The 106,456-nt window shown below is 36.2% G+C and overlaps 9 protein-coding genes and 1 pseudogene across 12 annotated transcripts; 5 read left to right on the top strand and 5 right to left on the bottom strand.

Annotated features, from left to right (window-relative positions):
• Positions 1–13,522: 13,522 nt before the first annotated feature.
• On the bottom strand, positions 13,523–20,108 carry LOC121330213 (pinin-like). The gene is made up of 9 exons (XM_041276555.1): positions 19,972–20,108; positions 18,287–18,358; positions 17,867–17,935; positions 16,559–16,634; positions 16,339–16,433; positions 16,161–16,236; positions 15,821–15,976; positions 15,554–15,692; positions 13,523–15,136 (listed from the first exon to the last, which is right to left on the bottom strand). The coding sequence occupies exons 1-9, from the start codon at positions 20,082–20,084 to the stop codon at positions 13,917–13,919; spliced, it is 2,016 nt and encodes a 671-aa protein (XP_041132489.1). The 5' UTR covers positions 20,085–20,108; the 3' UTR covers positions 13,523–13,916.
• Positions 20,109–21,189: 1,081 nt separating this feature from the next.
• LOC121330115 lies at positions 21,190–24,520 on the bottom strand (annotated as a pseudogene).
• Positions 24,521–24,906: 386 nt separating this feature from the next.
• Positions 24,907–31,106, top strand: LOC121329679. Its single transcript, XM_041275385.1, has 4 exons — positions 24,907–25,284; positions 25,984–26,117; positions 26,501–26,587; positions 26,982–31,106. The coding sequence occupies exons 1-4, from the start codon at positions 25,176–25,178 to the stop codon at positions 31,104–31,106; spliced, it is 4,455 nt and encodes a 1,484-aa protein (XP_041131319.1). The 5' UTR covers positions 24,907–25,175.
• A 708-nt stretch (positions 31,107–31,814) lies between these two features.
• On the top strand, positions 31,815–46,863 carry LOC121330105 (melanoma inhibitory activity protein 2-like). 4 transcript variants are annotated; one of them, XM_041276375.1, is made up of 25 exons: positions 31,816–32,087; positions 32,238–32,344; positions 35,231–35,362; positions 35,895–35,916; positions 36,067–36,155; positions 36,261–36,332; positions 36,934–37,044; positions 37,314–37,385; positions 37,925–38,029; positions 38,267–38,389; positions 38,650–38,740; positions 39,018–39,061; positions 39,159–39,249; positions 39,867–40,005; positions 40,096–40,197; positions 40,393–40,453; positions 40,586–40,621; positions 40,825–40,892; positions 41,042–41,124; positions 41,371–41,505; positions 42,078–42,236; positions 43,206–43,334; positions 43,723–43,784; positions 44,177–44,363; positions 45,682–46,863. In XM_041276375.1, the coding sequence occupies exons 1-25, from the start codon at positions 31,886–31,888 to the stop codon at positions 45,861–45,863; spliced, it is 2,604 nt and encodes an 867-aa protein (XP_041132309.1). In that variant the 5' UTR covers positions 31,816–31,885; the 3' UTR covers positions 45,864–46,863. The 4 variants fall into 4 exon arrangements, with proteins under 4 accessions (XP_041132310.1, XP_041132309.1, XP_041132312.1 ...); XM_041276376.1 differs by lacking the exon at positions 42,078–42,236 and having other exon boundaries at positions 31,815–32,087; XM_041276378.1 differs by lacking the exons at positions 31,816–32,087; positions 32,238–32,344 and adding an exon at positions 33,153–33,288.
• Positions 46,864–49,386: 2,523 nt separating this feature from the next.
• LOC121330225 (F-box only protein 33-like) lies at positions 49,387–55,418 on the bottom strand. Its single transcript, XM_041276569.1, has 4 exons — positions 54,917–55,418; positions 53,816–53,926; positions 52,791–53,473; positions 49,387–51,727 (listed from the first exon to the last, which is right to left on the bottom strand). Exons 1-4 carry the CDS (start codon positions 55,282–55,284, stop codon positions 51,462–51,464), a joined length of 1,428 nt encoding a protein of 475 aa, XP_041132503.1. The 5' UTR covers positions 55,285–55,418; the 3' UTR covers positions 49,387–51,461.
• A 303-nt stretch (positions 55,419–55,721) lies between these two features.
• On the top strand, positions 55,722–59,075 carry LOC121329485 (protein FAM177A1-like). Its single transcript, XM_041275054.1, has 5 exons — positions 55,722–56,146; positions 56,875–57,045; positions 57,543–57,609; positions 57,731–57,828; positions 58,363–59,075. The coding sequence occupies exons 1-5, from the start codon at positions 56,078–56,080 to the stop codon at positions 58,561–58,563; spliced, it is 606 nt and encodes a 201-aa protein (XP_041130988.1). The 5' UTR covers positions 55,722–56,077; the 3' UTR covers positions 58,564–59,075.
• Positions 59,076–59,136: 61 nt separating this feature from the next.
• LOC121329680 (serine/threonine-protein phosphatase 2A regulatory subunit B'' subunit gamma-like) lies at positions 59,137–67,323 on the bottom strand. Its single transcript, XM_041275386.1, has 13 exons — positions 67,165–67,323; positions 66,727–66,851; positions 66,232–66,336; positions 65,884–65,996; positions 65,698–65,795; positions 64,884–64,969; positions 64,020–64,071; positions 63,647–63,702; positions 62,547–62,622; positions 62,270–62,406; positions 61,679–61,816; positions 60,333–60,392; positions 59,137–60,220 (listed from the first exon to the last, which is right to left on the bottom strand). The coding sequence occupies exons 1-13, from the start codon at positions 67,229–67,231 to the stop codon at positions 60,032–60,034; spliced, it is 1,302 nt and encodes a 433-aa protein (XP_041131320.1). The 5' UTR covers positions 67,232–67,323; the 3' UTR covers positions 59,137–60,031.
• Positions 67,324–67,410: 87 nt separating this feature from the next.
• LOC121330159 (mitochondrial ribonuclease P catalytic subunit-like) lies at positions 67,411–84,214 on the top strand. The gene is made up of 7 exons (XM_041276467.1): positions 67,411–68,949; positions 69,894–69,941; positions 70,206–70,338; positions 74,827–74,934; positions 81,881–82,029; positions 82,258–82,453; positions 82,861–84,214. The coding sequence occupies exons 1-7, from the start codon at positions 67,976–67,978 to the stop codon at positions 82,990–82,992; spliced, it is 1,740 nt and encodes a 579-aa protein (XP_041132401.1). The 5' UTR covers positions 67,411–67,975; the 3' UTR covers positions 82,993–84,214.
• A 1,134-nt stretch (positions 84,215–85,348) lies between these two features.
• LOC121330401 (proteasome subunit alpha type-6) lies at positions 85,349–90,586 on the top strand. Its single transcript, XM_041276900.1, has 7 exons — positions 85,349–85,539; positions 86,110–86,204; positions 86,714–86,795; positions 87,277–87,432; positions 88,203–88,381; positions 89,879–89,973; positions 90,406–90,586. The coding sequence occupies exons 1-7, from the start codon at positions 85,464–85,466 to the stop codon at positions 90,461–90,463; spliced, it is 741 nt and encodes a 246-aa protein (XP_041132834.1). The 5' UTR covers positions 85,349–85,463; the 3' UTR covers positions 90,464–90,586.
• A 7,618-nt stretch (positions 90,587–98,204) lies between these two features.
• On the bottom strand, positions 98,205–101,255 carry LOC121330231 (NF-kappa-B inhibitor alpha-like). Its single transcript, XM_041276580.1, has 5 exons — positions 100,941–101,255; positions 100,144–100,249; positions 99,759–99,969; positions 99,193–99,548; positions 98,205–98,817 (listed from the first exon to the last, which is right to left on the bottom strand). Exons 1-5 carry the CDS (start codon positions 101,177–101,179, stop codon positions 98,785–98,787), a joined length of 945 nt encoding a protein of 314 aa, XP_041132514.1. The 5' UTR covers positions 101,180–101,255; the 3' UTR covers positions 98,205–98,784.
• Between the last annotated feature and the right edge of the window lie 5,201 nt (positions 101,256–106,456).

Genomic DNA, 106,456 nt, shown 5'->3' on the forward strand with positions numbered 1-106,456 from the left:
TGGCTTTGCTATGGTAAGTACTGCTTGTCTGCATGGGGGGTGGGGCCAGGAGGAGAACCTATGTGGAAAATACTAACCAAAAACATTTGAATAGTACTCTGTATTGGTGTGTGTTGTTTCTCCAGTTACCAAGTTGTCACCCTTATGTTTATGTTCATTTTAGTTCACACACAGGAGACGAGAAAAGAAAGCCAAGTTCTTTCCATTTCTTTTTCCACATTTAGATCTGTAGCATTCATTTCCGTGCGTTCAGCTCGAAGGGTCAGAAGAAGGTCCAAAAATACAGTAAGCTTTCAGGAAAAAACATTTGAAAAAAAGAGTTCTTGCAAAGCATTACCTAGCTGTCCTTTACTTTTTTTTCAAATGTGCATTTTTTTAAGATCATTGTTTTAAGTGCTTTCTCTGTAAAAATAAAAATGATATGTCGATTAATATTACTATTATGACAGCTTGTATAGATAGAGCAATACAATACAAACATGTATACAGTGCCATTCATGTCTAGTTTCTGAAAATACTTTGTATAGCAGCAATGCGCTTACAGTAGGATTATTTCCTTAAGCATGATTTTTACCAAAAAACAAAAACTCGCCCCTAAAAGTTACCAAACCAGAAAAACTTTAATGAGTCATAAATATTCTTAAATTGTTTCTTATTATTTTTGAGTCATAATTGCAGTTTCTTTGTTCCTTTGCAAAATTACACAATTTAATGTGATAAACACATTTTGTTTTTCATAGATCAGCCATCACTCTTGGTCAAACAGGGGAATGTATCAGTTATTCAATTATATTACAAGTTGCATTATAAATGCAATTATTGCACATAGACAAATAGCAAGGTATGCAGGCAAACATTAACTATGGTATGTTTGCATTATTTGGCTTGCAAATTAGTTTAACCCTTTTAGTTTCTTTAATACAGTTTCCTTTAATTTCCTTTTAACTTTCAATACTTATCACAGTTCTGTTTCAGGTTGCCAGTTGTTTCTATTTCAAGCAGATGAGGGGGCTTTAAAAAAGCTGAACATCCAATTCAAAAGTGCTTGTGTGACGCAAACTGCACACATGGGATTGTAAAGCATGTGTATGATTACATATATATTACAATGTTCTTGTGTATAGTGACGATGCTATATGAATGTTGTCACTATTTTACTCTGCAATAAAAAAATTCTGCATGCAATTCTAGTCTTCATGTGTGGTTACATTGTATTTACATAATACATGTACAAGCATACGTGAACACGTAGTTAATTACAAAAGACACAAGGAACTGCCAACAGGTTCAATTATGCAATTAAACATGTTGTGATATTGTAACTACACAACCAGTGTAATTACTGTGTTATTATAGTGTAATTACAGTGCAGTTAATGTGTTAATGCACCCTTTATCAAGGATTTGACTTTCATGAGCCAACACTGTTCATGCCAGTCCAGAATTTTTCCACAGCACGACTTTTAAAAAGGTATAAAGAAAAGAATGAAGTTGATGGTTTCTTTGCTATTGGTACTTTACAAGTGTTACAGGGAGAGAAAGAGAAATATAGTTATGGCTAGGACTTTTTGGGAGGCTGCCAACTAACCTGCAGCTGAGGGACCTGTCTTGAAGTTCTACAAAGTGGCTTAGCATTATCTCACTACTGCATTCTTGATATACTCTTACGTCCATATGGAAAACTATTATGAACAAAACTGAATGTCAAGAGGTCTCATTGTGGATTCTGCAACTTACATTCTTTGGTGTTTAGCATGTGTTACAATGCCAGTGCTTTGTGTGCCAGTTCTTCAGCTAATCCAGCCATATATGTGAATGAAGACAATTTTAAACATTCAACATTCTAATCTCATTGCATATTATTACTGCAACTGCTATGGAACGGCAATGTCTCAGAGCAAATGTTTTAACTGTTGTAGAGGGCGTACTGGGATTGGAAATGAGTTGAATATGAGCCAGCTGAGGGATGAGCATGGTAAAGGAGAGAACGATATCGCCTTGCCCTATTGATGCCTTGAGTTCTCCATGGCTATAAATGGAATATGGCTAGTTATCAGATAACTACAACACAAATGCATTTTTGTACTCCAAGCCATTACCTGAATTTTGTGTACAAACTAAATGGATGGAATCCATAATGCAACATACATAATCATTCTCACCTTTGTCTCACCTTCTTGCTGCTTGAACACACTAAGAATTCAGCAAAAACTGCCATGTACTATATAAAGTACCTCCAGGTCTTAACGTATTTTGATTACAAGTTTTTCTCAAAGTCTTCTACAGGTGTTGACACCAACAGCAGAGTAAAGAAAAACAGACAAGAACCACAACATCTGTCACTAACACCACTCAACACACAAGTCATTTAGAGCCTGAAATCTTTGTCTAAAGGCTTATATTAATTAACATTATATTCCAGGGTGCACTTATGCAAGAATGTAGACGCCAATGTCGTTACAGATATATTGCCTATATAGATTGTGATCCTACTGGTAAGATGCTGACTTTGGGTGTGCATGGTTGTTGGTTTGTTCGCATCTTATTCCTTGTTATACAAAGGGACAATAACACACGTACAGAAACAAGCACAAAGAATCTGACAAAAAAGTGTCAGCACAGAAGCGTGTGTGCTTATATTAATAATACAGGTGTTGACGTATAAGTGATCTCAAAGAATAAAAACATCTCTGATATGAACCAGCAATTGAAACCCCCTTTTGTGCTCTGGGTGAGAGTGAGAGTGATCCAGAGGCCAATCTTCCACATCCGTAGCCTTGAGTTTCATACCTGACTTGAATAGAAAAGTGACATTATCCATGTAGCAAAATCTCAGAAATTGACTCAATGTTCACAGTATTAAGGTTAAAGGTGATTTCTTTTTTTGCCTGTTTTTTTGTTGATTTGGTTCTCAAAAAAGCTCCAGATGTTGATGTTGCATTATATATATATATATATATATATATATATATATATATATATATATATATATATATATAAGTGTCAATAAAGATCCAAATGCTTTCATAGTTGTTAGCAAAGGCTTGGAGCTTGATAGTAGGCCTTGTATTGACATCTTGGTAGCACGCTCATCATATAACTTCTGTTTTATAAGAACATGACGACTACACATTACTTATTAAAACTTATTTCAATGTATTGTTAAAAACAAAAGCAGCACACAAACAGATAGCTGTACACCACAACGCGTTTCAACACACTCGTGTCTTCGTCAGGTGGATAGTGTTTCCTATTTAGAAACAACCCCCATTTATATGTATCATCTTTCTTAATTCAATGATAATTCAATTAGTAGATTCAATTACACAAACTTAATAGCAATGCATCTATTACAAAAAACAATAAACTTCCAATACAAAAAAGTCACTCATGCAAATTGAATAATTTAAAAAAATTATTATAAAGCAAATATGCTTATCTAATCAGATAAATGAAAAAGTTCAATCAAAATAAGACCACATTCACCTGTAATTTTATGTTTGTATGTTTAGCCTAAATAAAAACGTATATAACAGGTAGTGTGAAATGATGCAATATCTTGTATTAATACAATATCTAATATAAAACCATTTACTATCATATCATAACAGCTTAATAAACATGTTGTTCTCTTTGTTGAGCCCATAAACTACCTTGCATAAGTCTTGTAATAGAAACAAATATATTTTGTGACAGTAGTTTGTGTCTTCCTGCAAAATATATTAGCTTTTTTCCCACAATCTTTACAGTTCCACACAATTTCTCACGCCTCATCAAACTTAAAATAGCATGTATATCATTTAGTTTAATTGAAGAAATGAAATAAAATGTACTTTAAAACAAAAAATACAGTCTGTACTGTTTCAACAGTTGATTATATATAAAAATGTTAACAAGATACTATAACAAATACACCATTACAATGTTGAGATGCTGTTTAAAGATTCTTAGGCCCACTTGGTCATGCTTTATGTTTTTATTGGCCATAACCTTTATTGATTATTGTACAACTGTAAATTAATTTCTAACTTTGTTTAAATAGTATAACGCCTCGGAACAACCACGCTTCATTAGTGCATGCAAACTCCAGGAATCTGAGCACACTGCCAGATTATCTGACCTTTAGCATCACAGTTCAATCAAAGTGGTCCTTTGAGATTATACTAAAATTGTCTATAGATGTTGCAATTATGAATGTATTGTTTATAGTGCTTGTATTGTAGCTGCTACAGTTACAGTTTGTATGTATAGTGATTAACTCAACCTTGCAATATACTGTGTATGATCATAGCAAACTAAGGTTATAGATGCAATTACATAACATGTACAGCCTGGACACCAAGATGTTCCACCTAATTGAATAAATTAATGCCAAGGCTCATATTGTTTGTTTTTTAAATATATTTCAATTATGGAAATTAAATTAAATTGCACAGTCAGTGTATAAACATGTATTTCTTATGCAATCCTTCCCCTTTACTTGATGCATTGCAGGGTTAAGTTTGGTGGTATCAGTTTTATAAACAGAATAGTTTTGTTTTTCACTACTTTTATTGGTAAGAAATACTATTTTCATTATGTCTTTTTACTGAGCAATACATTTAACTACAAGCTGGTGCTATATTATTTGTGTGTGCCTTAAAAAATCCCTGCCACATAGCAAGAGCTAGCCTACAGACAGCATGGCTTATCTGGACTGTGAGGACACTATGGTTAACATATATCAAATAGACGGGTGAAATTACTTTCGTCTTTCTTCCACACAATAACAAAAAAAAAATTCAACTCAGAGCCAGTAGGTTTACAGGAACAACTTAAATAAAACTGCCAGTCAGTCATTGTAGCTTCGGGAACAATTGCACCAGCGGTGGTTTAAGAGAACCTGCTGGAACACTTAAATAAAGCTTGTTCATTATTTCTTGTCAAAAACTGCCTTTGCTTCAAGATAATAATAAAAAAAAAAGTTGTTTCATGTGGCAAAATTACATTAAAACTTCCACTCCCCACATTTTTTTCCTTCCTGTGTAATAGTTTCCATGTTATGGTGGCTTTTCTTAAACCCCAGATAGCTACTCTGTAATAACATATTGGCAGTGTTATTCCTGTGAAGAAGACTCTTTATGTTGCAGTATTTTCAGAGTGGAAAGCGCTAATAATGAAAGCAGTCTGTCCACAGCAGGAATGGCAGCTGCAAGATCAGAGATGACAAGTAAGTGTGAGTCCTGAGTACAGCTTGGAACATCTGATGGAGTTCTCTAAATTGGATGTATTTCTGTTCTCATTATAGTGCAGAATGTCATTGATGGAAAACTGGCAAACCTTAAAAAAAGATGTAACATGAAAATCATTACTTAATACTGTCCGTCCAATATACCGTTGCCCCCAAGAACTGTAACTTTAAAACCATTATCCCCTTTGCCATATATGACAATATATGTATCACTCTGTCTGATCCAGGCTAGGTTGGGTAATGCTGTAATAATGTTGGTCCCTCACAATAAGTACCTGACGCTACTTAGTTTTACAGTCAGAACTTGAGTTTTCAAGTACAAAAAAATCACCATAATCATAAACATAGGGCGATTTTTTTAACCCACAAATGACATCAGTTTGATGTAATGTTAGCCACCTGGATCCATTACATTGGTGTATTGCATAATATTATAATAATACTCTAAGGAAAAAGCAAACGGGTCATTCATTTAGTAACTTAAAACTTCGCTTTGCAATTCTGTCTTCTGAAAACATAACATACTTAAATTTGGCTAATGAGGAATATTGACCTTAAAAATCACTAGCAGCCTATGCATCTATGCCCTTGTGTGGTAAGGACCAAATTATACTCAATACTAGTTTTCAGTGAAAGAACAACAATTGAATTGGTGCTTTTGCTGATACATGCATATAACAAGTAGTGTTTCATCTCAATACAGAAAAGAGTCTCTACAGATTAAGCATGTTAGAGATTGGTGTACAGCAGTGGGTGCTTACAGTGGTTAGAGGTTAGAGGTGCACTCGTCAGACTCCCATCCTGTTGCTTTATTATTTTTTTATAATAAATCAGGCAATTCTACTTCGATAGACTATTCGAATTACAAGGTTTATTGATTAATGAAAGACGATTCGCCCATGCATTTTGTCCGGTTCCAGATTTTATTGTATATTGAGGATTGGAATGAGATGAGATGGAATTTTACACCCTGGTTTCATTGTGCAGCAAGAAATGTGGCATATGGCACCCATAATTGAAGCATTGGTAAGGTTGCTTTACAATACACAGTAGTACTGTACATTTTTATAGCACCTTCAATGCAGGCATCTCAAGACTGTAAAACACTGATGGGGTGCATTACTCATGTCTGTGAGCTAAGCACGTGTTCTGAGATGCTGTTTAACCAGCATGTATGTCTTGTGGAATCAAGTCCTATAATCTTATTCATAGTAGCTAAAAGCAGCCTCAGCAGACCACACACAGGGAGCAACCAGGGGTGTAGACTGGCATCAGCTCTTACAGATTAGAAGGCCCAAGGCCATGAACAGCTTTGTAGTTGAATAAGAATTTTTAATCACCTGTCTGATATCCAGTAAAGCCTGTCTTAATCAGGGGACTCCAGCACGCCAAATTCAGAACAACATGATCCCCAATAGAGCTCTCCAGTTGTGAAGCCTGGTTGATGGGGTGTGGGTGTATCAGAAAACAGATATCTGGTCAGATGTCCGCTGAACTACATATTTTCCTTGAACAGCGATCACATGGAAATGTACTGAAAGACCGACAAGCCAGAGAGGAAACGTTATATTGTATCAGCAATCCACTGCTGCCCACTCACATTTTATTTATCTATCATGAAAAAAAAAAACGCCTGGCAGGCACATAGTTTGCATTATCACTGTGTTTTGAACCCTGGCAAAATGTCAGTCTGTGACTATGAAATAATTATGCAATTCACTGTTAGGAAAGGTATACTCATACTGCATTTAAATAGGATAGTTAATAAGCTTCTTAGTCTTCCTCAGCAACAGTGCCCTAGGCTTCTTTTAGGTATTGCTGAAAGCAGCATCACAGGGCAGTGGTGCAGTCACACTGCCCAAAGCACTGGTTATATAGGACACCAGTGCCCTCTATAGGTGGCTGTAGTTTAGCGCACTGTGTTTGAGATTTTGAGTGCTATGTTGCTCATTTAGCTCTTGTTTGATTGAAGAAGAATGATGTCAGCAAGTGCCCAACATTGCCTCAGTGCGTAAGTTTTAAATAATATCCAGTAGCTCAACCACTGGTACATATAAAACATATGTAAGTGCTATCTCTTTTGAACGTATACTGTAAATCTGTAATAAAATCAAACAAGAGATTTAGTTCTGGTTGAGGAGCTGGTTAAGCTTGTCCAGTAAATAAAACACAAAAGCAGATCCATTAAAAATCAGTTTACTGTACATGTTCACTGTTTGTTGTCAATAATCCTTTATTTATTAATTTGATGTGAACCATGTCTGGGGTTTTATATACCTGCTGGGTGCCCAGTAAGAGTCCAATGAATATTTGCTCACCAGCAGTTGCTGAGATTCTCAGTAAAGAAAGCATTTACAAGTCAATGGACACAGTTCTTAAATTCTGATAACATTCTTGCTTAAAATTGAATCACTTTAATGTCTTTTTTGAATGGTTATATTTCCATTCACTCTCGGTCAAACCAAAAAACAATGAAATATAAACAACAATCACCATGTAGTATCGGATATGATCATGAATCCCATTTGTTGCATGCCAAGAAAGAACAAAATGAGGTGGTCTGTGTAGAAAAGTAAATACAGACAAAAATAAAGGTACCTCTATGGATGTTCTGCTGACAGAATGTAACTACCATTAGTAGAAAAAAAACTGCTGGCAGTGAACTGATACTAGCAAGACTATACAGGGAACGTACGGGTAATACAGCATTGTTCAGGTTACGTCTCATTAATCTTTTGACAATACAAAATTTAGTAGGAGGGGATCCTGTAGTCATTGATATGCAATAATGATACGTGTAACCATGTACTCTCATTAAACTGTGTTGAAAACACCCCTTCATTTAAGGTAAATACCCCAATTTTAGGGTCATGCTATTTTGAATTATATTGTACTGTGAACATGATTGTAGAACAATGCAGCTTTAACTAATAATAATAACAACAACAACAACAACAACAATAATAATAACGCATTTAATAGTCAGGATGAATGGTCAGAGAAAACTGAAAATCGTTCAAATATCCGTGCCACATGCCTACTCCCTCAACTCAGCTATTCAGTGTACCTTTGAATAGAAATGCAAAAGACTACAGCACAGCTACCTGGCACTCTCTCCTGTAACTGCAATAACCATATCTTCTCCTTATGCAGGATGAGAAATGGCTGCCAACTGCAAAGCTTGTAAAGCAAAGAGCCGTAATGTCATACACCTGGATGTTTTATCTGATTATATCTAAACCACACGAGGCAGAGTTGTTAGACTGCTCAATTTGCTTGCAGCAACTTTTAAATTAAAAAAAAAAAAAAAAAAGCTGTCTTGGCAATATTTATTTGTAACCTGTCGTACGCAGCATAAAAAACCCCTCATGTTATCTGTTAACTAAGATCTATGTGACAGGGGTTTCATCTCATTAGGCTTAGCCTGCCGGCTTGAGAGTTAACACCCCTGTAACAGGAAGAGGTTTGTGACTTCCACAGCACAAGCATACATTTATACAGGGAAACAGCATTTGGTTCAATGTAAACAAGAAAAACACTTTCTGCATCATTTTTTAAATCATCTCCCTGGCAGATCACCTCACTTCTACTTCTCAGATTTTACATGACTTCCTGCCTCAGAGAATACCTGACCTGGGAAAAAACCTAAACATTTAACAAATCAAATTCCCAGTGGAAACATGCTCGGTGTTGAACTACCCAATGCTACAGGTGTCATGTGCCAGGCTTCAACACATCTTTTTTCTGACGTTACTTGCTTCTCCCTAAGACTATCAATTGCCCTTGTCTTTTGAAACTCATTCAAAACTTGAACAGGATACCCCACAACTAAATCAAAAGATTCATATTTGGGAGCCATTTGTTGGACAGCCCTGGGTAGTGCATTTTCTCTTACCACCTTAGGGTCCTATTGAATCAATTAGATTTTTTTTACAGTATACTCTAACAGTGGGTGAAAAAGGATACAAACCTCTTTTTCATACACTATTGAATATCCAAGCTAAACAAGTGACAGTACAAGCAACTGCATCTGCAGTAGCAATCATTTTTCACTCAGCAATAGTCCTAAACACAGCCACAGCCTATATTTTACTTCTAGCTGTGGACCAGTAGCTTGTTAGAAACTACCAGAATCTGATCCACTTGTTGGTGCTCTGGCTGGATTTGAACCCCGATCCCAGAGATGAAGGGCGACCCACTGTGCTTCCTAGGCATTAGCTCCTGCTGGTTTTGTTAAAGGCTAGTAGGCAGCCAGAGTCGTAATATTTTTTTTGCTGTCTCAGAAAGCCCTGAGTCACTGTATTATCTAGCATGTGTGTCTGCGTGTCTTTTCAACAGCTCTCCCTGGTATCATTAAGCAGGTTTGTTTCTCCTGCACATTTCTTGGGATCAATAGAACTGTTTTATCATGCAGTCACCAAAGAAACAAGCTACTAATGAGCCCAGAACAGCTGACTGATCAGTTTTCTGAATGTGTTAACGGAATGATCTTCATCTCTTCTCAGAAAGTTCAGTTCTAGCAGATCTGACACTGAGTTCATGCTGCTCCTTACATGGCCAAAAGTATGAGTATTTATGTATTGCCTTCTATAGTTTCACACAGTAATAGACAGGCTACACAGCAATGTGGAAGGTATAAAGGAAATTAATTTATCTATTTTGCTGATTGCTTTTATTACAAATATTGGCAGGATATATGGGTGCTGAAATAAAAAAAATGAGAAAAACAATTTTTTTTGGATGTACACAAGTATATATATATATATATATATATATATATATATATATATATATATATATATATATATGGATTTAATTCAGGATGTTTCGGACAAAAAACCTTGTTCAGCTGTGTAGAAAGAAAAGTAAACACAGTGCAGTAAACTTGTTATTTTTCCAATAATTCTGTGGATGAAAAGGCTGTCTAACAACTTGTTTGCAGTAGCTTTATCTCACTCGGTTGCTACTGACATCTAGTGGAAGAAATGGTACATTACTTACTAAACAAGCCTTTGAAAGCATTTCACTTTGATTGGGAGTGTAGTGTAACCAACCTGCTTTAAATTCACTGCTCATTGATATAGGCTATACATTGGACAAAGTATCCTGGATCAAGGACATGAAATAAAGCAATATTTTATTATATAGTAAAACAGTTATGGAACTGTCTTTTTGCTCTATTATTTTATTTTCTTACTTCACTAACAACAACCAAATAATAGCAGACCCTACAGATGCTAATATCCTAGATTAAAATAGTAATGCAGAAAAAATAAAAGAACCAATACACCGTGGGAATAAGTCAGCTTGACTGCTTTTAGAGAATTTAACAGCACTGGGGAATCACGTCATTGGTTTCAGTAACCTGGTTACCCTGGATTTACCAACTGTATTCAATAGTTGAGGTAAATCTGTTTTGAGTTGAAAAGCTGTGGTTTATCTCTGTGGGGTATCAAATCGACCTCTTAGTTTCTCTAGAAAATAAATAAATGAATAATCTCTGATACTGTAGCACAGGTTTTACCACTTAATTAAGAATGATGTATGTACTTTTCAAATAATTTTTATGCGCACATTAAAGACTCTAAATGAATCATTAACTGCTATATGTAAAAATGATTTATTGAACGGTAATGAGTATTATTTCATTTGTCTGTAGTTAATTAGTTGTTAATCACGTATTACTGTATTTTGTTATCGCTTGCCGCCCCAATGAGTGCTTACTTCCCAAAACAATTCATATACTGTCTGTCACAAGGTATTACCCGGGCATTAAAATGATGACTTGCTAATGAATTATTAGGTTAGTAAGTAAATAAGTGACTTGCATATTTAATCAATCACGTTGACGCCTCCTTAATGAAAATATTATGATAATGATTATGACAGAAATGAGCAGGGATTCATATATCCAAATAAATCAGCATAGTTGTAGTGCATTTTTCAGTTTTGGCTTTAATGTCAAGTGCTGTGTTTTTGTTTTTCCCAAACAAAATACCTTTCCAAAAACAGTTTTTATTAAATGTTTTTCATCAGAAAAAGTATCACACACACACACACATTTCTAACATCTAATCTTTAGAATAGCAAAATTTCACTGTAAATGATGAGTCATCTCTTCTGTAGCAAATACTAGATTAAATCTATGCATCTTTTTTTTTTTAAGGCAATCAGATAAAGAAGACACAATTAAAAAGATTTGATGATAGAGTGAATGAACCTTTATTCAATGGTTTCATAGAAGGTTACTTGTCCATTCTCTAAAAGAATGAGTTTTGTGAACAGAGCCAATTGTTCTGGCTGCATTTAGTCATGACTGGTCTGTGTTGTATTTTTTTTAATGCAGTGGGGCTAGAAATAAAATGATCATACCTTGAAAAAACAGTTCAACTAAACACAACTTCGACAGGTATTTTCCACTGATCACTACATTATTGGTATATTAAACTGTTGCACTATTTATACAATATTCAGTTTAGTTATTTATAAAATAAATAGAACATGTGTTGCTATGTTTTTCAAATATGCAATTCTCAGATCTACAGGGTGTCATAATTAACATACAGCACAAAAATAGGAACAGAAATCTGTTTGGTCGTGTGCTTCACTTTTAATCTATTCAGGTGAAATTGAAATGCAGATCTTTGGAAAAAAAATGCAGTAGTTAATGATGCAGCAACCTGCTGTGTTTTTATAAAGCACATATCAAATCTGTAAATCAATTTCTGCTAAACACATGTATTGGTAATTTCTATTGATCCAGTGATAACAGACACTGAATTTGGACACTGCTATTGTGTCTTGGGTTTTAGCGATTCCAACACTGAGCTCCGAGGATGATTTTTTTTCCCCCACAGGTGCAGAAAGATATAACAAATCAATATGCAAATGTTTCTAATTGTTATTCATGTATGCAGTACTTTGTTCACCAGCTCCATGAGTTAGACTGATCCCCCTAGGTAGAATATAATTCTATCCAAGACGTTTACACCTAAGGCATTTTCCATCACTCGAGTTAATTCCCCTCAAAAGAATAACAGGCGTAATGTTTTTTATGACTACCACCCCTTAAACCTAAAGCAGTTCTACTCGACTCTGGCCCTCAAGATCTATTCCAGTCCTGGTCTGTACTCCAACCAATTAACTACATTAGAACCTGCTTTGAGCAAAAGCCTGGACTGGACTGGACCTCGACGGCCAGAGTTCAGTACCACTGCCCTAAAGCAACGCATAACTGACACACCATTGTGATAATGATTATATATACCCACAGCCACCTATAATAGCACTGGTCTAGATTTAAGCAAGACCTAAAAGCTATTTGATTTAGGTATAGACCAGCTTTGAGATGATTCAAAGTTGAATCCTATCAAGAAGCAGTACCCCTGTATGCACTTGTGACACACTAACTTAGGTGAATGCATCTTATGATCACACTATGACATGTTCTAACCTAAAGTGAACAAAAATATGAATATGATTTTTGTAATATAGAACACAATGCACTTAGCTCAAGAATGACTGATTACAGTGGTTTTTTTTATTTATATCAGGACTGTAGCAGATGTCACTAGACAGAAATGGAAAAACCCTGGTGACACACATAAATGAAAAGGAGTCTGTAATATGTATTTCAGCCACGGCCAAGTTAGTGCAAACAGCAGAACTTCCATTCCTTTTACGTTACCCATCCATTGACTAATTTATTTATATAGATATAAAAACGTGTGTATGACAGTCATAGCAGGATTATAAATAGGATCGCAGGTATAGTACCAACACAAATGCTCTTTATTTTTGAAGATGTGTAATTTTGTACAAACTGAACAAGGCATTAACATTTTGAACATTGATCTCCAAAGCCGGTCAACAATAAAAACACAAAACGATCAAATGTTCGTAGAGGTCACTTTGTCCCTCATGGGTGTAAAGCAAAATTGAAAAAAATTAGGAATTAACCCACTGCGGGGAGAGAGGAGAAAGAAGCAACAAAAAAAGCAGGAAGGCAAAAAAAGTTATACCAGGACATGTGGGTTCAGGACTCTTCAGTAGCATACAAATTGAGTAATAAAATAAAAATAAAAAATGTATACCATCAGACTTGCAAAGGTGCAAGGAAACATCCACAACTACCACAAGTCTTTGATGATCATTTAACAACTAATAATAATAAAAAATAAAAAAACAAGGTGTAAAATCACCAAAAAAAAAAAAAAAAAAAAAAAAAAAAAAAAAAAAAAAAAAAAAAAAAACACGACCAAATATTAATATTCAAAACCCAGAGGGACAGCACTTATCAGAATTACATTTAATCAACTTTATTAAAATGCACAAGAGGTATTCATTTCAAATTTATACATCTTACCAAATTGCTGAGAGTGTATGGATCAATCTCTTTTGTATATAATTAAAATTGCATTGTGTCGGTCTGAGAACCTATATGAAAAACTACTAAAAAGTACTGGAGTACCTTCTGGAGTTTTTTCAATTTAAATTTTTATTTTAATCTTTTAAACTTTAAAAAAAGTCCCACAGCATTTGTTACAAAGTCAATACACAATTAGGACTTAAATGATCTGTTCCTTACAAAGGAACTGTTGCTCCTCAGCGTCCAACTACAACAATCCTCTTCGGCTGTGGAGGATGACTTTTTTTTTTAATATACATGAAAAGCCAGATCAGCCCTTTTAGCGTCTCTTGTCCTTTTTGTCTGGTTTGCGATCTCTCTCGCTGCGGGGTGGCTTTTTATCCGATCGACTGCCCTCTGTCACTGACCTCTTCCCGTCTGACCTGGAGCTCTTCTCTTTGGACCCCTTCACATCCCGGCTACTGTTTTTGGAGGACTTGTGGTTCCTGTCCACCCCTGAACTGCCTCTCTTCCTCTCCCTTTCCCTGTCTTTCTCTGGACTTCTTTGCCTGCGCTTTCTATCCCGGTTGTGTCCCCTTGCCCGGCTGCGGCTACTGCTGCTACTGCTGGTGCTGCTGCTACTACTGCTGGAGCTGCTCTGGCTGCTGCCGCTACTGCTAGAGCTGCTGCCACTGCTGCTGGAGCTCGAGGTGCTGCTGGAGGAGGAGCTACTGCTGTTCCTGCTTTTCTTCTTCTCTCCCACCCTACCCCTGCTCTGGCTCCTAGTCCTGCTTTTGCTGTGAACTGCTGACACTGTGTTAGGCTGCTTTTCTGTCGCCTGCTGCAACTGTTGCTGCAGCTGCTGCCTGTTCTCTGGTCCAGGGGCCACGACACCAATTTCCTCTGTGGGAGATTGGCTTTCGGGCTCCTTCGTTACTACCATTTCTAGAACTGGCTCAGGATCAGACACTGGCTCCTGTTCAACAGGGGATTCAGCTTCAAGGCCGTTTTCCCTTTCAGGTTCCGTTGTGGATTCCTGTTTCTGCTCTACCTCTTCCTTAACTACTTCCTCCTCTTCCTTTTTATCCTGGCTAACCTCCATTTCTGCTACCCCTGGGCTCTCTTTAAACTCCATCTCCTGATCACTCTCTCCCTGCTGAACCCTTTCATCCTCCTTGGCCTCTGAAATGCTCTCTGGCTGACACACTGGCTGCCTTTCTTCCCTAGCATCAGCAACTTCCTCCTCCTCTTCTCCTCCTCTAAGCTCCACTGGCTGCCCCTGCTCCTCCTCCAGTTTTGTAACCTCTTCCTGTTCTGGTTCCAAATCACTATGAACTATGCTCACCTCCCCCTCTCCTGCTTCCTCCATCTCTACATCACGTTTCCGGTTACCTGTCTCCTCCATCTCTGCCTCCTGCCGAGGCGGCTTACCCTCCTCTTCGTTCTGCAGATCTTCATTGTGTAATTCCTCCTGTTTCTCCTTCACTGACTGGCGTCTGGGACGGGCCACCATTTTGTTGAGATGGTCTGCAAACTCTTCACGCCTTTCCTCAAATATGGCTGTAACAAGGTCAAAAAACAATCTGCAGAATAGCTACCATTCTTCCTATGGCATCACAGAAGGCGGCACAAAATATTTTGTTCCAATGAAGCTACACATGTCATCTTCATGCATGAACATAGATTCACCTTACCACAATGATCTTTACGGAAACATACAGGTATACATACTTCAAAGAAAGCTTAGATTTTTCTGCACAGCATGTTATTTTAAATTAAATAAATTACATTTAAAAACACCATTACTTTATTCAGTTATCCAGTCCAAGTGTTATTTTTGCTCTTTGATAATTGGTCTACAATGCACAAGAATAGTTATATATTGCATGTTCCAAACCACCACAATTCGCTTATGATGCATACATTATCTGATATGACACAAGTCTTAGTTTAAAAAAAAGTCACTTAGTTACTTACCATTCATTTTTTTCTGAGACTCCTCAAAGAGCTTACGAGTGGCTGAACACATTTTGCCAGGCATATAGAAGATTGGAGGTTTTGTCTTTGTTCTTATATATTTTATTATTTTAGAGTTGTGATCATTCCATTCTTCTTGCTGTGAAAATAACGTTTAAAAACAGTTCCACTTTAACAAGGTGTGCTGTAATTTAGCATTCCATTAATGCTTAAAACCAAGCCCCTACCTCTCCTGTCCCCTCCCCAATACACTGAACCATATCTTACCAACTGAGCCAGTTCCACTTTTTGTTCCAAAAGTCTCAGCTCTGATTGTTTGGCACGACGTTCTTCAAAGAGTTCTCGTCGTTCATTTTCAACCTTTTTGCGTTCCGCTTCTGCTTGGATTTCTAGCTTGTGTTCTATCTCGTGACGTCTTTTTTGCTAAATGGAAATAGGTCAACATTTGTAAAAAGCTAAAATTACAGATAAAAAATTAATCAGTATCCTTAACACAGCTTACTCTATTCTACTGAATTGTGGTTGCTGAAACTTGTTAAGTTAATTAATTGTGAATAGATGGTTTGGTTAATATGGACGTCTTAGACGCCTTGAATTGGAGCATTACCCTTTCTGTCGCCACTGTAGATTCTTGTTTGAACTTCTGAAGTGTACCCATCAACAGGCCAAACATACGTCGATTCCTTGAGAGAGGAAAGAAAAAGACAGCCCCTTAGGATGCTAATGAACTACATTGTAATGCATTAATCTACCATCACTTATAACCAGGCACAAATAACTCATACCTTTGTTTGCCTTTCTCATCCGTATTTTGGTCTTGAATAAGGTCTCGACGTGTTCGTTCTTTGGAGGTAGCAACAACTGAAGACTGCAACGCCGGCTGAATTTTAAAATAAAGAAATTTAAACAGAAATTAGATAAATCACTATTTCACCCCATCAACACTGCTAATTCTTGTCAATATCAGCAGAGATTAAAAAGAAATGGTTCCTTTATGAAGTTTACCTTTTTATCATCATCTTCGTCCTCTGCGTCGCTTTCATGGCGTGAATCTCTCCGTGCCCGTCGATCTCCAGCCAGCCTGGAAAACAGGAACATAAAAGGACCTTAACATGCTCAACTCTAGGTAAGAAACTGATACTTAAGTTTTATAAAAAAAAAATAAAAAAAGTGTACAAATAGTATTCCGTCCCCACCACAAATTACACCAGACAGCACCCTAAATAAATGCAAAAAATTAACGCTACTTTGAGTGCGCAATTATTTTACCCCAATTTCAGGGAACCACAATTCACACCAGGATTCGAACCAATCTCGTGGGTTAGCGTCCTTACATTCAACGTAGTAAATTAATGCAAAGTTTGTTTGAAAAAACTCTGCAGCTAAATCAAGATCATGGCTCCATTAAAGATGCAACTCCGTTCTGTTCCACTTTTCAACTTTGGTGTTTTTAACTTGATAAAAAAAATAAATAAATAAATTCCCCAGGTCTCTAAACATCTGCCGTATATTTGAAATGTAATACCAAAAAAAAAAACATTGTGACAAACCTCTTCAAAGCATATCTTTACCATAATCCACATATTTCTTATTGCACAGTTGCTGTTTTAAACATAAGATATGCAGGAAAACATCCTCTCCAAGCAATCAATTAAGTACGTACACGTATTAAGCACTAAGGTATGCACATTTCTCAGCAAGACATACAACAAATGTAACATGTACACAAGCGTAACTTCTCTATGTTTAGATATAACAATGAAAATGAAATCATTAAAATAACAGAATACAATTAAATAAATTCATTATATAATAAACATTGCTGTTTTCTTAAGTAGGACGGTAAAATGTCAACTCTTAATATCTAGGAATATAACTAGCAAACATGAAACTACTAACAAAGCGCTTCACTTGCCACACATACTTTTACAGCTTGTTTTCTGTGTACAGAACTTAACAGTAATTGTTTATTTTGAGCGAATACAAGACTGATCATTTAACGTGGATCCAGCATGTAGCCAACCGCAAGGTGGAAGCCTGAATTGAAGGCAAATAGTGCTATTTGATTTGCTGGCTTCTCCGAAAAAGCAAGCTAAATAATGCTGAATTCCATTAGCTGGCTGTGGCCACCGAGGTGTACCATGGGACGAAAGCTTTTTTCAAATTACTGTATGTTTGAAAACAATGGAAAGAGACCGAGAGAACGGGCTGAAAAGGGAAAGAAAATAAAGTGTGTTTGACTCCAATACTCTGAGCTGTACTTTAGCACAGTCTGACCTGTAGACTTCCACACGTGAACCATGATGAACATACCTCAAGAGTGCCCCATCAATATCTCTATATTTAGCTGGGGGTCCACCTCCGCTGTCTGAGAGTCCACGCCTATAAAAAAAAAAAAATTATAAAAAACATGCATTTCTGAAGCTGACCAAAGTTTGTCAAGTCTGTCATTAAGTGCTATGCATTGATGTATTCATTTTCCTAATGTTATCTAGGTTTTCAACTTAAATATCTTAAACCCCAATACATTTTATTTGTTAAGGTGCCATTACCACACATCTTAAACAAGGCAAAGTCATAAAGGGCAATGGAACAGAGAAGAAAAGGGGAAAAATAGTAAATAAAGGATCAGTCTGCCTTAGCCTTTTAACACAAGGTGAACTTCCTTGTATCACCTGAAACCAAGCATAATGTCAAAGGATAAGAATAGTTATCAATCCCCACTTTTCATACCTCAGTAAATTAATTCCTCGCCCCCTACCTCCTCCTGGGCCTGGGATGGTTAGCCTTCTTGCTTGGCCAGGCCTGAAAAACATTACAATCTTGGCTTGAGAAGATGATATTGAAGATAGAAATGAAGCCAATGTAGTAAAAAATAAAAATAAAAAAATAAAGTTAACTTGCTGCAACATTAGATTAATGAAACACAAATATAAACGTTGCAACCAAAACAGGGGTTTCCTTAGATTGTCCAAGTCAAAAAAAGTTCACTATTCACTCCAGGGGTGGCAATAACATTGTATTCCTAGCAGTTTTACCCATTCCAGGTTTCACTAAATGCTTGATTAGCCACAGTGTATAGGTAACAACTCAGATGGCTTATTAAACTCACACTAAAACCTGCAATGGATCAAACGGCAATGCAATCTTATTTCTACCCCTGAGGTCTATTATAATGCTTTGGTTTACCCTATTATCAGAATTAAAGTTTGTAATAACTGACTGATAGGATGTCTGCTCAAACAATTAAAGGCCATAACGGCACATCTATAATAAACTCGCACATGCATCTCAGCGTGAATCTGCTGCGAACAGTTAAGAGTTGGAATGGTTAATGCGGTATTTAAAAATGGAAGTGTTTTGTTATAATGTTCAAGAAAACCACTTCACTGCGTGCTCCTTGTGGCGGCAATGAATACTGGGTTTCTTTTATTTCCAGACGGGTAGACAGACTCCCACTCATAAATGAAGGCGAAAACCTACGTTCTCATTAACTATCTTTCCTGAGCATTTATGTTATGGCAACAGACACATTAATCTTCACATTTACAAAAAATTGTGCGTCTAGGACGTTACTGTGATAATGAAAATACTGGCAAAATACAAAAATGTTGTCACAAAAGATGCTTACCGTCAGCAAAAAATAATTACAATACACTACCAGTTTCATTCAGGGAGGTGTGAGTACTGAGTAGCAAACGACATGGTTCCCTGTTTGTTTTATATACAATATCTATCTATCTCTCTCTCTCTCTCTCATATATATATATATATATATATATATATATATATATATATATATATATATATATATATATATATACACACACACACACAGAGGACATTTCTGGTACAAGCACTTGTAAATAGTAACTGATGGTGGAAAATTGACTGAGATTCAGTCAAAATTGCCAAAAATGTGGTCATCTGTACTAGATCTGGTCAGAAAACAGGAAAGGCCGACGTATTGTTAGAAACGACCAAAATTAAAAATTAACTAACATTAATGTTAACTTTTAGTATAGTATCACAGTTCATAATATACTGACCTACTATAATATTTGTATTCGGATTACACAAGTTAGAAAAATAATAAACTAGCATGCGTAGTAATCGATATTTGGGGCCATTCAGAAATGGTTTTGTTTGCTTTCGTCTGCATCTTCAGATTATAAAAATGTAGAGCAAGAGACTGATATTGCTTTACACCACTTCCAAGAGAATCGTAATCCTTATTATTATTGACATTTGCATCATCCAATTAATACAGGACACTGGCATTTAAAATATCCTGCATGTTATACAATAAAATCACATCAGAACAGGCACGAACACGCCTAGCTCCAGAAGAGCATGGGTTCGGATTTTTCTCGCCGTTGTCTTTTTTCGTTTGTTTTTATTTTCAAACGTTCACATACCTAAATTCGTTGGGGTCCCTGCCAATCAATTTGCGAATATTTTCGTCTACATTTTTTAATCCTTCTTTTGCTTTTTCAAGCTGCTCCTGAAAAGACTTCACAGCTACCGCCATCTTATCTCTCGTCTCAATACTGCCTCCTTTGCCGCAAAGCACCTCCGGGTCATTTCTTTCTCAGCAGCCATTACTTGATTGGCAACAACTGAAATCCAATAGAAAAACAAGTTGCTTCCTGCAGAACCAATCGAAGAGGAATTATTAAGTGGCGCCTAGAAGGCGGGTCGTCGTCATTGTAGTTTGGTTGAGAAGTAGTAACTGCAACGAAGTAATTTAACCCCAGGGGCGGGGTTTAACCCTTTAAAGTACTTAGCCAAACTACAAAATATAAACCACGGTGGTATTTACACCATAGACATGGGAACTCTATCATATTGCGTAATCTGGAGATTGTGTAAAGACTATATTAAGCTGCAACAAAATGTTGGTAACATAATTATGTTTTTAGTAACTGACTTTTACCAAAATATATGCTTTAGGAAGCTTATTAATTTGAAGACCACCTTAGGATGTATCCATTAACATGTCCCCATGCAACAATCTGCCTGTACTGATAAACACTACATTGAACAAATGTGGTACTGAGGCCTGTGTCAGATAGAAATGATCACTGTGCGTATTATAAAAATAATCAGTGAATTCAGGTGCATTGATTAATTTGATGTGTTATGATTCCAATGTAATCTTTACAAGTGATCTGAATACTTATCATCCAAGTTAAATCTTTTGTATATGATAATGAACGTTATTCTTTCCAAACCATAGATGGATTTGGACTTTGTCCTAAGGTTAAACAAATATTCTGTTAAAGTTGCATTTTTTAAAGTGATTTTGTAAGTACACAGTGTACAATTTCAATAGCGCCACAAAACTATTGCATGTCCTTTATAAATGTTATATAAAATAATTATGCAGTGTATCTCACTGAAAGAGAATAATGTAATCTAGGTGTATTTGCAATGGACTCGATTAACAAAAAGGTGTACAAGAAAACTGAAGATGACTACTACAAAATAATTTAATTTTGAAAAATACAAGTAGTAAATATATATTTAAAAAAAAAATCTGAATACATTGGCTCCAAATTTATACTGGTTCCACGATTGGCTGCTCTCTCATTCTTATAATGTAATAGAAGAAAAAAAAACAGCTGAAGCACACAACACTTTATATGTCTGGTTTAATAACATGATCTCTACTATGTAGCAACCATCCCAAAATATATAAGACCCAAACAATTTTCAGAGAAAGCATTTACTTCAATAAAAAAATAAAATACTTCACAGTGTCCTTGCTGTGCAAGCTGCAATAAAACTGCAGTTTTGTTAACACTAGGGGTTTTGCAGCCCAGCTTCATATTGCATTATGGTTACTGTACTGATAAATCTCAACCAAAATTCAGCAGAAGCATCACTCATTGTCAGCCAAGTCATTCTGTTCAAAATACCTGAAAAAATAAAGGACATTGTTAATAAATAAACTGGTAATTGTTATAAAAAACAAAACCAAATATAGGATTTCTAAATGGGATATTAAGGGGTTGATTTGATCAACCTATACCGTCCTAGGATAAATCATTTTATTTATAAAGATTTTATAGGAGCATCACCTTGGAGGAATCACCCTGGATTTCATGAACCATCTACTTTTAGGGGCAACCCCAGGATGACCACAGAAAGGTGGTTGGCTTAATCAAGGGTGCTGTAAAATGCTTCTGTAAACTCCAGCTTTGGCTACAGGTTGATGAAACCCTAGATGTTTTTTTATTTATTTCGTTAATAATAATATATATATAATATATATATATATATATATATATATTATTACTGCTTTAAAAGGCATAGCTGTGTTTTAGTACATTTTTATCTGTAAACATTTCATTTTCACATTGAAACAGGGGTTCTTTAATTTTTAATTTTAAAAATACAGATTAAATAAAGTCTGCTGTATCTACCTGGCCACCAGGCAAATCAGTAAATTCAGTGCAGATAGTCTCTTATCCTCTTTACTCTAGTAAAATAATTTTTTTTAAAAAGTTAGTCATACTAAAACTATAATCCAGTCTGTCATAATTCTGTCATTGGTCTAGAATTGTGTTTGTCTTCAAAAGGGCATACCAGCACACACATATTCATTTCTTAACATGCTGTAATATTTTGAAATGCTATTTTTAAAAAGTACAAGAACACTCACATAGCATATTTAGATGGGTATCAGACCTCCTTCAGTGTAAGTTCACTTGAGAGTTTTTATCCCTCAGACAGACAGAAAACACATTTAATTTTAAACAGCACTGTATGGTTTTTACCTTTACATAATCAATGCCTGGGTTCTCATTCTCATCCTGTGAAAGCATCATATCAAAGTACACCTTTTCACCCAGGCAAAATTTCAGCCAGCCTTCCTCATCTTCCGGATTGGGCTAAAAGAAAGACAACAAAACAAATTTCATGATATACATAAATGTGGGTTACGTATTTGGTAGGTTATTAATGATTTATGATAACTCTGTACTCACCATCACTACATTATTGTCCAAAGACTGTAACTTCCAATGTTCTCTGTGCTTGTTAACAATCTATAAAGTGTAACAGCACACATTAGGGGATACTGACACAGATATCCATAAAAACATTTACAGTTAAAGTTGCAGCTATACAAAAAGAAAATATTTACTTTACCACTTTTCACAAGACTTTTTTTTTTTAAACTTTATTATGCTATTATAATCTAAGCCTATATCCAATCCAGCTATTCAGTAGGAATCCTTCATAATCCTTTTTGTTACATTTACCTGTCTAACATCTGAAAAATTGGCAACTTGCAGTTGCTGCCACTTGAGACTGGATGAAAACCCTTCAGGGGCTGGCTGGCATCCCAAAAGCTTAAAACAAACAACAACAAAAAAAATCAGACATAAAGATGCAGAATGTTTTTTTTGTTCTTTTTTTCTCTTAATTTTGAAATGGCCATACAAACCTGCATTCAACCTACCTAACAATAGGGTCTATGTCATGAAAGTCAATCCTCTTTTCACCCCATAAACCTAAGCAATGGATGTAACCAACCTATTAAACCCAAAGGCATGTCTTGTTCTACATACGAAGGTTGCCCTTCAAGATATGTGTGTTTGATGGAGTCAGACACAGTTTGAAACTAAGCTCTCATTGGTATTGTCTGTAAACGACCAGTAGCTCTTTTATACTTGTCTTTGATAATCTCAAACTGGAGTTTCATGGTAGTAAATTAATCTCCTCTAATCAAAGTTAATTTAAATATGATTAAAAAAAAAAAAAACATCATTGGATCGTGTCGCTAGTTTAAAAAATTCAAGTTCCCATATTCCATACTCAATGGTTAATTTGTAAAAAAAAAAAAAAAAAAAAAAAAAAAAAAAAAAAAAAATGGTACTGGTACTGGAATCCCGACCTTTGCCTCGCAGTGTTTTAACAGGATCTTCAGTTTTGAACAATACCAGTGGTGGGCCTACTAATCTGATAAACTGGAGGGACTACATTGTTGTTGTTAAAAGCACTTGTTTTTTGGCATTTGGTTGTTTACTGTTACAATCAATTTGTCAATCAATTCCTGGAACAGGAAAGCTTTTATTATTATTATTATGTCCATAGTTTATTTTTATTTATTTTTTTTTTGTATACTGTCATCATTTTGAAACTGCATAATTCTCGCCTGTCAGACAAAACAGTACAGGATGTGGAATCCGGCACAAATGAACCCCTGGCATACTTACTCTAATGTTTACAGTCTGGTTCTTCTTAAGCTTCTTTGGGTCAATGTGTGCAACCATAACTTCAGGGCACATTGATGCCTCAAGCCTATTAAAGAAAAGGGACAGTATTTTACAAGATGAAAATCATACATTTTTGTGACACAAAGAATCAAGCTCCATATTTTTAATAAAATTATCAGTGCCGTTTTCGGTTTGTTTTATTTCCTGATGTAGTTTCATAAATATCACTCTAAAAAATAAACATGGCTTCTTCTAATGCATGGAAGACAAGATCAAAATACTTTAATTGGTGATCGCTCTTGATCAATTTATAACTTAGAACACTGCCTAAATCTCAACGCTTTCACTAACAAAAACCATCACAGGCGCAAACCTGTTTATACATTATATTAAGTAGAACCACAATATGCTAAAAATTGACTTACTGAACCTGTCTTAAATATTATTGAGGGTTCCTCGGGGGTACTGTAGGATCAAAATCTTCAACGTCAAATTCTTCTACAGGCAGGAGCCTGGGCATCAACTCCTCCTCATCTGATTTCATCATAGTTCCGTTGCTAGTACAAAAACGAATATGCTTTTGTACTTTGTATGGGTAGCTGGAGTAAACAAGAAATGTACGGTTTCAAAGTTCACTTAATAAATACAGACTGTTGAATTTATTTCTGGTTCCAGAGACTTTTTGCTTACTACGTTTTTATGTTCTGTTAACTGCCATTTTTACTCTGACGTTTTCATCAAGCGCCCGCTGCTATGGTTACTGTGTTATTGCCAGAAATTGCCCCGTCGTGCAGAGCACAGGACTGAGATCACAGAAATTTCTACATTAATATGCATTGCCATGTAATATTGATTTTAGAATTTAAAATAAACATACATGATTAGATGATGACCGAGTAGAATTTACTAGCGTCCTGACAGACTAAATTAGATGCCAAGGGCAGAGCATCAAACATATTAAGATTTGAAATCAAACATATTAAGATATATATATTATATATATATATATATATATATATATATATATATATATATATATATATATATATATATATATATATATATGTGTGTGTGTGTGTGTGTGTGTGTGTGTGTGTGTGTGTGTGTGAGTGTGAGTGACCAAAAAATTCTACACAATTAGTAAGCCTAGGAATTTACATGATCACCGATACATTCCTTTTTGCTGATATGGCAAGACCAGAAATAAGTTAATCATTAAACTTTTGCACTCAGCAAGAGACTGATTTATATCTAGAGCACTCTGCAGCCTGCTGCAGTATACACGCGAGCGTTTGGCAAACTTGCATGGAAACTTCCTCAAGTACCGATTGTTAACCCCTTGTTCATGTGCTGTTTAGTTTGTATTGCCACATCGTAATTCCTATGCCTGTGAAAACATGGCAGTTCGGGGGATTTTGCTTTCAGCTCTTTTGGTTTTGCTAATGTCGACAAGAAGTCAGGGGCTGCTGTCGGACTTCAAAACATGCGGAGATGCCGAGTGTGAAAGTAAGTGACAACATACAGTACAGTACCTTACAGAGTTCCAGCAGAGGGTTAAACTATTCTTACTGTGCTAATTTGTATTCCAAAAACAATATGATGTGTTGGCTGTGTAGTATTAATTATATTAGTAATTAAATGTATGAATTAATATAGTAGGCCTACATGTTTTGTTGGAAATTCATTTGACAAAACCATATAATATAGGCATATTCGTACGTGTCAAATCATTAACATTCTTTATCAGGTCCAATGGTGCATATTACAAGTCATGTCTCTCGATTGTGTACCACTGATTTAGCAAATAGCAGGGCAAAGTTCACAAAACCAACTAAGCCAATAGTCGAAACGAGTAAACAGGGATGTATAAATACTAAATAGCTATTGAATTCAGTTTGAAAAATAAAACGAAAAATGTGTAGTATTATCTTGCCTGCCTCATACTTAAGTTAACATATTGATAAAGACTTGTGGTCCATATCTTTGTCAAGTTTACTACTTTCTTTTTAGCACAACTTTTTAATGCATGTCATAGTATCAGTATTTATACATTTGTGTGCTTTGGAGTTCACTTTGCACCAAGGAACATTGTTGTATATGACAGTACAGTAGGGCAATATTTTTCAGTCTTCATAGTATAATTTAAAATTGTTTGCTCAGGTCTTTAAATAACTTAAAACTTGTTCATATGTTTTTTGCTTTCAGGTTTAATAAGCCGTGTGCAAGCCATAAGAGACCACAAAGGTCCAGACTGTAGATTCCTAAACTTTAAATCTGGTGCTGTGATATTTGTATATTATAAACTGTCAGGACAAAGAGATGACCTGTGGGCTGGCAGTGTAAGTATTTGGTTGAACTAATAAACAGTATCTATTGGGCTATTAAAAGTCAAGGACATATACTACAGTATCTGACCAAAATAGTTTGTATAAACAAATGTCGCCAAAAAGTTGCAACAGTAGAGCTTCAGCAGTCTGACATTGAACCGAATGACTGATTCGATTGAACTCAAACTAAGAGCGGAACTGCCTCTCATCTGACTTTTGGATATTGAAATCCATAACCTTAAAAAAAAAAAGGAAAGACCAAGCACTTGTCATATATTTTATCGAGTCGTTCGTCTGGTTCAATGTAGCCTGTAGTTACCACTTAACTATATACATGTAATCACTTGTAAACATTAGTGCTCTCCAAATTATTATTATTTTTTCTAATGTTGTAGATTGACAAACAGTTTGGCTATTTCCCAAGGGATGCAGTGCAAATTGAAGAGGTTTATGTATCAAATGAAGTTCAGATTCCTGCAAAGGTAATACAAACACACACACACACACACACACACACACATATATATATATATATATATATATATATATATATATATATATATATATATATATATATATATATATATATATATATATATATAATCCATTTAAATGCTATTCCCCAAATAACGATTTAATATTGTTATCCCTGATTTGTTATTAAAAGTTCACTTTTATAAAATAAATTAATCAAGGTCATTTCTTTCTCATAGCTGTAGTTTTGGATTTTCTGTTCTCAATTTCTATTGAACTGGAATGCATTATCTTATAAAGCAGTTGGTACCCAACTTGAACGTTATTAACTCTCACTATGCTTTGTAGTTAACCTAATAAAACTTTAGGTTGGTAAATTAACAACTACTTAATTCATTTTAGGAAACTGACTTCTTCTGTCTTGATGGAGGTGGGTATTTCACTGAAAGTGAATCAAGCCAATTGGAGAGCCAGGAACCCCATAAGCCAGAAATGCCTGCAAGTGAAACAGGAAGTTCAGTAACAATTGGTTCTGAACCAGAACAGGATGAAAATGTAGACTCAGGAAAGGGGGAACCTAGTGACTCAGCTGAACAACTGGATCAGGTTAATAAGGACCTGAAGGTTGCAGAACAAGAAGGGTCTCATTGGCTTGGATCTGGACTTACTGGATGGCTGGGTTTAGGAAGCCAAGAGGATGATGGTGAGAAGAAGAAGAAAGTGGAACAAAACTCATTTAAAAGCAGGAGGATTGCCATGGATTTCAGTGATAATACATTTCAAAGTGACATAGAACAAGAGACAGAACCTAAAAAAACTGGCTGGTTAAGTGGACGTTTATCAAACATAATGAATTTTAGAGGACAGGCACCAGAGATTTTATCCAATAATAAACCTGAAAATGCTGATGACAAAATTACAGTGCAGCACAGAACAAAGGCAACTATTACTAATACAGGAGAAGTGGGTGAGATGGAAATGGAGCAGAATTCACAGGAAGAAAAAGCTGCAGGTGATGGGTCAAAATCTAACTGGCTTAATATTGGAATCGGTGATGTTTTAAGCTTTAGTCGGAACAGCTGGAATGGAAATTCAAAACAAAAGGATGGCACACTTAAAGAAAAATATGATGGTCAGGTTGAAGATGATAAAATAAGTAGTGAGGGAGAACAGGAGCTCAATCTCGATGAGACGTCAACACAGATTGGAGAACAGAGGTCCATTGTTCCAAATACGGAGAAAAAAGATACAACTTCACACCCTGACAAAGAAACTGTTGAGGGAGAGACGAATATAAAAGGCGAAAAAACAGGTTGGTATGGTAATGTCTCTAATATTACCCTTGGGTTTGTCAGGGAACAGATGTCAAGACAGGAAGTACATGTTTTAAAAGATGGTGAATCATCAGAAATAGCTTTAGAGATACAAGAGCCTGATTTAGGGGAAGAGGTTAAAGTAAGCGCTGAATTTACAGATAACGGAGAAGAAGCGGAATCTCAGTCTATGCTTTCTGTAGGGGGTATTCAAAACATGTTTGGAAGCCTAACGTCAAGGTTTCAGCAAGAGAATTCAGATACCAAAAAAGATCTCCCAAAAGAGGACGCCTCAGTAGAAAGCACAGAGCACAAGAAGTTAACAGAATCGGATCAGGATGTTTTAGACAACATGCATCCCATGGAGAACTTACAAGAACAATCAATGTCAGACTCTATACAGGTACCTGGTTTAAATGAAATGGAAGAAATGCTAGAAGGAGATCAAGGTGGTGAAAATGAAATGGGCATTCCAACAGCCAACAAACCAGGACCTGAACATTGGGCAGAGCTGGATTTTCCTTTTGATAGTAATGTAGGAAACAGTGTACAGTTCATTGAGGAATTAGACGTAGTTAAAGAAGGCACTGGCAACCACCACGATTTTCAAGATGTTTTTATTTCAGACTCAGAAGATCCAGTAACATTAACAGGAAACAGAAACCATTTTAGCAAGGAAGCTGATCTTCCAAAAGACAATGACAATGATATTAAAAAAGAAGCAGAGCATGAACAGATTGAAAGAACAACTCCAGAACATACTACTAAAAAGACTATACTAAACCTTTCTGAAGGATCTGTTGTGTGGAAACCAAGTACCAAGTCACATCATGATCATTTAAATGATGCTGGACTCAATAAGGACGTTTTCAAAAGTGACACTGAAAAACATAGTGCTCTGCAGGATAAAGAACATGCAGAAACCATGGTGAACCATAATTCAAAAGAAACTATACTTTCTCCTTCTGAAAGCGCATTATTCAATAAAGAGTCAGATCCATTATCAGCTACAGACTTTACTAAACAACTGCGACATGAAGACGATAATCAAGATCAACTGCACTTAGTTTCTAAACAGGAACACAACAGTCACGCAAATCTGCCGGGTGACACAGAAGTTGATGGAGGGATTCTTGAAGCGACTGATACAACATCCTCACTATCACTGAAGGAGCTTGTTAGTTATAGTGATGCTTCCATATTAGTGCAGGAAGAAGGATTAGTAAAAATGAATTTTTCTATAAAGGCAGGCTTTCAAAGTCAGGATCAGCCTTCAACTGAAGCAAAACCAAAGGAAGACGATAAAAAGATTAGAAAGCCAGAAGATGCTGAAGAAATAATGAAGAGTCAGCACGAAATGTTAAATGAAGAACAGCTAAGTTGTTGTGACTCATTAGCTCATGCAGATAAGTCGTTGAACCACTTAAGCATTAAAGATATGTCAAACATGTATATACCACAAACACATGACAGTAAAGTAGTAGTCCCACCTGAAGAGAAAAAACACAATGTAAAAGATAAAGACCAAGGTATTTTTGAAAGCACAACAAAACATCTACCAGAACTTCAGTCTTTAGAAAAGTCATCTTTAGATACCAAAGATCATTACGAATCTGTGAACAGTGACAAAGCACAGATGACACCAGTTACTCAAGATACGCTGTTAGAGTCTAGTTTGAAACCTGAAAAAACAATTGTCATAGATACATATCAAGTTTTTTTGCATGAAACCAGTAATGATCATCATGATGGTGACAACGATAAACATTCTTTAGACAGTAAAAGATTAAAACTAGATGCAGATTCTGAAGACAGCAGTCGTTCAAGCCAAGAGCCAGTATTGTTGGCACAAAAACAAACCACTGAACATGGGATCAGCCCAGTGATAGAAAGTGCAGCTTTGTCTCCCGAACAAACTGATACAAAAACACTTGAATCTGAGCCATTCGCGCAGCATCAAACTAAGATTACAATATCAGAGTCTGTTTCTGTCCCAAATCAGGAAACATCTGTATTGCATGTTTCTGAGGAAAGCCCTTATGCTTCACAAGAGTTAAATATAGTTGAAGAACGATTACTCTTAGAAATGAAAAATGAACAAGCTTGTACCTTAAATTTTGAGCAGAAACTCGGGACTGAAATCAAGCGGGCTTATGAGAAGCTTGCTCCAGATAGTCCTCTAGTAGACCATAGTTCCAGTACTGAGTGCCCCCTTGGTGCAGTTCTAGATAAATCTTTTGAAACTCACAATGAATACTGTGGCAAAACTCTTGATGAACAGCATCAAACAGGTAAAACAAACATTGAATCAGGGATTGCAGGTCTTCATCCTGACTTAATCAAAAAAGAAAATGTGGTCCTTGATCTACACAAGCTACCTAAAACTAACGATGTTCATAGTGAAACGAGTATTGGTAAAATAGAAAATAAACAACCTGCTGAAAGAGAAGGTAAAAACAAATTAGATTCATTTAAAGATGGGGTAGATAAGACACAACATTATTTGGAAGCCAAACGTGAGGACGATAACCCAGTTGTTGACAAGAAAGATTCAGGTCAAATTGAAAAAGAACCAAGTATTAACCATGTGGAATTAAATAGTGATGAGATAGAGTATAGCGATAGCTTGAAAGACGAAGGGAGTTTAGGTCTACAACCACATGATCATAGTATAAAATCAACATTTTCATTAGAGAGTGAAGAAGAAACAATCTTATCCTCAACCTGGACAGCAGATTCACTCCAAGAAACTGAACGCCAGGATCAGATACATACACCAGTTCCCAAGGCTACAAACGCTTTTAAGGATCTTAGAACGATGAGAAAATATATGACTGTGGAAGATATCAAGTATCTGATACATGCATTTGGATATCGGAAGCTTCTATGGCTCGACTATTGTCTTGACAATACGGAGGCAGAACTTTCTAGCCAAAATGACGAAGACGTTCTTACTTTAATTTCTGACTTTGAACACAGTCTCAAACATTATCAAGGAATCATTTCTGCTTCAAAAAAATCAAGTGTTCAAGAAAACATAAAAGGAGACGGTCTTCATGACAATAACATGGCACTTCAAAAACTAGAAGGTCTTCTGTCTACCCTGAAAAGTAAATACATGGCAAAGACATCTGTTAGAATTGAAGACCAAGGTACTGGTTACTTGATGTATTTGCTAATGAGGAATGTGCATGTTGTGGAATTTCACAGTTGACTTAAGTATTAATGAATATATATTTGTGTAGTTGTAGGAAGTACAAGACAGTAAGACATTTTTAGTGCTCCACACAGGTCAATGTGTGTTTATACAAAGATATTTCCTATTTCTTAATGAAGTAAATGCAAGTTTTGTTTATTTATTATTTTTAATCATTTTACCCCTGATTTTCTCCCCAATTTGGAATATCCAATATTTTATTCATATTTTGATGTATATGCTGAATTTCCACCTCACCTCATTACTGTTCTGAATCAATTAATTTTGTAGCAAATGTAGTATAACTGAGCTATAGCAGTGCTGTTATTTTAAACACAATTGATTGCTATTACTGTTTAGATATGTAAATTGCAGGAAAATTTACAACATTACATTTAATATGTAACATTTTATAATTTAAAAAATACACAGGCACAGTACTGCTATAGCAGATCTAATACGCGCCAATGTAAATTATATTGGACACAATGTAAAAAAAAAAAAGATTATAAAATTTGTAAAACAAATGTTACACATACACACACACACACACACACACACACACACACATATATATATATATATATATATATATATATATATATATATATATATATATATATATATATAAAATTTTCTGTCACCGATAAAGAAAATGTCTATTATGTAGAATCTTAGGATGGTACCACAAAACGACTTGCGTCTTCTATTTTGACCTTAATGGAGAACAGAAGAGTAGTGATCAAGGAGCTAAAATAACTGAAGGGACTAAAGAAGACAGTACATTGAGTTCTGTAATGGTAAGAAGCAACAAGGGAGATGAAAAATCTGTTAGTACAATTGGACTTCCCAAAGGTATTAAAGATACTACAATAATCTTGCAAACAGAAACAGAACGACCTTCAGAGAGTGTTCAAGAAGGAAAATATAAGACTTTAAGCAGGAACACAACATCCCAAATTATTTTACAGTTAAAGGAGGACGCGTCTTCAAAAAACGGTATGTAAAAAAAACCTAAATATTGTTGTGCTTATATTATCTAAGAAATATATTGTTCCAGCAATGTTGGGTACATTTATTTATTTGCTATGCTTTATCCTTGCAAACAAAGGAAAATTCAGTAAACCATTTTTTTAAAATATATTGCAGACCAAACAGAAGGCGTGTCCGTTGTGGGGAAAGCATGGCATGCCATGTATGAAGCATCTAGCCTTCTTAGACCTCTCTGGCCATGTGTTCAACATTTTGCCAAAACGGTAAATAATGTTTTATTAAACTGACATTCAATCTACAGTCCCCATTATTGGCAATCTGACATACACTTGAAACATATGCCATATTACTGTAAATAAAGTGTAGGGCTATCATAGGCAGTCAAGATGACATTGAATTACTGTGACAAGTGTGCAAGGTGTTTCGAGTGCTTAATCATTGGGTCATGTTCTTCTCTTTCTGTAAACAAAATTACTAGAGATATCCACTATAATAGAAAAGGCATCTGGAAAAAAAAGGTTACAGATTTTGGGTTGTATAACATTCTGTTTATGCGGTAGCAGTACAAAGCATCCTGCTGTTATGACTACCTGGACTGAAACTGACATTACAGAATATATGTCAAGGGTTGCATAACAATCAATCGGTAAGAAGTGGTGCATTTACACAAAACTGATCCCAATATTTACATAATCTCTTTATCATTTGTATCTGTAGAGTTGTACAAAAGGCCCAACCGGCCTTGCAATAAGATAGATCAGTAGTGAACTTGCTCTTCGGAATGCCACTCCTGCTTGGCAGTAGTTCCAGTCGTAGTTGAGGGAATTCCCGTGTATTTCGTCTGGGTGTATCAGTTAGTATTTAAATTCTTTGAAAGTGTTTTCAGTCTCTTGCTTGTTGTTTCACGTCACTACTTTCACTTTGCGAATTTAGTTTGATCAGTTGTTGAAAAAAAAAACAAACAAACCTTGATTTCTATTTTTTTTGGAAAATCCTGTTGGCTGTCGTTTATCTACCAGCGCCACCCCTTTCAAATCAGATGTCGGTGATCAGTTTCATCTGAATATTTGACCTCACTGTCGGTCGTTTATTTTTAACTGGATAGCACAGGGGTTGTGAGTCTTTTCTTTAATTTTCCTCTCGTTTGAAAGCATGTAAATGGTTAATGTGAATAATCAAAATGACACTTGACGAGGTCACCGCGGAGGTAAGTATTTATAAACTTGACATGTAATTATGTGTGACGCCAAAGGCAGGTAGTTGATACGTGGACAAATTTGATATAGCTATTTGAATTGTGTTGGATGTCGGCTCTGTGAAAAACATGTATAATCAGGTTGTTGATCCCACACCTTGCGCTACTAACTTCACTCATATATATATATATATATATATATATATATATATATATATATATATATATATATATATATATATATATACAAAATTAACATGTTGTGAGAACTTGCAAGGTCAGCCCAATGATGGCATTCTCGAAAGTCTAACTACTAATTTGAGAAAATTAGCATTATGTCAGATAACTACCGGTAATAAAAAATAAAATAAAATGAAACATTAGAAAATTCATCATTATTTATTTTTGCAGTTGATAGTATTTTAAATATGGAGTAGAATTACTCCATATAATACAAATACAGTGTATTTTCTTGTTTAAGGCATACTGCATATCCTGACTGAGTATGATAGACTGGCCTTAAGAATTACGTTAAACAGAAAGACAGTCTTTGTAAATATTACCCCTTTGCGGATTATAACTAGGCAAGTTTGTAATAATTAGCAAGTTGTTTTTCAAGCTGTCCACATTATCATCACCGCCCGAGTCAGGCAGTCAGTGGAAATGCATTGGTGACGCTCGGAACAAACCACTTTAAACTTAGTGTACAAAAAAGGGGGGTCATTCTTAAATAACTCTTTGTAATTGGGCCAAAGTGAATGTAAGACATATATACGCATTTATCGTAATTATCTTATTATTCTATATATTTTAATAAAGATTATAGCGGAACGGTTGAAGACTGAAAAATATGGTTTTTTTTTTTTGTTTGTTTGTTTTTAATACTTCTTGCATCCCTGTAGTATTTACATTAAGACATTCCTATTTCCGCTGCTGTAGTCGAAGCTCGTCCGGTGACTGACAGCGTGATAGATTGCAGAAGTGGATGATGATTTTATATCTAAAATATATTTATTTAATAACGGATACTAACAATGACAGATAAAGGAAACAACGATTTAGTCGGAGCACCCACAGAGGAACCCGGTTTTGCCGTGGTAGCCAAATTGTACTACTCTCTAGCTTTAGAGAAAGTGAAAGATGTAAGTGCGGTACCCTCAGAATTGTTTTTAATATTAACGTTTCCTTAATTTTGAAAGCAGGTGTAAGTCATTTTATCCTGGCTTTGAGCTGTGTGTTCCATAAGTAATACTTGTTACGTTTTATTAATAACAGTTGTATAAAATAATCGTTTGCTTCTAGATCTGTAATAACTTATTTTAATTTGGTCTCTGTAAACATCTTTGTTGAAAGCACCAGAAAAAATATTTGTCTGCTTGTCTTGAATGCGAAAGCCTAAAAATCACGTGGGAGACTCATTGTTAAGAGCTGTGCTGGTCAGTAATTGGGAGACTCATTGTTAAGAGCTGTGCTGGTCAGTTATTGGGAGACTCATTGTTAAGAGCTGTGCTGGTCAGTTATTGGGAGACTCATTGTTAAGAGCTGTGCTGGTCAGTTATTGGGAGACTCATTGTTAAGAGCTGTGCTGGTCAGTTATTGGGAGACTCATTGTTAAGAGCTGTGCTGGTCAGTTATTGGGAGACTCATTGTTAAGAGCTGTGCTGGTCAGTTATTGGGAGACTCATTGTTAAGAGCTTTGCTGGTCGGTTATTTTTATGGAATTGACCGGGGTCTTCCATGATTGTATGAATAATACACAGGAAGTGTACATCCAGTACATTTTTATGGCAACTAATTTGACTATTAATAAATAATTCATGTACGGTTCACATGGTAACCTATTAGGACTAGTGAAGAAAGCAGGACTGTTAGCTTTTTTGTTTGAAAATCTAGGGTAATCATTGTGACAACTGTCAGTTTTCCTTATGTTTGATTTTTTTTTTTCTCCCCCAAGGCTGTGTCATTGCTTCCAGAGGACATGAGACCTGGCCCAGACCTGCATGGATTACCATGGGAAGTGGTGATAGTAACAGCATTTGTGGGAATATTGTCTGCACTTATCATTTTTTGTAGAGTCTGTCAATCTGTAAGTTAATCATTTTGCTTGTATGTTTTTTTTATTTTTTATTTGAATAACATTGTTTAGAAAAAAAAATCATATTATCAGTTTAGTAAGTGTACTGCAATATAGTCTCTGTTTAAATGTGAAAATAAATATTTATCCAACTCAATTACATTTTCAGAGAGGTGATGAGGAAGTGTTTTTTTATCTAGTAAGATGATGATTCTTAAATATGTCCCGCAAATGTGTTAATCATACCAAATTGGCACTGGCCTGCCCCCTCCAGATGTTCCGTGCTTGGAATGTGTGTATCCAAAAATCTTAAAGTATAGTACGATGATGGTATGATGACATCTCAATTCTAGAAAAATGACTCTCTGTTCTGGTTGCCAAAAATAGTTTAAACATATTGAACATCATTATTGATTGACTTTTGGTCTGAGAAATTGGGTAATAATTATATTCAAAGTTGTTCCAAATACATGAAGTAACTGAGATATTTAAAATTAAGAAATATCATAGATCTTAATTTTTCTTTTACTTTTTTGTCTTGCAGATTAAAAGCAGATTACGTGTTGGTGAGTTGTTTGTATTTTAAAACAAAACTTTCACTTATTTTAAACCGGAAACTCTTTTAAAATAAATTAAAAATATAATTTCAGTCTATTCTTTGTCTACTGTAAAATACTGCTTTATTTTATTTATTTATTTATTTATTTTGTTTTCAGGAAGGGAGAAAAAACTTGCCACCAAAGTGGCTGAATTACTTGAAGAAAAATGCAAAGTTCTTGAAACATTCAGTGAGTGCAAACAGCAAGTAAGTTGGTCAACATCCTTTTTGTACTACCTTTTTTTAAAAAGATTATTGTACTTGCTGCCTTATATTGAGTTTTATTTATACTTAACATTTTATATTTCACAGTATGAAAAACTTGATGCAACCTTGAAAAATGGCAGCCATTCAGAACAAGCTTCAGAAAGAGAAAATCTTCAGGTAACCCTCAGTGTAAAAGTGCACTGCACAATTTCTACATGATAAAATTGCCCTGCCCTGAATCCAACTTCACTTCCAAATGTGTCCTTTGCTCCTGGTTTGTACTGGGGTTAAATTAAATTAAAAAGAAATCAAGAAGTCTCCCGAACACTTTTTAGTTTCAGCTTCATGGTTTCCATTTCCTCAACCAGAACTTGGTGTTGGTAAGATGGCCAAGTTAATTCTAAATGTTAGTGTATTGAAGCTCAGCATAGCCCCATTTACAGAGGACATATGTCATGGTTAGTATTGCTCAAAGTGTAGTGTAACTTTTGTTGTGGGGCAGGAGAGTGATCATTGGTTTTAGGGAGTTTTCACTCTATTTATAGGAGTTAGTTGTATCCTTGTTTTGAAATTACATCCACCTAAATAACAAACATACGGTCATTGTTGTCTGTCTAATTGTTGATTCTGTACAAAAGTGCTAAAAGTTCCCAAGAATACAAGACAGAAAGACAGATTTTATATTTATGAATTCAAACATAACGTACTGTATCTGTAGAAAAAAATCTTATGTTGCAGATGAAACAAAATTCATTCTTTTAATTTTATGGCATTGCAGGTTATGTCAATGAAATTGGAACACTCTAACGCTGAGTTAAAAGAGCAAATTGAGCAACTAAAGCAGGATCTGGATTCTCAGAGAACTACAAGATCACAACAAGATGAACTGGTACGGTTTGTTTTATTTTAATGATTTTATTATTTTTTAAAAAGATTTATAAACCCAGTAAGTATATTGGGATACATATTGGCCTTTCTTTCATCTCTAATGGGCAAGTCACAAGTAAATTGCCCCCTCTGTAGAAAATGTGTTGCAGCCTTTTGTTTTTTAAATATAGCCAAGATAGACAATGTGGGTGCAAATTAAGTTTTATTTGTTCAGATTGGAATTTATTTTAATATAAAGAGAAACGTGATGTGTTAATTTGATTTCCACAGCTTGCAGAAATGCAGAGATCCTTGAAAAGTTTAGAAGAAGATGCAATAGGCCTGAAGTCACAAATGGAGCAGGTATTTGATCCGCTTTGCATAACTTAATGTACTATGTGTGTAAAATTTAAGAAATATATTTAAATACCCCTATGGGAATACATACTATTTATGTGCCGGATTAATAAACAATACAGGCAAAAGTGTTTTTGGCATTGATCCCTGATCTAATGTGGCTGCTGAGCATTGTTATTACCTTTTACAAACTAGATAAACACACACTTATCTCCAGATATTGTATAAATGAACATGTAGTATTTTTTACTGCTTTGTAAGGGTTTATAAAATATTATGTCATTGTTTTAATAATTAAAGTGATCTGAAACTTTATCAGAAACTCCACTTTTATAATTTATAAAAGAAAAAAAAAAAATCAACAGATTTTTTCACATTCTGTTCTGCTTTCGTGAGGAGTTGGTTATTTTTGGGTTACATTTCATAAACACAAAAATAGCACCGAAGAGCTAGTGAATGTTGTTTTGCCTGCCCGCCTTGTTATTTTCATCATATGAAACCTGTTTCTAAAGATAATACAGATATTTTCAAAAAATATTTTTCAGGCCCAAACTACATTAAAAATCTACCAAATCAACATTGAACGGCTGCAAACAAATCTACAAGCTGCAAAGGAAGAGAATTGCCAACTTCAAGAAAGCAAAGCACAGGTGTGTTGAAACACATTTCTGACATTCACCTTTCAGCCACCCTACAGGCTTTGTCTTATTACAATACTTTGAGTTTTCTTATTTTGTATAAATCTTTACATTCTTGCTTTGGTTTTAGAGCTGCAGTACATTGTACACCAGATTAAAGTGTTTTTTAGACATCGTGTGTGTGTATATATATATATATTTTTTTTTTTTCTCTTTATGCATTGAGACTGAACGTTGTTGTTTTTCCAGCTTGTGCAAGAAGCTGAAGGATGGGATGAACGACTAAATGAACTCACTGAACAGATTAAGATGTGTGAGGAGTCTCAGAAAGACATGCAGGAGGATTGCTCAAATAAGGATGTGCAGATTAAGGTAAGGACTCCTATACACTCTATGTATGTAGAATATAAGATGCTACTGTATAGCCATAGTTCCTGTAATGTTTCAGTTGTGTTAAACAATACAGAGCTTATACTAAAATGAAGATGTTGAGAGTCTAGTACAATATATTCCTTAGCATTATCAAAAAAGGGTGGATATAGAGTGAGTGCTCAAGACTCAAATAGAAGTATCTCTGCTCTGTGCCAGTTTGTAACGGGATTATAATCCCTTATTTCCCTTGATGATCAAAGAATCTGACAGACTGCCTGCTCAAGATGAAAGATTGGGATTCTGAGCTGGAAGATGACCAAACGACTCAAACCGAAAATGGAGATTACTTAGGTACAATTTATTTAACCTGCAATCCTGATTAAATTGAACTATTATCATAGTTTTAGTTTAGAGAAGACCTCAAGCGCTAAATGAGGTCTTGTAGAATGGGTTGAGTCTCATTTCATCAGTAGCCAAGATTTCTAATTAAAATAAACTTTTAGTAAGAATTTTGTTTAGGTCATACTCTCAACATGCATGTAGAAAATGCATAGAAACTGTAAATTAAACTGATGTACGATTTACTATTAAACATTTATATATGCTTTTTTTACCCTCTTGAAAACAGATCATCAGAAAGAACAAATACAAAATCTTATTTATGCAGTGAAGGTACGTTTTACTTTTTTTAACCAGCACCACCAAATAAAAAATACACCTGGTGATTTTTAAAGAAAAGTTTTACTAAATGACTGTCACGCCTTTTCAGCTGCATGCTGGGCTGAAATCCATTGAAGAAGATAAAAACAGGATTTTCACCAAACTAGCTGATGAAGAGAAAGCAAAGGAGGATCTCAAAGGTATGTTGCTGAGATAATGGTGATAAAGGAAGTCCTCAGCTGGCTGTATTGGCTGGGGGCTCAGAGAGCATTACGATTGCCATAGGGATGGATAATCGTATGATAGATTGCCTCACCAGGTCACAGTGCCCCAGTAGAAAGGCATCAGACAATACCAGGTGGAGTCAGTTCAAGCTGAACTCTATCCTTCTAGATTCTTGACAACATCCACAATTTAGGTTGCAGTGATAAAAGGTGGTTGGCTAGACAGTAGAAATGGAGGACACCTGTTGATTTTCAGTGGATTACAGAAAATTGGGTATTTTAAAATTGAGAAGAAATAGGGAGAAATGGAGGACACCTGTTGATTTTCAGTGGATTACAGAAAATTGGGTATTTTAAAATTGAGAAGAAATAGGGATAAATACCTAATTGGGCACTCGTTATAAACGGACAGTTTGGCCTTCTGAGTAGAGTCTAGTTTTATAATAGAAAATACGGCTAAAAAAGCAACATTCTTGATAAGTGCAATATGTTCCATACTTTCTTTCCTAGTGGTTTGAGTGTACACTACCAGAAAAATTTGTCCCTTGAAAAGAATGTGTTTTTTAAAGATTATTGACCCTTTGTTTTCTCAGAGCGTATTGAAAAGCTTAAGAATGATAAAGACGTGTTGCAGTCTGAAAGTGTGAAGTACACAAGCGAGGCTCAGAAACTACAGCAAAAACTCAAGATCATGACCGACATGTATCAGGAAAATGAACTGAAATTACACAGGTAGGTAGTCAAGACTCTTTTTTTTTATGTACATATTGTCTGGATATTGTTTTTCCTACTGACAGGCTTTGATTCATTTGCATTGTATAGAAAGCTGACTGTGGAAGAAAAAGAACGCACGCAGAAAGAGGAGAAGCTCACCAAAGCAGATGAGAAAATTACCCTTGCAGCAGAAGAGCTTAGCACTTACAGGTAACACCACTTCATACCACCAAAAGCTTTAATAAATACGAATAAAGTGTCCTTTTACTTCAGCCTAAGCTATATGAAGCAATAGAAGGTGCCTTTTTAGAAAGAAAATATCTAATGAGTAAAACTGCAATGGGTTTTGTCCCTTCACCAGCATGTTCTCTTCTATCATGTTGTTTTTTTTTTTTCTTGTTGCAGACAAAGAGCTAAAGACCTTGAGGAAGAACGAGAAAAGACTAACCAAGCCTACAAAAACCAGGTTTTAATCCTTTTTTTTTTTTTTTTTTTAAAAGATTTGTGTATGCCTTCCCCTTGATATAAATATTTCTGTTTATGTGCAAATATCTGGCTGGATTTTTTTTATTTTCTTATTTATTTTTATTTCCAATAGATTGCCTCTCATGAGAAGAAGGCACATGATAACTGGGTAAGTTCTGCCTATTGTTTTAAATATCTGAAACACAACAGACCTCAGAAATGATCATTACCCTGTTACATTGTAATACAAGTAATTACAGTACTATCTGTAAACTTTTTTTTTTTTTTTTACTGGAAAGTGAATGTAGTTCAATAAATACAATATTTTGTTTAAAAGAATGTACATTTCTAAGATTTGATTTTTGTTTATAGCTGGCAGCAAGGGCAGCTGATAGAGATCTTAATGAAATAAAGAGAGAGAACTCGCACCTCAGACAGAGGTAAGTAATTACTGAAGCCATACAGGGAGTTTCTAACATTTTATATTTACAAGAATGCTACTAACATACTTCTTAATTACATATGTACATTATTAACCTTGGAAGCGACTATGCAAGAAACACTCTTGAAATGGCTATTCTTCCCACAGGCTAACTGATTCACAGTTTAAACTGGAGATGTTGGAGAAGGACCCGTATGCTCTTGATGTTCCAGGAAGACCACCGTTCAGAGGTAAAAATATTTCCCTACTTGTAATACTCACTTTTGTCTTGTTTTGTACCATTAAAGCCTGTAGGCAAGTATAAAGGCACATTTTAATAGAGGGATTAAACACTGAAATTAGTAGCATCCATTTGTTTTAAGTGAAATTATTCAGAACCAGTAAAATGTCATTGTATAGGAAACAGACTAATTACATTGGCCTGGGGGGTTAAAACCGAGAGCTACAGAAATTAAACTTACTCCAATAATTTGTAGGTGAAAGATCCCCTTTTGGACCTTCACCTTTGGGAAGACCTGCATCCGAAACAAGAGCCTTCCTTTCTCCACCAACGCTGATGGATGGTCCGCCCAGGGTCTCCCCACCGTTTCTTGGAGTGCCCGGCGGTAGAGGTGTAGTATTTTGGTGTAAACAGTTTTCGTTTTAAATTAGCTAGACAAGAATATATCATGTATTATTGTTTGCTGCTTGTTGCTTCTATGTAACCCCTAGAAATTAAAATACTTAATTGCCTCCTGTTACTGCATAACACTGTGAAGTAGTTCTCATGAAAGAGCATATCATGCTAAATGCATAAAACTGAGGCATTGCTATGAAAGAAACATATAATGTATATCTGCTGTTCACTGCTGTTTGTCAGCTGACACACACAAATATTGCACATTTAGAGGATACCACACAATGAGCTATTACGTGACTAATCCTCAGTTATATTGCCTTAACACAGAAGCAAGGATCTCTTATGTGAAGGCTGTTGGAGAAATAGTACTAGTAAGCAGTTAGGATTATTCTAGCTAAAGCACCATTTAGGAGTGTGCAATCTGAGCCACCTCCTGTGCAAACAGAACTCCATACAGTAGCATACAGTATATTTCAACATCCCTAACTTTTGACAGATGCAGTATTTATGGAATACATTAGTGTTTGAAGATTAACAAAAAGCTATTTTTTATATTTTTGTTAGCATCAAGAGGTCCACCAAATCATGCAGCTCATCCAGTTCTTAGTGAAAGTTTGGACCCAAACTGTGACAGGAATTTCGATAACTACAGCACTCATTCTGACAGTGGATCATTGTCTCCTACATGGGAAAGAGAACGGAGGGTTCATGTACCCCCACCAGGTACAGCGATGCTCAGAAGTATTGGCATCCTAATAAACAAAAACAAAAAACAAATCTTTGTACACAAACATTTACTGCATCAAATATACACTGAGCAAATCGCAGTAATCAATTGTTCATTTTAAAATGGACATCTCGTTTGGCTTGTGCAATTGAGCCTGCAGATATCATGGTGACAGCCCTTCTGATCAGCAGAAATCCTGTGTGAACCAGATTTAATGTTCCCGGAATTCAGTGTGGTTTCTTTTGCTTTTCTTATGCTTGCTTAGTATTTTAGTAAGCGCATAAGCAGTCTTAATCTGTTTGTTTTCTCTGACGTCTATGGCTGTGTCTCCTAACTTTTTGTCTTGCTCAATTTTGTGTCTCTTTCACAAAGAGCTGGTGGAAATTCTTTGGGCTTTACCACTATGAATAGCGCACAGCCACTTACTGTAGAAAAGCTGACCTAGCAGACAAATTCTCCCAGAACCCAACTGATTAACTGGTGTGTTCCAGAGATTTCTAAAACACATTGATTGGAAAACAACGCTATTTAAATTGTGGCATAAGCTGAGTAGTAATCAACTAATGGTTACATAACATTCTAAGTACTTCAGATCATATATATTTCCCAAAATTGAGTGTCTTTTACAATACTTAAATGTTATTAATTGTGTAGAATGAAAAACGTTTGTTTTCATTATTATGAGGGTGCTAATACGTTTAAGCATCACTGTATATTGCACTTCTAAGTTACTTGACTCATTTTCTCACAGTACTGCAACCTGCTAGTGTTTCACCTTGTATTTCTGTCTACTTCTTCTAGTATGATTGTCACACTGTCCCTTAAAATGAAATCTCACTGCTCTCAAGATGTTCTAATTATAAATTACCTTTCTTTCCCTAAACTTGTTTATCCCTCTGTTTTGTATGAGTTTGCTCAAACAGATGCAATCTATTCAGACTTCTCTTTATTTGATGTGGTAACAGGATACCCCTACCCAGACCCCACCTTTCCTTACCGAAGACCTCCCCCAGAGAGGGGATACCCCATGCCTCCCCCGTCAGGAAGATTATCAGGACCAGCTGAAATACGTGGTTACAGCCCGCTTTCAGCAGGTAACCCATTTTGATGAATGTTTAATTTGAGAACTGGTACAAGCATATTTTGAACATTGTTAATAGTCTAAATTAATTCATACAATATTTTATTTTTATAATGGTTGTACTGAAATATCATTATCACTAAACTGACAAATACATAGATATATCATTTCACTGTAGTATGCCCCAAAAATTGGTATATGTATTTCACCCACAGCTGCACATTATGAAATTTGTGGTGTATGTTACAGTTCAATATGGAAACATAAAATGTTGTCTAAGAACAATTTGTCAAAATAGGGTTACATCAGAAGTGCAAGGACTAACACTGATAAGTGGAGCAGATGAATCTATCATACATAAATACAGTATTTTGAATAACTTTTCAATTTCTTCTTTTTAGATGGATCGTATCTTGTAAACAGTTTAGACAATTCAGGGGCAGCTAGAAATGAAAACAAGGATGTAAGTAACATTGTTAATTTGTTAGTATAATGTAGAACATTTAAAGTAATTTATTATTTTAGACATTAAAAATGTGTTTGCCTGGTATTTTGTTTTTTTGATAGTGAAAACAACTCACCAAATCATTTTATTCTGTTTATAAAATGCAGTCAATGTAACAACTAGACATAAACTACTGTCTAGTTGATGTAAATGTATATATTTTATAATTGTACACCCCCCCAAATAAAATTCCACAAACACCTAATGGGGGAGGCATTTGTGGAAGGTTTTACATTTCTAGATTTGTCTTATGGTACAATCGCTGGCAAGGGTAGCAACATGAGTATGCATAGTATGAAAGCAAACTATATATCTATGTAACTGTTTATACTGATGTTGTGTCTGTGTAGAGTCTCTTGTCTGGAGATCTGCCTCTTCCCTCTGATGCTGAGTTAAGGATGGACCCTGGTTTTGGGCCTCCAGTGATGCGAGGACCTCTTCTGCCAATGGATCCAAGAGGTCACTTTCCTCGTAGGGGTCCATATGGACCTCCAGAGTTTTTGCCCCCGAGAGGGCCAAGTGGTCCTCTACTATGCAGTGAGTGTCTTTTGCTTTCCTTACAATTCTGTTATGTCAACTGGAAGTTACTAAGATTAATCCATACCCAAAACAGGCTACCTCGTTGACCTAGACGCAACATAATGTATTACAGACTTTACAGTTGTAAATGGTAATGTAAATGTTTTTATACCATAAGAGCAAAATCAATAAATAAGTGTATTTAAAAAAGTAAATAAAATTAAAAAAAAAACAACTAGATTCCTTGCATTTTTTTCAGTTGCCAATACAGTAACATATAAGCAAATAAAAAAAAAAAAAAAAAGTATACATTTTTTTTTTCTATGTAGACAAGCATGTGGGGGGTGCAGGTTGATTTGTTATTTTTCTTAATTGGGCTTCCAATTACTGAATAACAACTACTTCACAATAATGCATAACCTTTCACCGATACGTCCTCTGAAAACGCACCAAATCTACACTTTAACGTAAAGCTCTGTAGCAGCTAACATAAATAATCAAATAAAATGAATTATTCAAGGTTGATATACACAGAAGAATATACTCCTAAGAATTTGTCCAAGCAGTGAATTTAATAAACATGCAGCCAATTATACAACTAACATGACACACAAGATATTATCATAAGCAAGTTACACAATTACACAATTAATATTACATGCAAAAATGTCACGATAAGCAGTCAATATCACATGCAAAACTAAAAACTAAGGTACCAAGACCAATGTATTCTGCTAAGCGTTCTTTGAATTATCCGTAGTGAATTTTACTGACATCCAACTAACAGGCATGCTTAATATCACACCGACCAGAGAGAGAGAGCTTATTATAGGAACACAAGTGGGTATACTTAATCTCTGTTTGTAGAAAGTCGATGTTTCTGATTCGTAGAGCAGCGTTTGTTGTCCTTCACGATGTCAGGGCTAACCAGCAGGAAAAGTTTTCTTGAGGCTTCAATTCCTTATTTCGGCATAATCTGTTGCATAGGTATTTACGTACTGGAGAGCTAGGGTAAAGGCGTTTTGCCTTTTTATTCTCTTTGCACAAAGGCAGAATTCAAACTTCCCGCTGGTTGTTCTCATTGGCTAGGTGTTGTGCATATTCTTTTGTTAAATGCAAATTGTAATTTCCTTTTAAAGACATACTATTTGTGTAGGCTGCATAAAAACACAGACACATTTTTAAATATATAGCACCACTTTGTGATCTACAAATAAAATGATTTACTTCAAGCAATTCATTTTTAATGATCTTTGGTTTACGTTTTAATGTGCGTTTGCTCTAGCATTATCTCCTCCCTTGACAATCCTCTTTTTATTTCCTTTGTGTTATTTAGTGCGTGGCCCCCCTCCACCAGGAATGTTCCCTAGATTCCCTCCTTCTCAAATGCATCCTGGATACCCCCCTGCAAGGTACCCAACAGAAAGTGCAAGTGAACCTCCACCCAGACCGTCTCCTCCCACAAGTGAACAGCCCGGAGAACATGCAGCCCCACCACCACCTCGGGATATTATTTGAACTAACTTCTGGACACTATGTTCTTGTATTAAATTAAACGGTGGATGTAGTCCAGTTGGGTGCTAGATTTGCCACTGTCTCTCTTACTGTGGAAATGTCATAGTACTGATTTTAAAGCGGTAGTCAGCCTATATGGACATACAAGAGTGATTTGATGTGCACCAAGAAATGACCATATTGGCCCAGTGCGATTTAGTGTTCAAGAAAATTTGAGTCACATAATGAATTCTTTGCTCAGTACTCAAACCTTCTATACTGTAGCACGGGGATGTTTCATAGACTTGCCTTGCTGTAAGAAACAGAACCACATGTCTGGCTTCCTGTAAATCTTGCATACAGTTAAACTAAAGTAGCATGTAGAAGGTTTATCCACACATCCTTGGCTTATCTAGCCAACAAGTTCTGAGTATTAGTATTGGCACAGAAAATAAATGTGAAACAAAATGATGCAACAACGGTCAGATATTTTCATATTTTTTTTATTTTAATTTTGTATTTGGTAGTTAATTTTCCATGTGATTTGAACATTTTTTTATTTTTTTGTCATGGTTCCCCATTTTTTGCTCTGCAACCATACTAAAATCAGCTAGCCAACTAGATAACCCACAAAACGAGCACATATACCCAGAGCAACTTGCCAGCTTTGCACATGTAATGTTTCAACTCTTAATTATTGCTAATTCATAATTCTAATTTTTAAATTGTTTCAGATTTTTCTGAATTGTTGCACTCAGGATTTTTAAATATATGTAGAGAATTTGTGTTAATGTTGACAATAGATTTGTACAAGAGTCCCTGTCATGCATCATTTTAATATAGTGATTTTTTTGTTTTTAATCCTTTCAATCTACAGGAGTATAAACTGTTATTGATGTGCTCAGTTTTACACCTTTAAACAGTCCATGTTACATACTGCATTGTATTTATGTATACAGTTGAGACTGGGAGGATACTTTAATTACATAATTGTGTATTGTTAAAATAAAGATTTATTACAGACCTTTCACGTATTCAAATTTTAATGATGTTTTTTATATATATATATATATATATATATATATATAAAATAAATAAATGTGTGTGAAAAATGCAAGTCAACTCAACAAAAATTGAGAACATGTCTACTGCACCAAAAACATAGGTCTGACATCTTCAAAGTAATTTACAATACCAAACCTATTCCAAGTACTACAAATAGAACCAAAACAAGACATGACATAAAAATGAACTATCTTGGGAATCCTAAAGTGATTGCCCAGTTGAGATTTAACTAGGTCACCATGACCTACTTATTCTGGCCTCAGATTAGATGGACAGTATCTTCTGAACAGCTCTGGAAGCACTTTAACTTAGATCAATTTATGGATGTTCAATTGCTAGGAGGTATTACTGTACTTGATAATGGTGAACCACTTCACCATAGAAAAGATACCCGATTGGTACAGCTTTTAAAATCTTGGAAACTTCTTCCAAGGTTGATACTCTATTGTAAGTCATGGTCTTAACCTTTCAAGGTAACTTAGACACATTTTATTTTATGAAAGATGTTACTGTCACTAAAGACTCTACTTAACACCTAAGGATGAGAGACCTAAACCTGTTTAAAGTATTACATACTTTCACAGTATTAGATCAGTTGCATAGACTCTAGTGTGTAAGGGCATGTTCATAAAACTGGGGCAGTGTGTTTGGTTTTGAATAATGCAAACATTTGCATTGATGAATATATTCTATTGCATAGGCATTTCTATTCCACATTTTACTGTAAACATAATCTGTCCAAAAACACATTGCATCCAAAGAACCAGAGTTTCCTAGTTCATCTCAATCCCCACAAATATGCAGTTTCAAGAAGTGAAATGTGAAAGTGCTTTCTAAAAACTTATGTTGGATCCTACCTCACTGTCAATAAGATGTGTGGCAATTTGCAGTGCTCCATCCAAATCTTAACCACCTACTTCACAAGGTAGATTGACCGTTTATTGTGCTTGAGGAATTGTTGGGTGGGACGGGGGTGTAAATTTCATGTGCATCCAGGGAACAGTGGGTTATTTTTAATAACTCAAAATTATGCCATGTGTTGTGAACACAAAAAAAAAAAGCAGTGAATGGGCCTTACACAGTAGCTCAATTTGTGAAATAACAAATTGTCAAACAAGGGATCACTGTGGTTATTAAATGACTACTAAAGATAGAATTACTAGTTGCATTACATTATCTGGTTAGCAGAAATCAAAATGTAAACAAAAGTGAAATAAATTCAAAACAAAAACAGTGTTTTCTTAAATGCTTTATTCACCGATTAAAAGTAAAATGCATTCAACATTAAATCAAATAACAACATTCGTCTGGTTTGCCTTACCCCTGTCTGTCAGGTTTTTTTCCCCTTTAGATAAATCTGATCACTTTCATTCAATAAAATCTCACCACATCTGGCTTGTTCACAATGGTGCCAGTGGATTCACGTTTGCTGATGTACATATAAAATCCGAACGCTATGTGCTCACTGGAGACAAAAAGAGAGACAGTGCACACCTGTCAAAATATAAACATTAAGATGGTAAAACCATTTTTGTAAAACGATACGCTTATAAACTTTTTTTGTTCATAAATAGAATCTGGACATCTGTTGCATATGCATATGTATGTATGTATGTACTGTATGTATACAGACATACATACATACATACACACACACAGTATTTATTTATTTTCAAAGAAGTTTATAAGGTAGCAGCCAGGTCTTAGCACTGCTAGTAACCCACGGTAGCCACTTTACGACTTCATTATTGCAAACTGTCCTGATTTATTTAAACAATAAATGCACAACATTCGTACCACTTAAAACTGGGGTCAGGTGGAAAGTCTCACAGAGACCATGTCTGTACCCGCGGTTGCCCCTGAAACTAAATTGGCTTCCGAAGCATCAAGATTTTAAAACAATAAGGCCAAGTATCAATGCAAATATGTTTTTACCTTTTTAAAATGATATACATACAGACAAAAAAAAAAAACTTCTTGAGACATTGCTTTTATGCATTCCTCTTGCATAGTTTGCTATTTTTTGTTATGCAAGATTGATTTTGTTCAGCCATCTCTGGTTTTAAAAGATGGCATCAAAATGGGATTAATCTGAAAATAGGAAGAATCTACGGTCATCTCCTCATATAAAAGGCCACACACTGACTATTACCAAGCTCAGGCTGGTATATCTCACCTTAAAAACAAGGTAAAACGAACAATATGCAAGGTAAACCACACAGCAAAGCCAACTGTTGGACCGCATTAAAACACTGGAGTGTAGAAACAGCTTTCATTAAATTGCAATGATGCGTTTGGATTAGGAATGCGTAAAAGGTCTTAGGAAGTTTCAAAAACAAACAAAGAGAAAAAAATAAAAAATAAAAAAAAAGAGATAAATGGGGCTCCAACTTTTAAAAGAAATAACTGGTCATCTAGTTTAATGAGCAACTGGTAGTCCCCATCCCCCCACGGGGGGTGGGGTGAACGATATTTCTTGGTGCGAAAAAAAAAAAAAAAACCACTGAACCCTTTTTAGGACTATATTTGAAAAATAGTAGTCACTTGTCACAGACCAGTTATCTGGATGCTTTTGGACCCCTTAACAAACAGAACAAATAAAAAAAAAAAAAAAAAAAAAAAAAAAAAAAGATTTCATGCAGACATTTGGCCTTTCAACTCCCCAGTGGAATGTTCCTTTACATTTCATAGCAGCTTACAGGTTTGATTGAACCAACGGTTTCAGTTGTTTTCATGAATTACATTCACTCTTCACAGTGAAACAGGTGCATGGTTAAAGAGTTCTAAAGTAGTTGACCAAGCCACAGCACAGCTGTGTCCCACACAGGTCGAACTTTGACTTCTTAGTACGTAAATCTAGTAGTATACCCTGGCTGACCAGCCATTGGTCTGCCCCTGCCAGCATGTGGGCACTTCATAAGGTTTTTATTTCCATTATCTTTGGCAGCTGACACAGGCGCTGACAGAATTAAAATCTAGTGACTTGCTGAGAAGGGGTTTTCACGACTAGCTTTCAAATCACAAGTCTGAGTAGTTAAACTCCTCTCCCACCCCTTAGTCTAGCAGTAACCCTGAGAAAGATTGTTGCCCATTGTTCACTGGTAAGATTTGATATATTGATATATTTCCATGAGGCAAACCTCTATCATTAACTCTTGCATTTCTCCTCCTAGCAAAACACATTGAAGCGTTTGTATATTCTTAGACTATCATCATTTATATTTAACTCACAAAACTAAATGCAATTGAACACAAAACAGACAATATTGGTTATACTAGCAAACTTTCTGGAATGTGGCACAGCATGATCAATTAGGATAAGTTTAAACTGCAACAAAGTATACACGTATTTCATTCCTTAGAAGATTTTAAAAACTACAAAAAAAAAAAAAAAAAAAAACGGATTCTGGAAACAGTTTCCTTACAGCATTCATCATTTTTGCAGTAAGTGGCCTATGCCTATGAAGTCAGTGTGAACAGTACTGGTACCAAACAAGTACATATGTTCTTTTTAACTGGAGGTTTAGAACAAAGGTAGTTTAATAAATTAAAATTTCAATTGCAGGACAATTGACCTCCGATCACCAACTCACACGTACACAAACATTAAATGGCTCACTTTTGCTGTAATCTGACATTTCATCTTGTGATGTTAACATAAGTTTAGGTCACATTTTGATCTTGCTTTCGAGAATGCTGGCAGACAAACAACCAGTCACATACTTGCCGACTACTGGCACAGGACTGGGCCTATAACTGGTTTACAGATCAGCAGTTTATAGAAACAATTAGATATCCAAGGCAACTGTGACTCAAGCCCAATAAATAGATTGCGTCATACAGCTAGCATTGTGTTGCCTTTCTGAGACAAAGTACTGAAAATAGGCTGCTTCCACAACATCTGATCTGTAAGAGATGTAAAATGAGTCTAGAAAACTACTGACCCAAGTGTGGCAGAGCAGGTTGAAAGTTTAGATCCCAGTTCTGCCCATCGTTTCTCATAGACTGCAACTCTTGACAGTGACCTGGGAATGAAGGTTAAAGATATAACCACGTGTTTGTAAATATCGAATGGAGTCAACAGGGTCCTCTGCCCAAGTTCAGCAACACCTTAGAAAATGTTTAGGATGGCTGAAGGACAGGACAGGACAGTACAAGTTTTCAATCAATCAGTCTTCCTTCATTGACTGGAAGACAAGAAAGGAACAGGATCACAATCATTTCAGTTGCAAGGACGGATATACTAATGGTAGACAAGGGGCTTACTAGTTTACGACTGCTCTATAAACCTTATGAAGAATCACTTGTTCAAACATTTTGCTAGCTAGCCGTGAAACCCCTTCCATCACATTCACTCATTAGCTACTAAAGCAATATCCAACTATACTCTCCGATTAAAAAGCAAGATATATAGATAGATATAAATATAGAGCGAATACTGATTAAACACAGCACATACAAAGGGTTAGTTCACACTACAGGAAAACAAAAATAATAATTAGAATAATGAAAAAGATGTGGCCCTTATTTGTCTAAAGGAGCCACAAGCAGAACTGGCTAAATGCCCTCGCTAAATCGCTGCATCTCGCGGAAAAAGTGCTGTGTTGGTTCACTGAGGACGATGTTGGTGTCCATCATGGGGTTCCAGGGTCGACCAAGGCCCAAGGACACCTCCTCGATCAGGTTGTGGATGGGGTCCTCGTCCTGGAACAGCAGCTGATCCTGGTCAAAGTCGATGCTCTCCTCAGATACTGCCAGCACCTTCAAGTTGGAGCCACGGAGTCGAGATATCGCAATCAAATTGTGAGCCCACACAGTGTAACCTAAATACAATGTACAAACAGATACGTTCAAAGTGTTTGGGGTTTTAAATAAACCAAGCATTGAACAAAATGGAAAGTGGATATGGTATGGACAACAAACAAAATGTTTCAGCTTTTTTTTAGCCTAGATGGCAACACCTAAACAAAACTTGATACTACTATAGCCATGTTTTTTTTTTTTTTTTTTTTTTTAAGCTGAGACAGTCTATCTGGCTCACAGACCACAAATGATAATTATTACTATTCCCTGAAAAAAGCCACGGTCTTCATCCAAATACAACACACACTTCAACACAATCGTATTTTGCTTATACTCCAAATGATATACCTTAAATATTCCCTTTTTTAACTGGGGGTTGTGTTTCCATGAATCTAATGCACAACCACAAAATAAATAAAAATATATCTCATATATGTTTATGTGTGTGTGTGTGTGTGTGTGTGTGTGTGTTGCTATGACCAACTAAAATATAATTGGTGTTACAGAACAGTAGAATATTAATTAAATAACTAAAAAAAAAAACTTTACTTGACAGCTTTCAATGACACAGTAAAATTGCAAACAACTTGCAGTTTAGCAATTTAGTGGGATGCAAATCATCATTTAATAATGCACATTCCTAGGAAGACTGGGTAGGTGAAGTTACAGAACACACCACCACTATCACACATGCTTTATTCACAGAATATAAAATTACAAGCAGTGAAAATCTAAACATGATCAGATCCACAAGCACTTGTATGTATGTATGTGTGAGTATGTGTGTGTATATATATATATATATATAAAAATAAAAGCCTTTTAAATGAAAGCTTTGAAAACTATAAAAACAATCTAAAGAAACACTGTTAAAGTTATGATGCTGCAAACTTTACTCAATATCAGTCTTATTTAAAAGGTTACATGGCTCAGTTTCTTACTGCTTGGAATTTCTGTAAATATGTGTAGTTGTAGCATTTGTTCAGTCTCTGCCAACTAGCATTTTAAAAAATTACGGTCTTTCCGAAACGTCCAGATTTGTATTATTAAATTCTCCATACAAATTAAAGTGCCAAGACTCACCATGAATGATAAGGAGAGAGAGATGCGTGCACCGCCAGGCGAGGAGGACCAAGGGGTCCTCATTGCGGTTGTCACTGAGGTCAGGGAAGCCGGTGTCATCCCTCTCCATCAGGTCCCTCACGAGGATGAAGTGGGAGAGGGTCTTGCAGTACTGTCTGGAAATGAGATCCAGGGCAGCCTCAGAGGCGCAGGTGGAGTAGCTGTCAAAGTGGATCCTCTCCAGGGGCAGGCTAGGCTTCAGCACGCTCAGCAGATCTTGGCTGTGCACATCCAGTGCCATGATGTACACCCGCAAATTGGCACTATGGCGGACTAGCGCCTGCCAATCCACCTCGCCAGGCGTGATGTCCAGTGGTTTATTGTGCAGCACTGTGCCGTGGAGCACGAGGGAGAGTCGATGCAAAGGCATGTGGTCACTGTTGGAGAGTACCTGGCACATCTCAGAGGTGAAGTCACAGAAGTCCAAGGCCAGGGAGTGCAGGTTAAGCAGGCGCCCCAGCTCGATAGATGGAATAAGGGGTGGGGCCTGGTTGTCCAGCAGACTCAGATGCTCCAGGGAGTTGGCACTGAGGTTGGACATTGTCGACAGAGTGTTAGGGGTAACCATACCCAGCATGAACGCAGAAGACAGCCATTTTAGCTGCCTGCTGCTGGCCAGGGTCTCTTCAAACAGCTGCTTTATCCTGCAAGCACAGAGCATAGCTAAAAACCCTAAAACTAAACCGCAATAAAAAAACAAAACATTATGAAAAATGCTGTGCTCACACCTTATGTATATTATATTACCAGCACATTAAATGTTTTCAGTTGCTTTTAAAGGCTTTTGTTAAAATGTGTGTGACCTCAATGCTTTAATTATTGTTGATTAGCATCTGATAAACGATTTGGAAACTGGCTGTTACTATGAGCTCCCTCAAAACAGCAAAACACTAAAAGCAGGAAAAGGAATGTAACTAGGCCCCACAAATCTCCAGATTAGGAACTGCCTGTAGTGGCATGGCACAGATTTACCCAAGTTAACTCACTCTTTAATTTTCTTGCCTCCCTGGTCCACCTGGGTGAGATAGGTGCTGTCTAGAATCCCTTCCTCCTGGAGGATGCATGTGTCTCCATAGAGGCTCAACTTCTGTAGATTCCTGTAAAACACAACATCGCCATGATTAATCGCAGATTATGGAAACTAGAAAAGATAAAAACTACCAGCTACGGTAGCCAAAACATCCTTTGTAATGAAGCTGAATAAATGAACACATTTTTTGTCCCACTTTGTTCAGAACACAGATGACAAATGCCTGTAGTCTCTGAACAAGATCATAACAAAGGTTTCTGGTTTATTAAAACAATAAGCCTTGTAATTGTTTAACAGACGTATACATAGCCTTGTTGGTAAAGCTCAAAACAATTAAAAAGTCATAATCACGTAAAAGGATTCTCGTTTTTGCTTATACATTACTTGTAACAGTAATCGAATCTCTTGGCCTATTCTATCATTTTCTAAACACAAGTTAACCCCATTGTACAACAGATTTGCGCTTCCAGCAGAAAAAAATAATGCACAGAAAGTAACCGTACGTTTAGTTTATATAACTTAAAAGTTGGTGACACAGTAAAGTATTTCTAAATACAACAAAGGTAAACATAAAGACTATATTTAAAAAAAAAAAAAAAAAAAGAGTCACCTAAAAACAAATCAACACGTAATTTTTAATGACAAAATTATTGATTTATTTAACACACTATGCGTAGTGAAATTATAACAAGCTATTAGTATTACAACACTGACTAGGGCCTAGTAATGCACAATATACGATGCTTCTGTGTTGCGTCGTAGTCAGACAGCTGCTGGGTGTTAAAACGATGGTCAACTATCTGAGTGTATCTCAAATGACATAGGAATGACACAGAGGGTGGGTGGGGGTGTGTGTGTGTGTGTGTGTATGTGTGTATATATATATATATATATATATATATATATAGAAATGTAAAGCAGGGTAACAGGTGCATAGTGGAAGTGTACTAGGGAATGGTTACGTAACATTGAGCAACATCCGGACGACCCATCAAAATATAAAACAGTGCACCTAACAATATATTTAATAACGCAACACTTGCCCGCTTTTCATTACCTGTTATTTTTCAGACTCCTCAGCACGCACAACACCTGATCCAGGTAGTTGTTCAGGGAATCCCTCCAGCGGACAGGGTAGCCTTCGACTGGGGCAAACTCCAGCTGCAGCTCACGAACAAACGAGCCAAACTTCCGCATGAGAAACTCCAGCTTGGGGGTCTCGTCAGAGCTGGAGCCTGCCCCGCCAGTGCCTCTGCCGAGCCGCAGCTTGAGCTCAGGCCACAGCGCTGGATAAAAGAGACACTCCCTCCAACGGGAGCACACAGCCGAGGCCCACAGCTTATCCCGGGCCGACAAGAAGGAGAAGATGTGGACTATCAGCTCGCTGGGCAAGGCCAAGGCTCCAACACCCCCGCATAGAGCCATGGCCGGTTCACTATGTACTGTTGCTCTTGATAAAGTAATTTAACCAACCCGTGTTTCTGAGACAGTCTATCAAGAAACAACACTCACACCACTCAACAGAGATTCACTAGAGAAAACAAACAGCACCCTGCAGCATCCCCTTCACTACTATTGGAGCGAACCATAAACCTAACACGGGGGGGGGGGGGGGGGGGGGGGGGGGGGGGGGGGGGGGGACACAACACTTTTTAGTTAGTCAAATATAATAATAGTGCTAAAAAATGCTCAGTCTTTCCCCTCTATAGTACCATTAATGTAACGTGCGTCGTATTACTCATGTTTACTCCCTTGCATGAAGATGACATAATGGTAACAAACACGCTTAAAGTTATGGTATGGTCTGACCTGTTATTTTTGCTATACCTGCCAGCTTCCTGTAGAGGGAGTCGGTTATACTGTTTTCTTCGCATGCCCAAAAGAAGACTGGAGAATGGGATAACCAACATTAACAAGATACAAGTTTATTATAGACTATAGTTGAACAATAACATGTAGGTCGTGACGAAAAAAATCAATCTGCCTCAACCGCCAGTAGTTTAATGTGTTCAGTCACTGAGTCGTTTGTGATATTCTGCCCTACCGGTTTGTTCCTCTCCAAAGTCCTCCATCCCTCCATTTTTTTAAGCGCAACTTCTGATAACGAGAACTGTCTCTTTAAGTCTCCAGCATTTACTCGCGCCGGGTCACTTCCTGGTTTTATTTGCCCAAAGAAAAGCACAACAAACGAGTTACTCGGTAGGAGGAGAAATTGGAGATGGCTGATCTATCGCTTTATCTAACAAATATCAGCGTTTCCTTGGGACAGAAAATGGATGGCGATAAGGTAAATTAAACTGCAATGGGTGTGCTTTGAATTGTTTGGCGACAGTACATGATTTAATCACTAGTACTAAAACTCGTAGTGGAACTTCTTTGTACGTTGGCGTTTCAGAAATTAATGTACCAGCAACATAAGTAACCAGGTGGCTGAATTAAGTGTTCACAAAAATGTATGTAAAAACGTTTTTTTTTTTTTTTTTTTTCAAAACATAAACAGTTGTGTTGAGTTTATATGCGTTACGCCTTACAAATTACGATATTGAGGCCCTCAGTTTAAGACTCTTCCCAAGTTATTTTGTAATGTTTTGGGTGGTTTTTTTGTCGTTGCAGTCACAAAACATGTAGTGACGTATTGTATAGTCCTATCACCATTTTATTGAAGACACAAATATGTTAAATACATAATTTTGAAGTACAGCCTCCTGTGTCAAAAGAACCAAGCCAAAGCTACACAGAAATGTCTGCTGTATAGGTACGTGGAGTATGGCGACATTTCAGTACAAGTCAAACATCACAATAAAACATTTCTCTGCTTCACGTCCCATAGATCATAATACAGAGGTAGTTTTTTTCATGTTTAAGCAATCCCTTTTTTTGTACAAATATTTTGTATATGTAGTGAACAGTATGGTAAACGCAGACTCGTGCTGTATGGCTTCAGCTTGGGCTGGAATGGCCGGTTTGTTCGTGCTTTGTGCTCAGGCACACCATTAACTGTATTTTATGTCTCAGAATGCTGGGAAAGACTTTGATAGTGTGGAACTAGGGGAGATTGGAAAGGAGAAGCAGAAGAAGGTGCCACGGCGGATTATTCACTTTGCCAGCGGAGACACCATGGAAGAGTACAGCACGGATGAAGAACAGGAGCCGGAGAAAAAAGAAATGCTTCCTGCAGTCGATCCAGTAAGTGGGTTGCTACATGCATGATTGATTCAATACTCAGTCCCAACGTTGATAAACGCATTATTATTATTATTATTATTATTATTATTATATTATTATTATTATTATTTTATTTTCTTGTTTGGTGGGTATACGTTATGTAGCAATATCTACGATAAATGTAACTTTACTGATTGTGCGGCATTAGGCAAAGTTGCATATTAATTTAAGTGGTTATGTTTTTAGGCTCGTAAGATTGAGGGCATGATCAATCTTTTCAATCTTTACTTTTAACTAACTGCTTATTCCAAAATGTAAAATACTGTATACATTGGTTGATCAAATAGTGCAAAATCTGAGAGTACAGTAGTAGGTTGTGATGGCTTTATATCCCGTTAGTCAGTTGGCCATAGCTTTGAGAACCACTGGTTTTGCTCTCAAATAAAGTCAGATCTTTTAAATAAATATACAATACGCAAAAATAACAATACGCAAAATTTAACATTTTTGTTTTTTAGTCAAAGCTGACTTGGAGACCATACCTCTTCTTCCACATGTGGAGGGCAGCTACTACCACAATATCAGGTACTTTTCATAATATTCTGTTAATGAGACTGGAAAACTGTTAGGAAGGTTGAGACAGAGCCAAAATCAAAGTAGGAAGATGTATTTTAAATAACAGTAAAATCTATTTTATTTATTTCAGTGTGTGACTTTCTTGGAGAAAAAATGGCCTCACTGTTTGGAATAAGTACACCTAAATACCAGTATGCCATTGATGAGTACTACAGGATGAAGAAGGAGGTGTGTGTTTATGGGTGCAATAGTTTTAAAACCTCAGACTAAACAAAGCTGCACTCAATCAGGTAACATCACTCAAAGGGTAAACAACATCAGGATTAGTTTAAAGATTGACATTACAGGCAGTCCTCACACTTACGACACACTTGGTTCCTGAAAGTCGGTTCCGTTGTAAATCAAAGCATTGTAAGTTGAAGCACATTTTCCTATAGGAACAATGTTATAAATTGTGGTTATGTTCCTGAATCTTCAGCCAGATAAGTTTTACAAAAGTGACCCGTTACATTATACTCTTTACACTCAGCCTGTTGATTATGCACATATTATACAGACACTTACCTGGTTTGTTTAAAAGTACAGACTCAGGGCTTTCCAATGACGTATACAGTGTGTGTACGTGGTACTGCTAGCAGGAAATACGATCTGTAGAGAAGACGTGATTATTTTCTGTCTGGGTGTCCTCATCCAGTTAAGGGCTATCTGTACATTTCTTGTGCATGTATTCCCTGACTTTGACTTATGCTATATTTCCCATAGGATGAAGAAGAGGAGGAGGAGAACCGCATGTCTGAGGAGGCAGAGCGTAATTTCCAGGAGCAGCAGAGCCAGGAAAGTCCAGAACCGCACACTGAACAGCCAGAGGGTTCTGCTTCATTTGTTAATGTCACTTTCGAGCTAGAAAACGATCCCTGTGCGACTCCAGAGAAAAGCAGAGTTCCAGCACCCATTCCCACCTAACAGTACAGCCACTTAAAACAACTGAATCTAATCCTTTGCAAAAGTTTTCAGTACTTTTTTTTGCCATTAACATCTCTCTCATGAAATATACAATATTGCAAAGTTTTTAGATAGTCTTACCACATACATCTTGGATATTGCATTTGTTTTATATTCCCAGCGAAATGTATACAGTAAGCCTATGGAGGTTTAGAAAAAAAAACTGACTACCAAGTATAGTTGGTAGAATATAGTGACAGTAGCATAAAGCCTGAAATTTAATTAGAAGATCTCCATCTAGTTATAATGCTTCTAGAGGGATGTTTCTCAGCAATGTTGAATACATTGGAGCATCTTGCTGCTGCAGTGTATATGTATGTGACCATTTGCATCAACACAGTTGGTGGTAAAGTGATTTAACAGGATCATTCACTTACGTTTTAACAGAATATCTGATTGCCATTTACTAATGTTAATTTATACAAGGCAAATATAGTAACACACCAGCGCTTGTTGTTTATGTAAAGGATACATCTGGTCTATATATATATATATATATATATATTCGATATTATATATATATAGCTATATATATTATATATTTGTTATATAAAACCCTAATAAGACAACAGTATACATGTGTGTTGTGTTTAAGGGAATTAGATTGACGTCATTTTTCACAGCTATTAAAATTAAACGTAGAATATTTATTTGCAAAACTTTTGCAACCGATTCTTGGAAAATGAAGTGCGTGTCTTAAATTACAACTTTTCATGAAGTATAGAACTAAAAATAACACAGTGGAATCAGTTTTGCACTTTGTTTGACTCCACCACAGACACCTTTTTCTATAAATCAATTTTATAATTTATTTATGCAAATGATTAAAAAGGGGAAGGATTTTATAATTCAATAAAAAATGCTTTGCATTTTATTTTGTATATAATACAGCTTAAACTTTATTAATCAGACCTGTATTTAGGTACTGTATATCATGTACAGCAATGTCACTGTGAGAATGTAATTAAAATATTAATAGGCTACTATAATTTGCAATGTTTTCCTTGTACAGCTGATCTCCAGCAACAGCCAACTAAAACAACCTTTTAGGTTGAATCCAGCTTAGACAGCCACAACCATGACATTTTTAATTGAATATGTTCATAAATAAAATGGCAGGTGTAGACCCTAGGGGTTATAAAGCTACAGTAATAAATTTTCCTTGCTTGGTTCCAAGGTGCAACTTGTTTGGTCATGAGCGATCCAAATAATGACCCCTTAATGTTAGTTAAACAGTAGATTTTGCTCATATATTTAAAGTGCATTAATTGTTGCATACAGCAGGTGTTTGGGGAGGTGAGTGATAGTCTGCTTCTGCAATTTGAAGGTTACAAATATTTTGATATGTTTACCAAGATAAAGTAACAGTGGCCAGATTCACTGGTAGGGAGAGAATGATTTTGCTATGCAGTTTTTATAAGTAGAAGTTTCATGTATCATCCAGATCAGCACTGCTGTCATTGTCATTAGCCACAAGGACTTCTCTGTTTTCATAGGTCCAAAAGCCATTTAGGTCAATGAGGATACTAGTGACAGTGTCTCCCTGGCTGCTGTTCACTAAATCCTGAAGGGTGATCTTACAAGGGTCCTTGGGCTTCACCATGTCAAAGATTTCATCCTTCAATACAAGAAAAGGACCACATTAAATCTGAAATGTTCCACTTAAAAAAAAAAAAATAGAATTATTAAATTATCAGTGCACCAAAGAAAAATGATAGTGTCATCTTTACCTTTACATCTTGGAAAGATACTTGCTCCTGTCCATGTAATTTCATTTGTTCCTGGATGGCCTGTGTGCAATTAAAAACAAAAGTCTAATAATCAGCTTAATTTAATTGACGCTTTTTGGTACTGTTCTTCGATCATAAATTATAGACCACTATTGTACAGCTCAGGATAGATGGCTCTTGTTTATTTAACCAGAGCAGGCAAATGCCTATTAACTACAAATGAGGTTCAGTTTCACTAGGTCTCTAGTTTCTCGTTATCTTTAAGCCATGGACCTCAGGCACAGCTGGTGGAGAAAAAAAATTCAATACCACTATTTCAGTAATCACAAACTACTGGATAAAATAAATCAGGAGACCCTATATATATAACAAGGCCACAATTTAAGACTGCAACAGCACCTGCGTTAGTTGCATAAAGGCACTTTCTTTCCCTTGGAGAAATACTGGAGCTGAGCAATTCAGCACCACTGTAATTACCACAAAGAAGGTATTATCTCAGGAAGGCCAAGGGCAAACAGGACAGCTCACACACACACACAGTGGTTTTGTTTCACTGTAACCTTTGGAGGAGTCTCCAAACGTATTTCAACGCAGATATTTAAAAAATAAACATGCTGCACATCCTTAAAATAGAATGTAAAAGTGCTAAAAATAATAGCTTTACAGGTATTCAGAGTATATACATGTAGTTACTACTGTTATTAAATCTGATATTTTACAGTACACATACTGTAAATTAAATGTAATGGATTATCAGAACAAAATGCATGTCCTCAAGAGTCGAAGTTTCTTTCAATTGTTAATAGCACATTTATCCAACTATGCAGCTATTATTTTTAGTAAACATGCCTAAAATTTGTAGAAAAATTTAAATTAAAATCAAATTCATGATTGTTTTAGGGTTATTATTTTGTAACAAGTGTAATTGCATATGAAACAAAGTCAACATGGGACTGTGAGACAATATCAGTCCTAAATACTAGAAGTACATAGCAATAGCTTATTTACAAATACACACTCAAAAAACAATATTTGTAATTCTTTGAAATTATCATATTCTAAGAACTCAATGTAATTTAAAAGACTAAAATGGCTCAAAGTAAGTCACAGACCCATTATATGGTTGTGAAACAGCTGTTTTTATAGACATATTCTGTGACACCACTGGTTGCTAAGAAACACAGCCGATAAAGAGATTAAGCAACATAACTAATTAAATGTTTAGTTCCCAGTTAGTAGTAATACTGTGTGTTGTGTGGGCTGGATTTCCAGTGAAAAACAAAACTGAAGTAATAGTAAAATAACTACATTTGGTTTTGCTAGTCTATTTAAAGAAGACTACTCACCCTGAAAAAGTAGTTGAGTGTGAAGACATTGAGGTAACCCTTGTTTTCAATGTCCAGCAACTTAAAAATGTACTGGAGAGCAGCAGGTTCTTTCCTGTTCTCCAGAGCCAGCACAAAATCAAGATAGGTCTTGTAATCCTAAAACAATCCCAATAAATCAAACTCTAGTTAAATAAAAGTTAAGATACTGGCCCAGGGGATGAACCATTTTGCCATCCACTTTGTCTTATTGACAGCAATCACATAACTGACGCAAATAATACTTGAATGCATGCCACAATTTGTTAGAACACTTCAACCTGTATTACAGATTTTTTTTGTTGTTGTCATCATCATGTATATGGTTCACTTTTCTTTGTTCTAGTATTACACTCTGGGTTACTGTCTATCTAGAAAATAGACTGTAACCCTGATAAGCCTTATGAAATTAAAGGACCCCAGGGTGAAAATCACTAATCTTCCTGAAAGATTCCTGACAATCTTTAATGTCCACCATTTACAGCACAGAGCTCCATAACGTCAGTACCTAGTTGGTTAATACAAAGGAATGTAACAAATTTCAAAGAGCTCTTCATTGTAACTTAAAATTACCATCTCTCCATCGTAAGTGAGGCACTCCTGATAGACTTGGTCAAGAAAGACATCGGTGAAGGTTCCTGTGCCATAGCGAGACAGCTCCTCCTTGCTCAACATCCCATTGTGGTCTTTGTCTAGATTTAAATACTGACCTACAGGGCAAAGCAATGAGAAAAGATTATACAATTCCAGTGATGAAAACATGCCACATACCAATAAAATACTTTACATCTCCTTTTTTATCTCTAATAATATATCATACACAATTCTAATATGCTGATTTATAACATACCATAAACACGCAGTGCTGAAGGAGCCGAAAACCAGTTTGATTCTTGACTCTCTTTAGAAAGTTCCTCATCTCTTAGCTGGAATACAAATGACTGTGTTGATTTGAATGACAGGATCACTGGTTATTATCACTTGATTCAGGCCCTGTTCACACTATGCCTTAAAACTAGTTGCCTTTAAACTGGCTATACGGTTAGTGTCCACACTACGCAGCGTTCAATACCAGTCTCGAGTCCGGGTCTAAAATAGATTGCATCACGTAGTGTGGTTTGTTAGAAGTGTGGATGCTGTAATAATGAACTGCATTTTTTGTATATTCTCCAATATCTCAAAATGCTTTCTGGTGTTTTGGCGCGTGGACATCACAAGTACAGTACTCTGAACAGGCACGTGAAGGAGTTGAGAACGACTATAAATACTGCTGGACCGTATACAATTTCTGAGGCTTGTTGTAAAATGGTGGATCATGGAGTGACGTGATCAGATGCCGAAATCAAGGTACATTGATATCTGGACCGATGAAAATCGGTTAAGGAGAACTTCAGGAGTGCAAAATGAAACGCACACATTATCATAAAATGTGCCTTGCGTTTTTAAGAAACATAGCCATAACGTTCATGCTAATATTTGCCAGGTTGTAAACATAAAATACAGTGTATGGTGGGATAATGTTATATTAAGTCCCACAGTCCATTGTGCTGCTAGGAACTGTAACCAGACTATTTTAATAGTGTTTATATACATTAAGCCAGACTAAACATGAAACAGCACTTTAGCGTGGAAGCTTTGAGCTGGATTAATTCAGTTTCCATAAGGAAACTGAGGGCTAGATTCTCAGAACTATTTACTCCAAATTGTCATTAGCACAATTTTTTTATGAATGGAAAAAACACCAATTAAACAAGTAAAACGGACAAGAAACAACTTCATACTTAATTGAGCCCCTGAATTAAAAGTCTTAGTTGTTTATTTCTGGTTTGGTAAGTGTATTGTGTATGCTTCTCCTTTCTGAAAAAATTGTGCCAATGACGAATTGGAATAAATACTGTATCGTTGAGAATTTAGCCCTAAAGTGTTAAACAAAATACAAGAAGCTTTTACCTCTAGTAAATCATCCAGGAAACTGCAGGCTAAAATATCCTGGATTTTAATCTTGCCTGCAACAACAATAAAACAAGTTAATAATTATATTTCTGGTGGATAAACATTAACTCAGATACATTAATGGTAATTATATCAGTCTTCATTGAATGGTGATACTTTTATTTCTTCAAACTTTTAATTTGCAGACATACATTTAAAAAAAATACTGTTAGTTACTCTATTACAAAAATGTTCTTCATTGTTAAAGATCTGACATGTGAAGGGACACTGAAGGTTCATTATGCAATCAATAACATGTATTCTATCTCAATAGCCCTCAATTTAGATCAATGCAACAGATCACAAATATGTTGGATTAAAACATCCCAACCATTACACCTCTGCAGCTTCACGTTCTGTGCGTTCAGCCAAGCCAAGAAATTCTATAGAGGCTCAGTGAAGGCAAACTACAAAGTAATCCAATCTGTCACATGAACACCTGGTCAACATACTTATGTTACCTGTGGAAAATTGTATAAACTGACAAGCAGGTGCTATTCATATCCAGGCTCTAACACACAGAGAATTAAAGTGTGCTTTATGATATATATATATATATATATATATATATATATATATATATATATATATATATATATATATATATATATTATTTATTTATATATTATTTATATATTTTTATATATGGATAAATTATGGAAGAAGGCTTCTCTTAGGAAGAAGAATTAAATGCTTGTCGGCATGTCTGTATTTTGCTTATCTTCCTAAAGAGGTTCGGTAGATCGACACCGTTACACCCTTAATCGAGGTCTTACCATTAAGAGATTTGAGGATCTTTTATCGTTTTGGACATCTTGACAAAATGACAAGAGAAATCCTGCTGAAGTCAATAACATTTACAAAATTTTGGTTTGAGAACCCCCGGTATGTTTAGTCAAGACTCAAGTTATTGTAATGATTTAAACAAACTCTGCCACAATCTACTTCCATTTTAATGGAGCACACTCCCGAAAATCTCTGTAAAAATGTTTTTAATATTTTGCAACTATGAATAAATACAACATGAATTATCATACATGCAGGTAGCAAAGTAATCATAAACAAATAGCGGTAAAGCTCAAGGATATGAATATCAAAACGACTGAAACAATATGATGTATACAGCAAAATGCTGTAAACATTCTATTAGATTTTATTACATATTTTTCTCAGCAAAAAGTTAATTGAATTGGACTATTAAAACACCCACCGACTCTCTGAGATAGCCTTGGCCAGCAACGTCATACAGGCTAAGGCCAATCCTGGTCTGATGAAGCCATACTGGAAAGTAATATAGAGAGAAATTCAAACTTAGAAAATTGGAAATACACAATTTACTTTCCAGTGTATCCGATATAGACACGCACAATTGATTTTTAAAATTATTTGCAATACATACTTGCTGCAATACTATAAACCATAACCTTCTCTTACAATTACTATTTGTAGGTGTTAACACTTATTATTAATTTTGACTGTTTTTGTTTATATGTGGTTTGTGGATTGTATCTTTTCTATGTGATATGTCTAAATTGTAATTGCAATTTTATTATTTTAAGTCCGCTTTTGTTAGGTCACTCGCAGACATTTGAAAATTATTATCAATAATATTATTAATAATTCCGGTTTAATAGTACAAACCGGTGATGATTGTTAACACCAAACCAAACCTGGTCTTCTCTGACTACTTCTCTGTGGTACTCAGTGGGTATGTAAGTGTGCTTCTCAAGCAAGTACTGTAGTCATTTTTATAAACTGAACAAATGTCCTACAATAAAAAGTTTGACTCCTTAAAGCAGAAGAGTTACAGTACTGTTGAGACTCATACATTTTTACTTGTTCAAGTTCCATCAAATATTTCTTTCAGCCCTATAAACCCTCTACAGGGCAATGCTTACCTTGTCAAAATAAAATGTCCCATAACATAGGAAATCAAACAAAACAAACTTGTCTTGCACACTACACACATTTTCTAGGTTACTAATAAACAAGTAGAAAGAAGTACAAACCTTTTCGCATTACATAGTTAAAGAACTGCATTATTGAGATCCTTCCATATGGGTCGCTGTGTAACAGTTTGGCAAAAACCCTGGCGGTGAAGAACTGCCTATTTTGCAAAAAACAAAATGCAGTTAGCATTTCTAAAGGCAATACGGAGTAAATGTACACCATGCTTAATCATAAATAATACTTACGTGCATTTCGCTCCTGCTTTTTCCCTGACTTTTAAGAAGTTGTCATAATTAATCATTGCTTCCTCCCCTATCATTGGTGGTGTCTGGTGTTTGTCCAACAGGAACCACAGGTTCTAAAACAACAAGCACAAACACATGTACAGCTAACAGGTGCAATTAACAAAGATTAAAGCAATCCAAGCACTAACACAGCTAAACAATGCCCATGCACAGAAGTATGCTAAAGGACTCACAGCCAGACACACCAGTGCCTAAAGCCTTGTTCATTCCCTGACAAACAAGCTTCTTGCCCATTACCCTAGTAACTAAACAACTGCAGTACAAGATATTTGTCACCAGCTGATTTACCTGCAATTCTTCATTATCCAGCAGCTCACGACTTTTCCTCTGGAGGAAGACTGCTCTTGATTCCTCACGTAACTTCTGCTGCAAAACCTCATCTTCGGCTGGCAGCTTGCGGGAGATGTAATATTCATATTCAATCATTTTAAATTAATAAAAACAACTATTAAATTGATTTTTTTCTTCTTTTATATGGGTTTTTTGTTTAGTTTAGGTAGCAAACAACACACAAGTAGTCTAGAGCCCTATGCTACAGACGGGGATAGTTTTGAGAGAGAAAAGATGCAACCAAACTTAATATATTTGTATTGGAGAAAAAACTTCAGATTCTTGGTTATTTTGGCAGAATATTGTGGCGATGGCCCCATATCCTCTACATTTCCTAACACTGCTTCCATTATATTTACAAGGTTGCCACAGAACACTATACTTCAACATACATACATATGGGTATTTTTTTGTTTGTTTTTAACTACAAATACATGCATACTGTATACGTACCCTGTAGTAAAATCTTGGTATATTGTTATAGGAATAATCTCTTTTTCCTCCCACTTTCCATTCCATGTAATTCTTGGTAAACATTGCCATCTCTTCTTCCTTCTTCTCTTCCTCCATCTTTTCAGCTGTAGAAAACAGAGACGAGTTTAGACAGACAGTTGTGTCCATTTTCTTAAGGTTGTCATGAAATGTAATTGCCAGCCACGGAGATATTCCTTCGATTCCAAGCAAATGAAATAAGTTATACCGCCCGGCACATTTGTTGCAGTATCGTAATACTTTATCGTAGGCTACACTTGTTAAACAAGTTATAGTCAATACAACGTATATCATTTTGAGTATCACTATAAAATAAAAAAGTCACAAATACCTACACCCCTCTGCTCGTTAACTTGATGACTGGGGGAGAGTTTAACTACTGTACCTTAACTACTGTACCTTTCTTAGAAGCGGAAAGTCTGTGTTTAAGAACCTCTTTCCAGTCCATTACGCGATCGTTCGACATATTAAATATCAAATTAACAAAATAAAATATCCTATCCCTTCATGAAGAAGTTGATGTCTGTTTCCAAAGCGCATAACCACAAACTGATTGGCTCCCACAGAGTGAAGGGGCGGGTACTAAGGACCTCTTACCTCTATGTGGCCTCGTCGCTTCAGTATGACGTCACCAAAGAAGTCACAAAGTACGATTAGTTAGAAGTATGGTTTTCATTTCTTGTAGTGACTGACAGAGGGGTGCAGTGAATTGGTGCCAGTGTTTTGTGGTGATGTAATACGTGAATTTCTATATGTTAGTTTTCTAATTTTTTGATAAATTATTAACTTTCTGTTACTGAGCTTAGAAATGATTAGGCTTCCGATTTGTGTTTCATAACTGAATCCTATGTTAAAAACACGTGACAACTATAGTGTGTATTAACTGATTTCTAAATCTTTGAACAGTATTGTTTATGCCGCTGATTCTGACAAAAAGCATTAGAAGACAATACACCCGAGCCAGTAAGAGATTTAATTAGAGGAACTCCGCGTAAGTATACAATTAGCATTCAGTTTCCAAATTTCAAGGGTATCACCCAATACCTACTCTTCCTTAGTTTTATTTTACATGTACAATCTTAATATTTGAACCTAGTTGAAAAATTCCTGTTTGGTTATCCATTAATGGTACCATTAATAATATCACAGCCAAATAAGTCACTAGTAATTCCACTAAATGGTGCAGAAGGTTTAATCAAAATTTGTAAGCATGGGAAGACTTTTTATTTCATGCACTTTAAACAGTATATATCCATTGTTGGTGCATTCAAGGTCCAGTAGTTTTGCTGTTCATAAAAATGTATCATCATTTTTTAAAGTCTGGGTGCCACTTAAAGTGCAGAGGTTTTCAACTCGAGTTGGGAACAGTCATGAAGGAGATGATAAGAGACCAAACGCAAAGCAAAAAGAGCAGTCGGGCAAAGTACCGCATGCTTTACCCAAATCAGTATTTGCAGCCGGAACTGCAAGGAAAAAAGCAGAGTTTTTGAAGCAGAAATGGGGGCATGACTTTGACAAAGAACTAAAAGGACCCAGAAAACCTAAAGAAAACAACATCCCAAGCCAACCCCTCACAGCAGCCCAATGGAAGACACTGAAGGACGATGCCAGGGCCAGTCATAATTTTGAAGTGAGCATGATGGAGAAGATGTTAGCTGCCAATAGTGACATTGATGTGGCCAAGTCCCTTCTGGCTTACGTTGCTGTGGAGACAGGGACGGTTAGCTACGAACTACTGCTTAGGTATTTGACACTTTGTGTTCATGGCAACCACGAATCAGAGGTCTTTGATGTGTATGATATAATGAAGAAACGGTTCAAGACCATGGAAACCGGGGCTTACAGCCTCTTCATTAAAGGGTTCAGCAGGACAGAGAACTGGAGAGAATGTCTGTTGCTCTTAGAAAGCATCAAGAGGGTCATCACCCCCTCCCCTCGCAACTATGGATATACAATCAACGGTGCTCTCGTACACGGTGACAGCAGGACTGCTTGGGCTTTGTATGAAGAAATGATGGAGAAGGGACTGACTCCCAATCAGGAAACCTGGCAGGCATTCTTTGACAGTGACCGCTCAGCCCATGACAGTGAAAGCAAGGTGCTGTCACTTCTCTTATATATGAGGAACAATCAGATATATCCTGGAGAGGCACTGGTGAAAAGCATCAAGACGTGGTTTGAAAGGTAGGCTACAGTTCTACAGGCCTCAAATAATCATAGAAAGTAAACAAAAAAAACAATGTAGGGGTGGATATAATGTGAGTTTATTATGTGGGCAAGGTGCAGATTAAAGGTGACTTGATGGACAGATTAACTTACTGAATTTAAAGGTTCTGGTGATGCATATGGCAGTTACACAACATCCTTCACGTCCTGCAGCCAGTCACATTGGTACGTCCATCAACACATGCAGCAGCCGTTGAAATTCTCCCTATGATCAATATGACCTGCTTAAAAAAGGGTTTAAATGGTTTATAGACCCTGCTAACAGAGATGATCAAAGCAAAGTAACATGACAAAAGCAACAGTTTAAAGTAAACAAAGGCTTTGGAAAACAAATGACCACGCTGTAGTTTGGATGGTAAGTAACAAATACTCTGTATTTCCCTGCCGTTATAATGTTTACTATGGTAAGTGTGCATGGTGATTTAGCAATTTACTGTGATTTTCCCATACCCACACTATGAATTTGCTATGCTTGTCTAATCTATACCATCTACCAATGTAGACCAAGGGATCATACATTCATTCCAACATGCAGTTTGTGGTGACATGCTTTTAAGTGCACAGTAGGTGGCAGCATTAGTGAGCTGTCGCAGCATATCCCACAGTATTATAGGATATGTATTGTAGGAAAATTTAATTAAATCCAAGGTCAGATTATATGTGCACTTTTGACCATTCATTTTACTGTGTACAGTTTTACACAAGAACACATTATAAAGCTGGGAAACATTTACTGCCTTGTATCTGGTGAGCAATGTCTAAATTGGAGAAGAGTTGTGTTTAGTATATACAGAATCTCATATTATTTAGTGTTACGGGTGAGGCATTAGGTTTTTAATAATAATACCCAATTTATGAAGATAAATTATGTTTTTTTTTTTTCTGTTTGCTTTTTCTCTAAGTGTTCCAGGTAACAAATGGAATGGAAGCTGGACAGCCCCAGAAAACAGGTACATAATGTAAACACCCTTTTCAGAAGACATAGCGTGTTCTCTTTTACAGTCATGTGTACTTATTTAGCAAGCAGCAATTGCGTTATACATACATGCATTCTTTATATATAAAGAAATAATACTTGGAAAACCCAGCGAAGACACGTCTTCACACAGTGAGTCCGTTCTACTGATGTCTGACAAAAGTGGTAAATGCTGAGTCAAGTGCAACAGCCCTTCATGCTTCACTGATGCTTCCCCTTGTCATTCCCTTTGGTTTAGTGGCCACTGTAGGAACTGCTGCTCAAGCCTGGAATCCATCCAGCTGACTGAGGAAGAGTATAACCAGTTGAAGGAGAAGGTGATGAATGATGTCATACAGGGCAAAGACGTGTTTAAGAAGACAACTCCTCAGGTAAGCTCACAGTGGGTGTTATTTTAAAAGCATGCATCCATCTAACCTTTATTTGAATTTCATAACTGGCAATATAATGTCATTTAAGGTATTTTAAAGCCCCTATTAAGTATGATTACATTTTAAACCATCTGCAAACTTAAATTTGGATATCCTTGAAGTTAATTGCAGTGCTTTTGCAATAGACGTGTTGTTTTGTTTGCATGCTTGGTTGTTTTTTTGCATTTCAGTGACGCAGCGGGCAGTGGCTAGGGTCATGATTGCTAAACTGTACAAAGCAAAGTGGGAGATAAGATGAATTGACCAATGTGAAAATGGGAAAGTGCAGGGACATACTGTTGAGGTATTCGCATTATATTTGATCAACTGTGAAATTCTTATTTTGTAGTATTAAATTAGATATATACTTATTTATAACAAATGCAAGAGGACGAAAAGCATTTTTCCCCATTATGCAGATTACTCCAGGTATTACATTAGCATTACTTTCCTCTTGCTTCAAAGTATCAAAGGCAATTTGCAGTTTAAGGGGGAAAACGAAATACATGATTCAAAAGAATAGTGAGTAAATATAAATAGTTAAACCAGACAGGAAATATCGAGAGAAAAAAATAATCTGTTAATATGAACAAGTGTACTGTAGTTGCTTTTTTATCTTCAAAGTAGCTCTGGCATGCTTTCCTGTTTTAAAAACTCCATTTTACTTCTATGCTAAACTCTACAGCTCGGCTAGTTTGCCGACATTTTAAGCAGAAAAAGAAAACAGAAACTGTACAAATGACTTCCTCTAGGTGGCACCACTGGCCCATTAACAGTTTGAAAAAATGAGGGGAAATCCGTTCGGGAGTTGTTTTTTCGTAAAAATAAAATATGAATATTGCTAAAACATAATTGGCACATTTAAAAAAAAAAATTAGTAAACAAAAAAAACCTGGAAAACACTTGGCCCAACACTTGTTTCTTGCTTATTTTATAGACTTGCAATTGTTGTATTCCTCTCTATATGTTTCCACTCGCTTTGAAGATTCATGAATAGCAACTCCTGGTTTATATTACTTTGGTATTAATCAAAGAAAATAGTGGCTTCAATGGAATGATGTTTGCTTCTCAAATTGACAAGTCCTTACAAACTAATTGGAAAAGTTATTTTCTTACAAGAAGGTGAGCTCATGTTCTTCAGAGGACAGAAAGCCTACCTCCAGTCGTGCGCTACAGTTTGAATCAAAACAGAAAGCTGTCAATTCCTCCACCAGGCTGGCTCCAAACTTCTGTCTTAAAAGGGGATTTCCAGCAAATCTGCCTGCAGTTTTGCAGTACTATGGTGGTAAAGCCTTGCAGCTTCAGTGTTATCTTGTATTGATCTTATATGGCTTTCATTATTTAACTGGTTATACACCCTGCACAATCTTGACTTTGACTTGTGTACAAATTCAGTGGTTCACAAGATTAAAAATAAATAACAATACAGCTGTGTAATATCACTGCAAAGTAAGCTATGATTAAATATGCAGTTAATAATTAATATTAAGCCATTGCTGCAAGTTTATGCTTATTGTGTTTTAAATTTTGCTAAAATGTACTTTTAACCTTGAGGCAGTTTCACTAAGCATTTGCTTCAGTGCATACAGTAGTTTGCAATGGTTTTGGTAACATTAGCAATAAACTGGTAATGTTTCACAGCTAGCGAGAAGCACCTACGTGCAGTACATTACAGCTCTCAAGCTGGGTTATTCGTTTCATGTTTTGTAACATGAACATTTTATTTTTCTTTTTGCTGTCTGAATCTGTTCTAGAGCAAAAGCAGTGTATAAACAGACACTGGTGTCACATTTCAGCCATTAACCAATAACACAGCAGGACACTGGAAAGTCCCTTCTCATTGTGCTTTAACTAGGTGGAATTTCTGGTCCCAATGTTAATAAGTCATATGGTTCCACCTATCACCAGTTACTAAAATCTTTACAAAAAACAATGTTTGCTAGTGAGTTCCAGTATTTAAGCTGACTCCTCTTTCTGCTGTATTAGCAGCTAGCACAGTCAGGGTTTTTGTGACTTTTGGCATCACGTTTTTGTGTTTTTCCTTTCTACTTGGGGTTTCCTGAGTGGATTAAGAAAAAAAGGGAGATTATAAATGTATCAAGCACTGCAAATGTGATACACCAGTGTTGGAATTTCCATGCACTGTTAGCCTTACATGTCAAATCCTTTCTTGTGTCCTGGCTTGCACATACATGTAGGAATTTTACCACAAATGGCAAGGCACTAGATACACTATGTGCTATAGCTGGATTTTCAGGGCTTTCAGTACTAGCTTGTGCAGTCAAAACACTGTATGATGCTAGCCTAAAATATGACTCTGCCTCATGCCTTTTGCATATATTCCTGTTTGTTCAAGCAATTGTTTGAAGTGATCCCAAGCCAGGTACTCTTAAGTAACAGCTTAAGTACCTGTTGAAAACACCTTGTTTTATTACTTGTGAAAACAAGAAAGGGTTGTTCTTTTACCAGCCTAACAGGTTTTTTTAAGCAAATATTCTAAAATAAAAAATATAGAAAGAAATTAAAGTATAGCAACTCAACTTCAGCCAGCTTTCAAAATCAAATAAAAATAAAATCTATGATACAGCATTTTTGTGTTTTAAAACTGGTTGAGCAAGTGCGTGTCTTTAAGGACGTGCATAGACATTTGTTTAAATGATACCATATGTTCTTAACAGGTTGCTTGCGAGTTCAGGTATCTAAAGAAGGAACATTTTGTTCTCGGCACGCATTTTAAATATCCCCTAGGCTTTGCATATAAGCATGCTCAGTCTGGGATTCCCCACTTTTAACAACTGGAATGCAGTTCTGTTTTTCAGGCCAGACAATGACCGACAATAAGCCATTCTCCTTTAGGGACTTCTTAAATACGGAAGAATTCTGGAAATAGTTCACTTTGTTGTTAGCAAACTCTGCTTTTAGTTGCATTAAAACGTCTCCTTTAGAATCAGTTGCTTAAATTTCATATGCATTTTAATACTGCATCGTTGTAAATCTTATGCTGTGCAATTCACTATATAGAGCTCTGGTGTTCTAATAGGTGCTAGCCTCTCTTACCTTTGAAAGGGTTTATCAAAGGCGGTACATAGTGTGTCCTTTTGAAACCAGATCCTTGGAAGGTTTCATGGTAGACTGCTGATAATATACTGTATATTTATTTTAATGTTTTATCCCCCCTTCTACTGTAACACAAAGACTGTAACTTGCCAATGCCGATAATACTAATTTACTCCTGTTCCCTGTAGTGAGAATTTCTCTAAATTCAAGGATTCACAGGTATCTGGTGTGAGGTCAGTTGCTTTGGCTTAATAACCCAGGACCCAGCTGATAAAAACATCTTGCACCCACTTCCACAAAAAAGTGGACAGGGTACAAGTATAGTTATTCAATAAAGTATCTGCTCTTTACACTCATTCTTATTTTTCCAGCAGTGACAGGTTAGACTCCAGGGCTACACTACAGTTTTATTTGGTGCCAGCAGCTGCAGATTTTATGCTGAAAAAGGGGAAGTCGCAGTTTTGTCCAGAGTTTATATGAAACACAGAGAAGGCAGAATTTAAAAAGTTTTAAAAAAGAATGTCTTTAGATGATGATGGAGGGGAAGTGCTCAATGTAGTCTGGCTTATATGTAGAATATCGCACAAGTGGTCTTGCTGTCTGTTCTGTCTGGGTGGATATCAGCTTTTGTCTTGCACAGCACACTAAACTATATATTTTGTCATATAATTAAGAACAGTTAAACAGTATAGATGATAGCTTGTTGATTAAAGTGATGTGTTGCACCCCTTTGACCAATGGAAATTTTAAAATCATAATAAATTAAATTTTAAAAATGTCAAGAGGTCCTTCTTCTAAATAATGTAGACTATTCAGGACCAGCTATGCAGCATTAAGGGGTTGTTTGCAAGTTGAAAGGTGAACAAGAAAACAGTTGGAAATTCCCTTGAAGCGTGGATTCAACAAAAGGCATTCCATACTTTGGAATCATTCATAGTGTATGTGCACATCAGCCATTTTCATGGAAATTAAAACTCCTGGAACAGTCAATTCAATGCAAGGCCAATACAGTGTTTACAATTACTTTCCAAGTAATATGGAAATAAAAGATGATTACTCAAATTACAAAAAAACTATAACCAGTAAAAAAAAAAAAAAGGAATGTATTATCATAGCTACTAGTGAAAGTTAATGTTCTTAAATATTCTTTCTTTACATCCAGACAGCTTATGTTTTTTGCTGGCATTGCAAATGTGTTTTGATTGTATGTTTTTGACTAGATCTCCAACTAGTAACGTGGCAATGTAATACACTACAATGTTGTGAGGGCTGATCACAATTATATGTATTTGGGATTATTGCTTATTCTTTAGATAATAGTTCAGGTGCAATCACAAAGAGTAATCACTTGATGTTCCACTATTGAAATGTAAAAATGTATTTATTTTTAAGGAATTGGAGAGCTTCATGAGTTTTGTGAAGAAGAGACCCCCCTTTGATGTTGTAATTGATGGACTGAACGTTGCCAACACCACCAGTAAAGGAAACCAGTCAGAAACAGTGAGTTGTGCTTATTTGCTTCAGATCTCACTCATGATTCCTAATATATAGTGCTGTATATACTGTATTAGACTAGGGCTGGGTAACGATAGACAGAAACTGAATCTTTTAGCGTTATTCAATTGTCTGTTTTTCATTGTTCCAAATTTGAACATGTTGAAGTGTTAAAAAACAAACTGATTAACTCTTTCAGTGCGGACCAGTAAGTGCAATGCTACCCCAAACATTGTGCATTTACTGCCAATGCAGAACTATGGGGTAGGGCATTTACTTTACCAGTTTACTCTTGTACGACATTCAAGTCTGTGAAAACCACATGACATGCTGTGGTTGTCAGCTCTCACTGGCTAGGAGGAACTTAATAAAAGCAGTGGAGAGGTCGCAGACAGCTCTGTCTTATGAAATGAAATTCTCAGGAAGCTACAAGCCCCAGCATGTGTCAGCGTTTAAGGATGTAAAAAAAAAAAAAAAAAAAAAAACTCTTTCTTCAGTGCAAAAAGTTCCTCAAAGTGTACATTAAGCATTGTTTTTAAAATAGAACCAGATCCTGGAAACTTTACAGTGGCAGTGCACGGTAACTTTAATCCTAAACAGATATACAATATAATGTTATTCCTAAACCATTATCACTGTGCTGAACTAGGATTTCATTTCTCCATTTAGAAGTACATTGTTGTTTTTCCTTCATACTTTGAGCATTTAGTTTTTATTTAAATTCTACAGCATTTCTTTATTTCTGAATACATGTCTTTCCCCATTTGAACTACAAGTGAGGTACAGTATGCACGCACTACCAGAGAATTGGACAACCAGCAAAGTACTTTACATGCACATGCATAAAAGGGTGTATTGTATAAAATTATTAGCATATAATCTCTTTTGTACAAAATCCCATGACTGAAACATGAAACCACTATAGAAAGCTTGCCTTGCAAAGTGAAAATAAGTATATTCATTTTAATAGTGCTAGTCACTGAGCTAAGTGTAGATTTCTATTCCATTGTCTTTCTTTCACCAAGATTAAAATATATCAGTGGAATTTCTTATTACATTGTAAGGACACCCTTTATTGCAATGCTTGCTTAGTGACTCACCTGCATCACTGTTAACGTCAGTGTGTTTCAGTACAAGAGGTGTGTCGCTATTTATTAAAGATGTGCACCTATGACAGCATAGCAGGCATTCTCACTCTGTTTTGTGGGAACTATGGCAACAGCAATGCAACATAAAATCTGTCCCGCATCTTTGTAATATTCAGTTGTGTTTCAAAACTAAATGTAGAGACAGATCTTCCTCTTTAGAAAGAAGTACATCGCGATGCGTCAGATGACAGCTCGTGTTAGTACATAAACCCAATCTTATTTTGGCTCTCTGTTGTACCTTGTATTGGGATTGTGTGTACTTCAACTAAGGTAGCCTGAATAGTTTAGTTTTCCAACAAGGTGTGAACAAGGAGTAGTGGTCACTTTGAGTCTCCTTTCTTTTTTAGTATCAGCAGAGCCATAATGAGCCAATGCACCTAAGCCATTGCAGGCTTATTAATGAACTTATTAATGCAAATACCACTATTGATGGGGTATCAAGAAAAGAAACAGACCATTGCAGAACAATGCAGGCAATAATAATAACTAGTCAATTGAGCTTAGTTTTTGTTGCAGTTTAGTTTTTAGTTTTTCTTTCTGAAGGTAGTGAAGGGTTAATTTGGCGAGCTGTTAAAAACGCTTCACTGTTGAGTGTTTTTTTTATTTTATTTTTTATTATTTTAGTATTTATCAAGCTTTATATTTGTAAATGATGCTGTATAGTAATGTACTTTTGTAAATGATTCTGTATAGTAATGTACTGTTCAGTGTTAACAAACGTCTTGACAAATTTGTAAGCGCTTCAGCCCAGACTAATCTCACAATCCAATAAAAAGTGAAATGTGTTACACGCAGATCACTACAGCAGCCACAGGGGGGCAGTGGAGCTGCAAGACAAGTTGTGAACACAGGTAAAGGAAGTTTCCAGACCCGCTAATACAGAAGTGAAGGGCAGTCATGGATCTCTTCAGAGTTTCCATCACCAATCGGTAAAGACCCCATGTTGTTTACATTCCATTACAATCAAGAGGGCACTCTCTCTATTAAATTGATTGAATAGAATCAAATAAACCCCATGAACTACGTCTTGTGTAGCATTATGCATTCTTTTTATACAGCTGTCATGAATTGAAATCAAGAGAGAGTTGGCTTACAGCACTGGGGGTAGTCTAATAGTGGTATGTAGAAATTGACAATCGGAGAAATATAAGTACCTGGGTTGAACCATTTTATTTTTATTTTTAATTATTCTAACCAAGACTAGAAGACACATTATCTGTCATTCAATGCAATGTTTTTCCTTTGTGTTCCTAAATGCTTACTAAAATGACTTGTTTAAATGAGAAGGCATTAAATAACTCTTGGAGCTTGCACCACGTTACTACTTCTGTTCACAAACTAAAAACCCTGGTTTATGCTGCATTTTGCAAGCGTTTCCTGTACTCTCTAAACTGCTTCCCTTGTGATTTTGTTTGTATTTTACAGTCTAGTGTGTGGCTGGAAACCAAATCAAATTTAATGAAGGAATTTTTGATGTAATAACTGTATTTTCCATTTTCCATCTGTCTGTAGCCCATGGTGGAATCTTGTTGACTTTTTGTCTGAGGTAGGTAGGTGCTTTGCAGCCTCTGTTAGCTGAGCACTGTTACCACAGCAACTTCCTGTGGGGGAAGAGTGTATATTTTTAGATATTTAACTGAAACAGTTTAGAAGCAAACTTAAGCATACACTACAGCTCATTGTTGAGCTTCTCTCTCTTTCTATGTATACAAAGTACACTATTTTACTGTGTATTTTACTGTACACACTGACTTTTCCCCACAGCAATAGCCATTACAAGCATAATGGCTGTACTGTAGTTTGAAGAAGAACTTTGTGTTTAGACTCACTACTTGATATCACAGGGTTGAAAACATAAGCCTGTCCTTCTATTGAGCGGAAGCTCTCTGTACTGGCTATGTTGTCATGGAGCTCCAAGTGCTGGTTCTCGGCTTTCAGAGCAACTCAGCGTCAACAGCGCTGTGGAAAAAAAAACCCTTATTAATTATGTATTCTTTGCAGGAAGATGAAAAGACATACCTGACGGTCTGAGTATAGAACAATTTAGTACAGCCAAAATGAAAAACTGTCTTTGCAAAACTACCTAAATTTTGAAACAAGAGCAAATGCAATGGCACATTTTCTGTGAGGAGTAGACAATTACAACGATATAAACAAAATTAGTTTAGTGATCTGAAATGTGGCACATTAGCAAATAGCAACATTGGCTTGTTTGGCGTATGTTTGTGAGGTGTCTTGAATAGTAACTCGTCGGTCTCTAATGTGGCGCTCCTAACTAGCAGCCTGTTTTATCAGATAGGGTACTCCTACTATGAATGTTTAGGGACTGAATCAGCTTTTATTAAACAAGCGCAATAAGGGGACTCAGCTAAGCCTGATGGGGCACAGTTAAAGCACAAAAAAATGCAGCAGTAAACCGGAGCTAAAGGCTGTGTCAAATGCTTCTAGCAGGAGGGCCATGTTGTACAGGAAACAAGTGCACCCACAGAGCCTGAAAGGGGATTTCTTCTTTCCACCAGACCTATAAATGACTACTGCAGTAAAACAGTCTCATTATTAAAATTGGTCTGTTTATTTATGTGTGTGTCTGTGGCTTTGTCTCAGCTGTACCATGTAGTTCTTGTTGGTGGTAGAAAATAATATTGGCGACAAACACCAGACATGAAGCGCTAAGATTCTGCATGATGCAAATCAAATGAATTAGGTGGTAAAAAAAAAAAAAAAAATCAATGGAATTTAAAAAAGCAAACCCATTTAATTTTTTTTTTTTTTTTTTTTTTTAACAATGTTACAGAAGCTGTGCTGACATTTGATTTGGAGGGGAAAGAAAAAAAAAAAGCATGTGAACATTGTGGTCAAGCTAGATTGGCAATTCATGATTTAATATAGCTTGGCCACATACGTAGGATCTGAGCCAGCTCCTGGAGTGAGTTGGTTTTGGAATAGACTAGGAGCAGTAGGTTGTGCTCTCTGTCCTTGCTTGGGCTGCTGCTTTTGTTTTGTAAATTCTGTTGTTTAAATTGCTGTATTTATTTAGTTCTGATAAAGAAAACTGCACGAAAAGTGCTTTTTGAACTGCAATCTCCATATTCTGCCTAGCATTTAGAGCTACTTTTTTGTAGTTTATGAGGTGGGAGTAGTATGAGGTGGGATCCAGGAAGCTAGTGTGCTGGAAACAGTCAACAGTTACTGAACTATGTGTTGGAAATGTTATATCTTTCCAAAAGAGTACCAGTACCTCCCACTAGCTCTCAGGGACTTTCTCAAATCAGGGTGACAAAATCAGAAAAATCCCACCTGTACAAAAGAGAGAGTGAGAGTGAAAGAGAGAGGGAGGGGGGAGAGGTGCCTTTGAAACATGTGGGATGACAGACACGTAAATGTCTCTTTCACTTTTATGAATCCTTGTGGTGCATCAGATGCACCATTCCAGGTGCAGCCTACCTACACCTGCCCAAAATTAGTATTTGCAGCTAATAATAAAAACAAGAAAATCAAGCTCCCCCAAGACAAAATAGAATAGAAAAAAATGCAATTGAAAGGTGCACTAATATCTAATGGGATCTTTTTTAAGTCCATCTGCATACAGATATTAACATATTCTGTAACACAATCCTTTTGAAGTTGAGTTCTGCTCAACCCGGGCGCAGTGATCCACCTCAGGATGTGGGTTGACACACTTTGACCCAGGTCAAGTGGGACAAAATGCATGACAGCCATTCGTAAACTGACGGAATAACAAACAGCCACACCTGTGTGAAGGTTTCACTTCCGCAAGGAACATTAGCCATGTTTTTGTTGATTGAGATACACCATGAGCAAGATTGCAGAGGGATAAAGAAACATTTGCTGTAATGAACATTTGAGCCGACAGTTCAATCCTGTGCACGTTGTGTATTTGCTTCTGTCACCCAGGTCGAACCTGCTTTAATAAAAGCAGTGTAGCCGGCCCACATGAGACTGGGTCCCTACTGGGTAGGTTCTGACTGGGCACATTAACCCTTTAGAATCTCCAACTTGTAGCTGAGCTGTTGTCAATTTCACATACCTACAAGACATTGTAAAGCATTACAGTCGGCTCTTTTAGAAAGCAAGTCCCTTTGTACTATCACACATTTTAGCACAATAATTTTGTGCCAAGGTTTTCCTGAATTAAGCTGAGGCGCAAATAATTAACTCCTTAGTAAAACCTGAAATGTGTCAGATTGTTATGCAGTGCGAGTCGTAATTCTATCCCTGTCATTATAAGTCGCATGTAGCTATGAAGTGCATCAGTTTGCAGATCCTTCATAACTTCATGTGATGGAAGACAGGGGAATTTTTAGAGGAATGTCTGCCATGTTTGTATTGCAGTCTGTCTTATTCATGTCAATGCAACATGAGCGTGTATCATTGCATGTCAGTGATAGAAGGGGAAATCTCAGCCAGTGGTGGTTTCCCAGGTAAAACATTAAGCCTCTTTAACCTTACACCACTTCCTTGCAATGAATTAGCAGAAACTCAAGAGTCCTGTTCTCTTTTCTACAGGGGAGGCCTTTGTTGAATGTACTTTGTAGTAAATTCAGTTAACATTTTGGTATTCTCAGCAAGCTTTAACTGAGTGATTACCAGGGCTTTAAAATTCATGCACTTACTTTCAACACAACAAAAGGGGAGGTAGGAATAATATTATGAATGCTAAAAAAAAAAAAAAAAAAAAAAAGCTTTTAAACCTGGGTTATCACTCCCTTTAACCTAAATTATGTTGCAAAATACATAGTCAGCCCAGTGATTCCTGAAATGGCAGGAAAAATAATCACAAAATATGACTTAGTAGCTCCATTCCAGACAGTAGTGAAGTTTTTTATGCTGCTACTGATTAAGGCTCATTACAGAACCTGGTGAAATCTTCACAAAAGTTTGGTATTACAATGACTTAATCTGCCAAGTTAAACTAAAACAAAAAATATATATTTAATAATAAAAAAAAAAACACTGTCCTTCCAACATCACACTTCCTCTTCATTACTGAATTCACAACTTCCTTTGCAAAAGTGTTTTGCCCACTTCCTTGTCATCAGGAAATCCCCCCACTGATTAACAAGGATTAAGACTGCAGCACTAGGGGGAGGACCGCAGGGGAGAAGTAAATATAGATATAACCAGAACGAACATGATGTTTCACAGATTTGCCATCATTCACACGGGGGGGGGGGGGGGGGGGGGGGGGGGGGGGGAGTAGATCTGTTGGTCTCATTAGCTTGAAATCACTCTGTCCCTATAACTGAGGCATACTATACAGGGAAAGGCCTCTTAAAAATAAAAAAAAAACTACTGTTGCACAGTCCCTGGTTCCAGTGTGGAGTATGTTCCCTTTCTCCTCCTTGTGCCGTACATATGTAATGAGGGGGTCTAGTTGTTCTAAATATTGTAATATGCACAGTGAGTTTGAAAAAAATGTGTTCTGTGTTTTAAGATAGAACACTGTTAACTTTAAGTGGTTAGCCAACTGGCATAGCAAGGAATTGGAGAATAAAAAAAAAAAAAAAAAAACTTCCAATGTTTAGTTGTTGGGTGTTTAGGTTGTTTTGGAGAGCTGCAAAACCACACCTTGACGATTACTGATTCTAATTGCTTGCGTTTGAAAATCTCCAGTCATGTCACTTTTGTTATGATGATAGCTCAGACATGCAAGCAGGGCTCGGTGTGGAAACACCTGGCAACCAAACGCCCACCCTCGAGGTGCAAATCTCATTTGCAAGAGGTTCTTTTGGTGTAAGTTATTTTGTACGGGTATGTGATATCCCTGTTTCCCCCTCTCTCAGCTGCTGGAGGTAGTCTCTCACCTGGCCCAGCAGAACCTGAGACTGCTCGTTCTGGGTCGCAAGCACATGCTGAGGGGATCTCGCAGTTGGGACAGGAAAAACATGTCTGTTATTCAGCAAAAGGCAGACTGTTTCTTCACCGACAACGTGTGAGTTCAATGAGCTACAGTAATATAGGGAATATACACCCACAAATGAGATGCAGTTTCAAGATTTATTGTGCCTGTCCTGGGGGTGGGTAGTTCATCAGTATTGATGGAGTTTTAAAGAAACTGTTAAATGTAAAAGACATAGCTTTATTAAAACCTTAAACATAAAATGCTCAAGTTCTCAGAAGATCTATTAGTGTAACCATTTTATATATTTTTCTGAACCAGTTCAGAAGATGATCCATTCCTGCTGTATGCCACCCTACACTCAGGAAACCATTGCAAGTTCCTGAGTAGAGACCTCATGAGAGACCACAAGGCCTGTCTGTCCGACAGCAGCACCCGACGCCTCTTCTTTAAGTGGCAGCGCGGGCATCAGCTAGTTCTGTCCAGCTACACCGCTGGAAGGAGGATTCGCTTTGAGGTGGGACTGGACAGCATGCAGGAGTTAATAGAGATTCAGAAAGTAGGCCAGTGCATACAGCAGAACCACTAGGGGAAGCTGCTTTTGGGTGAAACTGGGGATACTCATTCTATCTTGTCTCTGCCAGCAGATCATGACACCTTTTTAGGTAATTTAGGTTACTGAAAATTAGGTAAAACAAATGGAATAATTTAAGGAACAATAATGAAATGGACAACCATAACCTGAGAACCAGTACCTCTGCAGGTCTGATTGATTTTACTGGAGGGCAATCAGTAAAAAACAACAAACTCATAACCACCTTTTTTTAATCTGACATTTTTGTTATCCCTTTTTATGGTAATCTTAACTTGATTAATCAGGGCTAATCTCTAATAACTCTTAATTTATTTATTTTTTATTCCCAGACTGTGCCCAAGTATGACACTATAATCCAGACAGAAGAGAACTCCTGGCACATTCCTTATGATGAAGACGGAGTGGAGAGATACTCTTATGAAGTGCCAAGAAAATGGTTGTGTCTTGAAATGAAAAGATGAGGAAAGCTACCAAAATTTGTATTTCTTGTGCATGTTCCTTATTATTTCTATTGAAAGTGCAAATAATATCTTACAGTACTATAGAAGTGTATTCTGAAAAATGGTGTATGTTGATAATAGGGTTACATATTTTGTGATATATAAAACAAACAAAAAAAACCTGCTAGAAACAAATTCTGTAAACAAATATTCTAAAACGTGCTTGGTCTGTAGTTCTGTGTACAACTTTCTGTATGAAGCTGTATTATCTCAGTATTCACATCCAGAAAAAGTTATATAAAGTAAATAACCTAATGATCTGTTTTTATTAACTAAATTCATAAATGGAAGTCCACCATTGAACATCAGTTGATATGGTCTGCATTTTAGGGTTTGTATAAAAGCATTTGATGTAAAGACGAAGAAGTTAAACTACAGATCTGTATTTGTGAATAAAATAACCCAAATTTTCCCTAAAACCCCTGCAGCTGCATGCGTTCAATTCTTCCTTCACTCAAAAGCAGTCACACTCCTATTAAAACTCCAAATGTAGCTCACCTGCCACTTTTCAAAAAGATAAATGAGAAAAAACGAACAGATAACTATAGTAATCTATGCTTAGCAGGAATTAACAAGTGGTAGTTAAACTGTCAGTTACCTTCCTGGCAGTGAGCTTAACTCAGTGGGTGTGGTATTGACTATAGTTAGGTAGTACAGATATATTTTGTATATGTCTCAGAGAGTGATAAATGTAAGCTTCCTATAGTTGACAGAGCAGAACAAAACCCCTACCTACTGTAAATGGTTTTGTCCCAGAGTACTTAATTACATTTTCTCGTTTATGTGATCCAGGGTGTCCTAATGTATTTTGATGTTATAAATATGTTAAATAAACCGGTCTGCTTAAAAATTGTTGTCCTGCTCAGTTTGAACTTTATATTGTCCAAAACAAAGAATATTAATGTAATAAACTCCCTATACTAGTCTATCACTGTAATCAAACACAGAAAAGTGAGACTGCACATATTACCTACTATTAAATAAGGTTTTTATATTGTTCTATTGTCAACTAACCTATTTTCCAGTATGCATTTCCTGTTAAGATATGGATTTTAACAATGAATTGTTTAACCAACATCAGCTTACCAGCCATGTGTGTCAGTCTTATATGAAAATGAAGTTGTTTCCTTTTCCTGAAGATTTTCATGTATGTCACGCCTAAATAAATAATAATTACCTTTCACAACAGTAACGAAGAAGCAAATGATCTTTCAAACAGTCTTGTGTAATGTAATTTACTTTGATTTTAAAGAATAATATTAATCTTCAATTTTGCACAGAAATAGGAATTACTGGTGTTGGTTAGCATGTCTCGCTTGACAGTCTGTTTTGTTTACACAGGACTTAATGTGATGGTGTCTAACTGTACATTTTACATTGGGTATTATAAAATGCATTTACTAAAAGTTTAAAATCTAAAACTTTTTTTTTTTTTTTAATATACTTTTGCCTCAAAGTCTCTAGTTTTCAGTATGTCCTACTTAGCAGACTAAGAAGCTGCCAAATTCAGTACCATTAACTTAATTTATTTAAACAGCAGGTTGTGCCCAAAATATTAGGTAATACTGTGAATGAGGCAATGTTACTAATGAATACCAGTGCCCAGGGTGGAGTCCATTCACAGCCTTTCAAGCAGCCCACTTCTTTGCTGTTGATGCATTCTAAATCCACCCACTGATTTTCTTCGTGTTATCCTCTATGGCCCCGGCTACAGCTATGGCCAAAAGTTTAGCATCTTAGGACGAGACATAAAAAATAAATAATGTTATATATTCAACATCATGTACGCAAATAAACTACAAAATTATTTGGCAAAAGTCTATCAGAAACCATAATAGTAGTACAGTATTTCAACTTGGATTTCGAAATGTCACATATTAATCGTATATATAATCTTGACGTTATTCAGCAGGTTTCATTCGATTTTATGAAGCAGAATTATTTAATTTTATTGGGTAGTGCAAAACTTTTGGACATAGCACTTGGAAAATGGCTCTGCAGAGCGTTGTGAACAAACAATACAGTAATTATTCCAATAATATTAGGTATTTTCTTTGAGGAAATCATTCCAGCTCCAGTATTTATTTTTATTATGGACCAAATTCAATACATCAACTTAATAAAAATCGTCAAACAGGGTAGAGCAAGACAGACACGCACATCTTGCTTAAAATAAAAACCATCGATTCTTGCAACTATCCAAGCAACCAAGGCAACGCAAAAAGCAAACTCAATTCTGCGCCCCTCTGTTGCTTTGTCTCAAAGAACGCCTCCCTCTCTCCGATGACCCCGGTAGTAATGTTTTCGGTACATGTGTAAATTTCTTCCGGGTGAACTCTGTTAAAATTTCTGCATGTTGTGTGTACTTCAGTTCAGTTTGCAATACAGTTCAATCTTTTTTTATATATAAATACGTGTAGAACTGTATCAGAATGTCCCGGGGATCGAGTGCGGGCTTTGATCGGCACATTACCATCTTCTCTCCCGAAGGCAGACTCTACCAAGTAGGTCAGTATGCAAGTTATTTACCTTCAACTTTTATTAGGTGTAGCAGCATTTATAGTAACTGCCCAGTCATTATGGAGCTCCCATCCCCCACAACTAACATCTTAAGTCTGTTTATTTCGAATGTTGTACGTTTTTCAGATACGTTGAGGTATTAAATATTATCTGGATTTGTACGGTATACCTCGATTTTCATTGTTTTATTGTTATTTTGAATAGTTCTGCGATGGATATGTCAGGCTATGAGGCCTTATGTTTCGATTTAGCGTAACATAATGACCGTGTAAGATTTTCATATGCATTTTGAACTACTTCGTTTAGTTATAATATCTGCAAATTCGTTTTTATTCTTACGTTTTTGTGAATGTGTGTTACTTTCATAAGCAGTACAAACGGGAGCTGGTTTATCTGTTCAGGATCTATTTGTATCAGAATTGTCACTGTGAACCATTGCTGTGTTTACAGTTATAATATCCTAACATCTTTTCAGAAACTTTTTTTTTACTCAGAGTTTTGAATATAGGGAGAATTTCTGCAGCAACCATTTTTAACGTATTAATTTTAATATTCTAGAATATGCATTCAAGGCTATAAACCAAGGTGGCCTTACCTCAGTAGCGGTCCGTGGGAAAGAATGTGCAGTCGTTGTCACACAGAAAAAAGTACCGGTATGTATGTAAAGAAGCAGGTGCCCAAAAAAGAAGTAACCCTGTTTAGTAAGACCAGTTTTACCACAAAATAACCTTCGTGTCTATGTGTTGACCAGGGTTAAGTTAGCAATTTTGACCTTTGTGAAAGCATTTTCTGAAATATATTTTGATTGTTGTGTGTTTTTTGCATATACATATTTTTTGTTGTGTTCCTATGGGGGATGGGGGAAAACGAACTGAAATGTATTGTGCAAAAGACAAGCAATTTTTGACAACTGTATACATTTTACTGATAATGGTAATTATGACAGGATACAGACAATATTATAAAAGGTAACTAGTTTGTTCAGCTCGACCAAGGTTTTCATAGAAACACTCATTTTAATGAGGTAATCTATTACATTAAAAAAATTAAGCAAAAAGAGCATCTTTGAGATATAGGTGTGTGGGGTGCACCTTTCTTAATCAGATTTTGCACAGACTTAACAGAAAGCCTTTTTATAAGGTAATGTATTTCTGTCTTTCAGGACAAGCTTTTGGACTCCAACACTGTCTCTCATTTGTTCAGAATAACTGAAAACATTGGCTGCGTTATGTCAGGGATGACAGGTAAACTATTTGTGAAAGAAACATCTGTAAAAAAAGATATCAGACATTTTTAGAGAAATCCTGATAGGATGAATTAAGGAAATGTTTAACTAACCTTTCAGTAATAAACATTGGTTGTTGTGTATGCTGTACAGTTTATTATATAGGGAATGAAAGAGTGTAGAAACTGTTTGTAGCAAAACAAATACTTACAAATAAATATTTGCTAATGAAAGTAGTACTGTGCTTATCTAACTAAATGTTTTATTTTGATTTTCACTGTCAGCTGTGTGGTTCCAGCAGTCTGATGGGCTGACTGTTCTAATCAGTTTATACAGCGCTGTACCCCTCTGATTAGTTTTTATGTTGAGTCATAGTGTATATTATTCACAAGTAGCTGATGATGCTTGGCCTGTGGTACCACAGACGGTGCTTGACTCTAATTTCACATGATTATTTACTGTATTTCACTCTGTTCCTGGGTTTTGTCTCCGTCTTTCAGCTGACAGCAGGTCTCAGGTCCAGAGAGCACGATACGAAGCTGCTAACTGGAAATACAAGTACGGCTATGAGATTCCAGTAGACATGCTGTGTAAGAGAATCGCAGATATTTCTCAAGTGTACACACAAAACGCTGAGATGAGACCTCTCGGCTGTTGTAAGTATTGTTCTACTACTAGAAATGATTTGCATGTGTAAGTTAAAGGTCCAGTGTGGAAGAAAGTAGTAAACACTGACCTAGGGTTTATATGTTAGTTATTGTAGCACACTGCAACTTTAAGCCTACTAAGAAAGACAGTTTGCAGAAAAAGGAATCTGTTCAAATGATAAGTGTTGTTTGCATGGGGCAACATGACCTGGAGCAGCTACTTATCTACAAGTTGTGGCTCACCTGGTAAAAGCATGACCTTGTGGTGTGCACGGTGAGTATGAAGGTGTGCAGGTTCGCGTCCTGGCTGTGTGGTCGCCGGTCTTCACTGGGGATTCCGGACAGAGCATTGCATTGGGTCTGGCACTCCTGTGGGTAAAACCTCATCGTGCTACAGCAAACTCTGCTGGCCAGGTGCCTAGTGAGCTCAGGCACACACCTGCAGGGCTGGCGTTTGACCTTCAGAGGCCAGTAGCTCACTAACATTCGTTCTTGGGTTCCTGGGTGTAAAAGAGGAAGCTGGCTTGGTCGCGGTTTCGGAGGACACCCACTGAGCCTTCCTAAGCACTCTAAATAAAAAGAAATAAAAAACAATTATGGATGCACCAGATTGTTGTTTTTCTATTTTGTTATTTATTTGGCAGATGTCTTTATTTTATTATTTCTCAAATTTAGATTTGGATTATATGAGCTCACATCTACTAACCCATTGATTGTCAATAGTTACCACATTTCTGGCTGAAGTGTTTAGGTTTTTATAAAGGTTTGGTTCATTGTAGGCATGATCCTGATTGGAGTGGATGCAGAGGATGGTCCTCAGGTATACAAGTGTGACCCAGCAGGCTATTACTGTGGGTTCAAGGCCACAGCTGCTGGGGTCAAACAAACAGAGGCCACAAGCTTCCTGGAGAAGAAAGTAAAGAAGAAATTGGATTGGACATTCGAGCAGACAGTAGAGGTAAGTAGAAGTTCATCATGATGAATTTTGAGGTGTTCATCTGCAAACATCTTCTAAAGCTGACTTGTAGCCAAGTAAGAAAAGTTTAAGTTGTGTTTCCATTAGATATATTTTATTGTATTTTATTTTGGGTTATGTCAAGGCTCCTCAACATCTAATTGTGTAGCACACTCTGTACATTACTTATCTGGATAAAAAAACATCACAAGCTTGCAAACATGGTAATTAATTTTGTTGATAGTTAAGGAGCTGAACCATGTTTCACACAATTGATTGTGCAGTATATAAGGTCACTTCCATTATTGTTAGTTGGTTAGTGTTCAGTAAAATTATATATATAAAAATATAAAAATTACGCACACAGTCAATATTCATTAAAACAAACGTGGATTAAAATAATTTCCTGATACTATGAATTTTCTACATGGTCCTGGCAAAATTTAGCAGTCAGTTATTGTAAATTACTTCTTATAATACAAATTCACTTAACACAAATTTCCTGTTTTGTATGAATTATTTTGGAGCCCCCCAGAGTAGAATAATTTGAATTAAACCCATTGCCCTCATTGGAACAGCTGAATGTAAAGGATATTGGCAAATGTATGAACTTGCATCCACATAGCTCCTCTGTACTGTATTTTAGTGCTGTTTTGGGACTACAGATCCTATGATGCATTTAGAGTGGTCAGTCACATGTTTTGTTGCTGTAGTGCTCACGCATCAATGTCATTTCCATGACGGTGCTAAGAAATGTGCATTATCTGCAGACAAAAGTGCAAGTGTTGAAAGAAGTGGGTAATGCACCACCGTACAAGAAAAAAAAATGTTGTAGATTCAACATTTCTGTAAACACTTTTGTCAATTATTATGAAAAAAATTGTACAATAACACAGGCCTGCTTTTGTGTTTTGAAAATGCCCGTGATCAGATTGGGACATGCCGATTTCAGGTGCAGTTCATTTGTAATGTATACTTTTTAAAAGTTCACTTATAGGTATAACCATATTATTTATTTAATTAATTAATTCAATAATCGTGTCCCCCGAAGCATGTGACGTCAGCCGACCGCTTTTTTTTTTTTTTTCACACTGCATACTCACCGTGCAGCCACCTCAGAGCTACAGCGTCGGAGGACAACGCAGCTCTGGGCAGCTTACGGTCAATTGTGCGCCGCCCCCTGGGAGCTCCCATCTATGGTCAGCAATAGAATAGCCTGGACTCGAACCGGCGACCTCCAGGCTATAGGGCGCATCCACGCGAAGCGCCTTCACCAGATCCGCCACGCGGGAACCCCTTACAACCATATTTTCAATCAAATGTGATGACATTGTACATGTATGTCTTTGTGTGTGTCTGTATTCTGAAGTAGCCCTCACATTTCTGTGTTCCAAACAGGATATTTTGCTTTTGTCCTTTGAAGTGATTGGTACATTGGTCTAGGTTTTGTAACTTATGTTACAGATCATGTTATGAGAGAATATTCTTTTTGTCCTCCAGACCGCAATAACCTGCCTGTCAACAGTCCTGTCTATTGACTTCAAGCCCTCCGAGCTAGAAATTGGCGTTGTGACAACAGAGAACGCCAAATTCAGGTGAGTGGGTCTTCCATAAAAAAAGGAGCTTTTTAACGAGGAGAACCTTCTTTGTGTTGTGATGAACTACTAATACAAACTTTAGTTTGTCATTTTTGTTTGTAGTATTGTTGGCCAAGATCAAGTCACCACAAACATTTCACTTTCGTTTGGCTATATAAAACAAAGGCTATTAATGAAAAAGGGTTTTTTTGGCTGGTTTAATAATAGTGGCGTAAAGGGTTGGTTTCAGTTTTTAAAGGTGTAACAACCCAGTCTTTTTAAAGTTTGCTTATCTTGCCAGGATTACAGAAAACGTGAAGGTGGCTGAATGTTTTTGGTTTAATACTTCTTACTAATGTTTATACTTTCCTGAGGCACAATTTTATGGCTTGTATTTATCTAAATTACATAAACCAGTACAAGATGTTTGACATGTCTTCTGTTTTCCAGGATTCTTTCAGAAGCAGAGATTGATACGCACCTGGTGTCCCTAGCAGAGAGAGATTGAAACTGGACTGGGAGTATGCTCCTTAGAGCACTGTTTAAGAATACAGAATGCAGGTTGAGAGCTGTATGCCTATTGTTTGCTGTACATTTACCCTGTTCAAATAAAGCTGAGGTTTTTGGAAAATATGTCTTCTCTGTTTTCTTTGAAATAAAACAAAAAGTAATATTTTGTGTGATTTGTTTCTTAAAAATAAATGTGTTGTCTTAGAAATTGTATAGATAGCCCTACCTTCTAAATGTATGCTGCTACTGTATTTTATTGATTGAATTTCTAAATGTATGCTGCTACTGTATTTTATTGATTGAATTATTCTTAACATCTTATTTAGACATTATCCCAAATATGTTACCATTTTGAACGGTGACAGTACATTATTATAATAATTTGAAATTGGCTGCTGACATACATGGAAATATGGCAGTTGCCATAAGTAACTACATGCGGTTATTCTAGCTTACTTCCCCTCTGCTGAGAAATATCAGGTTGTAGTTTTTACTTAATCGGATGAAGCAGAGTATATAATGAACTTGATACGTATTACTTACAATATAAATAACACTCTGGAGTTGTTAGGACTATGGGTCATCATGACTTGCATACACAGTAGGCTCTTTGTAGCCTAGTTTTATGACCATGAAAAGCCACCAGTTTGTAAATAGTACGTGCATAATGAATTGCAAGAAGTGTATTTTAAAATTCCTCCTTTCATTAGATATGTATACTGAAGCTGAAGTTACCATAAAAAAAAGATGATGTAATCAACGTTGATGATGACAGATGAGTCATAGTACCACAACTGATATGATGTCATAAATAAATAGCTTGAGACATCAAAATTCAAAATGAAAAAAATTAACAGTTTTTGTTTTGTTTTTTTATAATCAAACGTATTATGAGCTAGTGTTTAAGTCGAAAATTCTCTCAAAGGTTTGTAATTTATATATATATATATATATATATATATATATATATATATATATTATAGCTACATTGTTATTAAATCAACAGTCCTTTCTGCATTTCATTTTTAAAGTCAAGTTAAAGCTGTCAGGGCTGTAAAATAAATATTTTCATGTCACTGTGAAGCATGTTTTACAGGAACAGTTCTAAACACAGAAACTGCATTTTAAAATTATCCAGGAATTGTGTTTAGTACCCTTTATTGGGAATCAGAATGAACATTTCTTGACGGTTAAACCAATTTCATAACAAATCATAACTTATTGCATTTTTTTTTTTTTTTTTTTTTTTATGCTCCCAACAAGCTCTTACCAGCTTACAACCAGCATTGACCATTTCTGTAGTTTTAAAAGGAGTGTTCGTGTTATCCTTGGAGTGCGGTTGTGAATTCACTTAAGGTGTTGGCCACCGGGTATATATATATATATATATATATATATATGTGTGTGTGTGTGTGACATTCTGCTCCAGTTGAATTAAATAACAAATAATATAAACTTTTTTTCTGTTTCTTTGCGCTGAGGAAGAAGTGGTATAAGTATAATCAGGACCATTATACCAAAAAAAAGGTAATAGCCCTCCTCCCTATCTGTTCAGTTGACATGTTGCTGTCATTTAAAACCCACCTCTTGTCTTTATATACAGTATTTATTGATTTCCTTGTTATATTTTCTTGTTTATTTTTTTTTTCTCTCAACAGAAATATGTATTAACTGTTAAAAACGAGGAAAAGAACACACACAAAAGTTAGCTATTCTACGTCACTCGACAATTTATTATTACCGCATATAGATAACCCACTTGTACTGCGTAAAGGTGAGTGTACTGTTAAACTGAAAGTAACCACAATAGGGATCTGCACCTTATCGTATTAAAATATCAAAGACAAATGAAAGTTTTAAAAAAGAAGAAAAAAAAGTTTCAACATTTATGTCTCTCCTTGTTTTCACCAGAACCGTTTCATTTGTAGAGCCAGTGTTCTTCAACTGGTCAAATTTCGGCTGCCCAATCCCGGTACAGATCCTGAAAAAATACCGACATGTATCTGCACGGGCCACGAAAGGTAGTTTTCCTGCACGTTTATTTTTAAAACTACTTCTCATTTCTGAGGAAGGACATCGGTTGCTTCAGCAGCGTCCCTTTCCTGTAATGTAGGGAAAGTGAAAGTAGCGTGTAAAATCTGAGGGTTTTTTGTCTGTTTAGTCAAGCGCTTCAGCATCCAAAACACACACGCAAACGCACACACACACACACACACACACACACACACACACACACACACACACACACACACACACACACACACACCAACCAACAAACAAAAAAAAAATCCATCAAAACACACAAGCACTCGCTCACACACCGGGACACCCATGCACAATAAACTGTGGTATTGTCACCGTCGTTATAACCAAAACAAATGTTTATTTATAAAAATAAAAAAATAAATAAATACAATGGCTTAATCAACTGTAATGGTCTGTTTTCAGGTTACAATAGGTCAACTGATGATGATGCAGGAGTGCACTGTGATTAATCTTTTTGTGTTGTTTCTAGTTCAAGACTTTTTCACCAAGTCTGAGCCAATTCCCAGTTCTACCGGTAGGAAGACATGCCAGAAGATTCAGAAGTGGCATCAGAGATACAGACTCAGTACAGGCTAGAAGCACCTTCACATCAGGTATAATAAATTGGTTTCTCCCATTCACTTATAAAAATTTAAACCCAGAGTATTTTTAATGCATTTTTTTCAGTTATTTGAAAAGGAGAAAGCATCTTGTGTTTGAATGCTGTCTAGTGTTTAAAAGCTGTCTGAACTGGTACAATCCAGTAAACTGGGCCCAGTTAGAAATATACCCTAGTACATTAAATAAGGCACGTTTTCAGAGAGGAATACATAATTGTAACAATATAAAACTAGCAATAAACAACTTAACACCCCTTTCCTGAAAGTTGCTAGGTTCATAGGATTTAGCGATCAACAAATACCCCGTCCCCCTAGGCATCACAAACCAGCAATTATTATTTATTTTTGGTATTTTTGTTCAAATATGTATCACCTCTTGAGGTTATCTCTTCCTGCAGCTGGCTCCAGTCAGCTCTCTGAATGCCCACTGACCTCTAAAGTGACCAGGTTCAAAAACGAGACCTACCAAAGTCTGACCAGAGCAGGCACCATAAAAGAACCACCAGCCTTTAAAAACCGTATCACCTTCGAGCTAAGGAAGGCTTTAACTACTGGTTCCAAGAGATGCATCCCATTTCATGTAAGGGTTCACATAAACTGTAGTGTAGATCTTGTATGCAGCCCCCAATCACACAGGGAAGGGAATTTAGCCATGTTTTAATTACCTGTATTAGGACTGAGCCAAGCCTGAGTTAACAGTGTATTTGAAATGATTAGGGCTGATAAATGTATAGAGGATCCTCATTTAGTGGCTACAGCAGTTCCTCTGAACACCATAACTGAACCCCTCCAAAAACCCTTATCAGCATCTTACGAGACACCCATTCATCTAGTGGGCAGATTATTCTTAATTATCACACTCCTCTGTAAATAAATACCAATTAAAACACTTCCTGGTCATTTGACACAGTCAATTCAAAGTATGAGAATTAACCAAATTCAATATGCACCTGCCTGCTCTCTGGGGATGCTCAATATGAAAACCCCTTACATATTATAACATTCAAATTATTTCTTAGATCAGCAGTGAATGATGTTCATGATACCGGTAGTTCTATAAATAGTACACATTACAATGTCTCACTTACTTCCTGCTGGTAAATCTATGGTTTAAAAAAAATACAACATGCCCCCTTTTTACCAGTCAAATGTAAAAATGCTTCTTTGATGGTTACACAGAGTTAAGGCAGGGGGAATTCAAGTGGGGCTTTATTTCAGAGGAAAAGAGTATCAGTTATCATCTGTATTTCCTGTTTGGTTAAGAGACGTACGCAAATAGTCACATGACAAGCTTATTTGCAGAGCAGAAGATCAGTAAAATAGAGCCTTCTTCATCAGTTTCATAATTTAAAAAAATCACCAAATTAGCCCAGAATTGTGTGTGTGTATGCGTGCGTGCGTGCGTGCGTGTGTGTGTGTGTGTGTGTGTGTGTGTGTGTGTTATTTTTGTTTTTATTTCCAGGCATTAGTTTCTTGCAGTTGCAATGCAAACTAGCTGCGCAGTAATATAACAGCAGCAGTGTTGAACTAGCAAGCAAATAAAAGAGAAACATACATTCCGTTCTTAGTAATGAAACCCCTCATACAATGAAGAGATTTTACAAAACCAATTACCTTAAAAGCCTTATAAAGCACATTATTGTTCTCAGGATCACAAGCCATATTAGAGACCCTAATTCATTGATTGAATCATCCCACACTGGCGAGTATGCACAGTGCAATGCATGCACATACATCTGTCCTTGTTATCCTCCTTCAAACTTTTTTCCATGTATCAGGAAAAAACACTTATCCAATTTTAATGAAACTTTGCTACGTACCTTATGACATTTAGGTCTTAAACATGTCCAATTGGAATTAAACTATTAATTGCCGTTTCCTTTTATATACTATGATCATGGTCTTCAACTTAGTCATCACACTGATGGCTCTAAATTTGGATTGGATGTTGTGGCAGGGAATGTATTTTACTAACATACTTGTTCATTTATTGTCAAAGTGATATATCATGTTAGAGGGGCTGTGAGGTTAAAAGTTGCATTCATATATTCACTAGCATCGCAAGTATACAGTAGGTGGTGCCAAAATAAATGTATACAGCACACTTAAGCCAAGCTGGTTACACTTGCAAAGATATTTTCTTTTTTTTTTATTACAGAACATTAAAAATGGCCTGGCACATGTTTATTCTTTGATTTCAGTTACATTAGTAAAGACATTATCCATTATGTTAAGTGGGATGTTTCGCATTCTGTAATAATTTTGTCCTTTAAATTGCGGATTTCTTATTTATTTTTATTTTTTTTAGCGTACCTGCAAATGAACAGTAGAAAGTGGCCAGCTCTCTGAAGTGTGTGATCCAGTGCAAGCTAATGAGATTCATCAAGCTGCATCAATTGTACTTTTTATTGTTACACAGTTCCTGTTCCTGGAAGGTAAACTATAATGACTAATTCTCATTATTGCATGACGTTGGTGGGAGAAATCGGCTGACATTAGTTAGTGTACAGAGCATGTCTGCTTTGTTCAGACATTGAGACAGATGAGACTTCTCACAGTTTTAGTAAGGGGACGTGGGGTGTTAACAATCCTGGGAAATTCTCAACAATAACAAAAAATAAACCAGTCATAGACAAGCTGAATAAACTCCAAACTCAGGAAAGGAAAAACATGTTTTAAAAAATACCCTAAAACACCCACAGTAAGATGTTTTACTGTAATTAGTAATGCTCTCAAAAGTATCGCAACAGATCTGTGTCACTAGTTTGAGTGAGTTACAAGCTGGGAAAAATGTATTAGTGATTTATCATTTTTCTGCAGTGCCTATAAATATACTGCATTATGCACAGATACATGTACTGTCTTCCACGTTTAGTTCCTATGTAAAGATGAATAGAAATCAATCTTGAATTCCCTTTCTAGTTTGTAGGGAAAAAATACTGACATTTGCAACAAATTATCCAGCATGGTGTGGGTTGATATGTGAGGGATGGCTGCTAGCTGGCATATCCAGGGTGGCTGAGTTGAACACACTTTGTGCCCTCTCCCACCACTTGCTATTCCTGACCTTTGCTTTGTGGGGTTTCTTGCTCTGTGTGGGCTGGACACTATTTTAATTCATGTGATATTTATAATGTACAAAGGCAGGTGTGCATCATGCCTTTTTAAACCAATGTCTTTTAGTCTATTCACAGTGTCTAAAAAGTACTGCTGGTAGCCAAGACTAAATTAACCAGCAACCTTCCACCTAGCCTCAGTTGATACATGTATAGGGGCATGCATATGAGTGCAGTACCTTTTTCTTACCAATGCAATACAATTTTACTGCAATACTGTAACCTTTTTAGATGCCAACTTCAAATTCCAGTGTTATCTAATGGCACCCTTCACCTGCAAAGTAAGATGCCTGACATTGTGGTCATGTGATGATAGAATGATAAAGACCTAACGTTTTGTTGTATTTCAAACATACTGTATTTTGTACACAAGCATATCCTATTAACTGCGGGTGGCAGTCATTTTACAAAGACTCAAATATCTCAGAGAGAGGCCATTTGAAGTAGTGAATTCATATTTGCAGTTATTTAACACTGTATGCAAAATGTATACAGGGCAACTTACAGGTGTTACAGGGCAGTACAGGGTTACAAGGCAAAATCAATATACACTTCTATTACTCTTTCAGTTAAGTTCCATCAGAGCTGTCCAGTAAAAAAATATATTTAAAAAAAATAATAATAAAACAAGTTTTAATCATTGCAGTATAGTTTTAACCACTGGCTATATCAATTATACAGATCTTTTTACATGCTGTTATATCAGAGGTCCCATTCCGCTTACATATCCCTGGGGACACTGTTTACAAGGTCTGTTTTCCCCTAAATTCCTGTCGTTTTTAGTTCACAGGAATCCCCCAATTACTGCAAAGGCTTTATTTTGCAATCCTAGTATAATTGCAGGTACGCTTTCTATTGTAAACAAATGTTTGTTTTTCAAAAACCAGTTCTTCATTTTGAATTTACTGACTGGCATATAGTTCTCTATATTTAGTGGATTTTGTAGTTTGGCTTTTTATTTAACCTAGAAATGTATAATATGTACAGTAAATAAGTGTACGTTTTGTGGCACTAAACGTTTGTCCAATTAAAAAACAAAAAACAAGGAATTGCTATGATACGTTTAGAAATTCCCACAAGTTCTTGTGAAAAACAAACTTATTTTCTTGGTGGAGAGCCAGCAACATTGCATTTTAAAGTAAGGAACAGATAATTGTGTAATTATCAACCACCTCACGAAGTCTAGGGTAAAACAAAAGCTCCTGGTTTCTGCAGGATATTTAAAGACATTCCAATCTGGAAGGGGGTTTCCTCCTGACTAATTTATAGGAAATCTCTTACATCAATTTCCTGACCTTCCAGCGTAGTTACCAAAAGCAAAGACATGTACAACGTGCTATGATTCATGTAAATTGCTTGTGGACCTGTTCTTTCTGTTGAACACACCAGCTTTAAAAGGTGCTGCCTCGATGGGTCTGTTTCTAAGATACACTAAACAAATGGAGGACTGTATTGGGCTTTCTTTTTCTTTCTCCATTCTAGCTTGTCAATGGAAACATACTATATAACACTATGTAACACAATTTTTGTTCCTGGGTAGTAAGTGTTGTTTCCTAATTGCTTATGCCTCAAAAGTATAGAACATGGCGATTATTCCCCACAAACTTTGCTTTTGTGACCAGGACAGTGATATTTCAAAATATCACTATTTCCAAATATCACTTTCCTGGTCAAAAAAGCAAAGTTTGTGGGGAATAATAGCCATTTTCTATACTTTTGAGGCATAAGCAATTAGGAAATAACACTTACTACCCAGGAACAAAAAAAAAAGTGTTACACGGTGTAATGAATGTGTAGACATTTATTATGAAATATCTGAGTTCTAGCCTTTGCTGTTACCAAGCATTACCACAATAATGCCAGTGTGTGTGGGAAAGACAGCCATCCAAAATGGGCTGAGCAAGTTTCCATTTTGACTCAATACTGAGACAAAAACCCCCCCCCCCCACCCCTTTAAAGTAATAATCACAAAGACGTATTTCACTTTGAACATTTTATTTTCTTAAATCACTCATGTACTTTTAAATAAAGCCCATAGACATAACACATGGAAATCAATTCAGTAAAAGGTTTTAATAGTGTTAAACAAATATACATTATTTACATTTGTCAGTATGAAAATATAACTTTTTTCTTGGATCTTTTTTTTTTCTTTTTCACAAAACTATATTCCTCTCTGTACATGTATATTACAATAGATACCATGAATATGCAAATGAAATGATGTATAGAAAATCAGAATGTCCTTTGGGATTTCAGGCACATGTTCCACTGTTCTTGCTGCAGCGGTCTTTCCTCACTACTCAATGTCTCTGTCATAATTCCCCTCGGCTGAGTGGAAAGTCTGTGCTGTCCTGCTGGACTCTGCTCCGTCTGCCCTGGTCACCACCTGGCTGTTTGCTCACATGCTGCCTGTCTGGTGCCTGCAGTGGCTGCTGATTGGCAATCATTGGTGGTCAGACCCTGTTCTGGGACCCACCAAATAGCTTGACTTGTCCTCCTTATCTCATTGGAAGTCGTGTGGAGAGCTGGATTTCAGCAATTATCCACGACCACCACTAACACCCAACCAACTGAATGTCATCATACATCTGGAAAGAAACAAGAGATCATATGTTAATCACACCATTTTACTTGAGGATACTGTACTTCACTGTCCAACACATGTGACCTAGGTATTTTTTAAAACCTTCAATGACCATTTTATGTTTATGCCAATCTTAATACATTGCTCTGCTAAAGCAGTCTAAATGAAATGGAAGGAAACACTACTTTCACTTGAAAAGTATTCTTTGTGATGAAGAGAATCTGCTATGTTACTGTGTAACTAACTCTGACATCATGGTCATGAGAGGCTGCCACTTAAGTTCTGCTTTGGGGAGTCCCTCTGGCTCAGCCACAACTCACAGAACTATTACCCGAGCTTGTCAATATTAGATGACATTAATGCTCTATTGTCAACTTACATCATCATCTTCAGAGAAGCTCCCTTCCTCTGCTTCGTCCTCCTCCTCCTCATCGCTCTCGGGCAGCTCCCGTAACTCTGGTGCAGTCAGTTTGTACAGCTTATGCTGGATCTCTGTGTTCTGTCTGCCGTAGGTCAGGTGATATGGGGTGAAGCCTCCATAGGTCAAGCTGTTAACATTAGCCCCTTTCTCGATGAGAAGATTTACTAGGGATGGGTTCTGCAAGTCCACAGCCAAATGGAGAGCCGTCCTGCCACTGCACTGCTCCTGAGCATTAACATCGGCACCCAGCTGAATGAGGCGTTCCACCAAGTGGAGATAGCCATGGAGGGACACCAGATGGAGACAGCTGTGTCCTGTTGGAAAAGAACAAAGAGGGAAATTCGTCAGCTATTTCATGCTAAGAATCCCTTAAAACGAGTATCAAAACTGAAGCCAAGAGATTTGAATGGGCAATACCAATCATCCATGCATGTATCTTTGCAAGAGTAGGACTTACGAATGCTGTGTATAGACTATATTGTTTGTAATTACTATGCTACATTAATAATAATGCTGATTCTTACCATCGTAATTGGCACAGCTGAGGATATAGGCGAGATGCTCTGTGCTGCAGAACTGGACTAGAACACTGAAGCAAGACATGGAGCCCTGCCTGCAGGCAATGTGGAGGGCGGTGTTCCCAGACTGGTCTGTCACCATGGGGTCACAACCAGCTTGCAGCAAGGCAGCCACCACCATTGGCTGTTCAGTAATTACTGCCAGGTGAAGAGGTGTCTAAAGAGGAAATAAAACATAGATTTAAATATATTTATCAATGCACAACAAATTTAAGTGCATCCAATTATTAGTCATTGCTTCTAACAGGCATTATCTATTGTAGCATGCTATAGCATGGTATTATAATTTCATATTACGTTTTATTTTGTATATATTCTTCCTGTTATTTACCTGTCTCTGGTTATTCTGGGAATTCAGGTATGGATCGTTCCGTGATCTTTCAATAATCTGCTGGACACATTCTTTTGCTTCGTGGATAATCGCCAAATGGAGCAACCTGGATGACCAAAAAAGAGCATTTCTGAGTTACACAGATTCACAGAATGAGAAGTTTAAACAAAAAAAAAATAATTGAAGGAACAACTAGGCGTTTCGCAATGCTGGGGTTTTGCTGTTATTTCCACTAGTAGCACTCTGACACATATGAGCGTTATCAGCGAGACAAGCTGTTCCAGGCATAGAGCCAGGGACTTTCCAGAGCTACAAAACGTTTACACAAGCACCGCCCAGACTGGCCCCGTGCAAGAACACAAGGTTCCTTCAAGTCTAGTTTACTCAAAAGTTCCACGTTAACGCCGATATGTTTTCATTTATTTATTTATATTAGTAAACTGATAGAAATGGATATAATATATATATATATAATATATATATATATATATATATATATATATATATATATATATATATATATATATATATAATTTGCAATATTTATAAAAAAGTTTACTGCATTATTTTGATGTTTATTTCGAAACTTAAACGTCTGCACATCATAGACTACTTAAATAAAAAAAAAAACGTAATCCTCTCGTATACAAAAAAAACTATGTTTATATCTTTCGCATATTTGTAACTGTTCTGCAAAGTCTAAATATTTTTTTTTCTTTAAACTATGAATTTTTTTTTGTGCATTTTGATCGCTTTGATATGATACATTATTTTATAATCAATTTAATTTAACTTACGTGTCTCTGTCCTCAGTCATTTGTTCTTTCCAGGGTTCCTGAATGCATTCCCTTTTCGACTCCGCCAGTTTTAATTCTTCCATGTCCTTCAATATATCTTCATATTCCCCCTCTTTCATAGAATCCAATCCACTATCCAGCCTGTCTTCCGTGCAATGCATGTGCTTTCCATGTTTCAAATCCAGATCGTCCACAAAGTAATCCCTTTGGTTGTGATTAAAAGCTACAGACCCTTCCATTTTAGTTTTGTAATGTACTTTCTTACCTACTACTGCAACCTCGAATCGAGCTCTTGTCTGCGTACTGCTCCCTTCAGCGAGTCAAACCTCTATATGCAACTACGCTTTAGGGGCGGGGTTTCGGAATTTCCAGTGACACATAATGAGCTGCAGACTTGCTGTACAGCAATCGGGGAAAAGATCAACCCTTGGGTTTTTTTAAGGGGAGAAATTCCCTAATTATTACTTTTGAAAAAAAAAAAAGATTTTGGTTGCCTACATAAGTTTTGAGCTTTTTGTTTCCTCTTGCAAAGGCCTGTTTAATTAAAACTCAGGAACGTTTTATGAATAGATATAAAGGCCCACAAAATATGCATCACAGTATTTAAAACCTGCTATATAAGAATATGATATCCTGGATTTAAAAATAGTGGACCCTATAAACCCATATAAACCCAATCAATTTACAGATACTGTAAAAAAAAAAGGGGGGGGGGGGGGGGGGGGGGGGGAGGGACCATAGTTTATTGGTTGTTCTTTGTAAATTTATTATTAAAACATTTGATTGTATTTATGGTAATTGTTTACTTTTAAATAAACGTTCCCCTTTGTGTTGCTCCAATGCAATTACTTATTTGAATAGCTTTTTAACACAATATTATAACAACAAATAACATACTTATTGTTTAATTGATAGATTTAGATCAGAAGTCTTATTTAAAAAAATACTTGCACATTTATTATAAGGCTTTGAATTAGGATTTCCATTGAACTATTAATAAATCTAATGCTGAAGTCCCCACATTGAAACAGGGGAACTGGTGTTTCATAATCTAACAAAGAACAGTAGGTAGCCTCTTAATGGAGAGCTTCTTGGAATATTCTGGGATTTGTAAAGCGGAAATCACTACAGACCCCCTTGTTCTCCCTTACATTCAAAGAGGAAGATCCTGAGAGAGGGTTGCTTCCAGCTGAGCAAACAATGAAAAATTCTGGAAATTCATTTTCAAACATTTAGGTGATTTTTCATTATGCAGTTGTTTAAACTGGGAAAAAGTACATTGAAACGCCATAAAAAAAAAAGTTCTGTGAACTCCAGAAAGGATGCTATAGTTCACTTTAAGGGGATTTTCCTAAAGTTTTACACAATTTTCACAGATATTGCTTCTAGGGTGCAACATATATCATAAATGGTACAACATATTTTGTAATAGTCTGTCCTCTCTGTACAATATGTTTTGTCATTCTCTGCAGAACTGTATATTGCCTGTGGGAATCGTGAAGGGCACAATCTAGATGCATTTATTTCTTAGATAAAAAAGCCAATGTTGGGAAAAAAAAATCTATTCATTAAGAATCCTAAGGAATTTAATCTACAGCAAGCAATCAAGTCATCATATGGGTTCTTCTTTTGCAGTAAACACCAATGGTACTTCACTGGTCACATTTTCATCAGCTTTGAAACATTGCATTTAATGGAAAATTTGACAGATTATTTCTAAAGTGGCTGTATGGTGTACTGTACTGGTTATAGGCCTAACCTAGAAAAAGATATTTCATATTATCAATCAAAACTCCAGCTAACGATTTTCAGTTTTCCCAGGGAAATCTCAGATAGTAAAGTGACAAGCTTCTGGGCATTTTCATTTTACACAAGCCTGTAATTATGTGTGGGAAAGGTTCAGTACATTTTTAAACATAGCAACTGTATCTAGGCGGTTCTTATCCCTGCTGACATTACAGATTGCCCTCTAGTGGGGACTAGTAGTGTGGAAATGGTTTGAGTTATGTTCATGGATTCCAAATGGAAAGCTGTGTGTAGTTGCCAACCTTATAGTTTTGAGTGTTTTACTGGACTTATTGCACAACACTTTGGGAGTGGGGAATACCTATACAGTGATTTGCACATGTAACTGCAGTGTTTCATTATATTCATAAACATTCATCCTTTTTTCTGGGTTTGTATGTGCTGTGAGCTGTCTAAAAATGATTGACAGTATAGAACAAGTAAATAACTCACTACAGCAATAACAACCTGAATTAGAACCAGCAAGATCTTCTGAAAAGCTATTGACACATGACCAAGTGACATGTTTAAATAGTTTCTTGATGAATGTGTAAGGAGATCACTTCAAGTATAAATGATTCTATAAATGATTTATTTTTTTGAGGAAATGTCAAGCTATCTTCTTGTGCACTTGTATCACCTTTAGTTATTGTTTAAATCTGTTTTTCATTATTTAGTATTATCGTATTAACTTTTCTTAAGGTTTCTGTATTTATTTACTCTAATAATGATATGTGAGCGAGCGCACATAATAGATTGTATAGTTTTCTTGTTTGTTTCTATGAAAACTTTTCCTGCTCACATCAAATACATGGAACACGTCTGTCTCGGTGAATTGCAACTTCATTTTGCATCTAAAAATGTATCTACTGTCATTCTCAACAGCCCACCATGTTATTTTCTATTTTAATTTAGTACAGGAAAACAAAATTAAATTATGGTTGTGCTGCATGGCAATAATTCTCCAACACAATTTCCATCTGTCTCAGTAACCCTTATTTGTGTAGAAGCAGGTACTGCAGCACAATAATCTGCCAAAGCTGACTTTGAAAACCCACAGCTATTACTAGGAGCAAAAACCTTGTACAATGAAAAAATCTGGATCTGGAAAACAAAGAAAGAAATCTGACAATGAAGATGATGTGTGTCTTTAAGTAATAATGACTAAAAAGTGTAACTGTATGCAAACTGACAAATAAAAGAGCAGCACAGGTAAATTCATGTTGGTATTTATAGGGCAATGACTCAGTGGTTGCAAGTTTCATGTGAATTACATTAGTGAGCACATAACTATTTCAAACATAAAGGTGTGGCCTAGTCACCAGACTGACTGTCACCAGGAATTAGTACCTGTTTTACATTATCTGTGCCCCTACCTAACCTCTAGCTCATATTTAAGAGTTCTGTTGTGCTGTCTGTAGGTGCTAATTGCATTCATATGAAGAATTTCAAGTTCTGGCTTGTAATTTGTGGTCTATGGCTGTAAAGTTTCACTCATAGATAAGAACTATTGTGTTTTAGTTAATGGATGCCTTCCCTTTGCTCCACCATCAGTCAGCTAGCTGCAGTCATTCTGTTCTCCTGTGTTTGTCAATGACGCCCCACACAGTGCTTTTTGGGAAACTTTCTGCTATTTTTTTTGGTAGTTTCTTCTTTTTGTTGTATCATTGCCATTTTGAGATAGTTGCTGTACATGATGATTATGCATTTATTTAATTATTTATTTTATAATTGGTTTTCAATCATGATAATTGTCATTATAATTAGAAACAAATGTGTTTCACGCAAAATATGATGACTGCCCAAACACTTTTGTATGAAATTATTTTTTGCATGTTATTTTTTTTCTTTTATGCATGTTATATAATACTTTGTTATCTTATTATAAAGCTGAATCTCTACTTTAATTGATATCTTTCAATAGGACAATTAGAAATGATGGAAATCACTTTCTTTGTGGTTTTTCTCTTTATTTCAACTGCCCAAATACTTTTGTCTGCCACTGTAACACTCCCTGGGACATCTTTTAAGTATGTGTCTTAAATACAGTATAAGGACAAAAAAAAAAATACTTATTTAACTTTCTCAGTTAATTCAGATACATCTCCAGAACTCTTTTTACAATAAACAAGTAAAGTGATGTCATGTTTAGCTCTTGTACACAATCACAGACGACAACCCAATCTAATGACATACCACGGGTTTGAAGAGACTTTAAATTATTTTGAAAAGCTCTGCGTTGTAAATTGTTCTTGTTCCTGGCTTTACCTGTACCATCCCATGTGCATCAACTTAAGCACTAGAGTATCCATCCTCTGTGATTCTGTAGCATTACAAGAAAATAAATAAATAAATAAATTAAATTAAATACATCTCAATAGTTTCATATACTCTAAGTTATGTGTTAACGCTTTACACATAAATAGTATGGATCAGATGATAAACTCCTTTAGCATGTATATACTTTGCACAGCAGTTTCTATTTTAGTAACTAAATAAACTGAAACATGTGATTATTATCTGCCCCATGCGGGTTATGTTTAATTCATTTGAGCTGTTGTTACAGTGTGGTTTCAGGTATTGTGTAATGGGTGTTAATGAATGCTGTGTGTGTAGTGAAGTCTTTCTGGTTATATTGAAACACTGCACAAACATAGTTCAATTTCCACGTTTAAAAAAAACAGACACAATCATAACAGAACGTTCAGTTCTAAATTGGGTCACATGCTCTTTCTTTTAGCAATGTCATCCTTGTGAAATTCGTAGCAGGAAATAACGCTGTCTTGCTACATTGAAAAGTAAAATGCGACATATTATACAACAGAGCAACGAGGCTTTGTTTTGTAATTTACAAAAAGTGTGTGTGTAAGGGAGTAATTCTCTTAAATGTCTGTATATAAGACCCAAAACAAACTTTAGCATACTGGTTCTTACTGGGTTAACTGGTAGTTTACCATGTCAGCGGACTGCACATAAAGAATGTACTAGCACACTTCCGGGTCAAAAAACAATTCCCTTTGTTCACATTCCAGATGAGGCTATAAACATAAACAAGGGAAAGCCACGGCCACGTGACTTATTTTGAGGTCATGCTTTTTATCAACTTGTGGTGAATAATAGTAACTACTGAAACACGGTGAAGAAATGGTATGAAAAAATAATACGGCTGGAGTTTTAAGCATACGCTAGAGGGCAGCGTTGATTCAAATAATAATGAAGTGTTGTTGGTCACGTTCTCATAATCATTTTGTATGACTCACTGATGGTGTCCCTTCCATGTCTGAGTATGACACGACACGCAGAGTAACAAATAACACTCTTGTCTATATGGATCCATAGATTGCTACAACGCTTTTTAAAGAACAATAGCCAGTTCATTACTTGTAGTACACGTGGTTTACATAGTTAAATGTAATCAATAGTACAGTCCCATACTGTGTAAATACGATTTTGTGTTGGATTATGTTTTAAAACACTTGGGTAGCCTTTTTTAATTGTGTTATTTCAAATCTTAACATATTCATGTTAGCAATCAACAAACCAAACTGCACTCTAGGGCAAAACCATCCACCAGGAGAAGCATATGTTACAAGCATACCATTATAGTTCTGTCGTTTTTTTTTTGTTTTTTTTTTCAGCGATATAATGAACGCAGCATTACTTCACCTGTCCCACTGTCTGATCAGAGGAAGACAACAGTAGCACTAATTAACAATCATTATTTTTTTTTT

The sequence above is a fragment of the Polyodon spathula genome, chromosome 17, assembly GCF_017654505.1.
Source record: "Polyodon spathula isolate WHYD16114869_AA chromosome 17, ASM1765450v1, whole genome shotgun sequence".
Lineage (NCBI taxonomy): Eukaryota > Metazoa > Chordata > Actinopteri > Acipenseriformes > Polyodontidae > Polyodon > Polyodon spathula.

What these genes read in the sequence shown, in the direction of transcription:
- LOC121330213 (XM_041276555.1), bottom strand. Translation starts at nt 20,084, where the DNA reads ATGGCGGTAGCTGTGAAGTCTTTTCAGGAGCAGCTTGAAAAAGCAAAA. An exon ending in ACGAAGATGATGATAAAAAG is followed by an intron (nt 16,434 to 16,558) that starts GTAAACTTCATA and finishes TTTAAAATTCAG; the next exon opens with CCGGCGTTGCAGTCTTCAGT. An exon ending in CTACAGTGGCGACAGAAAGG is followed by an intron (nt 15,977 to 16,160) that starts GTAATGCTCCAA and finishes ATTTCCATTTAG; the next exon opens with CAAAAAAGACGTCACGAGAT.
- LOC121329679 (XM_041275385.1), top strand. Translation starts at nt 25,176, where the DNA reads ATGGCAGTTCGGGGGATTTTGCTTTCAGCTCTTTTGGTTTTGCTAATG. An exon ending in ATGACCTGTGGGCTGGCAGT is followed by an intron (nt 26,118 to 26,500) that starts GTAAGTATTTGG and finishes CTAATGTTGTAG; the next exon opens with ATTGACAAACAGTTTGGCTA. An exon ending in AAGTTCAGATTCCTGCAAAG is followed by an intron (nt 26,588 to 26,981) that starts GTAATACAAACA and finishes AATTCATTTTAG; the next exon opens with GAAACTGACTTCTTCTGTCT.
- LOC121330105 (XM_041276375.1), top strand. Translation starts at nt 31,886, where the DNA reads ATGGTAAGAAGCAACAAGGGAGATGAAAAATCTGTTAGTACAATTGGA. An exon ending in CAGAAAGAGAAAATCTTCAG is followed by an intron (nt 36,333 to 36,933) that starts GTAACCCTCAGT and finishes ATGGCATTGCAG; the next exon opens with GTTATGTCAATGAAATTGGA. An exon ending in AGGAAGACCACCGTTCAGAG is followed by an intron (nt 41,125 to 41,370) that starts GTAAAAATATTT and finishes AATAATTTGTAG; the next exon opens with GTGAAAGATCCCCTTTTGGA.
- LOC121330225 (XM_041276569.1), bottom strand. Translation starts at nt 55,284, where the DNA reads ATGGCTCTATGCGGGGGTGTTGGAGCCTTGGCCTTGCCCAGCGAGCTG. An exon ending in AGGAGTCTGAAAAATAACAG is followed by an intron (nt 53,927 to 54,916) that starts GTAATGAAAAGC and finishes TGTGTTTTACAG; the next exon opens with GAATCTACAGAAGTTGAGCC. An exon ending in CTCTCTCCTTATCATTCATG is followed by an intron (nt 51,728 to 52,790) that starts GTGAGTCTTGGC and finishes CATTGTATTTAG; the next exon opens with GTTACACTGTGTGGGCTCAC.
- LOC121329485 (XM_041275054.1), top strand. Translation starts at nt 56,078, where the DNA reads ATGGCTGATCTATCGCTTTATCTAACAAATATCAGCGTTTCCTTGGGA. An exon ending in TGCTTCCTGCAGTCGATCCA is followed by an intron (nt 57,046 to 57,542) that starts GTAAGTGGGTTG and finishes TTTGTTTTTTAG; the next exon opens with TCAAAGCTGACTTGGAGACC. An exon ending in ACTACAGGATGAAGAAGGAG is followed by an intron (nt 57,829 to 58,362) that starts GTGTGTGTTTAT and finishes TATTTCCCATAG; the next exon opens with GATGAAGAAGAGGAGGAGGA.
- LOC121329680 (XM_041275386.1), bottom strand. Translation starts at nt 67,231, where the DNA reads ATGTCGAACGATCGCGTAATGGACTGGAAAGAGGTTCTTAAACACAGA. An exon ending in AGTCGGTGGGTGTTTTAATA is followed by an intron (nt 64,072 to 64,883) that starts GTCCAATTCAAT and finishes GAGCCTCTATAG; the next exon opens with AATTTCTTGGCTTGGCTGAA. An exon ending in TCACTTACGATGGAGAGATG is followed by an intron (nt 61,817 to 62,269) that starts GTAATTTTAAGT and finishes GGATTGTTTTAG; the next exon opens with GATTACAAGACCTATCTTGA.
- LOC121330159 (XM_041276467.1), top strand. Translation starts at nt 67,976, where the DNA reads ATGGGAAGACTTTTTATTTCATGCACTTTAAACAGTATATATCCATTG. An exon ending in ATCAAGACGTGGTTTGAAAG is followed by an intron (nt 68,950 to 69,893) that starts GTAGGCTACAGT and finishes TTTTTCTCTAAG; the next exon opens with TGTTCCAGGTAACAAATGGA. An exon ending in TTAAGAAGACAACTCCTCAG is followed by an intron (nt 70,339 to 74,826) that starts GTAAGCTCACAG and finishes TTTATTTTTAAG; the next exon opens with GAATTGGAGAGCTTCATGAG.
- LOC121330401 (XM_041276900.1), top strand. Translation starts at nt 85,464, where the DNA reads ATGTCCCGGGGATCGAGTGCGGGCTTTGATCGGCACATTACCATCTTC. An exon ending in AGGCAGACTCTACCAAGTAG is followed by an intron (nt 85,540 to 86,109) that starts GTCAGTATGCAA and finishes TTAATATTCTAG; the next exon opens with AATATGCATTCAAGGCTATA. An exon ending in ACAGAGAACGCCAAATTCAG is followed by an intron (nt 89,974 to 90,405) that starts GTGAGTGGGTCT and finishes TCTGTTTTCCAG; the next exon opens with GATTCTTTCAGAAGCAGAGA.
- LOC121330231 (XM_041276580.1), bottom strand. Translation starts at nt 101,179, where the DNA reads ATGGAAGGGTCTGTAGCTTTTAATCACAACCAAAGGGATTACTTTGTG. An exon ending in ATGACTGAGGACAGAGACAC is followed by an intron (nt 100,250 to 100,940) that starts GTAAGTTAAATT and finishes TTGGTCATCCAG; the next exon opens with GTTGCTCCATTTGGCGATTA. An exon ending in GCTTCTCTGAAGATGATGAT is followed by an intron (nt 98,818 to 99,192) that starts GTAAGTTGACAA and finishes GTTTCTTTCCAG; the next exon opens with ATGTATGATGACATTCAGTT.